At 38.4% G+C, this 144,179-nt stretch overlaps 2 pseudogenes; one reads left to right on the top strand and one right to left on the bottom strand.

Moving 5' to 3' along the window:
- Positions 1-47,825: 47,825 nt before the first annotated feature.
- On the top strand, positions 47,826-49,252 carry LOC119523979 (annotated as a pseudogene).
- Positions 49,253-80,893: 31,641 nt separating this feature from the next.
- On the bottom strand, positions 80,894-134,520 carry LOC119523978 (annotated as a pseudogene).
- Between the last annotated feature and the right edge of the window lie 9,659 nt (positions 134,521-144,179).

The following is a 144,179-nucleotide window of genomic DNA, read 5'->3' as shown; positions in this document are numbered from 1 at the left end:
ATTGTGCAGATCACAGACTAGGCTTATCAATTCATTAAAGTCACTTACTGAAGATTCCTACTTGGCAATCAAAAGCTTGTTCTCTGCTGAATTTCCTGGGGTTCTATTGATATATCTGTGATGAAACGTTTGTATTTACACACTGGGCAGGAAACATAGTAAGCTGCAAAATAGACCAAGTTACCTATGCCCCCTCCACAAGAATCCTATTCAGAATCAGGGTCCAGGTCTTGGCTCATCGGACCTGCCTGGCAGATATTACCAGGTGTGTGTGTTTCTCACCTTCATCTCAAAGCTCTCCTTCTGAGCTTCACAACTTTTTCTTCAGCAAGACTCAACCCAGAAAAGAATGTGTAGCAAAGATCATGCTCAACAAATATCCATTTCTTCCCCGGCTTTGGCCACCCTCCCTTGCAGTTAAGTTTAGGCAGTGTGACTAATTCTGACCAAGGTATAGTCAATGGAAGTAATGTATGTCATTTCTGGGTTGAGGCAGTTAAGAGTTTGTATGCTCCTCCATCTATCTCTTCCCCTGCTAGGGAGAACATGGCAGCTGCACTTTCCAGATAACATAGCTACAAGAGGGAGGAGGGCTGTCCAACCTGCATTAGACTTTGTGAGAACAAGAAATGTCTCTCTGAGTTAACTCACTGAGACTTCAGGCTTTCTATGTTACTGCAGTGTAACCTAGCCTATCCTGACTAATACACAGTGGCAGACAAGAGGGCATGGTATACCATTTCTGTCCAAGAAAGAGCAAAAGCAGATGAGTGTCACCAACTGTTCTCCCCCGGCCCAGCTTGTTCCCAGGACTGGGTGTGTTCCCAGTGAGTCCTTTGTATAAAGACAGATGCAGACTGTACTCCCTGAGTCCTGGGATTCAGCTATCAACCCATTATAATCCACTGAGGTTTCAAGTAAGAAAACAAGAGCTGTAGCTGCTGAAATGCTGGGAAACTCTGGGAGGCAAGGTGTTGTCTCCAGAAAGCCCCCACTGAAATGCTTACCAGTTCCCTGGAAGGGGTCACACATTTATCCATTGCCAACAAGAAGGCACATTGTTAGGGACTGATTTCTCAGGGAAAGGCTGGAGAGACAGGTCAGGGTCTCAGAGCCAACCTGGGGCACAGAGTAGGAAACAGACAGCACAGTCTGGCCCAGAGTGATCCCTTCCCTGCCCCATGAGGAGGTTTGAATTTCACCAGAACTAAGAGGACCATATCACTACTGAAGTCACCCTATGACTTCTCATTGGTATGACCCTCTTGGGACAGGCTGTGCACATGACCATCTCTTTATCCCATCCATGGGAAAGGATTTAAGTGAGATTTGGGGACTTGCTTTTTTTTAAATGTGTGACAAGACTTAACTTCAAACATCTTTTTCTATCTGACCTTCCAAATTCTTCTTTCAAAGCCAAATTCAAGCCTAATCTTCCCCAGGAAACCTCCTCTGACTCCTCCTTCCCTTTCTAGTGGTGCTGATCTCCTAATTACAACTAACATTTATGGTGTACCACTATGTACCAAGCCCTCTGCTATCTCATTCTTCTTGTGTGTTACCATGTCTGATCCTCCCAAAACTGGGGGGAGTGGGGTGGTGGTGGTGGTGGTATCATATCTTCTTTACACGTGGGAGAACTGAGGCTCTGAGAGAGGAAGTGACTTATCCAAAGTCGCCTAGCTAGTACAGGGCAGAGCTGGAACCCAGGGAAATCTGATTCTAAGGTCCCTGCTTTAACCACTGCACTCTACTGCCTTCCACAGCTCAGCCCTCCATTATAACCTGCTCTGAATTGCTCCCTAATTCCTGCAAGCTCATTGAGGGAAGGCATGGTTTCTTCTGCTTACTAATTCACCCTTCTTCTCTGAACAGCACTTTACAGCTTATATAGGGCTTCTGCATATTTAATCTCATCTATTCTTTGCTACCTTCCTGAGATGTTTGTGTCCTCCCCAGTTTACAGATGAAGAAACTGAAGCTTAGAGAGCTCTGGGAATTGCATGATGCATGTTCTAATAAGTGGCAATGAATTGCTCTTGCTACCACCCCAAATAAGGTGGCTATTACTTGAGAATGGGCCCCAGTTAAACACTTCTTCCTCTCCTGGCACCTTGGTGTTCCAAGCACCATTTCCACCCAATTTAAAATAGCCAAAGTCAATAGGGGCACTCATTTTATCTCCAATCCTTGGAGCAGAAGCATGAAAATTTATGCAAAGGACATTCAACAGGATGTGAATGGGACTTCTATAGCCCTAGAAATGGGAACTAGGGCTCAAAGCTGAGGACAACACCAAAAAGTGAACTGCCAAGGACCTTTCAAAAAAGGGGACCCAATGTTTCCCTTTGGGCTTATTAAGAAGCAACAGGAAAACCTTGACTACTCCCAACCCCTCCTTCCACCTGGTCTATATAAGCAGACCATGGAGGGGGCCAACATTTGGGTTAGAATGCTTTGGCCTAGTGCCATGGCTTCTCCCTTCCATAGCCCCCCAGTCAGGTGAAGGGTGAAGGTGGCAGTGGGGCTGGGCGGAGAGTGGCATCTCAGTCCTGGTTGGACATCTGCTTGGGTGGTAGACTTGTGGCTCTGGCCTGAGGTTACAAGCGAAAATTGAAGGGACAGTGGAGAGGGTGGGTGGGCAAAGAGCAGAGGCAGCAGTGGTATGGCAGGCCAGTGTGAGTTTTCCTCAGGTCAAGTAGACACCTTGGAAGATAGCTAGTTTTCAGATATCTTACCTTATTCCACCCAAGAGGACTGGCTACTAGGTCATGAGACCCCAGGAGCAAAGGCCTCTGGGGGCAAGCATGTGTGTGCTTGTTGGGTGTGGGGTAGTACTGGAAGAAGTCAAGGCTGAATAGGTACTCCTACATCAGGGAACTTGGAAGTGGGGAGGTTTTTCATACCCTTCCAAATTAGAGGTACTGACTAAAGAGAAATTAAATTATGGTATGCTTACACACCATTGAGTGAGACTCTTCAATGAATCAGTTACATCATGTGAAATGCAGTTCCCAATTATTACCTAAGAAGCATCTGACCTTCCTTCCAAGAGCTCCAGCAGCTCCTTGCCTCCTGATGGCTTCCTTGTGGCCCCTCTATGGTTAGGCTGGCCTAGTAGTTGGAGGAAAGGAGAACAGGTTTTCAGTTTTAAATTTTGTACCCATGACAGGATAAGGGTGAGGCAAGTGAGGTGTGTAGGGCACAAAATTGAAGGAAGCGCTTGCTGTCAGAGTCTGCCCTCAGATGACCCTCTATAAATGAGTGCCTTCCTCAATTTTACACCCTCGGCACTTCACTTGCCTCACCCTCCTCTTGGCCCTGTTTGTAGCTGCCTCAGGGCCTGGGCCAAGACCCAGTGGTTCCCCTGGGATTCATTGAAACTTTCAGACCCACAGGGAACTTCTAGGCTTGGATCTATGGCTAACACAGCAGCCATACTTGACTTAGATCAGCAGCTCCAAAACAGGAAGAGCCAAGATAATACCTGCAGAAAAGGTGCCTGGAAATAGGGCCAAAAAAAGAACGAAAGGAAAGAAAAAAGCTAAGCAAAATTTTGTGAGTATGAGAGAGGTAAGGGCACTTGGAAGGAAGATGGGAGACCTGTGTTCAAGTCCCAGCTCTACCACTGTGTGATCTTGGCCAAGTGGCCACCTCTCTGTGCCTGTTTCCTCATCTGAAAGATAATAATACTGTCTACCTCAGAGGGCTGCAGTGAGATGAAATGATATCATGTCCGCAAAGCACTGGACTCTCAGTCCCCTTAGGCCATTCACTCGCTGTGTCACTTTGAGCGAGCCACCAAAGCTGTCTGTGATGTATCTGTAACAAATGAAAGAACATTTTTAACTATCTGAAAGCAGCTTGTTCAATCGAAATGGAAAGAATTTTTTATCTACCTGAAAGCAGAGAACTATTCAGAATGGTTTCTTTAGTCCCTTCCTATTTTGTGTTTCCACAAATTGAAAACAAAACAAAACAACACATGACAGCAACACACCTCTCCTTGGAACTGGGGAGGGGAGCCAGGGAGTCAGATTTCTCTATTATCCCCACCCGTCGCCCACCCCTTGCCTGCCCCACAAACCAAAGAAAACTGAAGTTATTCTGCCCTCTGGTGTTCCCTACTTTCATTGCAGTCACTTCACTTCCAGGGGCCCATCCAGGTTTCAGGAGATTTAGAATCACTTCTTTTCATTCATTCACTCATTCATTATTCACCCATTTATTTGTACTTCACACATTTATTGAGTGCCCCACTCTGGATCAGACACTGTGCTATATACACTGTGGGTACAAGGATGAATAACACTGGGACCTTTACTTGAAGGAGGCAGCAGTCTAGTGGGAGACACACGCACACGTAAACAGATCCTTTGAAACAGCTAAATAAGTGCTATGTTCAAGGTCATTATATGGTGCAGAGGTGGTACAAAGATGGTCCCAAAGGGTGTGCTTTCCTTGGGAAAAGCAGGGGACAGTCGGAAAGGACTTGGCAAGAAGAGGTGATGGGTGAGTTTGATGGCTGAGTTTGAGTTGGCTGGGGCAAAGGTCTTCAAGACTAATAGATAGATGTGAGTAAAAGCATGGGGGCATACTGAAGAGATAACAGGACATTTGGTATCATGGGGGTATAATGTGGGTTTGGGGGAATGGTAGGAGATGAAGTTAAGAGTTGGTCAGGGCCTGGAGGGCCTTGTCTGCCATGCTAAAGACCTTGACCTGATCCCTTGGAGATCAGGAATCATTGACACTCTGTATGTTCATTCTAGCTGCTTTGTAGAGAGTAGATTGTAGAGGTGTGAGATTGGGAAGGTTTTGGAAGCATCACCAGTTTTAGAAACAAAACAAAACAAAAAATAAAAGAAAGCAAAAACTAGGATGCCCAATTAAATTTGAATTTCAGATAAAGAATGACTTTTAGTATAAGTATGCCCCAAATGTTGCAAAGGATATACTTATACTAAAAAATTCTTTGTTTATCTGGCAACCTTATCTTAGAGTCATCAAGTAGAGATGACAGTGGATTGTACTAGGCTGAAGGTCATAGAGTTGAATAGAAGTAGAAAAATTCAATGGCTACTAAGGAGATAGAAATGAAAGAACTTGTGGGAAGGGGAAAGAGGTATAATGTCCAGTCTCTAGTTTAGGCTGTTTGCTCTGTGTTTTTCTTCTAAATGTACCCCACCCCACCTCACCCATGTACTCACCAAGGTCAAGATACCTGAATACAGGAGCCAAGACATCCTCCAGACCACTGTCCTCCCCTGCTGTGCCCGTCTCCTGCCCTAGCTCCTCTCTTTCTGTACCTGCTTGACCCTTCATCTCTGTCCTCACCCCTTGTTTGGTGAGGGTGATCAACCAGGGTCTGGTGCCTGGAATGAAGCTAGGGCCCCTTTAGGCCTCTGTTTTTGCTTATCTGCACCACTCTTCACAACAGCCAGCATGAGATGCCCAGCCCAAGCCCCCACTACTGATTGGGACAGATCTTTTCTGTCAGTGAGGGAAATTCCAAAGATTACCAGTACCTCACAAGTTTTCCTAGTGGCTCTCATACCTCCAGAAGGCTGGGACTGAAATGGTGGCCAGGCTTTTCTGAGCTTCTTATGACACAACAGTGCTTCTAAGTGGGCACATACCACACTGCAGGCAGAGGTGAGATGGGAGATTGGAAGAGCTTTCTATTCCTGATCGCTCTGCAGACAGGGCACGAGGGTCCTGCCTCTGCTGCTAGTCAGCCCTCTGCTTGGCACTTGAAAATCTGAACACTGCATTTGTTTGGTGGACCTGCTGGTAAAAAGGTAGCCTAAGATAACATCCAAAAAACAAACAAACAAACAAACAAACAAACTAGGCCCAGAGGTCTCAGTTCTTGGTAGGGATCAGGAAGATGCTCCAGGTTGAATTGGACAGAGTCTCTGAAATCCCCAGCCTTCCATATTTGATAGACACCAGCCAACTATAAAGGTAGTTGTGTTTGCGGACCCAATCACACATGCTTGTGGACATCTCCACCCAGAAAACTTGGGGGTGGGGTGGAGTCAGTAACCTCACAATTGGTTTCCCCACAGTGGATGTTTCCATGCCAGATAGTGGGGTAGGCCACCATAGAGGGTGGTTGATCAACTTTCCAGCATGCTGCCCCTCTCTCTGCGGTCACAGCTGGTCATCAGAAAGAACCTGCTAAATGTCCCACCCTATATTCCCTCCACACTAGAGCCTGTGGGTATATGGCAGGAGTCAAGTTTCCATGTCCTGAGGAGAGGGAACTGAGAGACACACAACAGACCTGTGCTGGTTTGAATCTATTATGTACTGCAGGAAAGCCATGTTCTTTTAATCCAATCTTGTGGGGGCAGACCTATTGTGGGTGGGACCTTTTGATTAGGTTGTTTCCATGATGATGTTACTCCACCCATTCAAGGTCGGTCTCAATCATCTTCACTGGTGACCTCTATGAGAAGATAAAAGGCAGGGACATTTTGAAGAGGGCTCAGAGACCCTTAGAGAGAAAACACCCAGAGGCATTTTGGAGATAGCCGTTGAAACCAGAACCTGGAGACAGAAGCTAAGACAGAAGCCCAGAGACATTTTGGAAAAAGCAACAGAAACCAAAACTTAAACCCCGGGAGAGGCCCAGCAGACTCTGGCCATGTGCCTTCCCATGTGATAGAGGAACCCCAGGTGCCATTGGCCTTTCTTCAGAGATGGCACCTATCTCTTAATGCCTTAATTTGGACATTTTCATGTCCTTAGAACTAAAAATTTGCAACCTAATAAATCCTCATTGAAAAAACCAATCCATTTCTGGTATTTAGCATTTTGGAAGCTTTAGCAAGCAGGAACAAAGCCTCAGATAACTTTGTGGACTGGAGCTCAGGGTTGATCTGGAGGGATTGAAGCAGACCTCCAAAGGAGCCCCCAGCTCAGGAGACTCAACTCCCTCCCTTGCCCTCTGACCTGAGGCACTTGCTGTGGGGGTTGGGAGCATCTCAGCCAGCGGTCCAGAGGCTGGGGCTATCAGTGACACACTGCCAATGTCTCCCTTCAGGCTCCAAAACCATCTGGAACCCCATCTGGCTAGAGATGGTGATCCATATTTTAGGAATGGTATGCCCTCTGATTTCTGTCAGGTTTTGACAATTAATCTTTGCCATGTTCCTTTGGGGCCCTGCTTCTTGTTTTCCTGGGCCCAGGACTTGGGATAAACATACAATTTATCATGTGCTTCATTTCCAAAATGGGAAAAATAATGACAATCATCTCATAAGGTGGTCAGACAGGCTAAGTGAGTTAGTATATGTAAAGTGCTTTGTTGTTGGCTTTATTATTACTAAAACTACTTCTAAAGGCCTAAGACTAAGCCTCTGCAAGGATCTAGGGGTTGAAGCAGACCTCCAAAGGAGCCCCCAGCTCAGGGCCTGGGCCCGAGGCTCCTCAAGCTCTCTCCCTCCCTCTTCCTTCAGGGTCTCCAGTTGTCTACTTGAAAAATGAAACAGGTATCACTCCCCATCTTTTCCAGGATTACCTCAGCTCCTGGACCAGCTTCATAAGCTGTGAGTCTTCTAGAATCTGGACTTCTAGAGGTGATGTATATGGGGGTGTGAGGGACACCATGGTCATAGTCATTGGGTTGTACAGTGCTCCAGCTACATACCAATAACTAATTAAGAGTAGTTTGCTTGACCAGCAGTTGGTCAAGTTTTCCAACTTTGGCTGAGGGTTGTCATCCGCCTGTGACATCAAGATATACTCCTGAGGCTTTACCTTATGTGAACATTGGCTTCATCCATCCTAGACTGCTTTAACTCCACTTCTTGGCCAGCCCTGAGAGATATCTATTGGAGAGGACCAAGCTGGAGTTCCTGGGTCACCCTCTGTGGTGATTCAGAGCTTTATGTACCCCAGAAAAACATATTCTTAAACTTAATCCATTCCTATGGGTGTGAACCCATTGTAAGTAGGACCTTTTGATGAGTTTACTTTAGTTAAGGTGTGGCCCACTTCAGTTGGGATGGTTCTTAATCTTATTACTGGGGTCCTTTATAAGCAGATTGAAATTCAGACATATAGAGCAAAAGCCACAGAGGGAGCAGCCAGAAGCTGAACATCAACGGAACCCAGAAGAGAAAGGAGAGACCAGGAGATGCAACCATGTGCCTTGCAATGTGACAAGCTATGGATCAAGGATTACCAGCAAGCAGCCCCCCAAAGCCACAGTCTTTGGCAAGAAAGCATCACCTTGATGACGCCTTGATTTGGACTCTCTCTTAATCTCAAAACCGTGAGCTTTTAAAATTCCCATTGTATGGTATTTACTTGGGCAGCCAAGGAAACTAAAACACCTTCTGTCAAGTCAGGGGTTTTACCTGCGGCAGACAAGCTCCATCAAACCCATCTACTGGTTCCTTGGCACCCCTGGGTACCACAAAGCATCAGTCAACTTTCCTGTCTCCAATCAGACCATCTTGCCACTGACTTCCTCAAGCCAAAGAGTTTTTCTGTCCATGATGATTGGAATTTCTTTTGGTTTGGGTGTGAAGTAAGGATCCAACTATATTTTCATCCAGATGGCTATCCAGTTGTCCCAACACCATTTATTGAATAGTAAACACTAGAATCACGCTCAGCATGGTGAAATGCTCACAAGGTGAGAAGCACATGGGAACTAAAACAGATTGAGGGAATAGCAGATTCATCATTCCCATTTATCTCACGCTCACTCTAAGCTTGTGCTTATTGAGTGATAAGGGAGTAAAAATCACTGCACTATTTAAATCATTTTTCTTTTTCTGAGCACTTACATATGAATTCCTGCAAATTAAATGCTATGTGATATGTACTTACTGTCAAGGCCAAATTCCAGGTGTGTTAAGGGGCCTCAGCCTCCAGTGGTGGTGGTGGGGCTCAGACCACCACAGTATAGATCAGGAGATGGAAAAATTTTTCAGGAAAGAGCCACATAGTTAATATTTTAGACTTTGCCATTCATATAGTCTCTTTAGCTATCACTCAACTCTGCTGTTGCAGCACAAAAGCAGCCATAAGCAACATATAAAGGAATGAGCATGACTGTGTTCCAATAAAAATTTATTCACAAAAACAGATGATGGGCTGAGTTTGGCCTGTGAACCACAGTTTGCTGACTCCTAGGAACAAATGAGACATAATTCTACAGGTCTTGACCAGAGGTGAATTACACATCAGTCACACATAGAAGAGTGCCATATCAAATACAGGGTCATTGAGAATCCCCATGGACATCTTAAATGGGCCTTGTCACTGAGTTAGTGTATGGGAGGGGCATCTGACTTAGGTTATTCAACAATATGCCCTTATCCAGCATCACAGAGCAGGCCATCCTGGCATTCTGGGTCCCCCAGGCCGTCCCTAGATTAAGTCTAAATCTCAACTGGGGCCATTGCTCATAGGAGGTGTCTTCCCCTTGTCTATGCCAAACCATTTCTGTTAGCTCATTGGCTGATCCTAAGCACATCACCAGACAAACATGGGACACCCTTTCCCCTGCTTGTCTAAGGAAAGAAGGGACATGGGGTTTGCCAGGATGGGATGGTGAAAATACAGGAGGAGTTGGAAATTTATGGAGTGGGAAGTGAGGGACAATGAGTTCAGTTTGGGATATGTTGAGTTTAAGATGGACATCCAAGCAGAGATATCCAGTGGGTAATATAATGCAAGCATTTAGTTTATCTGGATTCCACTCTACTCACCCTGCCAAAGAAAGAGAGAGAAAATGACAATGGAAACTATTCTAGCAATTCCACCTGCCTTCCCGCCAAGTGAACATGTGTTCTGGAATGAAAGTCAGATGGAAGAAGTGGATCTGTTGTTCCTCAATGGGTCTCAGTTCTCACATGCCTTTCATGGTATGACCATCTTGCTGGGCTGAATCCTTACGTTTGGTTCTTGTATTTAAAGATGGATGTGTGTGTTTGTGTGTGTGTACATGCCTGTGTGAGAGAGAGAGAAAGAGAGAGAGAGAGAGAGAGAGAGAGAGAGAGAGAGAGAGAGAGAGAGAGAGAGAGAGAGAGAGAGAGAGAGAGAGAGAGAGAGAGAGGCCCAGAAAGACCCAGAATGCCACTTAGGTGCATTATTTTACTTTTTGGGTTATTTAAGAACTTTTGTGGGTATATTTCATTTTTGCCTTAGAATGTAAACCTGAATAAGATGTGATGCCACCATAAATGTTTCTGAAGTAGAAGGTAGAGGGAAAGGGCACTTCTTCAGACATAGGTTTGGGGTTCACTAGTACATAGGTGGCAACTGCAGACAGAGGAGTGCATGGGGTTTATGAAGAGAGAATGTACAGTAAGAAGAGAAGGGGGCCCAAGGCCAAGCCCAGAATGAGTCTTCAACTAGAAGTAGAGCCAAGGAGGAAGATCAGACAGTGATGGAGACTGAGACAGAGTAGTCAGTGGAGTAGGAGGAAAACCAGGAGAGTGTGGGGTCCTGGCAGCCCAGTAGAGAGAATGTTTCCAGAAGAAGGTGTGGAATGTTGCTGAGAGATCGGTTTAGGGTAAGGACTAGAAAATGACCTTTGGCTTTGGCAACATGGAGCTGCTGGCCTTGGTAAGAGCAGTAGCTTAGTTTGCTAGGGGCTGCCATAACAAATTACCATGAACTGGGTGACTGAAAACAGAAATTTATTATCTCACAGTTCCAGAGTCTTGAAGTCCAAAGGCAAGGCCAAGCTTCTCTGAAATCCGTAGGGAAGAATCAGTTCTATGCCTTTCTCATGCTGGTTTGCAGGCAATTCTTGGCATTCCTTGTGTGCTGGTTTGAAGCTGTTATGTACCCCAGAAAACACCACGTTCTTTTAATCCATCCCTGTAGGGGAAGACCTATTGTGGGTAGGACCTTTTGGTTAGATTATTTCAATTGAGATGTGACCCAACCCATTCAAGGTGGGTCTTAATCCCCTTGCTGGAGTCCTCTATGAGAGGATAAAAAGCAGAGACATTTTGGAGTGAGCTCAGAGAAGCTAAGATATGTAATCGAGAGTTTGCCTCTTGGAGAAGCTAAGAGAGAAGCTAAGACAGAAGCCCAGAGACATTTTGGAGAAAGCCAGTGGAACCAGAAGCTAAACCTGGGAGAGAAGTTTCAAGAGAGCCACCCAACTGCCTTCCCATGTGGAGAGGAACTCCGGATGCCATTGGCCTTTCCTCAGAGGAGGTATCTACCTCTTGATGCCTTAACTGGGACATTTTCATGGCCTTAGAACTGTAAATTTGTGAACCAATAACCCCCCATTGTAAAAGCCAATCCATTTCTGGTATATTGCATTTCAGCACCTTCAGCAAATGAGAACAAATGGCGCCCTCTGACACTGCTCTGGCAAGGATAGGAGGGCAGCATCAATCCATTCCAGTCAGGTGGGGGTAGAATTCCAAGTTATACACTTGGTATCTGTTGACTAAAGGACTGGATTTGGACCTACCTGCTAAAACGTGTCAATATTTTTCTCTAATATCAGAAGTATGGCAGCAAAGGCTAACTTACTTCCCTTCTACCAACAGCCATAATGCAAAATTTTACAAACCATCATAGGAGATAAATAAATTCTATGAAACTTAGTAAATAGGCACTGTTTCTCAACAGCCAAATAGCATTTCAATGGATGAGGAACATCCTCACATCACCCCCTGTGATGGTTTGAAGCTGTTATGTACCCCAGAAAAGTTCATGTTCTTTTAATCCATTCCTGTTGGTGTAGACCTAGTGTGAGTGGAGCCTTTCTATTAGGTTATTTCAATGGAGATGTGACTCACTCCATTCAGGGTAGGTCTTAATCTGCTTATGGGAGTCCTTGCTAAGAGCATAAAACACATACAGAAGTGAAGAGATGAAGTTAAGAGAAGCTCATAGAGAAAAGCTCCAGAGAAGCTAGGAGAAGACCCACAGAAGCTCGGAGAGGAAGCCACTGCAACCAGAAGCTGAAAACAATGAAACATGGGAGTGAAGGACCAGCAGATGCCAGCCATGTGCCTTCCTAGGTGATAGAGGTGTCTCAGATGCCAGCAGCCTGTCTTCAGAGTCCAGGTATCATCCTGTTAATTCCTTAATTGGGACACTTTCATGGCCTTAGAACTGTAAATTTGTGAACTAATAAACCCCCACTGTAAAAACAGATCCATTTCTGGTATATTGCATTCCAGCAGCTTTAGCAAACTGGAACACCCTGGTGTGCAGCTGCAGCACTTCAATCTCCATCTCCATCATCACATGGAGTTCTCCTCTTGTATCTGTCTGTCTCTGTGTCCAAATTTAGCCTCTTTTTATAAGGACAACAGTCATATTGGATTAGGGCCCACCCTAAATTAGTTTGGCCTTATCTTTCTGAAAAACTTTTAATGTACTATTTTTATTTATTTAATTTTTATTAGAGAAGATGTAGATTTACAGAAGAATGATGCATATAACACTCTATTATTAACATCTTGCATTAGTGTGGTACATTTGTTATAATTAATGAAAGAACATTTTTACAATTTTACTATTAACTATAGTCTATCATTTACTTTAGGGTTCACTGTGTTTTACAGTCCTATGGATTTAAAAAAATTTTTTATTCTAGTAGTTTATATACAGCTTCAAATCTCCCCCCTTTTAACCACATTCAAATATACAGCTTGCTGCTGTTAATTCCATTCACAATGTTGTGCTACCATCACCACCATTCATTACCAAAACTTTTCCTTCAACCCAATAGAAACTCTGTACAATTTAAGCATTAACTCCTATTCACTACCCACATGCCAGACCCTGCTAACCTATATTCTGGTTAATGACCGTATGAATTTGCTTATTCTTATTATTTCATACCAGTGAGATCATACAATATTTGTCCTTTTGTGTCTGATTATTTCATTCAATATGATGTCTTCAAGTTTCATTCATGTTGTTGCATGTATCAGAAATGCTTTCTTTTTTATGGCAGAATAATATTGTATTACATGTACATGCCACATTTTATTTATCCATCTATTGGTTAATGGACACTTGGATTGCTTCCATCTTTTGGCAATTGTGAATAACGTTGCTATGAACACTGATGTGCAAATACCTGTTCGTATCCTTGCTTTCAATTCTTTTGTGTATATACCTAGAAGTGAGATTACTGAGTCATATGGTAAGTCTATACTCAACTTTCTGAGGAACTTCCACAATGTCTTCCACAGTGGATGCACTATTTTACATTCCCACCAACAGTGAATGAGTTTTCCTGTTTCTCCACATCCTCTGCAATGCTTGTATTTTTCTATTTTTAAAATAATAGCCATTCTAGTGGGTGTGAAATGGTGTATCATTGTGGTTTTGATTTGTGTTTCCCTAATTGCTAATGTTGTTGAGCATCTTTTCATGGGCTTTCTGGCCATTTGTATATCTTCTTTGGAGAAATGTCTATTCAAGTATTTTACCCATTTTTAAATTGTGTTGTTTGTCTTTTGTTGTTGAGTTATAGGACATATTCTGGATAGTAAACCTTTATTGAATATGCAGTTTCTGAATATATCTCCCTTTGCCTTTTTGCTTTCTTGATAAGGTTCTTTGATGCAAGTAAGTTTTTAATTTTTATGATGTCCCATTTATCTATTTTTTCTTTTGTTGCTTGTGCTTTGAGTATAAAGTCTAAGAAACCATTGCCTAACACAAGTTCCTGAAAATGTTTCCGTATGTTTTTTCTTCTAGGAGGTTTATAGTTCTGGTTCTTATATTTAGGTCTTTGATCCCTTTTGAGTTGGTTTTTGTATATGGTGTCAGGTAGCCATGCACCTTCGTTCTTTTGCATATGGTACCCAGTTTTCCCAGCTCCATTTTATTTTTTGAGAGACTATTATCTCCAGATTGAGTGGTCTTTGCCCCCTTGTCAAAAATCAGTTGGCCATATATGTGTCTTCCATTAAGTTGGGCAAGTTTTCTGCCATTATATATTTCTCTTTCTCTTTTAATTTGTTCAGTAATGCTTTCTAGTTTTCATTGTAGAGGTCTTGCATATCTTAAATTTGCTACTGAGCATTTTACATTTTTCTATATTGTTGTAAATTGCTTTTTCAAATCTCATTTTCCGTTTGTTTTCTGCTTATATACAAAAACATTGAAAGTTTCTAAACTTTATATCTTGTAACCTTGTTAAATTCACTTTTAAGTCCTTTGTATTAGCTTATATCCTACAACCTTGTTAAGGTTACTAGTCTTCCCTTATTAGTTCTGGTAATTGACATGTAAGTTCATTTGGATGTGCTATATAAACAATCATGCCGTCTACAAATAAAGATAGTTTCATTTGTTCTCTTCTGGTTTGTATTTCTCTCTTTCTTCTCCTCTGGGACTCCCATAATGACAACTTGATGGTTGGTGTCCCACAGGTTACTTAGGCTCTGTTCTTTTTATTCTTATTTCTTTCTGTTCCTCAGCCTGAATCATTTCAGTTTTCTTGTCTTTGAGATCACTAATTCTTTCTTCTGCTATCTTCAATCTGCTCTTGAAACCCTCTAGGGAATTTTTCATTTCAGTTATTGTGTTTGTCAACTTGTGTAGTTTTGTTTGGTTCCTAATGAGAATTTCAAATAGATTCTTATATTGTTCATTCAATGTTTTCCTAATATCATTTAGTTCTTTTTCCTCATTTTCCTTTAATCCCTTGAGCATACTGAGGATCATTTTTTAAAATACTCTGTCCAGTAAGTCCAAAGTCTAGTCCTCTTTAGTGATGGTTTCTGGATTTTTATCTTTTTCCTTTAGATAGGCTATCACTTCCTGTTTCTTTGTCTTGTAATCTTTTGTTGTACATTTTAGTATTTTAAAGTATTAACGCTGGGATTTAGTCCCTGAGATGTCTGTTTCTTAAACATGTATCCAGATAGTTATATGACAGAGATTTGCCTGAATGCTAGGAGGTAATCAAAACAACAAACCAGAGAAAAAGTCTTCTGTTCCAGTTTGCTAATGCTGCCATTACGCAAAATACTAGAAATGGATTGGCTTTTATAAAGGGGGTTTATTTGGTTACAAATTTACAGTCCTAATGCCATAAAAGTGTCCAAGCTAAGGCATCAACAAGAGGATACCTTCACTGAAGAATGGCCAATGGCATTCAGAACACCTATGTCAGCTGGGAAGGCACATGGCTGGTGTCTGCCTGTCCTTTGCTCCCTGGATGCGCTGCTTTCAGTTTCTGATTCCAGTGGCTTTCTCTTTTAGCATCTGGGAGTCATCTCTTAGCTTCTCTGGGGCAAACTCTGGGCTTCATCTCTTAGCTTAGCATCTCCAAACATCCTTCTGTCTGCATCTCCAAGCATATTTAAGTGTCAGAAAGCATCTGGGCCTGTGTTGGCTCTTAGCTTCTCTCTTAAATACTCCAGGGAACTAATCAAGACCTACCCTGAATGAGTAGGGTCCATACCTCCATGGAAATAATTCAAAGGTTAAACCCTATTCAACTGATCAATCTGTCCCCACAAGATTACATTAAAGAACATGGCTTTTCCGGGGGACATAAAATATCAAAACTGGCACAACACCTTTCACTCTCTTTGCAAATTGGCTCTGCTTTGGCTAATGGTCTCCTTCAGAGCTTAGCCCTCCTATCAAGAAGATCAGCAGGAGGTAAATATGAAGTTAAGAGTACTGTCTGTCTTATCTGAACCAGGATGGAGTCACAGAGCCTGCTTCTTTCTCTGGGCTTGTGCTTCTAGAAGCTTAAGAATTCCCCAGTTTAAGTTTACAGGAGTTTGAGTAAACAACCCCTCTACTCCCTTTGAAATAGACTTTCACCTCCTGGGTGCTCTCTTGTGTGATTTAATGCATGTAATCTTTTGCCCCAGGCTGTTTCAACTTAATTGTTTCTTATCCTCTCCCAGCTGTCTGCAAGCAGCTTCTCTGCCATCATTACAAACTCTGGGAGGGCAAACCTGAGAAAAGTTCCCTGGTTCAGTCTCTCAGACTTCCACCCGATAGATTGGAACTATTATACATGCACCCAATCTGTGCACAGGGGTCACTCTGCTCCTTCTGGGACAAGGCCAGGTTCCCACAATGAGGTTTCAAATTGGCTCCATCCTCTGTTGTTGTGGGGGTGGGGAGGGGGCCATCAGGGTGCCAGGAGATTCTTCTACGGCTTTTGAAGCTACATTTTCTTGATTCAGCATTTGCCCAGCTAATGTAGCCTTTAAACTTAACTTTTAACTTAAAGGTTACTGCCTTTAAGTTTCCTCTGCTGCCTTTGCTTGAGGGGAGTTGGAACAATGGCTGCCCTCAGAGCTAGCCTTCAGTGATCTGGAGTAGCTTACTAAAAGGAGGGGTCAGCAATCAGACCACACACTCAGAAGTTTGGAGGAGTAGGTCTTTATGTCCCACTCTGGAACCAGCAAACTGTGCCAGGAGCCTATGCTCCAGTCCCCACTGCTGCTTGCCTTGAGGCTGGGGGAAGGAAGATGATAATCACTGCAGGGATGGTGAAACTCACCAGCATTTATCACAATGTTTCCCCCAGGGATGTTGATAGTGTTCCACTAGACTCCAGAGTTTCAAAATAGTTGGTCCAGATAATCCCTGCCTATTCCATAGTTATTTTGGTGGAGGGCCTGTTTCCTGGATCTTCTTACTCTGCCATCTTCCCACAATTCTCTCTGGCCTCATCTTAACAAATCACATCTTCAAAGACCTTATTTCAAAAGAGGGTCACATTCACAGGACTGGCGGTTAGGACATCAATAAATATATTTTGGAAGACACATTTCAACCCATAACAAGCAGTGTCAGAGGGACTGTGTAGAGAAAAGCAGACCACAGTGACTTGAGGAGTGAATGGGAGGTGAGAAAGTGGGAAAAGCCAGTGTAGACAACTCTTTCAAGAAGTGTGGCTGTGGAAGGGAGGGAGGGGTGACAGATTGGTAGAGCAGAAAGGCTCTATCCCTCAGCCATCACTCCCGGGTATCAGTTCAAACAGTCCTTTGGGTGAGTAAAGGAATTCCATCCATTTTCTGGCACCATTTAATTGGCACCATTTAATTGGCCCCAAAAAGCCTAATTCCTTTTTTTAAAAAACATTTTTATTGTGAAATATAACATATATACAGAAAAGTGATAACTTTCAAAATATGGTTTAACAAGTAGTTGTAGAGCAAATTTCAAAGTATAGTATGGGTTACAGTTCCACAATTTCAGTTATTTCCTTCTAGCTTCTCTAATACATTAGAGACTAAAAAGAATTATCTATATAATGATTCACTATTTTAATCCTTTGTTAAATCCTATCTTTTCTGTTGCTACCCCTCCCTCTCATATGATCACTGTCTCAGTATTCAGGGATATCTGGGCAGTGATCACTCTAACTTTCTCATATTGTAAAGGGGTGTTGACATTGTGGGGAAGGAGGATGCATCTGGTTGGAGTTCTTGAAGAGGCTGCTGCCTCTTGGTTTTGGGACTTATCTGGCATAGGAACATTCTGGAGGATTTAGGTTTTTGAAAACTAAACTTAGTGTGTGAAACTTTTATAGAGTCTCAGGTACTGACCTGGGTATTCTTTAGGATTTTCAGGAATACTGTTAGTTTGGGATTGGCTTACTGTCGTCATTTGCAGTATCTAGCAGAAGCAAGAGTAACCTCCAAGATAGCCTCTTGACTCTATTTGAAACCTCTTAGCCACTGTAACCTTATTTTGTGGGCTTTCTTTCCCCCCTTTTGGTCAAGAAGTCATTCTTGGGGGCAAGATGGTGGCATAGAGAGGTGTGGAATTTAGTTAGTCCTTTAGAGCAACTAGTAAATAGCCAGGAACAACTAGTAAATAGTCTGGAACAACTGTTGGGGGACACCTGTGACTGAACATACATTGTACATCAGCCTGGAGTGTGTAGAATGGCTGAGGTCACAGCACAGAACTGTAAACAAATCTCACCAAACTGTGGAGCTGGTGCCCCACCCCCACCAGCATGGCAGACTGAGATGAAACATTCCCTGTGGAAAAAAGAAGCAGGTTACTTGGAACAAGAGAAAGTAACTCAACCAAGCTCCAATTTTTGTCTTAATTAACAAATTTGGACTACTGAATATAAGCTACAAGCACAGATAAACCTGGAGCAAGCAGGAAAGTACCCTGAGTTGCTCCTAGCAGAGAGGAGGTGGGGCTGATGGGAAAAAAGATAATAAATAAATAAAAATAGAGACTTTTGGAAATGGATGAGCTCAGAATACTGGGAATGGCTGTGTCCTGAGAAGAGAGGCACAGAGAATCAGGTACTACCAGTCAACTGGCAAAACTGGGGGGCTGGGGACTGGCTCTGAAATGGGGCTTTCACTCTTTTTCCTTTGTTTTTCTCTCATCCTAGGTAGCTCATTAGAGAAAGCCTTGGGTATTTTCAGTTGTCAGTGCTGACCCAGCCAAGGGCGGAGTTATCAGAGTCAGAGAAACAAAGGAAGAATTCAAGTGTACAAGAAAAAGCCCTAAAGGGTGTATCTTCCCTAAGAAAAGTGGGGCAGGGCCCAGCTCAAGTAGCTGCCCTCCTTCAGAGAATTTAGAACCCAGAGCCTGGGGAAAGAAACCAGAAACAACTTAAACTTGGCTTCTGACACCATTAGCTCCTGTCCAGGAGAGTCCACTGAGAATTAAAAGGATCACACCCCTTTACACCAGTGGGGAGCTACAGGATGACAAGCACCACCTGCTGGGCAGGATAGGAAAAGTACAGAGCCTAGAAGCCTCACAGGAAAGTCTCACAATCTGCTGGTATCACCCTCAGGGAAACCTGATACCAAATATAACCTCCTTCTGACACCTGGGCCAGTCTGGTCTGGGAAAATCTGATTGGGGTAATCAAGGAAACAAGTTGCCTAGACAGCAAACAATTTCAAATCACATTAGGAAAAATTAAGATATGGCCCAGCAAAAGGAACAAACTTACACTTCAACTGAGAGACAGGAATTGAAACAAATAATTATTAATCTAACAAATCTCCTAAATCAATACAAACATCAAATCAATGAGTTGAGGAAACATATGGCAAAAGAGATGAAGGATATAAAGAAGACATTGGGTGAACATAAGGAAGAACTTGAAAGTTTAAAAAAAACAATTGGCAGAACTTATGGGAATCAAAGGCACAATAGGAGAGATGAAAAACACAATGGAGACATACAACAGCAGATTTGAAGTAGCAAAAGAAAACATTCAGGAACTAGAGGACAGGACATCTGAAATCTCACACACAAAAGAACAGATAGGGAAAAGATTGGAAAAATATGAGCAGGGTCTCAGGGAATTGAATGACAACATGAAGTGCATGAATATACATGTCATGGGTGTCCCAGAAGAAGAGAAGGGAAAAGGGGCAGAAACAATAATGGAGGAAATAATCACTGAAAACTTCCCATCTCTTATGAAAGACATAAAATTACAGATCCAAGAAGTGCAGTGTATACCAAACAGAATATCTCAGAAGAGACCTATGCCAAGACACTTAATAATCAGATTATGAAATGTCAAAGACAAAGATAGAATTCTGAAAACAGCAAGAGAAAAGGGATCCATCACATTCAAGGGAAGCTCAATAAGACTGTGTATGGATTTCTCAGTAGAAACCATGGAGGCAAGAAGGCAGTGGTATGATATATTTAAGATACCAAAAGAGAAAAACTGCCAACCAAAATTTCAATGTCTGGCAAAACTGTCCTTCAAAAATGAGGGAGAGTTAAAAATATTCACAAACAGACACTGAGAGAGTTTGTCGACAAGATACCTGCTCTACAGGAAATACTAAAGGGAGCACTACAGACAGATAGGAAAAGACAGGAGAGAGAGGTTTGGAGCACAATATTGGGTGCTGGTAGCACAATAATGTAAATACACTGAACAAAGAGTATGGTTGAAAGAGGAAGGTTAGGGGCACATAGGACACCAGAAGGAAAGATAGAAGATAAAGACTGAGACTGTATAACTTAGTGAAACCTAGAGTGGTCAATGATTGTGATTAAATGTACAAATATGTTTTTACACAAGGGAGAGCAAATGAATGTCAACTTTGCAAGTTGTTAAAAATGAGGTGGTATTGGGGAAAAAACAATGCAAACTAGAGTCTATAGTTAACAGTAACATTGTAATATGCTTCCATTAATTATAACAAAGGCAATATACCAAAGCTGAATGTCTATAACAGGGGGGTATAAGGGAGGGGTATGGGATTCTTGGTGTTGGTGTTGTCTGACTTTTTTATTGTATTTTATTTTAATTTTATTTTTTCTTTTGTTGCTTTTTAGTTGTCATTTTTCTTTCTTTTTCTTTTTCTTTTTACTTTTTTTCACCTCTCCCTCTTTCTTTGTGGAAAAAATGGAAATGCCTTATATAGATAGTGGTGGTGAATGCATAACCATGTGATTATATAGGAAACCACTGATTCTTTACTTAGGATGGAATGTATGGTGTGTGAATAATACCATCTAAAAAATAAACAGAGGGAGATAAGTACTCGAGACAATATGGAGAGAGGGATGTACCTAATCACCACTGGTAGGGAGGTAGATTGGGGCAGTCATCTGGAGGGGAGTGTGGTGGTTCCACAGGAAGCTAAGCATGGGGTTGCCATATGGTCTTGCAACTGTTATTGGGTATATACTTGGAAAAACTGAAAAGAGGGAAACAAATGGACATTTGCACATAGGGTTTATAGTGCCAGTATCCACAATTTGCAGTGGAGGTAGGTGGCCTAAGGGTACACTGACTTATGAAGGGAATTGCAAACTGGTGTATACATATGATGGAATATTGAGCTGCTACAAGAAGGAGTGAAGTGAGATGAATGGACATTGAGAACAGTATGTTGAGTGAAATAAACCAGAAAAAGAAAGAAAAACATTATAATGCCTCACTAATATGGACTAACTATAATGTGCAAACTCTGAGAATTGAGTCTGAGAGCATAGGTTATCAGGGGAAGGCTTATTGTAAAGGTTCCTAGATTGTAAGCTTTTACAGCAGTTCCATCTATTCCTGAGTTGTAATGGCTTTTTCTGGATTCTGAGATGCTGAGCTCTTTGTGTATAACCTGGTGAGTCCCTGTAACTTTGGGTATCTGTGTGACACCCAAGACTCAGAGCCAGAATCTGGCAGCTATGAATGTCAGCATTACCCCATACAGCAAATGTTAAGGAGTCTGAAAAAAGAGATCAGACTTTAATTGGAAATATGAACAAAATGGACTTGGTTAGGACTAAGGTAAATCTGACTAAAGTGTAATGGACAATATTGATGGTGTTTCAAAAGTTCAGCTTCTTTATGAGACCAAAGGAAGAGATATTTGTTAGGTGCAAAATCTATATTTTTTGTAGCACACTATATAATTTAACTTGTATGGTCAGTTTATTCAAACAATGTAATTACATGGAACTTTGAATAGGGAGTGAGATCTGGTTGGTTTGTACAGATTAGTGTGAAGCCCCAATACAACCCAGAGTAATTTGGGCAGAGAATAAAAATATATTTGCAAAGCCCCCTTGAGGGACTGGGGGAAAATATGGAAATATTAAATTTTCCCACCTGGGGAGTTAATGATATTCTCACAAGTATTGGGGCTACCAATTTGGAAGGCTGAGCCCTCTATCTTGGGGCTTGCCCTTATGGAACTTGTTACTGCAAAGGAGAGGCTAAGCTTACTTCTAATTGTACCTAAGAGTCACCCTCAGAGAACCTCTTTTGTTGCTCAGATGTGGCTTTTCTCTCCAAACCAACTCTGCAGGTAAACTCATTGCCCTCCCCCACCCCCGGCATGGGACATGACTCCCAGGGTCATAAATCTCCCTAGCAACATGGGACATGACTTGCAAGGATGAGCTTGGTCCTGGCATCATGGAAGTAAGAAAGCCTTTTTGGACCAAAAGGGAGAAGAGAAATGAAATAAAATAAAGATTCAGTGGCTGAGAGATCTCAGAGTGGAGAGGTCATTCTGGAGGTTATTCTTACGCATTATATAGATACCCCTCTTTAGTTTTCAGTGTATTGGAATTTCTAGAAGAAATACCTGAAACTATTGAACTGCAACCCAGTAGCCTTAATTCTTGAAGATGATTATGTAACTATTTAGCTTACACTGTGTGATTGCGTGATTCTGAAAATTTTGTGGCTCCCACTCTCTTTACACAGTATATGGACAGAAGAATAGAAAAAAGGTGGACAAAAAGTAAATGAATAATAGGGAGGGATGAGGGGTATGGGATGTTTTGGTTGTTCTTTTTTACTTGAACTTTTATTCTTATTCTTATTTTGTGTGTGGTAATGAAAATGTTCAAAAATTGTGGTGATGAATGCACAACTATATAATGGTACTCTAAACAATTGATTGTACACTGTGGATGATTGTATGATGTTCCAGTTTGCTAACACTGCCATTAAGCAAAATACCAGAAATGGGTCGGATTTTATAAAGGGGGTTTATTTGGTTACAAAGTCACAGTATTAAGGCCATAAAGTGTCCAATGTAAGGGGGTACCTTCACTGAAGGATGGCCAATGGTGTCTGGAAAACCTCTATTAGCTGGGAATGCACATGGCTGGTGTCTGCTCCAGAGTTCTGGTTTCAAAATGGCTTTCTCCCAGGATGTTCCTCTCTAGGCTTCAGCTTCTCTCCAAAATGCCACTCTCAGTTGCTCTTGGGGCATTTGTCCTCTCTTAGCTTCTCTGGAGCAAAAGTCTGCTTTCAAAGGCTGTCTCCAAAATGTCTCTGTAAGCTTCAGCTCCTCTCTTAGCTTATGTGCATTCTTCAAAGCATCTCCCTTGGCTGTAGCAAGCTCTCTCCTTCTGTCTGAGCTAATATAGTGCACTAGTAAACTAATCAAGGCCCATGCTGAATGCACGGGGCCACACCTCCATGGAAATTATCTAGAGTTATCACCTACAGTTGGGTGGATTGCACCTCCATGGAAACACTCAAAGAATTACAATCTAATCAACACTAATATGTCTGTCTACACAAGATTGCATCAAAGATAATGGCATTTTGGGGGGGGGATGTAATACATTCAAAGTGGCACATATCGTATGTGACTATACCTCAATAAAATTGAATTTGAAAAAAAGAAGGCATTCTCAATCCCAGGATGCCAGGGCCATGTTCATTCCTGGGAGTCATGTCCCACATCACCAGGGAGATGTCCCATGAAGAGGGAGGGTAATAAATTTATTTGCAGAGTTGGGCTTAGAAAGAGAAAGGCCTACCTGAGCAACAAAAGAGGTTCTCTGGAAGTGACTCTTAAGCATAATTATAAGTAGGGTTAGCCTCCCCTTTATGGCAGTAAGTTTTATAAGAGCAAGCCTCAAGATTAAGGGCTTTACTTATTAATATGGGGTCCCTGATTTCACATAGCATATATTCTGTCCAAAATAAACAATGTCTCACATTATCCTCACTTAATTGTACAATCATCAACACTCTCAATTTTAAACAATTATCATAATCCGGAGCACCCCATAATTCTTACCTCCCCAAGTATTTAACCCTAGTATTGGTGTGGTACTAGTAAGGTATTCCTATTAAATACAGTCCATAGTATGCAATAGGTAGTTTTTCCCATATAGTATTCTGTTTTTTGAGTCTTTGTACAAGTTTCAAACCTTAGAAGTAGATCATGCAAAAACTTATTTATATTGATAGTGCCAGTCTGTGAGATACATGACTAAATGATCTCTTTCAATCCTATTTGCCTTCAACACAGCTCTGATACTTTTAATCCCACTAACAAACTAGCATCACCCATGTGCAGTCCCATACATTTAAGTTCAACCTCACTAACAATTTTGTACCTGTTAGGTAATCATTCCCCCTTCTCTAGCTTTTTTCTATCTCTAGGTCCCTGTGCCAGTTTGAATGTGTTATGTCCCCCAGAAAAAGCCATATCCTTTGATGCAGTCTTGTGGGGCAGACATTTTAGTGCTGATTGGATTGGAATCCTTTGGGTGTTTCCATGGAAATGTGCCCCACCCAACTGTAGGTGATAACTATGATGAGATAATTTTCATGGAGGCATGGCCCCACCCATTCAGGGCAGGCCTTGATCAGTGGAGCCATATAAATGAGCTGACAAGCAGAAGGAACTCAGTGCAGCTGTGAGTGACATTTTGAAGAGGAGCTACAGCCAGGAGGGACACTTTGAAGAAAGCACAGGAGCTGCAGGTGAGAGACAGTGTGAGGACGGCCATTGAAAGCAGACTCTTGCTCCAGAGAAGCTGAGAGAGGACAAATATCCCAAGTGCAACTAAGAGTGACATTTTTGAGGAACTGCAGCCTAGAGAGGAACATTCTGGGAGAAAGCCATTTTGAAACCAGAACCCTGGAGCAGACCCCAACCACATGCCTTCCCAGCTAACAGGTTTTCTGGATGCCATTGGCCATCCTCCAGTGAAGGTACCCAATTGCTGATGTGTTACCTTGGACACTTTATGGCCTTAAGACTGTAACTGTGTAACCAAATAAACCCCCTTTTATAAAAGCCAATCCATCTCTGGTGTTTTGCATTCTGGCAGCATTAGCAAACTAGAACAATCCCCTACATTCTACATTTTAAGACATTAATTTTACATTATCCAGGGGGCCATATTAGTGATATCATATAATATCTCTCCTTTTGTGTCTGACTTTTTCACTCAGCGTTATGTACTCATGTTGTCACATGTTTCATGACCTCATTCCTTCTTACTGCTGCATGGTATTCCATTGTATGTATATACCACATTTTGTTTATCCACTCCTCTTTTGAAGGACACTTGGATTGTTTCCATCTTCTGGCAATCATGTATAATTTTTTTATGAACATCAGTGTGCAAATGTCTGTTTGTGTCATTGCTTTCAGTTATTCTGGGCATATACCAAGTAATGGAATTGCTGGGTTGTAGGGGAACTCAATATTTAGTTTTCTGAGGAACCACTAAACTGTCTTCCATAGTGGCTGTACCATTATACATTCCCACTAGCAGTGGATAAAAGTTCCAATTACTCCACATCTTTTCCAGCATTTGTAGTTTCCTGTTTGTTTAATGGCAGTCATTCGTATATGTATGAGATGATATCTCATTATGGTTTTGATTTACATTTTCCTAATAGCTAATGAAGATGAACATTATTTGATGTGCTTTTTAGCCATTTGTAGTTCCTCTTTGGAAAAACATCTTTTTGTATCTTTTGCACATTTTATTATTGGGCTATTTGTACTTTTATTGTTGAGTTGTAGAATTTCTTTGTATATGCTGGATATCAGTCCCTTATCAGATATATGGCTTCCAATTATTTTCTCCCATTGAGTTGGTTCACCTTTTTGACAAAGTCCTTTGAGGCACAGAAGCATTTGATTTTGAAGAGTTCCCATTTATCTATTTTTTCTTTCACTGCTTGTGCTTTGGGTATAAGATCTAAGAAGTTACCTCCTATTACTAGGCCTTGAAGATGTTCCCTATAACATCTTCTAGTAGTTTTATGGTACTGGCTCTTATATTTAGGTCTTTGATCCACTTTCAGTTAATTTTTGAATAGGGTATGAGGTAGGGATCCTCTTTCATTCTTTTGTACATTGATATCCAGTTTACCCAGCCCATTTGTTGAAGAGACTTTTCTGTCCCAGTTCAGTGGATTTGGGGGCCATGTCAAAAATCAATTGACCTTAGATCTGGGGGTCTATTCCTGAACTCTCAATTCAATTCCATTGATCAATATGTCTATATTTGTGCCAGTGCCATGCTGTTTTGACCATTGTGGCTTTTTACTAGGCTTAAAGTCAGGAAGTGTAAGTCCTCCCACTTTGCTCTTCTTTTTATGAAGTTTTTGGCAACCCAAGGCCTGTTTCCCTTACAAATAAATTTGATAACTAGGTTTCCCAATTCTGCAAAGTAAGTTGTTGGAATTTTGATTGGAATTGTGTTGAATATGTAGATCAATTTGCATAGAATTGACATCTTAATGACATTTAGCCTTCCTAGCCATTAACACAGAATATCTTTCCACTGATTTAAGTCCTCTTTGATTTCTTTTAGTAAAATTTTGTAATTTTCTATGTAGAGGTCTTTTACATCCTTGGTTCAGTTTATTCCTAGATACCTGATTCTTTTAATTGCTATTGTAAATGGAATTTTTTCCTTAATTGCCTTTTTGGTTAGGTCATTACTAGTGTATAGAAACATTACTGATTTCTCTGCATTAATCTTGTATCTCACCACTTTAATGAATTTGTTTAATAGCTGAAGTAGCTTTGTAGTAGATTTCTTGGGATTTTCCAAATATGGGATCATGTCATTGCAAATGATGAGAGTTTTGCTTCTTCCTTTCCAATTTGAATGCATTTTATTTTTTTCTTGCCGAATTGCTCTCGTTAGAACTTCAAGCATAATGCTGAATAACAGTGGTGACAGTTGGCATCCTTGTCTCAACTGTCTTTCAGTCTCACATTGAGTACAATGCTGGCTGTTGATTTTCATATATGACCTTTATCATATCAAGGAAGTTCCCTTTAATTCTTACCTTTTGAAGTGTGTGCCAGTTTGCATGTATTATGTCCCCCAAAACTCCATGTTCTTTGATGCAATCTTGTGTGGGCAGATGTATTAGTGTTGATTAGATTGGAATTCCTTGATTGAGTCTTTTCATGGAGATGTGACTCAATCAACTGTGAGTGAAACATTTGATTGGATAATTTCCATGGAGGTGTTACCCTGCCCATTCAGAGTGGGTGTTAATAGGATCAGTGGGGTTGTATAAAGGAGTTCATAGAAAGGACCTCAGAGCAACTGAGAGTGACATTTTGAAGAGGAGCTGCAGCTGAGACAGACATTTTGAAGACAGCCATTGGAAGCTGATGCAAACATTTTGGAGAATGCCATTTTGAAACAAAACCTGGGACAAGCAGACACTAGCTATGTTCCTTCCCAGCTAACAGAGGTTTTCTGGACCCCATTGGCCTTTCTCCAGTGAAGGTACCCAATTGTTGATGCCTTACCTTGGATACTTAATGGCCTTAAGACTGTAACTTTGTAACCAAATAAACACCCTTTATAAAAGCCAATCCATTTCTAGTATTTTTGCAAAATGGCAGCATTAGCCAACCAGAACAAAGTGTTTTTATCAAAAAAGGATGCTGAATTTTGTCAAATGCTTTTTCAGCATCTATTGAGATGATCATTTGATTTTTCCCTTTTGATTTGTTAATGTGTTGTATTACATTGAATGATCTTCTTATGTTGAAAATTGTAAGAATTTTCCTTGCATGCCTGGAATGAACACTACTTGGTTGTGGTATATAATTTTTTAGTGTGTCTTTGGATTTGATTTGCAAATACTTTGTTAAGAATTTTGGCATCTCTATTCATTAGGGAGTTGGTGTGTAGTTTTCTTTTCTTGTAGTATCTTCACCTGGTTTTAGTGTTATAGTGATGTTAGCTTCATGAAATGGGTTAGTCTCTTTTCTTCAATTTTTTGAAAGCATTTGGGCAGGATTGGTGTTTGTTCTTTTTGCATATGGCCCTGGGCTTTTCTTTGTAGGAAGATTTTTGATGACAGATTGGATCTTTTTATTTTGATTTGTTTGTTGAGGTATTCTGTTTCTCCTTGGGTCAGTCTAGGTTGTACATGTATTTCAGGAAATTGTCCATTTCCTCTAAGTTGTCTAGTTTGTTGATGTCCAGTTGTTCATATAGTATCCTCTTTTGATTTTTAAAATTTCTCCAGGATCCATAATCATGACCCCTGTTCCAGTTTGCTAATGCTGCCAGAATGCAAAATACCAGAAATGGATTGGATTTCATAAAGGGGGTTTATTTGGTTGCAAAGCTATAGTCTTAAGGCTATAAAGTGTCCAAGGTAAAGCATCAACAATAGGGTAACTTCAATGAAGGATGGCCGATGGTGTCCGGAAAACCTCTGTTAGCTGGGAAAGCACATGGCTGGCATCTGCTGATCCCAGGTTGTGTTCCAGCTCCTCTCTCAGCTCCTATGTGTTTTTCATTCTTTCTCCCAGAACATTTCTTTCTAAATGCCTGAGGGTTCTGTCTTAGCCTATCCCAGGGCAAACTCTGGGCTATCAATAGTCTGCTTTCAATGGCTGTCTCCCAAATGTCTCTCTTAGATGCAGCACCAAGCTCCTTCTGTCTGAGCTCTTATAGAGCTCCAGCAAACTAATCAAGACCCACACCTCCATGGAAATAATCTAATCATAGTTATCACCTACAGTTGGGTGGGTCACATCTCCATGGGAAAAACTTAATCCAAATATCCCACAAGATTGGGTTAAAGATCATGGCTTTTTGTGGGGGACATAACATATCCAAACCAGCACAACACCTCCATTTTTTATTTTGTTTATTTGGATCTTCTCTTTTTTATTTTGTCAGTCTAGCTAAGGGTCTGTCAATCTTGTTGAAATTCTCAAAGAACTTTTGGTTTTATTTATTCTCTCTATTCTTTTTGCTCTCCAGATCATTTATTTCCGCTTTAATCTTTGTTATTTCTTTTCTTCTACTTGCTTTAGCGTTAGTTTGATGTTTATTCTCTAGCTTCTTCAGTTGTTCAGCTAGGTCTTTGATTTTAGCTCTTTTTCTTTTTATCGTATGAATTTAGAGCCTTAGATTTTCCTCTCAGCACCACTTTTGCTGTATCCCATGTGTTTTGATACACTGTTGTATTCTCATTTTCATTTGTCTCCAGATATTTACTGGTTTCTCTTGCAATTTCTTCTTTGACCCACTCATTGTTTAAAAGTGTGTTGTTTAATCTCCATATGCACTGGTTTGAATTTGTAATGCACTCCATAAAAGACTACATTCTTTTAATCCACTCTTGTAGGGGGAGACCTGTTGTTGGTGGGATCTTTTGAATAGATTATCTCCATGGAGATGTGACCATGCCTATTCAAGGTAGGTCTTAATTAGTTTACTGGAATCCTTAAGAGAGCTCAGGGAGAGAGAGAGAGAGCTCAGAACCAACACAGACCCAGATGCTTGGAGTTGTAGACAGAAAGACGTTTGGAGATGCTAAGCTAAGAGATGAAGCCCAGAGTTTGCTCTTCAGAAGCTAAGTGAGAACCCAGAGTTTCTTAGAGATAAAATGCCCTGAGACATTTTTGGAGATAGCTGTTGAAACCGGAACTGAGAGAAAAGTTAAGAGATGAAATCTAAAGTTTGTCCTGGAGAAGCTAAGAGAGGACCCCCCAGACGCTTAGAGAGAAATGACCTGAGCTAGAACACACAGGAACTGAGACAGAGAAGCTAAGACAGAAGCCCAGAGACATTTTGGAGAAAACAACAGAAACCAGAAGCTAAACCCAGGAGAGGCCCAGCAGACTCTGGTCATGTGCCTTCCCATGTGGCAGAGGAACCCCAGATGCCATTGCCTTTTCTTCAGTGAAGGCATCTTCTTGTTGATGGCTTAGTTTGGACATTTTCATGACCTTAGAACTGTAAATTTGTGAGCTAATAAACCCCCATTGTAAAAGCCAATCCATTTCTGGTACATTGCATTTAGGCCTCCTTAGCAAACTGGAACATCATATATTTGTAAAAGATCTGGTTCTTTGGTGGTTATTGATTTCAGCTTCATTCCATTATTGTCAGAGAAAGTGCTTTGGATAATTTCAATCTTTTAAAATTTATTGAGACCTGTTTTGTGTCCCAGCATATGATCTATCCTGGAGAACATTCCACGAGCATAGAGAAGAATGTATGTCCTTGTGTTTTGGTATGCAATGATCTATCTATCTATCTATCTATCTATCTATCTATCTATCTATCTATATGTATCTGTTAGATCTAATTTATTTATCACATTGTTTAGGTTTTCTATTTCCTTACTGATCCTCTGTCTGACTGTTCTATCTATAGAAAAGAACGGCATGTTGAACTCTCCCACTATTATTGTAGATACGTCTATTGCTCCCTTCTGTTTTGCCAATTTTGCCTCCTATACTTTGGAGCTGCTTTATTGGGTGCATAAACATTTATGATTGTTATTTATTCTTGGTGAATTGTCCCTTTTATTAATACGTAGTGTCCTTCTTTGTCTCTTATGACATCTTTGTAGTTAAAGTCTATTTTGTCTGATATTAGTATAGCTACCCCTGCTTTCTTTTGGTTACAGCTTTTGTGGAATATTTTTTTCCATCCTTCCAATTTCAATCTATTTGTATCCTCCAGTCTAAGATGTATCTCTTGTAAACTGCATGTTCCAGTTTGCTAATGCTGCAGAATGCAAAACACCAGAGAAGGATTGGCTTTTATAAAAAGGGGGTTTATTTGGCTACACAGTTACAGTCTTAAGGCCATAAAGTGTCCAAGGTAACACATCAGTAATCGGGTACCTTCACTGGAGGATGGCCAATGGCATCCAGAAAACCTCTGTTAGCTGGGAAGGCACCTGGCTGGCATCTGCTCCAAAGTTCTGGTTTCAAAATGACTTTCTCCCAGGACGTTCCTCTCTAGCAAGCTTGCTCCTCTTCAAAACATCAGTCACAGCTGCACTGAGTTCCTTCTCTTTGAGTCAGTTCATTTATATGGCTCCACTGATCAAGTGCCACCCTGAATGGGTGGGGCCATGCCTCCATGGGAATATCTCATCAGAGTCATCACCCACAGCTGGGTGGGGCACATTCCAAGCAAATCTAAACATAAAACGTCTGCCCACAAGACTACCTCAAAGATAATGGTGTTTGGGGGACACAATACATTCAAACTGGCACATTCCACCCCCTGGACCCCAAAATGACATTATCTTTCCAAATACAAAATACATTCATTCTATCACAATATCACAAAAACTTAAATCATTTCAGTAACAAAAGTTAAGTACAAGATCCTATCAAAATCAATTACAGGCGTGGTGGGTCCTAAGGCATAATTTTCCTTTAGCTTTGGATCTGTGGACTTAGAACAAGTTATATGCTTCCAATATACAAAGGAGGGACATTCATAAGATAAACATTCCTATTGCCATGAGGAGAAAGAGTAAGGAAAACAGGGTTAACAGGACCAAAACAGTTCCTAAAACCCACAGGACAAACTCCACTAGATTTCAAAGTCTGAGAGTCATTTACAGAACAATGTTGCATCCTTGGGGCTTCAGAGAGTGGGAGTCTAACCCTTCCTAAGGGCCTTTTCAGCAGCCCTTTCCTCTCCAAATGCTTGGGTGAGCTCTCCAACATATCCACACACTGGGGAGACCACCTTCTCGGCCCCACCTTCCTCAAACATCGGGGCAGCTCCTGGATTCCCTTCCATCTCCAGGGCACATGCTCAACCCCTTCAGAACAGCGTGGTGGCAGCCAGGCTCTCCCCAATTCCCTGGAAATGTGCTCCACCCTCTTTGGGGCTTGGGGTGGCAAGACATTTCCTGAGCATTGAGGCGGAAGGCCCACCCTCGACCTCCAGGGCAAACTCACCCTTTCCATGCATGTGGGCTGCTCCACTCTCCCAGCCCGAGACCTCCTGACTCCAGACCTCAACCTCCATGGCTCTGTCTTTGAAGAAATTTTTCCTTCAGTTTGTTCCTTGTCTGTCTTCACCAGTCCAGACTGGCAATGGCTCTGTCTGTAAAGACCTTGCAAAAATTCTGTTGGCTTCAAATGAAGCATGCAGGGGTCAAAGCCATCAGGCAATAGGACTTTCCACAAATCCTTTCTGGATAACTCCATCTCCAATCTTGGCTTGTAATGAAATGGCGGCTGGGTTCCATGTTTGGTTACATCCTCACGTTGGGCTGTAGCTTCTGGGATTCCACCCCCTGGAAGCTCGTAATTTTCCAAGCCATCAGTTTCTGGTTTCTTTGAACCCAAGAGTTCAGCTCTAAGTTTATCTCTCTCCGCTTGCATTTTACTATAAGCTACAAAGGGAAGCCAGGGTACATCCTCCACACATAGTCTGGAGATCTCCTCAGCTAAGTATTTCAGGTTGTCACTTTCAAATTCTTCCTTCCATCTGACACCAGGACTCAATTTTGCCAAATTCTCTGCCACTTTAAAACAAGGATCACCTTTCTTCCAGTTTGCAACAACACATTCATCATTTCTGCTCAAGTCCTCATCAGAAGTATCTTTAGAGTCCATATTTTCATAAACAGTCTCTTTAAAGCAATTTTGGCCTTTTCTATCAAGCTCTTCACACTTCTTCCAGAATCTTCCCCTTATCCATTTAAAAAGCCATTCCAACATGTTTGGTATTTGCAAACTCAGCAGAAAAAGCATCCCACTCCTGGTACCAAAATCTGTTCTAGTTTGCTAATGCTGTGGAATGCAAAACACCAGAGATGAATTGGCTTTTATAAAAAGGGGATTTATTTGGCTACACAGTTACAGTCTTAAGGCCATAAAGTGTCCAAGGTAACACATCAGTAATCGGGTACCTTCACTGGAGGATGGCCAGTGGCGTCCAGAGAACCTCTGTTAGCTGGGAAGGCACGTGGCTGGCATCTGCTCCAAAGTTCTGGTTTCAAAATGGTTTTCTCCCAGGACGTTCCTCTCTAGCAAGCTTGCTCCTCTTCAAAACATCACTCACAGCTGCACTGAGTTCCTTCTCTTTGAGTCAGCTCATTTATATGGCTCCACTGATCAAGTGCCACCCTGAATGGGTGGGGCCATGCCTCCATGGGAATATCTCATCAGAGTCATCACCTGCAGCTGGGTGGGGCACATTCCAAGCAAATCTAATCAGCACCAAAACGTCTGCCCCACAAAACTGCCTCAAAGATAATGGTGTTTGGGGGACACAACACATTCAAACTGGCACACTGCATATTGATAGATCATACTTTTTAATCCATTCTGCCAGTCTGTATCTTTTAATTGAGGTGTTTAATCCATTCACATTCAATGTTATTAATGTAAAAGCAGTACTTGATCCAATCATCTTATCCTTTGGTCTTTATTGATCAGATATACCACCTTTTATCCTTTAAATTACCTTTTTTGCCAGTTTGTATATATTATATACCTCCAAAAGCCATGTTTTAACCCAGTCTTGTGGGATATTTGGATTAGGTTGTTTCCATGGAGATGTGACTCACCTAACTAGGTAATACTTTTGATTAGATTGTTTCCATGGAGGTGTGGCCCTGCCCATTCAGCATGGGTCTTGATTAGTTTACTGGAGTGCATTAAAAGAAGAAGACCCAGATGCTACTGACACTTTTGAGATGCTAACCCAGAGTTTGCTCTGGAGAAGCTAAGAGAGTACAAAACACCCTAAGAGCAGCTGAGAGAGGAGCTGAAACACAACCTGGGAGCAGCAGATGGCAACCATTTGCTTTCCCAGCTGACAGAGGTTTTATGGATGCCGTTGGCCATTCTTCAGTGAAGGTAACCTCTTGTTGATGCCTTAGTTTGGACACTTTTATGGCCTCAGAACTTGTAAATTTGTAACCAAATAAACCCCCTTTATAATAGCCAATCTATTTCTGGTATTTTGCATAATGGCAGCATTAGCAAACTAGAGCACCTTTACTAATACTCTTTAGTTCTGTGTTCTTCTCCTGACCTTTCTCTCCTTTTTCTATTTTTTAAATCGTCATTTTATTGAGATATATTCACATACCATGCAGTCATACAAAACAAATTGTACATTCAATTGTTCACCGTACCATTACATAGTTGTACATTCATCACCTAAACCAATCCCTGACACCTTCATTAGCACACACACAAAGATAACAAGAATAATAATTAAAGTGAAAAAGAACAATTAAAGTAAAAAAGAACACTGGGTGCCTTTGTCTGTTTGTTTGTTTCCTTCCCCTATTTTTCTACTCATCCATCCATAAACTAGACAAAGGAGAGTGTGGTCCATATGGCTTTCCCAATCACATTGTCACCCATAATACACTACATTTTTGTATGATTGCCTACAATATTCATGGGTTCTGGGTTGTAGTGTGATAGTTTCAGGTATTTACTGCTAGCTATTCCAATTCATTAGTACCTAAAAAGGGTTGTCTATATTGTGCATAAGAGTGCCCACCAGAGTGACCTCTCGGCTCCTTTTGGAATCTCTCTGCCACTGAAGCTTATTTCATTTCCTTTCACATCCCCCTTTTGGTCAAGAAGATGTTCTCCGTCCCACGATGCCAGGTCTACATTCCTCCCCGGGAGTCATATTCCACGTTGCCAGGGAGATTCACTCCCCTGGGTGTCTGATCCCACGTAGGGGGGAGGGCAGTGATTTCACCTTTCAAGTTGGCTTAGCTAGAGAGACAGGGCCACATCTGAGCAACAGAGAGGCATTTGGGACGAGGCTCTTAGGCACAATCTCTCCCTTCTTTTTATCTCAGCCAGTTGATCTCCCTCTAGTATTTCTTGCAAGGCAGGTCCTTTCTTAACAAATTCTCTCAGCATTTGTCTGTGAAAATTTTAAACTCTCCCTCACTTTTGCAGGAAAGCTTTGCTGGAAAAAGAATTTTGGCTAGCAATTTTCCTGTTTGAGAATCATAAATATGTCATCCCACTGCCTTCTCACCTCCATTATGCCCACTGAGTAGTCAGTACTTAGTCTTATGTGGTTTCTCTTGTATGTGGTTGTGAAAGTTTGAATGTATTGTGTCCCCCCAAATGCCATTATCTTTGATGTAGTCTTGTGGGGCAGACATTTTGGTGCTGATTAGATTTGCTTGGAATGTGCCCCACCCAGCTGTGGGTGATGACTCTGATAAGATATTCCCATGGAGGCATGGCTCCACCCATTCAGGGTGGCACTTGATCAGTGGAGCCATATAAATGAGCTGACTCAAAGAGAAGGAACTCAGTGCAGCTGTGAGTGATGTTTTAAAGAGGAGCAAGCTTGCTAGAGAGGAACGTCCTGGGAGAAAGCCATTTTGAAACCAGAACTTTGGAGCAGATGCCAGCCACGTGCCTTCCCAGCTGACAGAGGTTTTCTGGACGCCATTGGCCATCATCCAGTGAAGATACCCAATTACTGATGTGTTACCTTGGACACTTTATGGCCTTAAGACTGTAACTGTGTAGCCAAATAAACCCCCTTTTTATAAAAGCCAATCCTTCTCTGGTGTTTTGCATTCCACAGCATTAGCAAACTAGAACAGATTTAAGTACCAGAGAAGAGGGGTGCTTTTGCTGCTGAGTCTGCAAATACCAAACATGTTGGAACGGCTTTTCAAATGGATAAGGGGAAGATTCTGGAAGAAGTGTGAGGAGCTTGATAGAAAAGGCCAAAACTGCTTTAAAGAGACTGTTTATGAAAATACAGACTCTAAAGATACTTCTGATGAGGACTTGAGCAGAAATGAATGTGTTGTTGCAAACTGGAAGAAAGGTGATCCTTGTTTTAAAGTGGCAGAGAATTTGGCAAAATTGAGTCCTGGTGTCAGATGGAAGGAAGAATTTGAAAGTGACAACCTGGAGTACTTAGCTAAGGAGATCTCTAGAGTACATGTGGAGGATGTACCCTGGCTTTTTCTTGCAGCTTATAGTAAAATGCGAGCAGAGAGAGATAAACTTAGAACTGAACTCTTGGGTTCAAAGAAACCAGAAACTGATGGCTTGGAAAATTACGAGCTTCCAGGGGGTGGAATCCCAGAAGCTACAGCCCAACGTGAGGATGTAACCAAACATGGAACCCAGCCGCCATTTCATTACAAGCCAAGATTGGAGATGGAGTTATCCAGAAAGGATTTGTGGAAAGTCCTATTGCCTGATGGCTTTGACCCCTGCATGCTTCATTTGAAGCCAACAGAATTTTTGCAAGATCTTTACAGACAAAACCATTGCCAGTCTGGACTGGAGAAGACAGACAAGAAACAAACTGAAGGAAAAATTTCTCCAGAGACATAGCCATGGAGGTTGAGGTCTGGAGTCAGGAGGTCTCGGGCTGGGAGAGTGGAGCAGCCCACATGCATGGAAAGGGTGAGTTTGCCCTGGAGGTCGAGGGCTGGCCTTCTGCCTCAATGCTCAGGAAATGTCTTGCCACCCCAAGCTCCAAAGAGGGTGGAGCACATTTCCAGGGAATTGGGGAGAGCCTGGCTGCCACCACACTGTTCTGAAGGGGTTGAGCATGTGCCCCAGAGACAGAAGGGAATCCAGGAGCTGCCCCGATGTTTGTGGATGGTGGGGCCAAGAAGGTGGTCTCCCCAATGTGTGGATATGTTGGAGAGCTCACCTAAGCATTTGGAGAGGAAAGGGCTGCTGAAAAGGCCCTTAGGAAGAGTTAGACTCCCGCTCTGTCAAGCCTGAAGGATGCAACATCATTTGGTGAATGACTCTCAGACTTTGAAATCTAATGGAGTTTGTCCTATGGGTTTTAGGAACTGTTTTGGTCCTGTTAACCCTGTTTTCCTTACTCTTTCTCCTTATGGCAATGGGAATGTTTATCCTATGAATGTTCCTCCTTTGTATATTGGAAGCACGTAACTTGTTCTAAGTTCACAAATTCACAGTTAAAGAAAATTTATGCCTTAGGACTGACCACGCCTATAATTGATTTTGATGGGATCTTGTATTTAACTATTGTTACTGAAATGATTTACGTTTCTGTGATGTTGTGGGATGAGTGTATTTTGTATCTGGAAAGATAATGTCATTTTGGCGTCCAGGGGGTGGAATGTGCCAGTTTGAATGTATTGTGTCCCCCAAATGCCATTATCTTTGATGTAGTCTCGTGGGGCAGACGTTTTGGTGCTGATTAGATTTGCTTGGAATGTGCCCCACCCAGCTGTGGGTGACGACTCTGATGAGATATTCCCATGGAGGCATGGCCCCACCCATTCAGGGTGGCACTTGATCAGTGGAGCCATATAAATGAGCTGACTGAAAGAGAAGGAACTCAGTGCAGCTGTGAGTGACGTTTTGAAGAGGAGAAAGCTTGCTAGAGAGGAACATCCTGGGAGAAAACCATTTTGAAACCAGAACTTTGGAGCAGATGCCAGTGATATGCCTTCCCAGCTAACAGGTTTTCTGGATGCCATTGGCCATCCTCCAGTTAAGGTACCCGATTACTGATGTGTTACCTTGGACACTTTATGGCCTTAAGACTGTAACTGTGTAGCCAAATAAACCCCCTTTTTATAAAAGCCAATCCGTCTCTGGTGTTTTGCATTCCGCAGCATTAGCAAACTAGAACAGGGGTGAATCGCTTCTCTCTTGCTGCTTTCAGGACTTTCTCCTTCTATTCAGGATCTGACAATCTGATTAGTATGCTTCTCAGAGTGTGTCTATTTGGATCTATTCTATTTGGATTTCATTGGGCTTCTTTTATTTGCATATTTATGCCTTTTGTAAGAATAGGGAATTTTTTCCCTACTCTGTCCTCAAATACTCTTCCTAGCCCTTTACTCTTCTCCTTCTGGAACACCAGTGGTTCTTATATTCGTGGGCTTCATATTGTCCATCATTTCTCTGAGGTCCATTTCAAAATTTTCCATCTTTTTCATCATTTTTTTGTATGTTTGTATTCAATTGCTTTATCCTCTAACACACTTATTCTTTCTTCTGTCTCTTCAAATCTGCTGGTGTGCATCAAATTCTTCTTTATGTTATTCTAGTGTTTTCTTGATGTCCTTTATGTATTTTCCCAACCTATTGAAGTGGTTTTGGAGATTTGTGTGCAGTTCTTTGGCTGGTTGTTCCAAGTTCTGGGTCTCCTCTGGCTTTTTAATTTGGCCATTTGGTTTAACCATATCTTTCTGGATCTCTGTATGCTTTGCGATTTTTCTGTTAATTTCATGACATTTAGAAGATGCAAGTCTATTTGGATATCTGTATAAAATCTGGCCAGACTGCTATTTGACATGGTGCACTTTCCCTCTCTTCCCAGCAGATAGTGCTCTTGGGTTACCTGTTTCCCTCAAGGCCACTTTTTCCTGAATGCAGCTGTGGGGCGTGTGGGGTCCAAACCAGGTGAAAATTCAATCATTGCATCAGTCCTCTGTGTGCACTGGAGACTGCCAGCCCCAGGGGTAGGAGGTTGGTGCTGTGCAGTTCAGTGGAGAATCCACTTAAGGGCACAATGTGTCTGATGATTCCCAGACCCTTGAGTGTATCAACCTTGTGCTGTGGGCTGTGAGTTTTACCTTCCCCAGCCCTCAGCCAGCTCAGAGGTGTGCTTTTGATTATCCCACAAGATCTCTGCCCACCATGTATCTGTGGGCTTCTGGAGTGACAGAGGATTTCCTGGTGCTTCTGTGTGGCTCCCTCCCTTATGCCTGCCTCTCTGCCTGTGCACATCATGGGCTTCTGTGGAGCAAGAGTAAATTCAGTGGCACACAGACTATATCTCTCACCTGCTAATTGTTGGATCAGTTCTGCTCACCTCTGTGTTCCCTGTCCTCCCAAGGGCAGGGACCCCTACTCTTCTTCAGAGCCAGACCCCTATGGTGGCCTGTCTCAGAACTGAGGGGTAGGTACTTTGCACTGCACCAAGATTTCTGTGTGTGGCCAACACAAGCTCCTTCATGGGAGCTCCTGGCTGCAGGGCTGAGAAGGGTTATCTCTCCCACTGGTTGCTAATATGGGAGTTCAGGAGTGAGAGCTCCTCCCTTTCCCTCTCAGGCCTGCATGTAGCTGCCAGCCCCAGTGTTGGTCATGATTGAATAAACCCACCCAGTCCTTTCAGTCATACTTTCCCTCTTTTTCCTCTAGGTCCACACTATATATTGTAGAGGTCCTTCTTTGGCTGCTCATACCCTGGAACTACTATCTCAGTCCTTTTCTGCCTTTTCTCTAGTTATTCCATGGGGGGAGAAGTTTGCTTCTGCCATCTTCCTGGAAGTCTTCCCTAGATATTTTTTAATACACTTTTCTGTTCTGAAATCTTACAGTCTAGAGTTTAGTCTCAAATTAATCATGTTCTTTATCTTAATGTGCATTCCTGTGGGTGGAAACCCATTGTAAATAGGAGCTATTGCAGATGTTTTAGTTTAGATGTGGTCCAACTGCAGGAGGCTGGGTCCTCTTTCCCTTTTGGCTCCCTTTTTTTCCCATTTCCTTCTATCATCTGACCGGGAACTCTTCAGTTCCTACCCAGTTCACATCTGTGCTTCCCCCTCCTCCTCCAATGCCTGAATCACCTCCAACCCTCCTTCCCAGCTGACCCCTTTCCAGAGAAGACCTAACTTATTTGGCTTTCAGTGTTCAGAGCTCTGCTGAGGCTTTCTAAATAATTTGAAACATTGAGGGACAGTAATGAAGGCCAGAGAGGAGAATGTTTTTGAATTCTGCCTCATTTTCAGCAAAATATAGGGCTGAATCTTTCATGGCCTTTGGTCAACCAGTCCTAAAAAATGTTTTTGTTGACTTTTAATGTCATAAGTTATAGACTATAAGAATTGTCTACCAAGTTCCCAAAATTAGAAATAAATAATCAAGTAACAAGAAAATTACCTGTAACTTTAAATACCAGTTTTACAACAGCATGCTGGATTGAATTGCGTACCTCAGTGCTTCAGTTTGCTAAAGGTGCTAGAATGCAATATACCAGAAATGGGTTGACTTTTACAATGGGGATTTATTAGCTTGCAAATTTACAGTTCTAAGGCCATGAAAATGTCTAAATTAAGGCATCAGCAGAATGATACCTTCTCTGAACAAAGGCTTCCGGCATCTGGGACATCTCTGTCACATGGAAAGGCACATGGCCAGTACCTGTTAGTCATTCTCTCTAGGTTCTGTTGCTTTCAGCTTCTTGCTTCAGTGGCCTCCTCTCTCAGCTCCTCCAGAGGCTTTTCTCTCTCAGCTTTCTCTGGGTGTTTCTCTCTGAGCTCTGTCTGGGCTTTATCTGTGTTCTTTATCCTCTCATAAAGGACTCCAGTGAAGGATTAAGACCCACCTTGAATTTGGTGGTTCACATCTCCATGGAAGCAACCTAATCAAAAGTCCCACTCACAATAGGTCTGTATCCACAGGAATGGATTAAAGGAACATGGCCTTTTCTGGGGTGCATAACAGCTTCAAAACAGCACACCCAGTTTAGGCATGTTGTTGGTTTTGGTCTGCAGTTTTGGTGAGTGTGGCCCCATTGTACATAAGATCCCTTCAAGATGTTTCTTCAGTTAAGGTGTGGTCCAACTGAAACAAGTTGGACTTTAATTCAGATTACCAGAAGCCTTTATAAGCAGGGAAAGAGAGAGAGAGAGAGAGAGAGAGAGAGAGAGAGAGAGAGAGAGAGAGAGAGAGAGAGAGAGAGAGAGAGAGAGAGAGAGAGAGAGAGAGAGAGGGAGAGAGAGGGAGTCGAGAGCCATGGGGAGCAACCAGAAGCTGGAAGTCAGTGAGACCCAGAAGGGAAAGGAAAAGATATCACCATATGCATCACCATATGATGGAAAAGTCAAGGGCCAAGGATCACTGACAGATATATCACAGTTTTCAGGGAGAAAGTATCACCTTTTGATGCCTCAATTTTGGACTTCTAGCCTCAAAACCATGAGCCAATAAATTCCCATTGTTTAAGCCAAGGCAACCCATTATATGGAAATTTTTTAGTAGCTGGGAAACTAAAACAAATGGGAAACAACAATTCTCCTCTGCCATGTACTGGCCACAGTTACACTCAGTAAATGCACCTTGCTCTTTGGAGCAAGGGCCACTGTTAGAGAAAGAGCAGTGTCCCATCAATGCCAAATGGCCCTTGCAAGTGTGCTTTGTGCATATACATGCCATAGAACTCTATGTTCTGAAGATCTTTGAGGTGCACAGTCAAGATGGGACATCACTGGAGGGGGAGACTGAGGCCTGCCCATCTCCTGTCATGCTGCTCTGACACATTGGAAACTAGAGGAGAGTGTCAGGGAGAAAGAAGGCCCACAGTGGAGGGAGTGGGCTGGGTATAGACCTCACTACAAGGATGGACCTGACTTTGGGCTGCCAAAACCTCTCTAGCCTCTTACAGGTCTAAGCAGAACACTGTGTTCATTCACTCTGACAAACATTTTCTTTTTTCAATAAAATAATGTTTTCTTTAAACTTTTTTTGGTTATAAAATGCAATGCATGTTCATTGTAAAACATTTAGGAAATCAGAAGAATATAAAAATAAATTTAAAAATTAATAAATAAAAATCACATAGATTGACACCAAAGGATGGCTTGGGGGGCTTTACCATAATCTCTATCAGCCCCCTTTCAAATTTTCTACAAGTACACATGGAGTTTAAGCAAACATTGCTTGCTATGCAAAGACAGCTTGCAGCTTTGAGATAAATTTCCTCTGGTATCTTTCAGTGGCTCCTAAATCTTCCTATACAGACAATCTGGAGCCACCTCTGCCAATAATCCCAGTCACCTAGCATGACTTCTATTAACAATTTGGTGCAACAACTTCCACTGTTTTTATGCATGTGTATTATTTTTATATCTAATTTTTAAATTTTAGGGACATTCATTACATACCAACTAATAGCCCACTTTTTCTGCATACCCTTACATCTTAATATTTTTCCATGTCACCATTCTTCAAAAATGTTATTTATAAGGGCTGCATACTATTCTATCTATAAAAATCTACAGCCCATCTTGGTGTTATTAAGGCTATGTAGCTTGTTTCCAGTTTTTCGCTCTAATGAAAAATGCTGGGGATGAACACACGGGAACTTACACCTTTGTGCTCTTCTATGATCATTTCCTAGGAGTGGAATTACTAGTCTGAATGTTTCCAGACTCTTGACACAAATTGCCAAACTGCCTCTAGAAAAGTGACACTAATTTGCCTTTCCACAAGCAGCAAGCATACCTGTTTTCCCTCACCTTGGCTGATGTTGGAATAATCAACCACAATGACAGTTAGGGTGCCAGGCATTATGCTAGGCACTTGGGCTTCAATGGTATGGAAAAACAAAAGATGTGGTCCCTGCCTTCATGGAATTCCTGACTTGGTGGGGCAGATTGACATTGATCAAATAATAAAAGCTGCAATGAATATGATGAAGGACAGTAAAGGGTTTGAGGAGAGCACATAGGAAGGACATGATCTGCTCTGGGGTGGGGCTGGTCAGGGAAGCATTCTCATGGAAAGTGATAATTCCACTGAGACTGGAGGCCTTGGCTTATGGCAGCATTATTCATAGTAGCCCAAAGGTGGAATCAACTCCACTGTCCATCAGTAGATGAATGGATAAACAAAATGTGGTCTAGACATACAATGAATTGAATATTATCCATAAAAAGGAATGAAATTCTGACACATACCGCTAAATGGATGAATTTTGAAGGCATTGTTTTGAGTGAAATAAGTCAGATAGTGTATGATTCCACTTACATGAAATAACTAGAATAACAAATTCATAGAGACAGAAAGTAGATTAGAGGTTTCCAGGGCCTGGGGGGAGAAGGAAAAGGGAGTATTGCTTAATAGTACAGAGTTTCTGTCTGGAATGAAGAAAAAATTTTGGTAATGGATGGTGGTGATGATGGCACAATGTTGTGAATGTAGTTAATATCACTGAATTGTACACTTAAAATGAAAAAATGGGCTATTTTGTGCTATATATATATATTATCACAATAAAAATTTTTTAGAAAAGCAAATTCAATGAGATTTATTTTGTTGACTACAAAACAATAGAAAATAATAGTACTGTATGGCTGCTAAAAACTATTATCTTTTTGGAATCTATGAATATAATTCACTTAGTCCACACACACAGAGTAAAGCAAACTCTTTGGAAGTTAATAGAACTCAGTATGAACCAGTTAATGTATTTCATTTCAGGAACACAGACTACATGCAGAATTATGTCTTTAAGTGCTTTGAGGGACAATATTTATTAACTAAACACTGTTGAGCATTTATTCTGGGCAAAGCATTGTGGAGCAAACCAAAATATGCAAACTGTGGTTCACACTTTCATGAAGCTTTTAGTCCCAAAGGGGCAAAACAAAGATTTACAACACTGGTGTGTGGTGTGTTAAAACAGTGATAAAGGAGGAAGGCTGTAGGAGTTCAGAGGAGACAGGAGTCATGCAAAAAGCCTTCCTGGAAGAGGTGATATTTTGGTTTGCTAGGATTTGGGCAGGTGGAGAGGTAGGGGTTAGAAGGTTGCAGGTAATGAACAGACTGAGCTAAAGCAGAGTGTGCATGAGTTTAGGGAAGGAGAGGACATGAGAAGGTAAAGAGTAGGAGATTTGGCTGGAGAGCTGAGAGTAATGGGCTAAAGAGAGCTTTGAATGCCAGGATGAAGAATTGGAATGTCTATGGTAAGGGGGTGGGGCACTGAGGTGTATTGAGTAAGGAAGTAACATTGAAACAGTGCATGGGTAAGAGAAGTCTGGTAGTGATTTGTAAGACAGACTGAAAGGGAGTGAAACTGAAGCAGAGAAAGTAGTTAGAAAGGGATTAGTACCCCAGGCCATAGGTAATGAGGGTTTGAATTCAGTGGTGGGGCACTACATTATGGGCAGTAGGCAATGGAAATTAAGGGCTAGATGGAGGAGAAACTGTAAATGAACTGAACTTGGGAATCCCATTATACCATTTCTCCCTTTTACTTACTTCCTTACTTACTTACTTACTTCCTTCCTTCCTTCCTTCCTTCCTTCCTTCCTTCCTCCCTCCTTCTCCCCTCCCCTCTTTTCCTTCCCTCCCTCCATCCTTCCTTTCCTTCCCTCACTCCAGCCTTCCTTTTAAAAAACATTATATATGTCTTCTTTTACAAAAACCAGTATTACTCATTTTGGTTTCTTTCAGAAACTTGTACAGTGCCTTGAATTTAGCAGGTACTCAATAAATATTTGTTGAGCTGTGTTTCAGTTTGCTAAAGCTGCTAGAATGCCATCCATATACCAGGAATGGGTTGGCTTTTTTTCAGATTTTATTGAGATCTATTCATTTATCATATATTCCATCCAAATTACACAATCAGTATCTCACAGTATCATCATTTATTTGTACAATCATCATCACATTCACTTTTAGACCATTTTCATTACTCCAAAAAGAAAATATTCAGACATAAAAAAGAAAATCCAAACACCTTATATCCCTTATCTCCCCCTATTATTGACCTCTAGTATTGGTGTGGTACACCAGTTACTGTTGATGAAAGAATTTTAATGTATTACTGTTAACTATAATCTGTAGCTTGTAATAGGTATTTTCTGTCACATACCACTCTTTTATTAATTCCTTGTACCAGTGTCTTCATTTGTACCAGCTCATGCAAGTACTAATTTAAATTTGTAGTGTTAATCAGTGACATACATGACTGTAAACAACCCCTTTCAACCAAAATCACTGACAATACAGCACTGTTCCTTATATTCCCACTAATGAGCTACCCTTACCCCGTATCTATTTCCAAACATTTTAAGTTCTTCATCCATGTTGTTGCAGGCTTTAGGACATCGTTTCTTTTTACTGCTACATAATATTCCATTGTATGTAATTACCACATTTTGTTTATCCACTCATCTGTTGATGGGCATTTGGATTGTTTCTATCTTTTGGCAATTGTGAACAATGCCACTATGAATATCAGTGTGCAAATGTCTGTTCATGTACTTGCTTTCAGATCTTTTGGGTATATACCAAGTAGCAGAATTGCTGGGTCATATGGCAACTCAATATCTAATTTTCTGAAGAACCACCAAACTGTCTTCCAAAGCAGCCATTGCATTTTACACTCCACCAGCAGTGAATAAGTGTTCCTATTTCTCCATATCCTCTCCAACACTTGTAGTTTCCTGTTTGTATAATAGTGGCCATTCTTATAGGTGTGAGATGAAATTTCCTTGTGGTTTTGATTTGCCTTTCCCTAACAGCTAATGAAGATGAACATCTTTTCATGTGTACTTTAGTCATTTGTATTTCCTCTTTAGAGAAATTTTTACTCATATTTTTTGCCCATTTTATAATTGGGTTATTTTTCCTTTTATTTTTGAGTTGTAGGATTTCTTTATATATACTGGATATCAAACCCTTATGAGATATATGGTTCCCAAATATTACCTCCCATTGAGTTGTCTGCCTTTTCACCCTCTTGCCAAAGTCCTTCAAAGCACAGATGTGTTCAATCTTGAGAAGTTCCCGTTTATCTGTTTCTTCTTTGTTGCTTGCACTTTGGGTGTAAGGTCTAAGAAGCTACCTACTATCACTCTGTCTTGAAGATGTTTCCCTATATTTTCTTCTAGGAGTTTTATGGTACTGTCTCTTACATTTAAGTCTTTGATCCACTTTGGGTTAATTTTTGTATAGAGTGTGAAGAAGAGGTCCTCTTTCATTCCTTTTGGACATGTATATCCAGTTCTCCCAGCCCCATTTATTGAAGAGACTATTCTGTCCCAGTTCAGTGGATTTAGGGGCCTTGTCAAAAATCAACTGATGGTAGATCTGGGGGTCTATTTTTGAACTCTCAATTCAATTCCATTGATCAATATGTCTATCTTTGTGCCAATACCATGCTGTTTTGACCACTGTGGCTTTATAATAAGTTTTAAAATCAGTGAGTCTAAGACCTCCCACCTCATTCTTTTTCAGGATATTTTTGGCTGTTTCTGACCACTTTCTCTTCTGAATAAATTTGAAAACTACCTTTTCCAAATTCTGCAAAGAAGGTTGTTGGAATTTTGATTGGTACTGCATTGAATCTGTAGAACAATTTGGGTAGAATTTTCATCTTAATGATATTAGCCTTCCTTTCCATGAACACAGAATGACTTTCCAGCTAGTGAGGTCTTTGATTTCTTTAAGCAATGTTTTGCAGTTTTCTGAATACAGGTCCTTTACATCGTTGGTTAAGTTTATTCTTAGATACTTGATTCTTTTAGTTGCTATCGTGAATGGAATTTTTCTTAATTGCCTCCGTGATTAGCTCATTCTAGTGTATAGAAACACTACTGATTTTTGTGCATTGATCTCTTATCCCAATACATTGCTGAATTTGTGTATTAGCTAAATAACTTTATTGTGGATTTCTCAGGATTTTCCAAATATAGAATCATTTCATCTGAAAATGATGAGAGTTTTACTTCTTCCTTTCCAATTTGGATGTGTTTTATTTCTTTTTCTTGCTTAATTGCTCTTCCTAGAACCTCAAGCACAATGTTGAACAATAGTGGTGACAGCAGGCATCCTTGTCTCATTCCTGATCTTAGAGGGAAGTCTAAGAAGCTAGTCTCTCACCATCGAGTACTATGCTGGCTGTGGGTTTTTCATATATGCTTTTTATCACATTGAGGAAGCTTCCTTCAATCCCTACCTTTTGAAGTGTTTTTATCAAGATAGGATGCTGAATCTTGTTGAATGCCTTTTCAGTGTCAATTGAGATTATTTTGTGATTTTTCCCTATAAGTTCATTAGTGTGGCGTATTACATTTATTGATTTTCTTATGTTGAATGAACCTTCATGCCTGGAATAACCCCTACTTGGTCATGGCATATAATTCTTTTGCTGTGCCATTGGGTTCAATTTGCAAGTATTTTGCTGAGCATTTTTGCATCTCTATTCATTAGGGAGATTGGCCTGCAGTTTTCCTTTCTTGTAATAATCTTTATTAGGTTTTGGCACTAGAGTGATACTAGCTTCATAGAATGAGTTAGATAGTGTTCCCTTTTCTTCAATTTTTTTGGAAGAGTTGGAGCAGAAATGGTGTTAATTCTTCTTGGAATGTTTGATAAAATGCCCCTGTGAAACCATGTGGCCCTGGGCTTTTCTTCATAGCAAGGTTTTTGGTGACTGATTGAATCTTTTTACTTGTGACTGGTTTCTTGAGGTCTTCTATTTCTTCTTGAGTCAATAGAGGGTGTTTTAGTGTTTCTAAGAAATTTTCTATTTCATCTAAGTTGTCTAATTTGTTGGCATACAGTAGTGCATAGTATCCTCTTATGACCTTTTTTATTTCTGCAGGATCCATGATAATGATCCTCCCTCTCAATTCTGATTTTATTTATTTGCCTCTTCTCTTTTTTTCACTTTGCCAGTCTAGCTAAGGGTTTGTCAATCTTGTTGATCTTCTCAAAGAAAGAACTTTTGGTTTTACTGATCCTCTCTACTGATTTTCTGTTCTCTGATACATTTATTTCCACTTTAATATTTGTTTTCTCTTTTCCTCTACTTGCTTTAGGGTTAGTTTGCTGCTCTTTCTCTAGTTTCTTCAGTTGGTCAGTTAGGCCTTTGGTTTTAGCTCTTCCTTTTTAATGTAGGTGTTTATAGCTATAAATTTCCCTCTCAGCACTCCCTTTGCTGCATTCCATAAATTGTGACATGTTGTATTCTCATTTTTATTCATCTCCAGATACTTACTAATTTCTCTTGCAATTTTTTCTTTGACCCACTGATTAAGTGTGTTGTTTAACCTCCATATGTTTGTGAAAGTTCCAGTTCTTCAGTAGTTATTGATGTCCAACTTCATTCCACTGTAATTGGAGAACAAGCTTTGAATAATTTCAGTTTTTAAAATTCTTAAGACCTGTTTGGTGCCCCAGCATCCTGGAGAGTGTTCCATGAGCACTTGAGAAGAATGTATATCCTGCTGTTTTGGGATGTAATGATCTATATATGTCTGTTAGATCTAATTCATTTATCATATGAATTAATTTCAATATTTCCTTGTTGATACTCTGTCTAGTTCTATCTATTGAAGAGAGTGGTGTATTGAAGTTTCCCACTATTAATGTAGAAATGTCTATTGCTTCCTTCAGTTTTGCCAGTATTTGCCTCATGTACTTTGGGGAACCTTGAGTAGGTGCATAGACATTTATGGTAGTTATTTCTTCTTGGTGGATTATCCCTTTTATTAATACATAGTGTCCTTCCTTGTCTCTTATAACATCTTTCAATTTGAAGTCTATTTTATCACTTTTTCACAATGGGTTTGCCACCAGAACACAGGTGTCATGAAAACCATTGCTGATTCTTAAGACAAAATGGGAAAAGAAAAGACTCATATCAACATTGTCACTATTGGACATGTAGATTTGGGCAAATCCACCACTACTGGCCACCTGATCTACGAATCTGGTGGAATTGACAAAAGAACCATTGAAAAATTTGAGAAGGAGGCAGCTGAGATGGGAAAAGGGTCCTTTAAGTATGCCTGGGTCTTGGATAAACTGAAAGTGAATGTGAGCATGGTATCACCATTGATATCTCCCTGTGGAAATTTGAGACCAGTAAGTACTATGTGACCATCATTGATGCCCCAGGACACAGAGACTTATTAAAATCATGATTATAGGCACATCTCAGGCTGACTGTGCTGTCCTGATTGTTGCTGCTGGTGTTTGTGGATTTGAAGCTGGTATCTCCAAGAATGGACAGCCCCATGAGCATGCCCTTCTGGCTTATACACTGGGTGTGAAACAACTGATTGTTGGTGTTAAAATGGATTCCACTGAGCCATCCTACAGCCAGAAGAGATATGAGGAAATCATTAAGGAAGTCAGCACTTCCATTAAGAAAATTGGCTACAACCCTGACACAGTAGCATTTGTGCCAATTTCTGGTTGGAATGGTGACAACATGCTGGAGTGAAGTGCTAACATGCCTTGGTTTGAGGGATGGAAAATCACCTATAAGGATGGCAATGCCGGTGGAACCACGCTGCTTGAAGCTCTGGATTGCATCCTGCCACCCACTCATCCAACTGACAAACCCTTGCATCTGCCTCTTCAGGATGTTTACAAAATTGGTGGTATTGGTACTGTCCCTGTGGGCCGAGTGGAGACTGGTGTTCTCAAACTAGGCATGGTGGTCATCTTTGCTCCAGTCAATGTTACAACTGAAGTAAAGTCTGTTGAGATGCACCACGAAGCTTTAAGTGAAGCTCTTCCTGGGGACAACGTGAGCTTCAATGTCAAGAATGTGTCTGTAAAAGATGTTCGTCATGGCAGTGTGGCTGCTGACAGCAAAAGTGATCCACCAATGGAAGCAGCTGGCTTCACTGCTCAGGTGATTATCCTGAACCATCCAGGCCAAATTAGTGCTGGCTATGCATGTGTATTGGATTGTCACACAGCTCACATTGCTTGCAAGTTTGCTGAGCTGAAGGAGAAGATTGATCATCATTCTGGTAAGAAGCTGGAAGCTGGCCCCAAATTTCTGAAATCTGGTGATGCTGCCATCATTGATATGGTTCCTGGCAAGCTCATGTGTGTTGAGAGCTTCTCTGATTACCCTCCTCTGGGTCATTTTGCTGACAGTTGCTGTAGGTGTCATCAAGGCAGTGGACAAGAAGGCTGCTGGAGATAGCAAGGTCACCAAGCCTGCCCAGAAAGCTCAGAAGGCTAAAAGAATATTACCTATAACACCTGCCACCCCAGTCTTAATCAGTGGTGGAAGAAAGGTCTCATAACTGTTTGTCTGAATTGGCCATTTAAGTTTAATAGTAAAAGACTGTTAATGATAACAATTCATTGTAAAACTTTCAGAAGGAAAGGAATGTTTTGTTGACCATTGGTTTTTATATAGCAGTTTTCAGTTACTAGTTTTTAAAATCAGTACTTTTTAAATGGAAACAATGACCAGAAATCTGTCACAGAATTTTGAGACCCATTAAAACAAAGTTTAATGAGAAAAAAAATAAAGTCTATTTTATTGGATTTAGTATAGCTATTCCTGCTTCTTGGAGGGAGGTTTACTTGGATGGAATATCTTTTTCCATCCATTCATTTTCAACCTATTTGTATCTTTGGGTCTAAAGTGATTCTCCTTTTATTGGGGAGTTTAATCCATTAACATTCAATGCTATTACTGTAAAAGCTGTTCTTGCTTCATCCATTTTATCCTTTGGCTTTTGTCAGATCTAGTGATATTCTTTTTATCCTTTTAGCTACCCTTACTGATAATCATCATTTCTATACTCTCCTGCAAGTATCTCTCACCTGTCTTTTTTTTTCAGCCAACAAAACTGCCTTTAATATTTCTTGCAGGGCAGGTCACTTGTTAACAAATTGTCTCAGCATTTATTTGTGAAAATTTTAAACTCTCCTTCACTTTTTTAATACAATTTTATTGATATGTATTTACATACCATATAATCCATCCAAAGCATACATACAATCAATGGCTTACAGTGTCATCATATAATGGTGTATTCATCAACACAATCAATTTCAGAACTTTTTCATTACTCCTAAAAATAAAAAATAAAAATAAAAATAAAAATAGGAAAGGACACACCAAACATCCCACATCCCAATCTCCTGCTTTATTTATATTTTTTGTCTTTATTTTAATACTCATCTCCCCATATGCTGGATAAAGGGAGTGTCAATGACAAGGTTTCACAATCACATGGTAAAAGCTATATAGTTGTAAAATCATCATCAAGAATAAGGGCTACTACATTCCAATTCCACAGTTTCAGGTGCTTCCTTCTAGCTATTATGATACACTAGACACTAAAGAGGAATATCTATATAATGCATAAGAATAACTTCCATGATGACCTCTTGATCTATTTGAAATCTCTTAGCCACTGAAACTTTTTTTGTTACATTTCTTTTCCTCCTTTTTGTCTAGAAGATGTTCTCAATCCCATGATGCTGGGTCCAGGCTCATCCCTGGGAGTCATGTCCCATCTTGCCAGGGAGACTTACACCCTTGGGAGTCATGTCCCACATTGGGGGGAGGGTAATGAGTTAATTTTCAGAGTTGGCTTAGAGATAGAGGCCACATCTGAGCAACAAAAGAGGTTTTCTGGTGTTGACTTAGGCATAGTTATAAGTAGGCTTAGATTTGCCTTTGGAGAGATAAGCTTCATAAGGGCAGGCCTCTAAATTGAGGGTTTGGCTTATTAAATTAGGAGCCCCTATTGCTTAAGAGAATTGCAGAAAGTCCCTAGGTGGCAAAGTTTAATAGTTCCACATTTTTCCCTGGTCCCTCAAGGGGACTTTGCAAATACTTTTTTATTTTCTGCCTTAAATATTCTGGGATGTATTGGGGTATTACATTAGCTTGTACAGAATAAGAAGAACTCATTCTCTATTCTAGGTTCCATGTAATTACAATGTTTAAATAAACTTACCAGACAGGTTAAATTAGATAGTGTCCTACAGAAAATATAAATTGATACCAAATAAACCACTTTTCCTTTGGTCTGACAAAGAAGTTGAAGTTTTAAAATACAGTCAGTATCACCCTTTACCCAGTGTTCTAATTTACCTTAGTCCTAACCCATTCCATTTCATTCATATCTCTAATTGCAGTCTGATCCCTTTTTAAACTTCTTTAAGACTTGCTGTATGGAGTAATGTTGACTTCAGAGCTGCAGAACTCTAACTCTGAGTCTCAGGTGTCACAGAGATACCAACATTATCAGGGTACTACCAGGTTATACACAAAGAGCACAGCATCTCAGAATTTAGAAATAACAGTTAAAACTCTGGAATAGACATGACTGTTGTAAGAGCTTACAATCTAGGAACCTTTACAATAAGCCTTACTGAACATTCTGTACTCCTTAATCATTGATTGCCCAATCTCTGCCTCTGTTCTATCCCTGGGAAACCTATGCTCTAGAATTCAATTTTCAGCATTTGCTCATTATAGTTAGTTTATAATACCGAGGCTTTACAATATTTGTCCCTTTGTTTTTGGCTTATTTCACTCAACATACTGTCTTCAAGGTTCATTCACCTAATGGCATGCCTCAAGACTTCAGTCCTTCTTGCAGCCACTCTATATTCTGTTGTGTGTATAAACCTCAGTTTGCCCCTCCATTCATCCACCAATGTACCCTTAGGCTATCTGTTGCAAATCGTGAATAGTTCCACCATAAACACCAGTGTGCAAATGTCTATTTGTGTCCCTGCTTTCAGTTCTTCCAAGTATATACCAAATACTGGGGTTGCAGGATCATACTTAGCCTCCTGTGGAACCACCACACTGTCCTCCAGATGAGCTGTACCATTCTACTTCCCCACCAACAGCAAATAGGTATATCTTTTTCTCCACATCTTCTCCAGCACTTGTATATTTCTGTTTATTTTTTAAACAGTTTTATCCACACACCATATGATCCATCCCAGGTGAACCTTCAATGGCTCCCAGTATAATCACATAGTTATGCATTCATCACCAAAGTCTATATGTGAACATTTCCATTTCTTCCACAAGAAGAAGAAAAAAATAAAAAAAGTACAGAATAATAAAAATAAAAAGGGGAGACAACCACATCAACAACAAGAATCACATATCTCTCCATTATATCCCCCTCTGATTGACATTTAGCTTTGGTATATTGCCTTTGTTGCAATTAATGAAAGAATATTATACTGTTACTGTTAACTACAGACTCTCATTTTATTGATTGTATTTTTCTGTATACCATCCCATTTTCAACTCCTTGAAATGGTGACATTCATTTGTTCCCCCTCATATAAAAGCTTTCTTACATTTGTACATTTAATCACCATCATTGTCCACTCTAGGTTTCATCAAGCTAAACAGTCCCAGCCTTTATTTTGTATCTACCTTTTTGATATCATACATGCACCTAGCCTGCCTCTTTCAACTATACTCACACTCAGCCTTGTTCATTACATTTACATTATTGTGCCACCATCAAATAATATTGTGCTATCTCTTTCTGGATAGTTACAATCAATCCTGTTGAACATTCTCTATTCCTTCAGTATCAAATGCCCAATTTCCACACTCTTTCTATCTCCTGTCAACCTTGTTCTTAAATTTAGCTCTCAGCATTTGCTCACTATAGTTAGTTCATACTAGTGAGACCATACAGTATTTGTCCTTTTGTTTCTGGCTAATTTTGCTCAACATAATGTTCTCAAGGTTCATGCATGTTATTATATGAGTCATATCTTTATCTTTTCTTACAGTGGCATAGTATTCCATCATATGTATTGTTCTACTTTGCTAATGTTGCCAGAATGCAAAACCCCAGAAATGGATTGGCTTTTATACAGGGGGTTATTTGGTTACAAAGTTACAGTCTTAAGGCCATAAAGTGTCCAAGGTAAGTCATAAACAATTGGGTATCTTCACTGGAGGATGGCCAATGGTATCCAGAAAACCTCTGTTAGCTGGGAAGGCATGTGACTGGTGTTGGCTCCAAAGTTCTGGTTTCAAAATGTCTTTCTTCCAGGAAGTTCCTCTCTAGGCTGCAGTTCCTCAAAAATGTCACTCTCAGTAGCTCTTGGGGTATTTGTCCTCTCTTAGCTCCTCTGGAGCAATAGTCTACTTTCAACAGCCATCTTCAAACTGTCTCTCATCTGCAGCTACTCTCTCAGCTTCTGTGCATTCTTCAAAGTGTCCCTTTTGGCTGTAGCTCCTCTTCAAAATGTCACTCTCAGATTCACTGAGCTCCTCCTGTTTGTCAGCTCATTTATATGGCTCCAGTGATTTTAGATCCACCCTGAATTTGTGGAGTAACACCTCTGTGGAAATTATCCAGAGTCATCACCCACAGTTGGGTGGGGCTCATCTCCATGGAAACACTCAAAGAATTACAATCTAATCAACACTGATACATCTGCCCACACAAGATTGCATCAAAGATAATGGCATTTTGGGGGACATAATACATTCAAACCAGCACATATATGTACCACAATTTGTTTATCCACTCATCCATTGATGGACATTTGGGCTGTTTCCATCTCTTGGCAATCATGAATAGTGCTGCCATAAATATCAGCGTACAAATGTCCTTTTGTGTCCCTGCCTTCAGTTCTTCTGAGTATATACCTAGTAATGGGAATCCTGGATCATATGGCAATTCTATTCTTAGCTTTCCGAGGAACCGCTAAACTGCCTTCCAGAGTGGTTGCAACATTCTACATCCAACCAACAGTGAATGAGTGAGTGTACCTCTTTCTCCACATCCTTTTGAGCACTTGTAATTTTCTGTTTTTTGATAATGGCCATTCTAGTAGGTGTGAGATGATATCTCATTGTGGTTTTGATTTGCATTTCCCTAACAGCTAGTGAAGTTCAACATATTTTCACATGCTTTTGAGCCATTTGTATTTCCTCTTTGGAAAAATGTCCATGGCTTCTGCCCATTTTTTTTATTAAATTCAGTTTTATTGAAATACATTCACACACCATACAATCATCCATGATATACAATCCACTGTCCACAGTATGATAACATAGTTATGTGTTCATCACCACAATCTATCTCTGAACATTTTCTGTACATCAGAAAGATCCAGAACAAGAATAAAACATAAAAGTGAAAAAAGAACACCCAAATCATCCCCCATCCCACCCCATTTGTCCTTTAGTTTTTATCCCCATTCCTCCACTCATCCATACACTAGATAAAGGGGGTGTGATCCACAAGGTCTTCACAATCACAGTGTCACCCCTTGTAATCTACATTATTATTATTATTATTATTATTTTAATTCCTTCCACTGCCTGGCAATCATGGCTGTCAACTCTTACCATACAGTAATGTTTTTGTCCACTTCCCCCAGCAACTTGGTAATCAGGAAGACTATGAAAATACTTAATTTTAAACCCATTCCTGCATTTTACCCTTTTTACTCTTTAGTGATATTGATTGTAAGAAAAAAAATCTCATTTTGAATTTTGAAATCCTAACAGCAAGGCTAGGATTATCTTACTTTTCATGATATCTCTAAATAAAAATTTTAAATGTAACTGAATTGAAGCCTCTAGCCCTTAATTAAACCAAAGAGCTTATGCAAATACTTTCTTCACTATAATGATGTTATGATGAATATTTTTCTAAAGAGAATAAATGTTTCCTAATGACCACATTTTATTTCCATAAGTAAATGTGGCCATTGAAGTCTATCTTAGTTATCACATTTTTCTCTAAATAAGGAAATATAGAGAATATCTCATAATGCCATACTTCTAAAAAATTGACACAATCTAATTTGTTTTTTATTATTGAGAAAACTTTTTTACTGTTATTTTTATAAATACCTTTTGATTTTTAACTTTCTGATTCTATAGATTGACTTAAAAAAGGAATGTTTTATTTGTAATAAAATTTCAACCTCTTCTTGAAAAAAATTTTGAAGTAGTCTCCAATTTTGAAGAAAAATGTGCAGAGCTTAAAATTTGTTGCCCCTTTCTACTTTTTAATTCTTGATAATATGTGTTTATATGTGTGCATATGTGTGTGAATGCACACACTGTGACACATACATATCTATAAAACACCTTTCTAAGGCAATACATGCTTCCTGTTTAGGATATATAATTGCATTAAATGTACAATCTTTAAGAACATAGTTTTAATTTTTAGACAGTTTATCTTAAAGTGAAGTGGCATCAAGGCAAGGACTTGAATGTCTGATATGTAATCTTGATTCAAATACTTGCTCAGTTCTATCTATCAATGTTTTTTCTTAAAAGGGTAATCCTACTATACAACTTTTAATCATTTACTGAGAATTTTTATTATAGACTGAGAACAAGGAGAATATGCTTCCTTCACCAGTAGAATCATATGTTCAAGTATTAAAAACATTTTCCTGTAGTGGGTTATTGATTAAGGATATTGTATGTCTTCCAAATTCTCTTATTGCTTTTTTTTTATTTTATTTATTTATTTATTTATTTATTTTTTAAATCATCATTTTATTGAGATATATTCACATACCACGCAGTCATACAAAACAAATCGTACTTTCGATTGTTTACAGTACCATTACATAGTTGTACATTCATCACCTAAATCAATCCCTGACACCTTCATTAGCACACACACAGAAATAACAAAAATAATAATTAGAGTGAAAAAGAGCAATTGAAGTAAAAAGGAACACTGGGTACCTTTGTCTGTTTGTTTCCTTCCCCTATTTTTCTACTCATCCATCCATAAACTAGACAAAGTGGAGTGTGGTCCTTATGGCTTTCCCAATCCCATTGACACCCCTCATAAGCTACATTTTTATACAACTGTCTTCGAGATTCATGGGTCCTGGGTTGCAGTTTGATAGTTTCAGGTATCCACCACCAGCTACCCCAATTCTTTAGAACCTAAAAAGGGTTGTCTAAAGTGTGCGTAAGAGTGCCCACCAGAGTGACCTCTCGGCTCCTTTTGGATTCTCTCTGCCACTGAAGCTTATTTCATTTCCTTTCACATCCCCCTTTTGGACAAGAAGATGTTCTCCATCCCACGATGCTGGGTACATTCCTCCCCGGGAGTCATATTCTATGTTGCCAGGGAGATTCACTCCTCTGGGTGTCTGATCCCACGTAGGGGGGAGGGCAGTGATTTCACCTTTCAAGTTGGCTTAGCCAGAGAGAGAGGGCCACATCTGAGCAACAAAGAGGCATTTGGGAGGAGGCTCTTAGGCACAACCATAAGGAGGCCTAGCCTCTCCTTTGCAGCAACCATCTTCCCAAGGGTAAAACCTATGGTAGAGGGCTCAACCCATCAAACCACCAGTCCCCTATGTCTGTGGTCATGTTAGCAACCATGGAGGTGGGGTAGGTGAATACCCCTGCACTTTCCACAGGCTCCTCAAGGGGGCACTACATCTTTTTTTTTTTCCTTGTTTTTCTTTCTTTTTTTTTTTTAACTTTCCCTTCTTTTTTAAATCAACTGTATGAAAAAAAACGTTAAAAAGAAAACAAACATACAATAAAAGAACATTTCAAAGAGACCATAAGAAGGGAGTAAGAAAAAGACAACTAACCTAAGATAACTGCTTAACTTCCAACATGTTCCTACTTTACCCCAAGAAAGTTACATAATATAGCAACATTTCTGTGAACTTGTTCCTACTATATCCATCAGAAATTAACAGACCATAGTCATTTCTGGGCATCCCCAGAACGTTAAATAGCTTATCTGTTCTTCTTGGATTATTGTTCCCCCTTCCTTAATTGCTCTCTACTGCTAGTTCCCCTACATTCTACATTATAAGCCATTTGTTTTACATTTTTCAAAGTTCACATCAGTGGTAGCATATAATATTTCTCTTTTTGTGCGTGGCTTATTTCGCTCAGCATTATGTCTTCAAGGTTCATCCATGTTGTCATATGTTTCACGAGATCGTTCCTTCTTACTGCCGCGTAGTATTCCATCGTGTGTATATACCACATTTTATTTATCCACTCATCTGTTGAAGGACATTTGGGTTGTTTCCATCTCTTGGCAATTGTGAATAATGCTGCTATGAACATTGGCGTGCAGATATCTGTTCGTGTCACTGCTTTCCGATCTTCCGGGTATATACCGAGAAGTGCAATCGCTGGATCGAATGGTAGCTCTATACCTAGTTTTCTAAGGAACTGCCAGACTGACTTCCAGAGTGGCTGAACCATTATACAGTCCCACCAACAATGAATAAGAGTTCCAATTTCTCCACATCCCCTCCAGCATTTGTAGTTTCCTGTTTGTTTAATGGCAACCATTCTAACCGGTGTTAGATGGTATCTCATTGTGGTTTTAATTTGCATCTCTCTAATAGCTAGTGAAGCTGAACATTTTTTCATGTGTGTCTTGGCCATTTGTATTTCCTCTTCAGAGAACTGTCTTTTCATATCTTTTGCCCATTTTATAATTGGGCTGTCTGTACTATTGTCATTGAGTTGTAGGATTTCTTTGTATATGCAAGATATCAGTCTTTTGTCAGATACATGGTTTCCAAAAATTTTTTCCCATTGAGTTGGCTGCCTCTTTACCTTTTTGAGAAATTCCTTTGAGGTGCAGAAACTTCTAAGCTTGAGGAGTTCCCATTTATCTATTTTCTCTTTTGTTGCTTGTGCTTTGGGTGTAAAGTCTAGGAAGTGGCCGCCTAATACAAGGTCTTGAAGATGTTTTCCTACATTATCTTCTAGGAGTTTTATAGTACTTTCTTTTATATTGAGATCTTTGGTCCATTTTGAGTTAATTTTTGTGTAGGGGGTGAGGTAGGGGTCCTCTTTCATTCTTTTGGATATGGATATCCAACTCTCCCAGCCCCATTTGTTGAAAAGACCATTATGGCTCAGTTCAGTGACTTTACGGGCCTTATCAAAGATCAGTCGGCCATAGATCTGAGGGTCTATCTCTGAATTCTCAATTCGATTCCATTGATCTATATGTCTATCTTTGTGCCAGTACCATGCTGTTTTGACAACTGTGGCTTTATAATAAGCTTCAAAGTCAGGGACTGTAAGTCCTCCCATTTCGTTTTTCTTTTTTAGAGTGTCTTTAGCAATTCGAGGCATCTTCCCTTTCGAAATAAATTTGGTAACTAGCTTTTCCAAGTCTGCAACGTAGGTTGTTGAAATTTTGATTGGGATTGCATTGAATCTGTAGATGAGTTTGGGTAGAATTGACATCTTAATGACATTTAGCCTTCCTATCCATGAACATGGAATATTTTTCCATCTTTTAAGGTCCCCTTCTATTTCTTTTAGTAGAGTTATGTAGTTTTCTTTGTATAGGTCTTTTACATCTTTGGTTAAGTTGATTCCTAGGTAGTTGATTTTTTTAGTTGCTATCGAAAATGGTATGTTTTTCTTGAGTGTCTCTTCAGTTTGTTCATTTCTAGCATATAGAAACATTACTGACTTATGTGCATTAATCTTGTATCCCGCTACTTTGCTAAATTTGTTTATTAGCTCTAGTAGGTGTATCGTTGATTTCTCAGGGTTTTCTACATATCAGATCATATCGTCTGCAAACAATGACAGTTTTACTTCTTCTTTTCCAATTTGGATGCCTTTTATTTCTTTGTCTTGCCGGATTGCCCTGGCTAGCACTTCCAGCACAATGTTGAATAACAGTGGTGACAGCGGGCATCCTTGTCTTGTTCCTGATCTTAGAGGGAAGGCTTTCAGTCTCTCACCATTGAGTACTATGCTGGCTGTGGGTTTTTCATATATGCTCTTTATCATGTTGAGGAAGTTTCCTTCAATTCCTATCTTTTGAAGTGTTTTTATAAAAAACGGATGTTGGATTTTGTCGAATGCTTTTTCAGCATCTATTGAGATGATCAATTGATTTTTCCCTTTTGACTTGTTAATGTGTTGTAATACATTGATTGATTTTCTTATGTTGAACCATCCTTGCATGCCTGGAATGAACCCCACTTGGTCATGGTGTATGACTTTTTAATGTGTCTTTGGATTCGATTTGCAAGTATTTTGTTGAGGATTTTTGCATCTATATTCATTAGGGAGATTGGCCGGTAGTTTTCCTTTTTTGTAGCATCTTTGCCTGCTTTTGGTATTAGATTGATGTTAGCTTCATAAAATGAGTTAGGTAGTGTTCCAGTTTCTTCAATGTTTTGAAAGAGTTTGAGTAAGATTGGTGTCAGTTCTTTCTGGAAAGTTTGGTAGAATTCCCCTGTGAAGCCATCTGGCCCTGGGCATTTATTTGTGGGAAGATTTTGATGACTGATTGGATCTCTTTGCTTGTGATGGGTTGGTTGAGGTCTTCTATTTCTTCTCTGGTCAGTCTAGGTTGTTCATATGTTTCCAGGAAATTGTCCGTTTCTTCTACATTGTCCAGTTTGTTGCCATACAGTTGTTCATAATATCCTCTTATAATTTTTTTAATTTCTTCAGGATCTGCAGTTATGTCACCTTTTTCATTCATTATTTTGTTTATATGGGTCTTCTCTCTTTTTGATTTTGTCAGTCTAGCTAGGGGCTTGTCAATCTTGTTGATCTTCTCAAAGAACCAACTTTTGGTGATATTTATCCTCTCTATTGTTTTTTTGTTCTCTATGTCATTTATTTCTGCTTTAATCCTTGTTATTTCTTTTCTTCTACTTGGTTTAAGATTGGTTTGCTGTTCATTTTCTAGCTTCTTCAGTTTATCCATTAGTTCTTTGATTTTGGCTCTTTCTTCCCTTTTAATATATGCGTTTAGTGCTATAAATTTCCCCCTTAGCACTGCTTTTGCTGCATCCCATAGGTTTTGGTATGTTGTGTTCTCATTTTCATTCGTCTCTATATATTTAGCAATTTCTCTTGCTATTTCTTCTTTAACCCACTGATTGTTTAGGAGTGTGTTGTTTAACCTCCAGGTATTTGTGAATTTTCTAAGTCTCTGATGGTTATTGACTTCTAATTGTAATCCATTGTGGTCAGAGAATGTGCTTTGAATAATTTCAATCTTTTTAAATTTATTGAGGCTTGTTTTATGTCCCAGGCTATGATCTATTCTGGAGAAAGTTCCGTGAGCACTAGAAAAGTATGTGTATCCTGGTGATTTGGGATGTAATGTCCTGTATATGTCTGTTAAATCTAATTCATTTATCGGATTGTTTAGGTTTTCAATTTCCTTATTGGTCTTGTGTCTGGTTGATCTATCTATAGGAGAGAGTGATGTGTTGAAGTCTCCCACAATTATTGTGGAAACATCAATTGCTTCCTTTAGTTTTGCCAGTGTTTCTCTCATGTATTTTGTGGCACCTTGGTTGGGTGCATAGACATTTACGATTGTTATTTCTTCTTGCTGAATTGCCCCTTTTATTAGTACGTAGTGGCCTTCTTTGTCTCTCAAAACATCCCTGCATTTGAAGTCTATTTTATCTGAGATTAATATTGCTACACCTGCTTTCTTTTGGCTGTAGCTTGCATGAAATATTTTTTTCCATCCTTTCACTTTCAGTTTCTTTGTGTCCCTGTGTCTAAGATGAGTCTCTTGTATGCAACATATTGATGGTTCATTTTTTTTTGATCCATTCTGCGAATCTATATCTTTTAATTGGGGAGTTTAATCCATTTACATTCAACGTTATAACCGTGAAGGCATTTCTTGAATCGGCCATCTTATCCTTTGGTTTATGTTTGTCATATTTTTCCCTCTCTCTATTAATATGCTTTATTGTACCCATAACGAATCTCTTTCGTACTGAACCTTTCTCCAAGTTTCTCTGTCTTGTCTTTGTTTCTCTGTAGGGCTCCCTTTAGTATCTCCAGTAGGGCAGGTCTCTTGTTAGCAAATTCTCTCAGCATTTGTTTGTCTGTGAAAAATTTAAGCTCTCCCTCAAATTTGAAGGAGAGCTTTGCTGGATAAAGTATTCTTGGCTGGAAATTTTTCTCACTCAGAATTTTAAATATATCGTGCCACTGCCTTCTTGCCTCCATGGTGGCTGCTGAGTAGTCACTACTTAGTTTTATGCTGTTTCCTTTGTATGTGGTGAATTGCTTTTCTCTTGCTGCTTTCAGAACTTGCTCCTTCTCTTCTGTGTTTGACAGTGTGATCAGTATATGTCTCGGAGTGGGTTTATTTGGATTTATTCTATTTGGAGTTCGCTGAGCATTTATGATTTGTGTATTTATGTTGTTTTGAAGATTTTGGGAAGTTTTCCCCAACAATTTCTTTGAATAGTCTTCCTAGACCTTTACCCTTTTCTTCCCCTTCTGGGACACCAATGAGTCTTATATTTGGACGTTTCATATTATCTATCATATCCCTGAGGTCCATTTTGATTTTTTCAATTTTTTTCCCCATTCTTTCTTTTATGCTTTCATTTTCCATTCTGTCATCTTCCAGGTCACTGATTCGTTGTTCAACTTCCTCTAGTCTTGTACTATGAGTGTCCAGAATCTTTTTAATTTGGTCAACAGTTTCTTTAATTTCCATAAGATCATCCATTTTTTTATTTAGTCTTGCAATGTCTTCTTTATGCTCTTCTAGAGTCTTCTTGATTTCCTTCATATCCCGTACTATGGTCTCATTGTTCATCTTTAGTTCTTTGAGTAGCTGCTCTAGGTGCTGTGTCTCTTCTGGATTTTGATTTGGGTGCTTGGGCTTGGGTTATCCATATCATCTGGGTTTTTCATATGCTTTATAATTTTCTGTTGTTTTTGGCCTCTTGCCATTTGCTGAACTTGATAGGGTTCTTTTAGGGTTTGTAGACCTATTGAAGTCCTTATCTCTAATTTATCAGATCTACAGCTTCGTGGAGTACACTTTCTCTAACTAACCAGCAGGTGGCGTGCACGAGCCACCTGTTCTCCACAAGCCAGTTCTCCCCTGCTTAGCCTTTTTGGTGAGTGGGGGAGTGAGTCTTGTGGGGCCCAATTGGTGTACCAAGCTTGCGTGTGTAGTTGGTGTTGCCTGCCCTGTATGTGGGGTGTGTTTCTGGGCAGTCGGGGAGGGGGGGTGGCCCTAACAATCACATCTCCCTGATGATCCTAGAGTTTTAAAGCTGCTGCAATAGTCTAATCCTTCAGTTCAGTCCTGCCACAGTTTGTCTCTGCCACTGACCCACAAGTCTTTGGTATTGGCGTATGGCTCCTGAGACTTGCAAGTGGGCCCCTCTTCCAGGCCGTGCACCCCAGGTCCTCTGTTGAGGGATGACTGTGCTATGTCACAGGTGAGTGCCGTCCCCCAAGGGCAGTTCTGGGCTGCTGGGCTCTGTAGGGAGGCTCCCAGTCTGCTCAAACGATGGCTGAATGGGGCTTTGTTAATTCACACTGCTCCACCTTCCCAGCTCTGGGACAATCAGCTGAGGTTGCAGGGACGGCTAATGTCCACGTCTAGTTTTGTGGTGTGTGCCTGTTATTTGAAGCACTTCAGTCACACTGGGTTGTCTGGGGCAGCTCTGGGCTATGGGGCTGGTGATGGGCAGGAGTGTTTCCTGTCCACCAGGATGGTGGCTGTGAGCGGACACCCCCCTTTTCTTGGGAATTTGTGGTGTTTAGTGAATTTTCTCAGCCACTGGATTATTGCCTTTTGTCTCAGAGCTCTCTTAGTTCTGCTCTTGACTTGACGTGCCCAAATTGCAATTCTTTGAAGCTTTCTGTATTGGGCTTCTTAGAGTAATTGTTTTAGAAAAAGAAAAAAGGATTAAAAAAAAAAAGGCCCTCCTCAGAGATCTAATGGGTTATTGAAATGCTAATAGACAAAGCTACCAGGGCCATTAAGGAAAGGTCCACAGGGCAGAGAGATCAGCTTTTCTTTGGGATTTGCATATGCGCCTTAGGGCCTGAGCTCCGCCGTTCCCCTTTCTGTGTTCACCAGAACTCCAAAAATCCTCTGCTTTTATTTTGGAGTTTTTTGTGTTGTTTTTTTTTTTTTTCTATGCCTGTCTCCTCTCTGCTGGGCTGGCTGGTCTCAGATTCTCTGGTGTCTGGTCTCAGACTATCTATGGTTGGAGTTTGGATCAGTAGAATGAGTTTCTGATAAGGGCTGCCACTGCAGTTCTCCCTTCTCCTTCTCGGAGCTGACAGCCCCTCCTTCCACGGGACTGAGCCTGGCAGGGAGGGGCGCGGGTCCCCTGGCCGCAAAAACTTACAGATTTCGCTGATCTCAGCAGTTCGACATTTTCATGAGTGTTGTATGAAGTATGCGCAAAGTCAGATTGTTCTGTGGTGTCCAGTCCACGCAGTTCCTGGCTTTCTACCTACTTTCCTGGAGAAGTAACTAAAACATACAGCTCACCAGTCTGCCATCTTGCCCCGCCTCCTAGTCCTAGAGTTTTCTGCATGTTTTGGCAGATCTTGGAAAGGCAATAATGGAATTCCTCATCACAGTCTTCTTGCCTTTGCCACAGGTCTTGTAGCTCCTATCATGTTGGTTGCAGCACTTTGTCAGAGAAGGGATGCCAATGTTAAGGTGAACACCAAACAACAGAGAGCCACGTCCATTCAGTGGGGAGGTGTGCCAGCTTGAATGTATTATGTTCCCCCAAACGCCATTATCTTTGATGGAATCTTGTGTGGGCAGATGTATCAGTGTTGATTAGATTGTAATTCTTTGAGTGTTTCCATGGAGATGTGCCCCACCCAACTGTGGGTGATGACTCTGATTGGATAATTTCCATGGAGGTATTGACCTGTCCATTCAGGGTGGGCCTGAATTAAATTACTGGAGCACTATATAAGATCAGACAGAAGGAGCAGCCTAGAGGGGAACATCCTGGGAAAAAGCCATTTTGAACCCAGATCTCTGGAGCAGACGCCAGCGATGTGCCTTCTCAGCTAACAGAGGTTTTCCGGACACCATTGGCCATCCTCCAGTGAAGGTACCTGATTGCTGATATGTTACCCTGGACACTTTATGGCCTTAAGACTGTAACTTTGTAACCAAATAACCCCCCTTTTATAAAAGCCAATCCATTTCTGGTGTTTTGCATTCTGGCAGCATTAGCAAACTACAACAGGAGGGTTTATAACCATAACATGTGAAAGGCTTAGATCCGCCACTGCACTTGTACTGGCAGAGCCTTTCCTCACCTCCAAGATGTCCAAGGCAGTGTTCAGGAACATGTCTAGCTTGTGAAAGCCATTCCAGATGGTGTTAAGGGTGGCCCTCAAGTCCATGGTCTGGGCCTCCCTCTGACATCTGAAAGCTGCCACCAAGAGGAGGAGCAGGAGGGCAAGAGCAGGCTGTGGAAGCACAGCTGTCGGTGCAGCATGGGCTTCACTGGGTCCCAATGGGCCCCGGAACTATGGCAGTGGATGAGCCTCCACAGAGCCCCTGGGGCACCCTAGGCTGCAGTGTGAGCCCCAGGCAAGAGGCAGCCACCCACGTCATCACATTGTCTTCTTAATATCCTTTACCTCTACTGTCAATTTAGTGGGCTGAGCCCTTGAGCTGAGGGCTTTCCCTTGTGAGGCTAGTTGCTGCAAGGGAGAGGCTAAGCCTACTTATAATAGTGCCTAGGAATCATCCCCCGCCCCAGAGAGTCTCTGTGTTGCTGAGATGTGGCCCCTTCTCTCTCTAAGCCCACTCAGCAGGTGAACTCACTATCCTCCCCCACTACGTGGGACATGACATCCAGGGGTGTGAATTCCCCTGGAAAGGCGGGAAGTGACTCCTGGGGATGAGCCTGGTCCCAGTATCATGGGATTGAGAACATCTTCTTGACCAAAAGAGGTAAGTGGAATGAAACAAAATAAAGTTTCAGTGTTTGAGAGATTTCAAATGGAGTTGAGAGGTCACTCTGGTGGGTATTCTTACGCACAATATAGATACAACTTATCAGTTTTTAGTGTGGAATAGCTAGAGGGAAATGTCTGAAGCTGTTGAACTGCAACTCAGTAACCTTGATTCTTTTTTTTTTTAATTGAATTCAGTTTTATTGAAATACATTCACACACCATGCAATCATCCATGATATACAATCCACTGTCCAAAGTATGATAACATAGTTATGCGTTCATCACCACAATCCATCTCTGAACATCTTCCTTACATCAGAAAGAACCAGAACAAGAATAAAAAATAAAAGTGAAAAAAGAACACCCATATCATCCCCCCATCCCACCCCATTTGTCCTTTAGTTTTTATCCCCATTCCTCCACTCATCCATACACTACATAAAGGGGGTGTGCTCCACAAGGTCTTCACAATCACACTGTCACCCCTTGTAATCTACATTATTATATAATTGTCTTCAGGAGTCCAGACTGCTGGGTTGGAGTTTGGTAGTTTCAGGTATTTACTTCTAGCTCTTCCAATACATTAAAACCTAAGAGGTGTTATCTATATAGTGCATAAGAATGTCCACCAGAGTGACCTCTCGACTCCATTTGGAATCTCTCAGCCACTGAAACTACTTCGTCTCATTTTGCATCCCCCTTTTTGGTCAAGAAGATACTCTCAGTCCAACAATGCCAGGTCCACATTCATCCCTGGAAGTCACCTTCTGCATTGCCGGGGAGATTTACACCCCTGGGAGTCGGGTCCCACGTAGGGGGGAGGGCAGCAAGTTCACCTGTCAAGATGAAGTTAGAGAGAGAGAGGGCCACATCTGAGCAACAAAGAGGTACTCAGGGGGAGACTCTTAGGCACAATTACATGCAAGTTTAGACTCTCCTTTGCAGTAACGAGCTTCATAAGGGCAAGTCCCATGATTGAGGGCTCAGCACATCAAACCGCCAGAGTGACCTTGATTCTTAAAGAGTATTGTATAGCTATGCAGCTTGCACTGTGTGACTGTGTGACTCTGAAAACCTTGTGGCTCACACTCCCTTTATCCACTCTGTAGACAGATGAGCAGAAAATGGGGACAAAAGTTAGATGAAGAATATGGTGGGATGGAGGGCTTGGAAAGATTCATGTGATCTTTTTTGCTTTTATTTTTATTTATTTATTTATTTTTGTAATGATTTAGGCTTTATTTATATATTTATTTTTGAGATGCAGAAGTCCAAGTGTTCCTTATAAATGTTGGATTATAAAAAAGGGATTCTGTATTGGCAATTAAACAAGAAGGAAAACAATGGGGAAATGATGACCTAAAATTAGCTAAATATTATTAACAAGCTTACACTTGTAGTCAAATATATTATACAACACATTTCATTAAAGTAAGCAGATTTTAACCTTGTTTAGGAAAGGAGTTCTTTGGTTACATTTAAACTCCTATCAAAGAGCTAAATAACAAAGATTCTTAAGTTTCAAACTTTCTATTTTCCAGGCAATTATGGAAATGATTGGCTATAGTATTTGCTTCTGGAAAACTTCATGAATATGGAGATTTCACCTAACTCTTTCTATGTTTTTTTTTTTTGTTGTTGTTCTAGGACTTTTTTTTTGCATTTTTTTTTCATTTTTATTGAGATTGTTCAGATACCATACAATTATCCAAAGATCCAAAGTGTGCAATCACTTGCCCCTGGGTACCCTCATACAGCTGTGCATCCATCATCACAATTAATTTTTGTTCAATTTTTAGAAACTTTTCATTACTCAAGACAAGAAATAAAGTGAAAGATGAAAAAAGAAAAAAAGAAAAGGAAACTCTAAACCTCCCCTATCCCTAACCAACCCCCCTCAATTGTTGACTCCTAGTATTGATATAGTACGTTTGTCACTGTTTATGAAAAAATGTTGAAATACTACTAACTGTAGTATATAGTTTGTAATAGGTATATAGTTCTTCCCTATATGCCCCTCTATTATTAACTTCTAATTGTATTGTCATACATTTGTTCTGGTTCATGAAGTGATTTCTAGTATTTGTACAGTTGATCATGGACATTGTCCACCCTAGGATTCAGTTTTATACATTTCCATCTTTTGACCTCCAACTTTCCTTCTGGTGACATATATGACTCTGAGCTTCCCCTTTCCACCTCATTCACACACCATTTGGCACTGTTAGTTATTCTCACATCTTGCTACCAACACCCCTGTTCATTTCCAAACATTTAAGTTCATCCTAATTAAACATTCTGCTCATACTAAGCAAGAGCATCTACATTTCTTCCACAAGGCAGGAGGGAGAGTCAAAGGAGGTAGAGAGGCAAAAGAAAGAGGAAATAAAAAAAAGACAGCTAGGAAGCAGCAAAAGGAAAAATAACCTTAAATCAAAGAAGGATAAAGAATCAGACAATACCACCAATGTCAAGTGTCTAACATGCCTCCCCTATCCCCCCCCCATCTGCATTCACCTTGGTATATCACCTTTGTTACATTAAAGGAAGCATAATACAATGATTCTATTAGTTACAGTCTCTAGTTTATGCCGATTGCATCCCTCCCCCAATGCCTCCCCATTTTTAACACCTTGCAAGGTTGACATTTGCTTGTTCTCCCTCGTAAAAGAACATATTTGTACATTTTATCACATTCGTTGAATACTCTAGATTTCACCAAGTTACACAGTTCCAGTCATTATCTTTCCTCCTTTCTTGTGGTGTCTCACATGCTCCCCATCTTTCTCTCTCAACCGTATTCATAGTTACCTTTGTTCAGTGTACTTACATTGTTGTGCTACCATCTCCCAAAATTGTGTTCCAAACCACGCACTCCTGTCTTCTATCACCCTGTAGTGCTCCCTTTAGTATTTCCTGTAGGGCAGGTGTCTTGTTCACAAAGTCTCTCATTGTCTGTTTGTCAGAAAATATTTTGAGCTCTCCCTCATATTTGAAGGACAGCTTTGCTGGATACAGGATTCTTGGTTGGTGGTTTTTCTCTTTCAGTATCTTAAATATATCACACCACTTCCTCCTTGCCTCCATGGTTTCTGCTGAGAGATCCGCACATAGTCTTACTAAGCTTCCTTTGTATGTAATGGATTGCTTTTCTCTTGCTGCTTTCAGGATTCTCTCTTTGTCTTTGACATTTGATAATCTGATTATTAAGTGTCTTGGCGTAGGCCTATTCATATCTCTTCTGTTTGGAGTACACTGTGCTTCTTGGATCTGTAATTTTATGTCTTTCATAAGAGATGCCAAATTTTCATTAATTATTTCCTCTATTATTGCTTCTGCCCCCTTTCCCTTCTCTTCTCCTTCTGGGACACCAATGATACGTACATTATTGTACTTTGTTTCATCCTTGAGTTCCCGGAGACGTTGCTCATATTTTTTCATTCTTTTCTCCATCTGCTCCTTTGCGTGTAGGCTTTCAAGTGTTTTGTTCTCCAGTTCCTTAGTGTTTTCTTCTGCCTCTTGAGATCTGCTGTTGTATGTTTCCATTGTGTCTTTCATGTCTTGTGTTGTGCCTTTCATTTCCATAGTTTCTACTAGTAGGTTTTTTGAACTTTTGATTTCTGCTGTATACATGTCCAGTGCTTCCTTCACAGGCTCTATCTCTTTTGCGATATCTTCTCTAAACTTTTTGAATTGATTTAGCATTAGTTGTTTAAATTCCTGTATCTCAGTTGAAGTGTACGTTTGTTCCTTTGACTGGGCCATAACTCTGTTGTTCTTACCATAGGTTGTAATTTTCTGTTGTCTAGGCATGGTTTCCTTGGTTATCCAAATCAGGTTTTCCCAGACCAGAACAGGCTCAGGTCCCAGAGGGAAGAAATATTCAGTATCTGGTTTCCCTGCAGGTGTGTCTTAGAAAATTGCTCCACCCTTTGATGCCTTGGGTCACTGTGCTTTTCTGCCCAGCAGGTGACGCCTGTTAGCCTATAATTCTTGACTGGTGTGAGGAGGTATGGCCAGTGTTCCCCCAGGCTCTGGGGTCTGGTTCTGAATGGAAAGGGCCCCACCCCTTTCCTCCTAGAGAAGACAGACCCCTCAGGTGGAGGTCATTAGCATTTCAATGGTCTCGCTCTCTGCTTGTGGTGTCTCCACCCTTCCCAGAGTCACAGCCCTGGAAACAGAAAATGACTGGGGCTTTCTCCACTGAGCCAAAAAAGAAACAGATAGTCCCCTTCAGACCCAGTCCAAGGCAACCCTCCGGCTCTCCCAGGTCAGTCGTCACCCAAAGCCTCTGTTTGTTTTTTGGGGCTGCCTACCATAGTGAGCAGTTCACAGTCGCTACTTAAAACCCCATTTGGAGCTCAGCTGAGCTGTATTCACTTGCTGGGAGAGAGCTTCTCTGTGGCACCACGAGGCTTTGCAGCTCGGGCTATTGGGGAGGGAGTCCCACGACTTGGTTCCGCAGGTTTTACTTACAGATTTTATGCTGTGTTCTTGGACATTCCTCCCAATTCAGCTTGGTGTATGATGAATGGATGGTCTTGTTTGTCCCCCCGCAGTTATTCTCGATTATTTACTAGTTGTTTCTGGATTTTTGTAGTTGTTCCAGGGGGACTACTTAGCTTCCACTCCTCTCTATGCTGCCATCTTGCCCGAGTCCTATTTTTATTTTTGACTAAGGAAAAGTTTCAAAAATTGATTCTGATGACAAATGCATAAATGTATGATGGTACTGTGAACAATTGTACACTTTGGATGACTGTAGGGTATGTGACTATATCTCAGTAAAACTGTATTTTTTAAAAAAGTAAACGAACAATGGAGTAGGAGGGGAATGGGATGTTTTGGGTGTTCTTTCTTATTTTAATTTTTATTTTAGTTTTTGGAGTAATGGAAATGTTTGAAGATTGATTGTGGTGATGAATGCACAACTATATGATGATACTGTAAACAACTGATTGCACACTTTGAGTGATTGTATGTTTTGTGATTATATCTCAATAAAATTGCATTAAAAATATCCTTTACCTCTTTAGCCACATTTTCCTTCATCTCCTTGAATTGATTTGGGAGATTTGTCTGAACATGTTTGATATATTGTTCTAAATTCTGAGTATCCTCTGAAGTTTTAGTTTGTTCTCGTGACTAGTCCATACTTTCTCATGGCTTGCAGTGTTTTTGCTGATGTCTAGGCATTTGATTATCTTGATTAGTTTACTCTGAAGGTCAGTTTTTCTCTCATGTCTAAGGTTTCACTGTTGGCTGGCTTTGTGTTAAGGCTCTTCTTTGATTCTTAGTCTGCCTTAGTCTAAACCTTTAGAGTAGTCCATGTTTGATCAGATTTTTTCAGCTCTTCTTTATCTGATTTTTGCACTGGATATGTGGCACAATTTTTAAGATTGCATTTTTTGTGCAATTGTTTCCCCTCCAGGAGAAAGCTTCCTTTCATCTGTTCCTTCTCTGGGAATCTTGATCTTTTCTGTTTGATTTTGTATTGCCTCTATAACTTTTACACTCCTTTCCTTGTCTCTAGCTGCTTTTGCCTAGAGCACAAATTCTAGGAGGAGGGTCACCCAGGAGAGGACTTTCCCAAGTGAATCTTTCCCAGTCAAAACAGGATCAGGGACCCAAAAAGAGGGTGCAGACTGGCTCCAAAGTGCCCTGGGGAGAGGATCAGGAAGGGCACCAAAGGCCTCTTTGATGGTTCCCCAAATCTGTGCTTTCTTGGCCTGCCCAGTAAATTCGGCTCTTCAGGTAACCATCCCCTGGAGCCCTGAGGAAGTGTTGCATCTTTAAATCTCCACCACCTCCACCCTTCTCCAGGGTAGGGTTGAAACAATGGATGCCATCAATTTTGTCCAGAGTGGGTTGAAACACTGGTTCAGAGCTGGGACACAGAAATCCAAATTCGTTAATGAAAAGCAGTGATCAGTGATCCATCATGCCCACCCTGTTCCTCAGGAAAAGGATTTTTATGTCCATTTCTGTCCTCAGTGAAGTAGCCAGGGACTGGACCCCAAGGTGGCCCACCATGAGAGTGGGGGATGGGCACTGGCAGCTGCTCAACATGGAGAATCTCACTGTTCTTTACTGTAGTTTATCAACCTCTTCCTCCTGCTCTTCCCCGGATGCTGTATAGGGTTCTTCTGGCTTTGGAGCCCCAGAAGAGTTGTTTCAGACAGTTTCTGCCTGTTTAATAGTTGTTTAGATGGAGGGACTGAGTCCTGGGGCTCCCTACATTAAGCGCTTTCAATACATCATCTCACTGCCTTCTTGCCTCCGTGGTTTCTGATGAAAAATCAGCACTTAGTCTTATTGAGGCTCCTTTTCTTGTGACCTGTTGCTTCTTTGTTGTGGCCTTTAGAATTATCTCTTCAACTTTGGCATTCACCTGTATGCTGCAGTGTGTGTCTGTTTCTGTTTTCCTGTTTGGCATTCATTGAGCATCTTGGATATGAATATTTATGGGTTTCACTAAATTTGGGAAGTTTTTAGCCATTATTTCTTTTAATATTCTCCCTGCCCCTTTCTCTCTCTTTTCCTTCTGGGACTCTCACAATGCATATGTTGGTACACTTGGTGGTGTCTCACTGGTTCCCCAGGCTTTGTTCATTTTTCTTCATTCTTTCCTCTTTCTGCTCCTCAGACTGAGTGATTTCAAGTGTCTTACCTCCAAGTTCTCTGATTCTTTCTGCTTCCAGCTCTAATCTGCTGTTGAACCCCTCTGGGGAATTGTGTGTGTGTGTGTGCATGTGTGTGTGTGTGTACAAAGGATGTTTATTGCAAAATTGTAGTGGCAAAAAATTAGAAGCAATGTGAAAATTTAACAATAGGAAAAGTTCAAAGGTGTTATATCAAAACCATGGCCCATCGTTCAGCTATCTGAAAGAATGAGGCAGATCCTACTCTGTTTAGAAAGGCAATGTAGTACAGTGGCTAAGGACATAGGGTCTGGAAACAAACTGCCAGGGTTCAGATTGGGATTCCACCAATTACAGGGCATATTACGTGACCTCTCTGACCCTCAGTCTCCTCTTTGGTAAAGTAAGCATTATAATAGTGCTTGCCCTCTAGGCTTATTAAGAGGAGTGACTGAGTTGATGCATGTGAGATGCTTATAGCAGTGCTTGGTACATGCTAACTGCTCAAAAAAAGTTAGTCTTTGACCTAGAAAGATTGTCCATGAGAAAAGCAAGTTGCAGAGAAATGTACTAGGGTGATCCCATTTTTTTAATTTTCCCTCATAATTTTTTTTTGTCTGCAGATTTTATTGATATATATTCACATACCATATATTCCATCCAAAGTATACAATCAATGTCTCACAGTATCATAACCTAATCGTGTGATCATCATCACACTCAATTTTAGAGCATTTTTGTTGCCCCCAAAAGAAAACTATCATATAGACACACAGAAAAGGAAACCCCAAACACCCCATATCCCTTATCCTCCCCCCATTATTAACCCCTAGTATTGATGTAGTACACCTTTTACTATTGATGAAAGAATATTAAGGTATTATTGTTAACTATAGTCTGTACCTTGCAAAAGATAAATTTCCCCCATATATCACTCTATTATTAACTCTTTGTACAAGTGTTGTACATTTGTACTAGTTCATGCAGAAACTTATTTATATTTGTAGTGTTATTTGGTGACATACATGACTCTAAACAACTCTTTCAATAAAATCCACCTACAATACAGCACTGTTAATTATAATCCCAATAAAGAGCTACCCTACCTCTATCCATTTCCAAACATTTAAGTTCAATCTCATTGAAAATTCTGTACATATTAGGTAATTGCTTCCTCTTCTCTAGCTTCTATCTCTAGGTACCATATATTCTATGTTTTAAGACTGTGAGTTTACATATTCTAGTTAGTTCATGTTAGTGGAATTATACAGTATTTGTCCTTTTGTGTCTGACTTATTCCACTTAGCATCATATCCATAGCCATGTAGCAGGAATAGTATAAGGCCATTTTAATGCACACTGCATACACAGATCATTTCTAGTAAAGTGTACAAACTTTGGGAAGTTTCCTTTTGGGAAGTTGTTTGAATGTTGGTGGTGGTGTTTTTTAATAACTCTTGGGCTCTGTTTGAATGGTGTCATGTTTTGCTGGGTATGTTACACTTTCTTTCATTTCTTGTTTGTTTCCAGTGTCCCTTTCTCTATTCAGGAAAAGTCAATGAGTGGCTTAGAGAGGATTTGGATCCGCCCCCCACCTCCTTCAGCCCTCCCCCAAGATATGATATATTCTAAGTTTAAAACAATTAGGGTTAGGTAGTACAGACATCAGGAGAAGTCCCTTAGCCCCTGTCACCACCTCCTTGCAGCCAAAGTGCTTCCTCCTACATCAAATTCTGAGGCTGCCACTAACTAAACTAGGGCTGTAGAGGCTTGAAGCTATGTTTTATGCATTAATTTCCCAAGTCTTGGCAGTTTGTAGGAACTTAATGGTTACAGGATGTGAAGATGTGTAGATGGCTGGATGAATGTAAAGAAAACTGATATAACTTGGTGGCTGAGTTCAACGAAGTTCTTGAGCCTGTGTCATTTGCAAGGTTGAGTATACCTGAGGAATAGATTTTGACGGAAATCTATAATGAAAAGTTGAGTGTCTAATTCACATTACCAGCCAATGTCTTTCCCAAAGCTAAGAGACATCTCGTTAAGTGAGTCAAAATTACACAAAGGCCCTATTTCCCGTAACTTTAATGTAGAAAATGCCACTGTTCTGGTTTGCTAATGCTACTGTTTTGCAAAATGCCAGAAATGGATTGGCTTTTATAAAGGGGGTTTATTTGGTGACAAAGTTAACAGTCTTAACGCCATAAAGTGTCCAAGGTAAGGCATCAACGACAGGGTACCTTCACTGGAGGATGGCCAATGGCATCTGAAAACCTCTGTTAGCTGGGAAGGCATGTGGCTGGCGTCTGCTTGCTCCCAGGTTGTGGTTCAAAATGGCGTTCTCCAAAATGTCAGTGTCAGTTTCCAACGACCATCTTCAAAATGTGTCTCTCAGCTGCAGCTACTCTCCAAAATGTCACTCTCAGTTGCTCTGAGGTCCTTCTGTTTGTTAATTCCTTTATACAACTCCAGTGATCCAATTAACACTCACCCTGAGTGGGTGGGGTAACAACTCCATGGAAATTATCCAAACATTTCACTCACAGTTGATTGAGTCACATGTCCATGGAAACACTCAAAGAATTCCAATCTAATCAACACTAATATGTCTGCCCCCACAAGACTGCATCAAGGAACATGTCATTTTGGGGGGGACATAATACATCCAAACCAGCAGAGCCACAAACTGAGTTTTTTTTTTTTTTTTAACAAGAGATCAATCATTTTAAGACAGTGTTGAACTTAGGTTGAAATATAACCAGCTAAATAACTTGCCATATTTTCTCTCTAGTACCAATATATTGAAATAATCATAACCAAATTTTTATTTAGGGTATTTCATCACAAGCATTAATTCCTTTAGTAGCCAAGGTTTGATGATGACTACTTACTGTTCATGAAGGCCTGGTGTAGAATCCCTAATGGAATATTGTGACTATTACACTAATTGTAGGCTGGAAAAATGGGAGCAATTTAAGAAAAAAATGTAGAAAGTGAAGAAGAATCTTCAAATATTTTCTAGGGAATTTTAAATTTCTTTTTACTGTAGTCTTCTGATCTGGTTCCTCTCATTTCTCTATTGATATTTCCTTTATGTTCATCTATTGTTTTCCTGATTTCCTTTAGTTCTTTTTGCATGTTTTCCTTTAGCTCTTTGAGTGTATTTAGGACCACTTTTAAGTCTTTGGTATCCCAGATCTGGTCCTCCTTATTGATGGTTTCTCCTTTGCCTGGACCATTGCTTCTCGTTTTGTTGTATGGTTTGTAACCTTTTGTTGAAATCTGGATATTTTAATATTTTAAGGTGTTATTGCTGGAATTTAGACTCTGAGGCATGTGTTCCTTAAGCTTGTATCCAGCTAGAGTTATGACAGAACTTTCCTTGAATGCCAGGAGCTAACAAAAAACTGAAAACAAACAAGGCAAAAAAAAAGAAAACATCTTTCCTCATCTTTGCACATTGACCTGTGCAAGCACTCTCTTTCAGAACTTATCCATACAATGAGTTTCGAGAATAGTTCCATGTCAAAGCATAGGGGACTCCTTGATTCTTTCTGTGCATAGTCTTGGGTGTGCACATGTGGCTCTACGAAATCCCCCATTCATGTGGATACAAGTGTCCTTTCTTCCCTAGGAAACAGTTCCCTCATGGCCCTGTGCACTGCACTTTATGTCTTACCACTAGCAATCCCTTGCCCCAGGCTGCCACAACTTGACTGTTCTCCCACAGCATTCTGTAGGAGAGCTGTCAGTTGCTTTCTACACACAGGGCAAGTTCTGAAATGCTAAGCCTGAGCTGAGTGTCCCAGTTCAGTCCCTTGGCTGGCAGCCAAAGAGATTGGGCCAGACATACATGCTCCCAGTATATGCATAAGTGTTACTCTGATCCCTACAGAACTGGGACCAGGGGTCCACAGTATGAGCGCAGGCCAGCTCCATGCCACACTGGTGAGGTAGGGGAGGGACCACCTAGGGCACCATGAGATCCTACTACTTTTTAAGTAACCTTTTTCTTGATTCAGCACTGGCCTTGTTCCTGCAGTCCTTCAACTGTTTTCTGGAACTTTGTAAAAGATGTTTCTGTCAGTTTTTACTGGTTGTTCAGAGCTTCTGTGGGGGGAAGGAGCCCTGAAGCATCTCATTCCATCATATTGATTGGGGCTCTCTGTACGAGTTTTGTATTATTTTCGCAACTGTCCTGTAAGTTTGAAATCATTTCAAAATTAAAATTTATTTTACAAAAGTTACTATGCATTGGGGGGAGAATCTCAGGGTCAAATAAATGACCCTAAATTTTCTCTTATAAAATCATAGGCCACAGCATGAAAAGTCCCCTAATAATTATTTAACATTAACCTAGGATTTTCTAAGTTTATTAGACAATGGAACCTTTGTTTTGCAGACCACTTATAAATTATGGACATTAGTGTTAGCCCTAGATACTTTATGGACATGGAAGAACATTACTTTTACAAGAGCAAATGCAGCAAGTTAACCATGCCTAGGAGTAATTGGGTGTTCAATTTTCTCAAGGTCAAAAGAATCCATTTCTGCTAATTGGGGACAGTGGCATGTGGCACTCTTACTTCAGTTTCTCTTAAGAACAAATTATAACTGACGCTTAGGTATAAACAAAATAGAACCATAGAATCTCAGAAGTCTAGAACAAGTTAGCACACACGTTTTAGAAATAGGACACTTGTGGCTTCAAGGACTGCCAGTCCCTTGGTGTTCCTCTCACATCACTGGTCATCCCTGTCTCCTCTGCTGATTCTCATCTCCCTAACCTCTTATTGTTAGATGCCCCAGAGCTCAGTCTGTGGATCCTGTACTTTTTCTACCACTATTGTATCCCTTGGTGAACTCACAGTCTTATGACTTTAAAAGAATTAAATCACTGACAATCTGTACTTTCCCCCTAAACTCCAAACTTATATACCTGAATATCTATGACATCTACTAGGCATCTCAAACTCAAAATATGTTCCAAATCAAAGTCCTCATCTTCCCTTCCAAGTCTACTTTTTTAGTCTTCTCCATCTCAGTTAATATTAACACCGTTTTTCCTGTTGCTTAGGTTAATACCCATGCTATCTTCCTCAAAATTTTGTATTGCTCACACCTTACATCCAAATGACAAATTGTTGCTTCAAGCTTCAAGACATCCAAAAACTGAACCACTTTTCATCTACACTGCTACCATTCTAACCTAAGTCATCTCCCACCTGTATTATGACAACCTCCTAACTGATCTCCCTGATTGTGTCCACTCCAGCTTATTCTCTAGAGCAGCTAGTGAGACTTTTGACATTCTTCTGTGCTGTTTGTTTTTTTTTACTGAGGTATACACTCCCCTACTCGAAATGCTTTAGTGGCTTCCTATCTGAGTAAAAGCCAAATTCTTATGATTGCCCATAGGCCCTATATTATATGGTCTAAATTACTACCTCTGAAGCCCCATCTACTATTACTCTCCCCTCCCATCAAGTACATGAGTCTTGTTGCTGTTCTTGAGCTAGGTATGATCCCAATTCGGGGCTTTTTTTTCTGTCTCATTATGAGGTTAGCTGTATATTTTTATTAGGTTAGGTTAAGGACGTTTCCTTCATACTATTTTTTAATTGAGATTCATGTAAAACCACCATTTTAAAACAATTCAGTGGCATTTAGTGCATTCACAATGTTGCAACCACCACCTCTTTCTAGTTCCAGAACATTTTCATTATCCCCAAAGGAAACCCCATTCCCATTAAGCAGCTGCTGTCCACCTCTTCCCAGTCCCTGGGAAGCTCAGACTGACAAACTAAAAATTGTTAGCAACAACCAAACTGCATTGTCTCTATGGATTTACTTATTCTGAATACTTACTGTAAGTGGAGTCATGTAATACATGACCTTTAGTGTCTGGCTTCTTTCACTTAGCATAATGTTGAGGTTCATCCAGGTTGTAGCCTGTATCAGCACTTCACATCTATTTATGACTGACTATTCCATTGTATGTATATACTACAATTTGGTGACAAATTCATCCATCGATGGACATTTGGGTTGTTTCCACCTTTTGGCTGTTGTGAACAATGCTGTTATGGATGTGCATGTGTATGTATTTGAGTACCTGTTTTCAATTCTTTGGGGTACATACCTAGAAGTAAGATTGCCGAATCATAGGGTAGTTCTATGTTTAACTTTTTGAGGAACCATCAAACTGTTTTCCACAGTGGCTGCACCATTTTATGTTCCCACCAGCAATACATGAGGGTTCAAATTTCCCACTTCAGGGCTTTTGCATTTGTTCCCTCCCTGGAATGCCACTCTGACAGATATCCAAGTGGCTCACTTCCTCATCCTCAGATCTATATTCAAATGTCATCTTCTCAATGAGGCCTACCCTGACCACACTTTAAATGGCAAACCCCCAATCCCATACTCACTATCCTTCTTCCCTGATTTATCTTCCGCCATAGTATTGATCACCACCAGACATACTGTATAATGTTCTTATTTGTTTTCTATTGTCTGTCTCCCACCACTAAAATGTAAGCTTGCCGAAGGCAGAGATTTCAGCATTTTCCTAGCACCTAAAACAGTGTCAGGTACATAGCAGATGCTCAATAAGTATTTGCTGAATAAATAAATGGGGCCCAAAGTGGGGTCTTGCAAAGATGCGACAAAAAAGGAGCAAGAATCTAAGTTCTGTAGTTTAGTGGTTATTTTTCTAATAATGTTCACAGACTGAGACTGAACCAATCACACCTTTTATTCAGCTGTAACCAAAAACACACATGCATGAGATAGGTACTTCTGAATTAGGTGAATGAACTATTTAGAATAGCTTGAAGGTAAAGGGGGATCAGACTGACAAACTAAAAATCATTAGCAACAAAATCCAACCAACTCTACAATAAGCAAGTTTAGTATAGACAGTCTGAAATATTTTATTTAAACTAAATTTAAAAATTATGTTATAGGAGACAGAACTTTAAGAGTAAAATACTTTAAGAAAATGAACTTGATGCATACTGTAATAGAATCCTATGAAGAACCCAAAGATTACCCCTACCTAAAATATTGCTAGAGCAAGAAAATACCTGTAAACTGAAAAGAATGAATTTTTAAAATGACAAGGAGTTATTTACGGGCAAAAGACTGAAACTTAAAACAAAAACAAAAACAAAAACAAAAAAACCTGCAGAAAGAGGGTGGATGACAAAATATCCTAGAGACAGATAAAATGAACTTGTCTCTATCTTTCAAGGGGTGATTATGTGCTATCAGTATTTGGCCACTGGAATTTAAAAGAGAATAGATTATCACCAATTTCACTTCTAAGAAACAAAACCCTTTTGGAGATTTTGTAAATCAGTTTAGAAAATGAAAACTAATGGATTCAACTCTTTTGAATATGAACTGCAAAAAGCACACTACAAAACAAAGTGGTCACTGAAACTGGCTTTCTATCTACTTCTAAGTACAATTCAAGAGGTTCTGATTTTAGAGTAAAAAAGCACTAATGATTGAGTCATAACAACTTCAGAGCCTGCCTGTCTTCGTGGCTATTAAGATCAAAAAGGAAATTTTGCTACTCTTTAAAAGTCAAGAAATTGTAAAACATAAATGGTGAGCTTTTAATTGCATTAGAGGAAAAAGTGCAAAATGCACCAAGCAGATGAAGCTCTTAGTCTGATCAGGCCTCTGTGCAACAAGCAATGCAATGCTCCTACTTTTATGATAAAATGTACAGCTTTTATATGAAGTTATTTATTAGAAAATAATTCCCAAGTCACTTAAACAATACAAATTTTATTAAAAAAATAAGTAATAACATCAAAACCGGTCAGCAAATCTATATACAATGTAACCAAAATAAACAAACACCAAATTAAAAAAAATATACATCTATACATATGGGCAAGAAACAAGTGCATTTTTGGTCCCAATATTTTTGAATATATTATCTTTATCCAAATAATGGCTAAGAAGATATTATGTATCAGATCTACAGAGACATAACTTTAAAACTTGTTTTAAGGTCTGCAGAGGTTTTTTTTTTTTGCTAATTCTTTATAACTTTGAACTTACAATCATTAAGATAATGTTAATGATGATAGTCCCAAGACAGACGGAGGATGTAAAAATGTCTCACGGTCTGAATGATTGCCAAATTAAGAAGCTACCAATAGGAAGCTACATGAAATCTGTAGAGGATTGTTAAGGACCCAGAGTTTTTAACAGAAAAAAACAAAACAAAAGTTTTTAAAGAAAAATGTATAAAATAGCCATAACAAACTGGACATCAATAAATCTGGAGAAGAATAACATAAAACCAAACTACCAAAATTAAATTAAATAAAAACAAAATCTGAATACTAGTATTGCTGAAAATTCCTAGGGTTAATACTGGATAAAAGTTTAAATGACAGTACAAATAACTATGGCTTTGGAACTGAATTTTTAGAAACTTGTTTCAACAACATGGATGTAACCTTGGTTCCCTACACAACCAGAGCTTTTATATTCCGTGGACTGCATGCATGCTAGAGGAAAGTTAAAGGGCAGCAGCCAAAGTGATTAAACTGCAACTCAGATGTTAAAGTATTGATCTGATGGGCTTTCTTGGTCAGAATTGACCATTAAACTTGAGATAAAAAACCAAAGCCACCAGTGGGAAGTTGTGCTCAATTTGGTGGGCCTTGAGGTCATCTCTGGCCAAATCAGCATCAGCATTATGGGAGGCCAGTCATGTAGGGAGGGACTCTCCCCAAGATCTGATTTCTTGAGGCCACACCTTAGAGGAGGTCTCACAGTCAAATTATTCACATTCCTTGGAAAGAGAGAACAGGCATCACTTGTGTCCATCGAAGGGGGACACTTTCCAGGAGTACCCTGGACACTTTCTGAAATTTCTGTGTTGCTTCTGCACCTGAAAAATATGAAAAATAGAACAATGACAGACAGGGAATGAGGAAAACAACAGCTATCTGACCTAAAATGTAAGACAAGAAATTCACTAAGAAAGCAGATAAAACAGACAAAAAAAGATGAACAGCCATATTGTTTGGAATGTAATATTCTGAAGGCAAGTATAGCAGAAAAAAACACAAATTATTTTAAGCAAAGAAAAGACCATAGCAACAAAAGTTATTTTAGGGGAGCCAACTGGAGAAAAAAAACAAATGTTAAGATATGTTAACCTGACACAAAGATAAGGTGGAATAAGAATCTAGTGCCATCTGAAAGCTGAAAAGAGCTGAATAATGAGCACTAGTGTCATGGTCTTGGCTGTTTAATTGCCTTTGTGTAAGGAAACACTTCAGAACTCTGAACTTAGGAAACTGCTTTTGTGTAAAAAGCACTTGAGAACTTTGAACTTAGGAAATTCCAACTTGTCTTGCACCAGGTTGCATGAGCTCCATAGAGCAGGAATCTATTTCAACAAGCAGCTTTAAAAAAAAACAAAAACAAAAACAAAATACTTTAATATTTTTCATTTCTATTAATGATACATTTAAAAAAATGCAACAGTGCTAAAATCCATCAAAGTAAAATGCACTGAATGAAAATTAAACTTACTCAGAAGTGGATTCAGATGAGGTACTATCAGAAACTGAAATCAGAAGAAGAGTTTTACATTTAAACAGCATATATGATGAGTGAGACTGTAGATTTAACATTTAAAGAGCCCATATTGTGGCTGATCAAACATATTGGAGTAAATATCAAAAATCTAAAGTAGCACAATTATATATACATACCATTCTCTGTTATAACTTGGCAAGTATGAGTTTTACGTTGACTTAAGTGTTTAGCCATCTGATCTAAGCCAGAAGAATCAGTTAGGAAATCACACTTAAGGCAAACTAGAGTCATGCCCCTATGAAAAAAAAAAAAAAAAGAAAACAGTAAGCAACAAATGGTTTTAATCTTTTATGAAAATCCATACCAAAATTCAATAATTAATTTTCCATGTAATAATTCTTGATTTGCTTATGTGTCATGACCGTTATTTTCAATGTTACTATATAAATATGATATAACCGAAATGATTCTCTAGAAAATGGCATAGCAATGTTCAGATTATGCTACCATTTATTTACAGAAAGTTATTTGTGCCTTGTAAACTGTTACCTCTCATTCATACTGCTAAAAGCTAGTAGACAAGAAACCTACAAGTCCAACTTGGCTCCTCTAACAACTTGCATAACTTGGGCAAGTCACAGTCTTTCTGTGCCTTTGCCTATCTGCAAAGCAAGAACATTCATTCATTCAATATACATTTACTGAGGAAACGTTTTTATATACACTGTTCTAAGAGGTATTGCGGATAGAGTGGTAAACAAAAAAAGGTACAGCCTGTGCTCTAATGGAGCCTACAATTTAGTATCTTATTTAACTGAGAATAAAATGAGAAAAGAAATGGGAAGTCTTTAAAAATATGTGCTATTGTTATTATTAGTTTATTAACAAAGAACAAGTACACTTTTGAAGTTCATCACATACTTTAAATTTAAGTATTTTACCTGCATAGAAAGAAAAACAAGCAGCATACTTTAAACTGACTTCTCCCCTGAAGCTCTGTGTATTTACACCTTGATATCACATTGGTCCATCAAAAGTGACCTCATAAAACTGAAATCATGTGCTTTCTCCCCAAAAATCAACTCCTGACTGATCTCTCTTATGATATCATTTCCCCTGCTGCTAGGGCTCAAAGTTGTAGTTATTTCTGATTCTTTACTTTCTTAAAACATTTGTTATTTCACATTGTATAACATGAACAATTTATTGAGCATTTACTCTGTGCCAGGCTGAGGGTTTTAGACATGTCATCTCACCTAAATCTTACAAGAACTCAAAGAGGTAGGTGCTGTAATAATCACCTTTTTATAGAGGACAGAGTCAGGTTTAGTTTTCCACCAAGGCCAGGACCAGGTTTCAAACTGAGTCTTGATTCCACAAAGTTATATGAACTTCATGCTCTATCCAAACTTGACTCTACCAGCCATTCCCCATGTATGCCTATTTTTTTCCATTTCAGCACCTTTATTCATGCTATTTCTTCAACTAGAATGTCCCTAAGCCTCTGCTTATCAGTAGAAACCTTTCTCCCCTTTGAAATCAATAACATTCATTGCACTTATTACAAACCTCCTTGTATTACTGCAGTTATTTATGTTTACAGCTTATTTCCCTCCAATATACTGTACATTCCTTGAAGGTTAATACCAAGCCTTCTTCATCACTGTCATCTTTACAGGACCTGCTACATTATGCTATAAATGATAGGTGCACAATGAAACGCTAAAGAATGAACATGATTTCAACAAAATAGTAATTACCAAAAATTATCATTCTATAGAATTATAAATATGCTAAAATTGACCAATTTTCAATTTAAGTTTGAGACCTACCCAAGCTGAGAAAAAAGCAAAGCAGATGTCTAAAATCAGTTAATTAAAAAACCAAGCACACAACTGAGCTTGACAACAGTGAGGTAAAAATCAAGTTAAAGTCTCACTTTTAGGGACTTTTCATTCTTCATAAAAATTTTCAGTGAAGGCAACATCTAATATAGCTTAATCTTTTCTAATTACTTCAGTAATGTTTTGAAAATAGCACTAACATATTTTAAAGATGGAATCAAACGTTTCTCTGCCTGTGAGCTGTTTGTCCAATATTGATGATGGGGCCCATCATCCACATGTCATTTTCAACATATACATTAATTTATTCAACAAATATTTACTAAGTCAGGGCCTGGCAAATATCTGGCATAGGTAAATATCCAAACCTCACACGTTCTAGTGAGAAGACAGAGACAATAAACTAAAGAACAGAATATGCAGCATGCCAGATGATAAAGTTGGTATGAAGAAAACTAAGAGAGAAGAAATACTGAGAGTGGGGCATAGAGGGAAAGGATACTGTTTTAAATGGAGTGGTCAAGGAAAGCCTCACTCACTGGAGTGGAGACCTGAAGGAGGTGAGAGTGCTAGCCACGTAGATATCTGGGGAAGAGCAAACTAGGCAGAGGGAATAATAAATACACAGGTTCTGAGATATGGTATCAACCCTTCTTTCACCTTGTTCACTAACCCAAAGCATCAAAACAAATCTTGCCATTGTTATTTCAAATAGCAATGACAACATGAGAAAATAATTAAAGGAAGATGGAATCAAAAGGAACCAGAAGAATGTGGATTCTGAGCTAAATGTGGATTCTAAGCTAAATGTGGATTCTGAGCTAAACGTGTGGTGTAACCAAAATTATCAATACTTTTAGAAATATTCATCAATAATTCTTTCTGCACAACAAACAAGTTGTGTACTTTTCTTTGTTTCTATAAGAAAAAACACCTTAAAGAATTATGAAGGCTATATATTGATGTTGAGAATTACAGTGGTTTAACAAATTTACTTAAAACTGAAGAAGTATTAGTCACTTTACTAGGTATCTTAAACATCTTTTAAATATTCTAATATTGCTGGAAAGCCTTATTTTTTTTTTATTTTACAATGCAAAGGCGTGAAGGTTTCCTCTTAATGTCTGACACCCCAATGTAGAGTAAAAGAAGACAGGCTCTCTCAACTTTGGTCTAAGGATATACCAAACAGAACTCTGTCATTGTCCAGTAGCAATTATTCAGATTTCTAAACTAGGTACCCTAACAACAGGTTAAAAAAGCTATTACAATTTTTCAATAGAAAGAATGAAAAAAGATCAACTAGTTACCTGAGACTTCCTAAATGCTTCTTAAAAATACAAAACCGTTTACTTGGATAGTTGATATGAGAGCTGGAGAGATAAGAGACAAAAGAGATTTTATTAATTTTATTATACACTAAGTCATATTAATCTTATGACCACATTTCAATTCTTTGTTTAGGTTTCTCAGTTTTGAATAGAGCATGATCTAGATGACAAAATCATGTTGTTCATCCCTATTTAATGCAAGATTTTACCTTACATTTCATTTTACCCATGTATTTTCTAATGACAGCTATTTCCCTGAGAATATTCTTAGGAGACCAGTATCCAACCATTATAAAAAATACTCAATAGTTAAAAATGCACAGAGCATCAAATGTTTTCAAACTATTAACAGTTGAAAACAATTTAAAATATGTGCTAATCATGCATTTTGCTATAATGTGAACTGTTATGAATAATAATTATTTGTCTCTTTCTAAATCTTAATATGCTTGGCAGAGTGGGGAGAATTTGAATGATCCTGAAAGTAAACACTACCTACGCTAAACATCATTGCTTACCATCTGTAAAATCAAACATTTAAAGAGTTCTTTGCAATTACTAGGAGAGCTGTGAAAGAAAGCACATTAAAGGAAGCAAAGCTTGTGAGTTAAAACAATGCTTCCCCTAAGAACAGAACATAAAACCACCAATCAAAGTTTGCTGTCAACGGTAATAGCTTTTATACTGCCTTTAAACAGGTAAGAAAAGCTTTCCTGTATTAGAAAGTCCAGCAGGATTAGCCAGGATTTGCCTAGCGCAGTATTACTAAAAGTATGGTCCACAGATTGGCAGCATCAGCACAGTATGAGAACTTATGGGAAATGCAAAGTCTCAGGCCCAGCACAAACCTACTGAATCAGTCTCTGGAAGTGGGGCCCAGGAATCTGTTTTAACAAGCTTTTCAGGTTATTCTTATGCAACCTAAAGTTTGAGAGGCACTAGCCTTGGGTCTGCACTGACAGACCCAAACTAGCTAGCACACCAGGTCAACAGTTATCCTCAGACACAAGATAACCATAAACAGCACAGACCATGTATGCATGGGAACAGAAACATTCTGGCTGGATATAATCTCCAGAAAATATCCTCAGAATATTTATAATGGTCATTTCTCCAATCTAGAGATAAATAACATTGAAAATTTACAAATTTAAGACTATATCCCGAAAAAAATTCATTTTTTTTATTTAGAAGAGAGCATCAGGGAGTTAAAAAGCCTTGAAATTATATGCAAACTTTTATCTGTTTTTGAAAAAGCACATACATTTTTCCTCAGAGGAATGAATTTAAGATTCTACCTGATTCCCCTCAAAATGTAAAAAAATCTTTTTTTTAAAAAGTGAGATCTAAAAGGTCTTTCTTCTCTCCCACCAAATCAGCAGATTATTTTTGGTTTATTAACCCATTCAGAAAGGGGAAATATTGGTAATGTAAAATTTGTAGTGACTTGAATCCAGTTTTAATTTTGAGTTCACTATAAAAATAAATTTAAATTGCCTCTTTGATTTCTCTTTATTTAATACATAGATTCCATACTTGGTAGTTTTGTGTATACAGGAATACAAATACAAGAATATAGCAACTCAACATGTGAGTGTGAAAACCTTGTGGCTCAGATTCCCTTTATTCATTGTATGGGACAGATAAGTAGAAAAAATAGGGAAAAAAGTAAATGAATAGTAGGGAGGGGTGGGGAAGAATGGGATGATGGGATGTTTGGGGTGCTCTTTTTTTCTTTAATTTTTATTCTTTTTTTGCGGTAATGAAAATGTTCAAAAATTAATTGTGATGAGTGCACAAGTATATAATGGTAATGTGAACAATTGACTGTACACTTTGGATGACTGTATGGTATGTGAATATATCTCAATAAAATTGAATTTAGAAAAAAGACTCCTCTGTGGAAAAAAAATATATAGCAAATCACAAAAAAGGGGGAAACTACCCAGCAAAGAATAGAAAACAGGTAACAATTAGGAGTCCATTTCAAGTTAAGTTCCTACTGCTTCACTGTAAGCAGAGAAAAGAGCAAGTGCAAAGACAACAGAGTAAAAGCACCTGGTATTTTCAAGAAGATAAAAATAATTTTATATAGTGAAGCATGTGTGTGAATAAGTTGAACAAGTAATTAGGAATCAGATATCATAACTCTTATATTGTCCAGAAAACTTGAATTTCATCCTTTCAATGCTAGGAAGTTAAAGAACTTTAGACCAAAGGATCCTAAACCTCACCAGATATGCCTACTTTAGCAGCAGTAGAAAGGAAGAACTGGAAAAGGGGGGAAAAACTGTAGACAGGGAAGTCTATTAAAATGCTATTGCAATAATTTTACTGTTCTTCTCATGACTGCTATTTAGTGCCAATAAGTCTATATAAAATATATAAGAAACTCAGGCAGATCTTATAAAAAATAATTCAGTATCCTGTCCTGTCCAGTGTGTAGGAAAAAACTTTTATACCAGCTTTCTTTTTTCTTAGAAAAATTTAACTCATCCTTCAAAGCCTAAGTGAAATGTCATTTCTGTAATGTCTTCCCTTGTTTCTCACTTAAAGATTTTACCCTTCTCTCCTCTATGCTTTTATAATCATATGTTTGCCACACAAACTAGGTAAATATATTTCCCCTACTGACTGTGAAATATTAAAGGCAAGGATGCTATCCCCAATACATCTAAATAATAGCAGATTAGAAGCAATAATAGCTATCATTACTTGAATATCTCATGTGTAAGACATTCTATTTAGAACTTTAAGTGCATTTTCTCTAATAATCACAATAACTTTCCCTCCTAAAAGAAACTGGGAGTCAAGCAAGTTGCCCAAATTTGCACAGCTAAAAGATGGTGAAGCTTGCATTCAAATCTAGAACTGTTTAATTCCTCCCCACCAGCCTGTCTCCATACATACTTCTCAGCAAATAGTACCTTCCTACTAGGTACTCAAAAAAATATTGGTTGACTTGAACCTAACTGAAACTCTGCTAGAAATAGAAATACCAAATAGCTCAGCGTCAGTTAATTCAATTCTATTGTCTTGTAGTAAAAGCAAACCTATACCACTCTTTCACATTTTTTTCAGCAGCTTAAAAGCTATAAGCAAAAGATGTGCAATAATTTTAAACTGAATCCAAAATAATGCTACTTTTAAAAAAATCACGTTATATGTATAAAGAGATGTTCTCCTTCAAAAGAAGTCTTACTTTTAACAATGTTCCAACTCCTTCAAGATCTTTGAATATCCTCCCTTGAGATTATGTTTAGAGACGTTTGTAATTACAACAAATAATGACATAACCTGCAATCTGGAAATTCTTATAGTAGGTGCCATAGTGAAAATACAAAGAGCTCTTCTCTCATGGAGATAATACAAGACACCAATAAATATAAGACAGAATAGCTGACTAGTACAGAGCTCAAAGAAAGCAATGATTCCAGTGAGCAGCATGGTAATCATATACTTCCCAGAAGGTAAACTTAGAGGGAAGGAGAGGGGCAACAGAGGGAATAACAAAGAACAAGGGAAAGCCACTTTAGATACTGCATATGGGGAAAACACTGTGTTGGGAAAGATGAAACAATTTATCAATTCTGGGGGATGGGAGTCTTGATAGAAGGGTTGGGGCAAGAATGAGACCAGAGGGAAGACCCATTAAGAGGCTACAGAGTTGGTATGGGCTGGGGTGAAAGGTACTCAACCTTGAGAGAAAACGAAGCTTCTGTATGTACAGAGTTCAACCCTATGACAAGAGCCCATACTGGGTAGGAGTGAGGGTGGGTAGCTAAGGCAGCAAGGGCACAACTGGAGTAGGGGAAAAGCAAAGGTACCTACCAGGCCTTTAGAAGAATAGTAATGGAATATTTCAGTTCCAAATGAGGCTAACAATGTGTAAGAGCTCAGTGTGTATGATGACAATGCAGCGCAGGGTTGGGGCTCATAGAAAATTAAAAAAAGGGTGTGAAAGGAGTCTTGGACCAATCGGGAATGTTTTGGGATAGAAATGAGATCAGAGAGTTAGGAAGCCCATGGAAAATGGGACAGGGGAGGGCAGCATGAACCATGGGTTTAAGAAACACAAAAAATATTTTCTAATTTAATCCCCTATAAATTACAGAAAGAATTAAAGCCCCCTTGGGGCAGCCATGTGTTTGGCACAGAACAAGAGGCCAGCAATCCTCCCCGCAGTCCACTGAGGGAAGGGTCAAGAGGAGTTGAAGGAAGAAAAGGTAATGAAAAAGAAGAGTAGCCAAAAAGGAAGAAGAAAAATGGTGGTAACAGTTTAACAGAAGTTCATATGAGTTTTAAAACCGAGTGACCAACAATGTCAAATACACTGAAGAAGTCACAGAGGCGTAAGAATGAAAAACAGTGAATACTTTTAGTGATTAAGGCATGACTAATAACCTTTAAAGGCACAGTTCTGGTTGATAAGTGGGGGTGATACTCAAATTACAAAGGGTAAAGAAATGACAAATATGCTAGAAAAGAATACTGTTTAAAATGTTAATGGTAAAAGAAGACAAGAAAATAAGCTGGTAGTAAAGGCAAACCTCTCTCACTCCTCAAAAATACCTGAAAATGTTTGTAAGCAGAAAGAATGTGGTAGAGAGCAAGAGATGAAATGAAATAAAGGATAGGGATAACTCTGAAAAAGTGTGACATGTTTGTTTTCTGAGATTGTTTGGATGAAGGATACAGGAAAAAATAAACTTTGAGGTAAAAGGATTAATTTTGAGAAAAAACACAAAAGATGACCTCTGAGTAATTAATAGGCAAGGTTAATGACTGAGAGATTAGAATAAAATCTTGAGGATAGTAAAAAAGGTTAAAACAGATGTTGTAGATAAAAATAAAGAAGGATTTTTAAAAAGATAGGACAAAACCAAAGTTAAAGATCATGAATTCAGAGCTGACCAAAGCAAGCAGTTTTATAGTCTAGGAATGAGCACAGAGAAAGATTAAAAAGGATAAGAGGTTCAACACTAGCAAGGTGAGCATGACTGAAGGTGAAAAGGATTTTAGAACAAAAACAAAACAGCATTTAGAACAGATGACCTTGAGGGTGAGGTTGACTATAAAGTTGTATAGATGCTGCCGAACTGTTAACGGGTCAAGGTTCTAAAAGTCATGGGGTATGAGAACTCAAAATGAACAAACAGTGTGTATGATGATGTTAAAATGGGATGGTGGTAAGAAAGGGGGTACTGAAAGTTAGAGATGGGAACTAGATGCGAAGTTCTGGCACTAAAGAAGTCAATGCACTATGAGGTTAGATTGATGAAGAGCTAAAACAAAACAAAACAAAACAAAACCCTTTAGCTAGGTGCTGAAACAAGGTGGGATGAATCCTCAAAAAGTGGTGGCTGATTATGACCAGAAAGTAACACAGAAGTCCTGTTATGATCTGCAAGAAAATCACTTTTGTTGGTTATACTTTATTTCTGATTTAAAATAAATGAAGAACCCTGATTTATTTTTATTTTTTTTTTATTTTTATTTTTTTATGTTTTTTTTAATCATCATTTTATTGAGATATATTCACATACCACGCAGTCATACAAAACAAATTGTACTTTTGATTGTTTACAGTACCATTACATAGTTGTACATTCATCACCTAAATCAATCCCTGACACCTTCATTAGCACACACACAAAAATAACAAGAATAATAATTAGAGTGAAAAAGAGCAATTGAAGTAAAAAAGAACACTAGGTACCTTTGTCTGTTTGTTTGCTTCCCCTACTTTTCTACACATCCATCCATAAACTAGACAAAGTGGAGTTTGGTCCTTATGGCATTCCCAATCCCACTGTCACCCCTCATAAGCTACATTTTTATACAACTGTCTTCGAGATTCATGGGTTCTGGGTTGTAGTTTAATAGTTTCAGGTATCCACCACCAGCTACCCCAATTCTTTAGAACCTAAAAAAGGTTGTCTAAAGTGTGCGTAAGAGTGCCCACCAGAGTGATCTCTCGGCTCGTTTTGGAATCTCTCTGCCACTGAAGCTTATCTCATTTCCTTTCACATCCCCCTTTTGGTCAAGAAGATGTTCTCCATCCCACGATGCCGGGTCTACATTCCTCCCCAGGAGTCATATTCCACGTTGCCAGGGAGATTCACTTCCCTGGAGAACCCTGATTTAAATAAACAGATTTATATCTGCACAATTTTTGCCTATTAAAAAAATCCGTCCTGAAGTACAAAGTAAGCCTTCTTCTGAGATACAAATTAATGCGGATTCTGAAGGCTTTCCTTAGTATAGAATACATGGGAAATGCTCAAATAATGTAAGTTAAATTGATGTATAAAAAGAAATTCCAACAGCAGCATGATGACTGGAATATCCCTATAGTCTCTTATTTCACTCAATGAATGCAAAGATGGATGGCTTGAAAGACAAATGGTTGGATGAATGGATAGACAGAAGGGAAAGGGATGAATGAATAGACAGATGAGAAAAAGAGCAAGAGAGAGAGAGAGAGGGAGTGCCCCAATAGTGCTCTTAATATCACTGACAAACCTGGAGTCTCATAAAGTGACTACTTTGAAGAGGATAACACCCATATGATTACATGTATTTATTTGATAAATATATTGAAAATACTTAAAATTTTACCTTTGAAAAATAACTAGTTTTGAAAGACCTATAAAAAATTACAACAGAAAATTTTCCCTACCCAAACTATCATTATTTCATCACTCTACCTGTTCTCATAATTTCTGTCCCAGCAATTTCATGAATTACTAGGCTGGAAAATACTATTGGGTAATTTCCTAGAAGTTCCCTATTACTATAACCTTTCTGCCCCTTGATGAGACAAACTGACTTACAACAGTTGCTGAATGCTGATTCTGACTGGCAATTTACATGTTTAACTTACCTCATCAAATGATTTACAAAGGCTTTGCTACAGTTAGAGCTGTATTTGCAAAAATTACAGCGGACAAATGTTAGAAAAGTGGCTTGCAAAATCTTTTATTTTGGAACGACACTCAATGCACTTGTGAATTCCCCGACAATACCTTAAGGAGACAGAAAAAAATGGTAAAAATATATTTAAACCAAAAACAATTAGGTGCGGGTTGCTGGTGCTGAGTTCCAACTTGGCGGGCCGGGGCCAGGGAACCTGGTCAGCCCCTGGGGGAGGCGATGGGCATGGGCAGTAGTGCCCTCCACAGCCCCCCCCCCCCAGGGAACCTGGCCAGCCCCTGGGGAGGGTAGTGGGCATGGGCAGTAATATCCTCCACAGCCCCCCGGGCCTGAGAAAGTGGAGCCGGCTACAGGCCCCATCTCCCCCACCCAAAATACAACCGTTAGAGGAAGCTTGCCAGAGAAAACCGCCCCCTTTATCTTGCCCGCACACTCCCGGTTGCCAGAGCAACTCCGGCCACCGCCAGTGCGCATACACTGTTGCCAGAGCAACTCCCGCCCCTTTTCAAACGACCGCCGCGCCCTCTCAGAACCAATCCTAGCCTTTATCCCCTCAGCATTGCCATGTAAGAACCCCACACCCCTAACACCGACCCCGCCCTCTATGCGACCCTATATAACTTGTGCTCACCCCTGAATAAAGGCTTTTGTTCTATCCCCTCCAGAGGAGAGTGTTTCGCGTCCCTCTCTCGCCGCCCTCCACACCTTGCACGCCTCCGCCGGGGACTCGGCCAAGTCCCCCGCCTCACCTTCGCCTCCGGGAAGAGCTGCCGCCGGTACTCCTCAAGCAACGCTGAGCGCAGAGGGTTCCGTGGGTGCCCGCCCCTAGCTGCGACCGCAATTAGGGAAAAGCCTTTTTAATGTTTAATTAATTGAAGCCAAGATGTTTAAATTAATATTGTTAAACAGATTATATTTTGAAAATTTGCTGTGGAATAACAAGCTAGAATAAGTATAAAATGTCTAACATCAGTTAATGTTTCCTGGAATATATCAAATTAACCAATTCAAATATCACAAGATATAAGCAAAAGATATAAGATTAGTGTAATAGATAAAAATTACAGAATAAACACAGCAATTCAAATTCTGCTCAGCAGTTGTAAAAAAATACCTTTTTATTATTTTCTTGGCCTTTATACCAGACAAGTCATATCATGTAAATGTGCAAGGGGATTCTGATAAATTTATATTAAAATGAACTTTCAATATTTAAGATTAAATTAGTAATGTATATCAGAAACAAAAGATATTACCTTAAGTTCTTTAAAGCGGTACTGATTTGATCTTTTCAGTTGCGCTGTTTCTTTTGCTTGTAACAGGTTTTTGATTTGTATTTAGATCTACTTGCATTTGACTTATTTGCATTAGGTTTACTTGCAATGGATGTAGTTGCATGAAGTTTACTTGCAGTGGATGTAGTTGCATGACGTTTATTTGCATGAGGTTTATTGGCAGTGGACGTAGTTGCATGACGTTTACCAGCAGTGGATGTAGTTGCATGAGGTTTGCTTGCATGAGGTTTACCAGCAGTGGATGGAGTTGCATGAGGTTTACCAGCAGTGGATGTGGTTAAATGAGGTGTATTTGCATGAGATTTACCAGCAGTGGATGTAACTGCATGAGGTTTATTTGTCTTACATTTGCTTGCATTAGATTTTGTGGAATTTTTAGCAGTGTTATTCTTAGACTTTGGAGGTGAAACCTGAAGGGTGGAAGTGCCTGCAGTACTACTGGAAGGTGCAGTTGATGATTTTGATTGAAGAGGTCCAACTGAAGCTCGAATAGTAACCTATAAAAATGAAGGTAATACATGTTTTTAGAAAATTAATCATCACATAAGTATTAAGAATATCACTTACATTTGATTATTGACAAGAGTGCCAAAACAATTCAATGAAGGTAAAGAAGAGTCTTTTCAACAAATGATGCTGGACCAATTGGAAAACATGCAAAAGAATGAATTTGGACCCCTACTTCATACCATACACAAAAATTAATTCAAAATGGATAAAAGGCCAAATTGTAAGAGCTAAAACTGTAAGACTCTTAGAAGAAAACATAAGAGTAAGTAACCTTGGGTTAAGCAATGGTTTCTTAGACATGACACCTAAAGCATAGAAATAATAGGAAAAATAAATTGGGCTTCCTCAAAATGAAAAACATTGAGTTTCAAAGGATATCATTAAGAAAGTGAAAAAGACAACCCACAGAATGAGAAAATATTTGCAAATCAATCCCTGAAGCACACTTGAAGCACACTTGTAATTCCATTAATAAAAAGACAATTTACCCAATTAAAAAAAATGGATAAAGGATCTGAATAGGCATTTCTTCATAGATATACAAATGGCCAATAAGCACAAGAAAATATGTTCAACATCATTAGTCATCAAGAAATGCAAATCAAAACCCCAATGAGATATCAGTTGGCACTTAACAGGATGGTCATAAAAAAAGACAGATAATAACAAGTGTTGACAAAGATGTGGAGAAATTAGAACTCTCTATTCATTGCTGGTGGGAATATAAAATAGTACAGTCACTTTGGAAAACAGTTTGGCAGTTCCTCAAAAAGTTAAACATAACCATATGACCCAGCAATTCCACCCCTAGGTAAGTACCCAAAAGAAATGAAAACCTATATCCATGTACAAAACTGGTATAAGAATGTTCATAGCAGCATTATTTATAATAGCCCCAAAGTGGAAACAACCCAAATGTCCATCAGCGGATGAATGGATAAATTAAAATGTGGTATATCCATACAGTGGAATATTATTTGACCATACAAAGAATGAAGAACTGATACCTATGTTACAATATGGAGGAACCTTGAAAACATGCTAAGTGAAAGAAGCCAGCCCCTCAAAGACCACATATTGCATAATTCCATTTATATGAAATGTTCAGGATAGACAAATCCATACAGACAGAAAGTACATTAATAGCTGCCAAGGGCTGGGGGAAGAGGAAATGTGGAGTAACTGCTAATGGTCTAAAATTGATTGTAATGATGTTTGCACAATTCTTTCAATATGTTAAAAATGATTTATTTGTAGATTTTAAAGAGGTGAATTGTATAACATGTTAATTATATCTCAATAAAGCTGTTACAAAAAATCACAGCAATACAAGAAGCTAAACACCATTATTTTGAAACTATAATCAGACAAGTCTTTCATTTATTCTAAATGGGCATGCCAATCAAATAAAATTTACCTTCATATTTATTTATTGTAATATTCCCATTTGTATTGATCACATTTATATATTACACGCATATTAATGGATAATTAGGAGTTAATGCAAATTACATGGCTATCAATAGAGCACCTTCCATGGAGATTTGCATGGTGTGATATAACTAAAAAACTTACACAAGTATAGAGGTCAAAATTAAATCTCAAAGCCAGAAAAAGAATTCTGCAAAGGCCTGCATTATCCTTTGATAACTATAAAACAAACAGATCTCCAACAAATGTGACCTTTTCTCTCTAGGGGATCATTAGGCAGGATTTATGTATCCAATCCAAAGGTTTTTTCTGTTTTTTTTTTTTTTGCGGGGGGGGGGTTCCATCAATTCATCATACAGCAATAGAGAATTTAATAACATTCAGAATTTCCTTAAAGGGAATATAAAATTTATCATTTATTCAGAAAAAGAAAATGTTCAATTACATCTATTGGTTGCTAGTGGAAAACACAGTTGCCTACCAACATTCTCTTTAATTGTTTGATTAGATCCCTCCACCCCACCCCCATATTTGAAGAACACCCTATGAGGAAGTCCAATGAAATACAGGTTGTTATCAAAAAGCACTGGACTAGGAGTCAAAAGACCAGAGGTTAAATTTCAGTTCTACCTGTTCCTAGCCATGTGACCTTAAGTAACTTAACTTATCTAAGTCTCTTCATCTGTAATATGGGGATAATACATGCCTTGCATACTTCACTGAATTGCTGCATGGATTAAATAACAGAATGTATGAAAAAGCACACTGAAATCTTAATTCTGACATGTTGAAAAGCCCACTTAATAACATTATTGTTGCTACTACTATCATTATTAAGGGAATAGATGAGAGTTGACTGTACTACCTATGTCAAGGTTCTGCATGTCTAGTTCTAGCATGGAATGAACGCAGGGAAAGATACTGGACAGCTTCCTCTCCCTCTAAGTCTTCAGAACATGGCTTTACATTATTTTAATTAATTCAAACAGCAGACATACCCATTTTCAAAGGTAAGAACGCAAAGCCAAATATAATGCTTCGAATTATTTCATTTTGTATTATCCATGCCTTTGTTTCCCTCCACTGGAGAAAATATTCAAGATCTGATTTATATATAGACAGAAGTCAGAAAAAACAAGGCAAACAGGAGAAAGGAAACTGTAATCATCAGGAGGTAGTCAGACATGTGTTTGCTCACTTAGAACAGCAAGGTTTCCAGGAGCAGAACTTGCTTCTCCAAGAATAGACCCGGTAATGCCAACTTAAACAAACATTTGAGAACCTATGGGCAAGTCAAGACACTATGCCAGATGATGGGGACACGGAAATAAATTAAATGTGATTCCTGATCTCAGACACATTATATAGTCTAGCAGCAGAAAGAGACATATATGCTATATTAACTGGAATAGCCCCCAGACAGACAATATAATATTGAAACAACTCTTTGTCACAGATCACAGTTAATCTAGTTGCACTTGGTACAAAGGAATACTGCTCCAATATACTCCATGCCAATGAACTAAAAACAATGATTAGAACTTTTTCTTTCCAAATTTAAGAATGATAAAACTTAAAATGAAAGTCATAAAAAAACTGGAAGTCAATTTTTAATATTATTTTCAATAGATAAAACCAAGCAGGATATTATTTCTATTACCATATAAAATAGTAAAATACAATATATTTAAAACTCACTTTTGTTCCAGGAGGCAATCCCTCTAGTGCTTTAGGCTTTATAAATGTCTGATGCTATATCTTGCGCTCTATTCTCTCCTTGTATGTCAAAAATTGTAATCTGTATTTTGAACAACGATGTATTCCTTTTTTCTGGTAAAGGAAAAGAGAAATTTCACCACTGCAAACCCTGGAGCCTGAAACTGCTCTTAATACTATTACCTAAATAATTTAAAAACCAGTATTTTACTATTTCCCACCATAAATAATACCAAAATACTATTTTATTTTTTAAAAAAACATTCCTTGCATTAGTATTTGGATTTCAAAAGTATTTGTTACCATCTAGGCTTCCAACATGAAAATTCTATCAATTAGCTTCTAATGGCAAAAGTTCTATACCAACTGCAGCTCTTTTAATTAGAGATTTGAAGGATAAACTATTCAAACACTTGATACTGTGAAAGTGAACTATTATGAACTATACTACATTTTTGTACTTAAGACAAGTAAATTCTTTTTAATTTTCGCTATTTCTATTTGTTTCAAACGTTGGTAAAATAAGTTGAACTTTCAAAAAACCAAACGAATCTAACCAGACACTCCTAAGGGAAGGCATATTGTTAAAGAAATGGTTCTATAAAGCAATGCCTTCCCATACAGCTTTGTGCAATGACAGAAATGTTCTACAGCTGTGCGGTCCAATACAGAAGCCACTATCCACAAGTGGTTATTGAGCACCTGAAACGTGGTCAGAGAAGCTGAGGAACTGAATTTCTAATTTTAATTAATTTAAATTTAAACAGACACATGTGGCTAGTGGTTCTGTTACTGGACAGCATGGGTATAAAGGTATAAATCACAACTAATCCCAATTTACTGTTTGAGAACCCCTTGACTGAGTCCCTCCCCAAACCCAGTCCCATTATTATTTTACAGATGGGAAACAGGACCCAAGAAAAACTGAAATCACTTGCCCATAACTGGTTACTAACTGTTCCAGTGTTTTGTTTTGTTTTACCATATGTTACCAACTGCAATCTTTAGGTACATACTCTCATTAGTTTAAAATATATATTACATATTTATATGTAAATTTAAACAACATATAGATAGAAAATAATGCTTTCTCTAAAGCTGTATCTCCACAGGACCATCACTATATCCATATAAACCATCACTATATCCATATAAACATATCCATATATACTATATCCATATAAACATAAATAAAAATTCTTTACAAAGCTTAAAGCAGTATATAAATATAATGCATTTGTATTACCTACCATTCTAGTTTTGTCTTAAGACTATTTTAGAAGTGTGGTGCATTGGATCATATCATAGGCGAATGCAACATAAACAGATTCACCCATTTGTGCTCAAGAGAGAGGGTGGAGATGGAACCCAGGCATAAAACAGACAGCAAAACAACAGGACGGAGAGAAAGTTCTCCAGAATAGTTCCCAGAAATCTTTTTTTCTACCTATACCTCAGCCAGTTTCACGGCTTTAAATAGCATATTGATGTCTAATAGGCATTTCAAATCAACATGGACAAAACTGAACTCTAAATCTCTGACCCCTCTCTCCTGGGGGAAACAAACAAACACCAAAAACCAGTTTCTACCCTTATTATCCCTGTATCTCAATATATGGGGATGCCATTGTTGCAGTTACTCAGGACAAAAAAACTTGGTAACTCTTAACTCCTCTCTCACTCTCACAAGCCACACATCCAAACCATTAATAAAACCTGTAGCTCTACCTTCAAAGAACATGCATAATCTTTCTACTTCTCATTACCTCCAACCACTGCTACCATACTGGCCACCAATCCACTCACCTGGACTACTGCAACAGCCCATCTTCTCCTTGTTTTCACTCTTTCCTTGCTATGGTCTATTCTCCCCATAGATGCCAGAGTGATCTTAAAACACTGCAGATCTTTCACATGTTAAAACCCTCCAATGGCTTTCTACAACATTCTGGCCTGCATTCTATTGCTACAACCTCATCTTCTACTCTTCTTACTTGTTTACTGTGCTCCAGCCGCACTGGCCTTGCTTTTCCTTGAACATCCTACACATATATTCACCTACTTACTGTTTCCTCTGCCTGGAACACTCTTTTTCAGATACTCACATGGCTTAATCCCTTATTTCCTTTAACAGAAACCGCTCCTAATTCCCAGCACTCCTTATCCTGTATTTTCCTTCCATGGTACTTACGAGCTGGCATACATATATATTTAAACACACACATACACACATACACACAAATTATCTTTCTCCTCTATAATGCAAATTCAACAGGGCAAAAACTGTGTGTTTTGTTCACTTCTGTATCCCCAATATGTGAAACAGTCCCTGGCATACAGTAGGCACTTAACAAATAAATACTTGTTTTAGAAAAAAAAAAGTGACTAGTGAGACAGATAGCAAGAGAATTGACAGACAGCATGCACATAAGCAGTAGGCACAATTTAACCAATTCAAAATGTCTGCCATTCCATTGCTCAGAGTCCTGAGATAGGAGACAACAATCCACTATTCCCTAAGTTGGATATCTCTTATGCATGTATGTTTGCATTGTGCTAAATGTGATGATGACACATAACACTTTTAAAATAACATGGTGGTCAATCAAAGAAACAGTGATCTGTTTCAAGGGTAGAGAAAAAATTGTGTTGAACTTTTCGACAAGCATATTATATTGTTTGGGTAATCTGAGAGATTTTCAAGGCGAATTCTGACTATCCTTCATTTCTACCCCTAGACCTAATGCCAGCATGAAATATGAATCTGTGGTAGAAGCTTGGGCCCTGAAGTCAAGTTTCGGCACTGCGATTCATTAGATAATGTGACACCAGGCAAGTTACTCAGTCTCTCTAAAGCATTGTTTCTCATCCATAAGATGGAAATAATAATATACCTACTTTGTAGGGTGGTTGTGAGGATAAACAAAAAAAATGCACGTAAAGCACCAATGGCTGTCATATGGTAGGTGATTAACATAGTAACTGCTTATTGTTATTATTAAAGATTTAATGAGCATATTTAACACACCTGAAATCTTTTATCCTTTCTTAAAAGTAGTTGTAACTGGATTGTTTGTTCTAAAATTGCTTTTAAATTTCAAGTTACAACTGAAGACTTCAAAAAAAATAAACTGAGCCATAGATTCAACAATTTTTATTGTGCAATATCTCACTAAAAGGGCCACCTCAATGACAAGTTTATAATCCTGCTCAGCTATGGTTTTTGAGTTTTTTGTGACTAATTACACAAACTATGAATATCTTAAAAGATACCTGATAATTCTTATTAATAGATTGCTTCCTCTTTACTGCTGGTTGCCTACTTCACCTCCTAGCTTCTCCAAACTTACCAAAAAAATTGGGAACCCATGGTGTGTCAGTGGTCCCCAAGACCACTCCTAGTGTGATGATTTGCGAGGACTTAAGGGCTCAGAAGTTGTTATATTTTCATACAGCTTTGATTTATTAGAGTGAAAGGATACAGAGCAGGATTAATAAAGGAAAAAAAGTGTGTTGGGTGGAGTCTGGATGGTATCAGGCATAAGCTTCTACAGACTCCTCCTAAAGGAGTTGCAGAGGACATGCTTAATTAATCCCTCAGTAACTAACTGTAGCAACATGCGTGAAATGATTTTGCCAAGGAAAATCTTTTGTGTCTAAGAGCCCAGGGTTTTTATGGGAGCCAGCCACCAAATCTTCAGACCCCCAGAAGAAAAGCAGGCATTCACCATAAATCATATTGTTTGCACAAATTATCTAGACAAGCCAGTACAACATGGATCAAGGCTCCAGGGATGTAAATCACTCTTATCAGTTAATAACACAACAGGGAAAATTTCAAGAGCTCAATTCCCAGGAGTTAGCCAAAAGCCAATTACACAAGCAAACCCTTCTGAAAATGTGCAAGATTTGAGCAACTCAGAACTGCTGGGTTAACTCTTCTACACACATGGCAAATAAAGCATACAAATCAAGGCATGAAGATTGACTACAGATTATGTAAACTACTTAAAAGACACACCCCACATAGTGAGCCCACCCATTCCTTTCTAAGCATATATCATTCTCCCCACATCTACCTTCTTACTCTAGAGGTTAGTGAAGCATAGGAGAAAGAATCATGTTAAAAGCCTCATAATGAAACCGACAGAGCTACTGCTTTGTATCTCATTCTGCTTTTCAAAATCAAAGGCCAGAAGACCAGAAGATGAAACACAGAATACCAAGAACAGTATTTTTCAAACCCTGCTCCTCAAGAAGTGTTAATAGGTATTGTACAAATAAAGGGTTTGATGGCCAAATAGGTTTGGGGACTAATATATACTATACACATTGCTTGGTGATTTACAATGTCTGTTAGCATATTAAAAGCACGGAGTCCTGTTTAAAAAAATAAACAAAGAAAAACTTATAAATCTAGTCATTTACCAAATTTATTTTGCCAGGAAAATTTTTTAAGGGGAACACCTATTACTATCTGGAGGAATACTTTCGAGGAAACCCTCAAATAGAAATATTTTGCCAGATGTTCAAGGACAAGGTAGCATACCAGAATAAAAAGGAACTATGTTCATACTATCCCAGTCATAGCATAGGTGATCCTCAATGTATTTGGAAATTCTTTTATTATCTTTCCCAATTAAGAACCACACATCAATTTCATGATTATTTAATGACTAGAATGATAGCAACACTGACATCAATGCTGAGGAAACTGGCGATGACAATGCAATCAATAATAAGAAAATGTAATGAGCTGACCAGTGAAAAGGCAAAAACTTGACTGCAAGGTCAGATTTAATAAATGTATTGATTTTTGATTTTGGCAAGAGACAAGGCTGTCATCAAAGATTTTAGCCCAAAGGATGGCCTAATTATTTTGTGAAAATAACCAGTATGTATAAAATTAGTATTCAAGGGAAAGGTGCAAGCACTAATACTGGCATCCCAGAAATTATGTAGCACAACTGGCAAAAGTCATCCAGGAAAGAAGTCAAAACCTAAATACGGTTCACATATCTAGTAATAAGTGTTCTTTGTCACTGACTGCTATAAAAACACTCTCTGGGTCACTGATAACAACCACATGTCTTCTCATAATAAAATGGGGGCTGGAAAGTGGAAATAAAGTTTGAAGATAAAGAGGAAAACAGAAGATTATAAATTCCTCAAACTTATTTTTCTCAGTCCAAACTTACCCTTTTTCTTGCTTCTGATAACTACCTTCCAAATCATTCCCATTCCCATTACTCTTAAGACTGTGAAATGCCCAACCTCATCTTTCCCTTTCTGCTCCACTCTAGGGCTCCTATTTCTAAATATTCTTCAGAATGTTCACTATTTATGAGCCCCATCATCACCAGAAAGGAGGCAAGGAAAAGAAGTAGAAGTTTCACAAGTAATTCAACATAAATCATAAATTGCATCATTTGGAACTTTGCTTTACTTCCAGAATAAATCTAACCAGTGTTCTAAGTTATATAATCAGTCTTTTCACAAAGAAAACATGAACAAAGAAGAACTGGTAAATCTTACCTGATGCTTCATGTAATGATTCATGTAAGGTGTTGCCATTTTGCTAACTTTGAGGCAAAATGGACATATCAAGTTCTTAGCGTTTTCGTGGGATGCTCTAAAATGAGTTTCCACATCAGAAAATGATGATGAACTATACTGGCAAACCTAGAAATATAAAGAAGGTTTAGTTTAATTTGAACATTTATAATAGATATGCAATTAAATCAAAGTAGCAATGATGAGTCATTTGCCTAGAAGAACATTAGGTATGTACTAGAACTAATTCAGCTCTGCTGCCTATACAAGCAAGACTCCTGTTACTGCAAATAATAAAGATAATCTTTGAGACAGAAAAATTATGTCTTAAAGTTTAGGGATATATTCCAAAACATAACAAGATCCCCTTCTTCTTGTCATCCCCTATTATCTTGACTTCAATTTTCAAGCTCTTACACCTTTTGTCCTATTAAGATATTCCTGCTAAATAAAGCAGAATATTCTCTTCTTTGGATGTTAAATGCCATCTAGGTTATGCCAGCAGCAATTTATTTTTATCTTGCTTGACTATTATTGGGGGCCACTTTAAATTCTGGTAAAATATTGGTCACAAAGCATTTATTTGGGCTCTCTATAATTAACAGCATGTCCTATTTCTCTGGCATGCCTATAGTCTTCTCTATATAGTAATGTAAGTTCCAGCAGGGCTTTTCTTTGTTTATACAGGGGTCAGCAAACTGTGGTTCACAGGCCAAATCCAACCCACCACCGCCACATAAAATGCAAGAGTTGATACATACAATTCCACTAATGAATTATTTATTAGAGACACTTCAGTTCAGTAACTTAAAAAAACAATAATATTTTGATACATGAAAATTAAACAAACACCTAAGTACAAAATAAAACGTGTGTGTACCTGGCAAATACACAGCATTTCACCAGGTTTATGAGTGTCCTTCATATGCTGTAAAAGAATATGTTCTGATTCAAATGATAATTCACAGATTTTACAAATGGCTGAAAGTGGAAAAAAAGACATTACACCATTTTAAGGATAAGTAGAAATAAGTAACTCATTTTGTATATCCATAAGAACAGTGACAACAGTAATAATAGTAATACTAGTAGCGGTGATGGTGGTTCCAACAATTCTACAGTTGCTAACGCTGCAGCACTGTTCTAAGCACTTTACTTAATTCTCAAAATATCACTGAAGAAAGTACTACTATTATCCCCATTTTTTTCAGACAAGGAACCGGAGGCACAAAAAGATTAAGTAACTTGCCTGAGATCTCACTGACAAGAGGTACAGCTGGGATTTGAATTCAAGCTCTGTGATTTTAACTACTATTGTAGTTATTTTTCTTATTAAAGTTTAAATCAAAGCCATAGATGTCATATTTGGAAACCATGGAATCTGAATTTTTTAATTTAGCCCCCTAAATACAATGCATGAGTTATGTCAAGGGAGTTTGCATTAATGTTTACAAGAGGGAATTCAATATTAGTAATTAAGTTTATTTAAAAGTTTATGAAACTTAAAACTTGTCATTTTCAATTTTGCTTTTAAACTACAAAAAAGTTTATCCTTATTCTTATTTTTCTATCAGAAGGTTTGAGGTTTCCTTGTCAAAATCAAGAATATTCAGCACTTAAGTGAAATTGTAACTTACTAGAAAATTCATGGGGTGTGTGTGTACTTTCAATGTGACACTGCAATTGGAATGGTGTGGGATACTGATGGTAGCAGTGCTGGCAGGTGGTATGGTTTTCCCAGCTCTCACTGTTCTGCTTCTCAAGTTTCAAATGGTGTTTCATGTGGTTCATAAACCTACAAAAGATAACAGGTACAAAAATTCAGTTTCAAAAAAAAAATCCCACAAATATCTGGACCTAAATTTTTAAAATATAGTTGCACTATTTAAATTAAAATTTCTAAGGGATCTGCCTCAATCAAGATGGCAGAGTGAGACACTCCAAGACTGCCTGCAAACAGAAGCTCTGACCAGTAAGAAGTGGCAGAAACACCTTTCTCAAAGTTTCAGATAAAAGAATTCCAGTAACAGCGTTGAATATCAAATTAAGAAAAAGGCAACTTAGAAGCAGTAGGATCTCCTGGTGCCCCGCTGGCCCCTCCCCTATTCCTTCACTGCTGCATACAGAGCTGGCCCATGCTCCCAGTGTGAGTCCCTGGTTCCAGTTCTGGAGGGAGCAGAGTAACCCTCATGCACATACTGAGAGTATGTAAGTCTGAACAAATCTGTCTGTTGATAGCCTGAAGGACTGAGCCAGGACACTTGTCACAGGCTTGCCATCCCAGAGCTTGCCCTGTATGTAGAAGGTAGCTCACAGAACTCTCCTACAGAACACTGTGGGAGATCACTCAATTTGTAGCTGCCTAGGGCAAGGGGAGCTGGTGAGGGACATTTAGTGCAGTGCCTGGGGCCTTGAAGAAATGCTGTTTCCTAGGGAAGAGGGAATATTTGTATTCATGTAAATGGGAGAATTCCTAAGTTACGCATGCATGCCCAAGAAAGGATGGGGAGGACCCTATGATTTTGCCTACAGCTATTTTCTAAACTCATTATATAGCTAAGCTCTTAAGGAGAGCACCTGTAAAAGTCAATCTGCAAAGACTTTGAGAAGGATGTTTTCTTTTTTTCCTTATTTCTGTAAGCTCCTGGCATTCAAGAAATCTCTGTCAAAACACTAGCTGAATACAAGCTTAAGTAAAAGAGGACTAGGGGTGTAAATTCCAGTGATAACACATTAAAATATAAAAATGTCCAGGTTTCAACAAAAGATTACAAAACATATAAACAAGCAAACAAAACGGTAGCAATGGCTGAAGCAAATTAGAAGGTTAAAGTATTAAAAATCATCACAGAGGAGGACCAGACTTGGGACATACCAGATAAAGACTTTAAAAAAATGCTCTTAAACACGCTTAAAGAGCTAAAGGAAAACATGGATAAAGAACTAAGGGATATTAGGAAAACAAGAGATGAACACAAAGAGAATATCAACAGAGATGAAAAATTATGAAAATGAACCAAACAGAGCTGAATATCCAAGTAACAAGAAATGTAAAATTCCCTAGAGGGGTACAACAGTATATTGGAGTGGCAGAAGAAAGAATCAGTGAACTTGAAGATAAGATGATTGGAATCAACCAATCTGAGGAACAAAGGAAAAAAGATGACGTGAACAGAGCCTGAGGAACGTGTAGGACACCATCACATGTACCAATATACACATTGTGAGAGTACCAGAAGAAGAAAGGACAGAGAGAGAAAAAAATCTCTTAGGCCTTAAAGCCCTCTAGATAAGTGTGCACTTTAAATAATCATTTTCATTAAGCGGCTCAGTAAATATTTTTCTTTTCATCTTTGTTTTAAAACCACTGATAATAGTTAACATGAAATATCAGTAATTCACTATAATTCAATCATTATCTCTGGTTTTAAATATGTTTTTCATAAAGAAAAAACAGCAGGTTTCTTTTCCATACATGAAATATTATTCACAACTTAAAATAAAAAACTTGAAGGAAACCATACCATCAAAAGCAGCTAGTCACGAGAGAAACCTTTTAAAGGCCTTGAAGAAACACAATAGGTTCCAGTGGTTTAAAAGGCTAATTACTGGTATTTGTACTTGTGTCTTGGTTTCTAAATGGATGTAGTAGCAATTTTAATGCCTAAAATTACAAGAAACTATTGGTTATTTAATAATGACTTACTGTGAGTCCCTAAAGGAAATAACCTTGTTACTAAGTGACATCATCAAACGTAGACAGCAACCATCATGAAGGCTTTAACATTTATCTCTTTTTCATATCTGCAAAGCTCTACTTCTCTTTGGAGCTGGTTATGATACACCTTAAAATATCTTTTTTCCTCCTTTGATTCTAACTTTAGCTCTACTAAAAGTTACTATTAGCAGCTCACATTTTCAAAATGGTAGATGGATATGGAAAAAAAGCAAACTTCTTGCAAGGCTGTTCTCAAAATAAAATAACTAATTGTTTAGGACAACATTCAATGTAGGAAAAAAATATATCCTACAATATGTTGACATGGCAGAGTAGAATTCTCGAGTGATCAATTTCTACCATCCTCTAAAGCATTCAATTTGCCATCCCAGGTTTTACCTAAAAGTAAAATATTATTCAATATATCTAACTTCTTTGGTTATCCAGTGCTTACTGTTCAGATTTCATTTTCTAAATAATCAATATTTCAAAAATGATACCAAATGTGGCCAGCTGAAAATTCCCAGAGATTCTGATAAACTGGAAATATATAACCAGTCTTTTGAAACAAAAAACAAAAAGGAATTTTCATTACATTTAATATTAAATGGAATAACCTTAAGAGAAAAGCCAAAAATTTTCTAAACCATACAATTTGAGAGTAACAAGAAACTAAATCAGCAAGCCACTTTTATTTGCTAACATGATTTTGTGACGTATTTTACTATAAAAATGGTAAAAAAAAATATGGAAACAGGTGACAGAGTTCTATTCTAACATTGTTTCAATGTTATTTCTCAAAGCACAATTTCCCTTCTACTAAGCTACTGGTACCATTAGCAATTGATGACTGTTAAGGCTTGATAAAAAGAGGTAAAGTGTGAAAACTCAAATAAAAGACACGTGAAAGAGATCTAAAAACTACAAAGCACTACCATAAATGCAGCCTTCATAACTGTTAAAGGTTTATATTACAGTTTATTTCATGATATTTCTTTGTACTTCATTTTGGACCCAAGAGCTTACCAGAATATGAAATAAATATTGGGCCCAGAACCAAACGTACTCAAGAATGCTAGTTACAAATGACGGTTATCAAGAATAAACATAAAAAGATACACACAAACACACACACGTGCACAAGAACACACACACATACACACATGTATGTATATACACCTCACCCACGTGAAGTATACAGATATCTACAATTTACTTTGAAAAGTATCCAAAAAATCAGATGGTTTTATGGATGAAAAGGTACATGATAAAGTACAGTAAATGTTAATGGTAGAATTGAGGTGGTAAATACATATGTGTTCACTGTAAAAGATCATCAATTTTGCTGAATGCTTGAAAATTTTCATAATAAAATGCTGGAAAATGACACTGAATATAAAGCTATATAACCAATGGGAAAAACCAATCAATATATCTTGTTACTTTCTTCTTGTTATGACTTCTCTGAGGATGATAGCTATGTAGTATGCCATAAAACTCAAAGAATGCTAAGTATAGGTTCCTAAAATTTAAAGCATACGTGCATAAAATCTTAAAAAATTTCCATTGAGAATTAAATCTGTATTTTAAAATGTGTTAAAATTTAAAATCAGAGTCAAAGACATGTTTCCTAGAACTGGTAGTTCTCTAGAGATCAACACAAAGATCACGCTCTAAAAAGTAAATGAGATAAATACTATAAATTTAAAAATTTGAGTTTTAAATAAGACTAGTATGGGGGAAGTCAAACTGGATAAAGTGGTTCTCATGATATGAAGAAAAGTAAGATTCAAAAGCAGCTAGTAAATAAAAAATTCTCATGAAAAGACCTAGTACAATGAAAATATAGCGCAAAGAGTTAATATCCCCATAAGTTAAAATAATTTTTGTGGATCTAAAAGTCAAACTCCTAAATACAAGAAAAGACAAAAGCTTTCCAATAAGATAATAATCTGCCTTTGTTCTTAAGAGAAAGTGTTAAAATCACTTGTCTAGGATGGCAGGAAATGTTAGGTTGTATAAAGTGATAGAACAAAAATTAAAAAAAAAAAATCCATGGAACCGCACTACCTGAACAGTGAACCCTAAGTTAAACCATAGACTATAGTTAATAGCACAATTACAAAAATGTGCTTTCATCAATTGCAACAAATGTACCACACCAAATTAAGGTGTGAATAACAGGGTGGTACATGGGAATCCTGTATTTCATGCGTGATTGTTCTGTAAACCCACAACTTCTCTAATAAAAAAGATATGCTTGCAGCATTCTAATTTTCAAATAGAAATAAAATATTTACATACCTAATATTATTTTTTAAGAACTTTCAAGTAACTGAAGCATTTAAACGTTGTGTAAGTCTTCTGTTCTTCCTCGACATTTCCTTCATGTCTTCCATAATAAAAGTCACTAACCAACATGATCAACTTTCCTTTCTGTGCACCAGTATTTTGATTTTCAGTATTTGAAACTTCTGTTTTAATCATTTCCAGGAAGTTATTTATCATTTCTGGACAACAATGCTGAAAGAGAAAAATATATAAGCCTTATTGGTATCTCCTTATAAAATAAGATACCAAAAAATGATTTTGGGTTTACAACTATGCTTGGAGCTGTATCTTGAAAGATATTCACCAAACTGTTGGCTTCCATCTTTTTATATTCTAAAAAATTCAATCAATAAACACCTATTGTTTTAATAGACACACAAATAATTTCAAAAAAATTAAAAACCTTAAGATTAGGGCTTGCTATACCTTTTCTAACAACAACAACAACAACAATTTGTTACCTGACAAAAACTCATTCATTTCAGATCTGTTTTAAGATACAGTTTAAAGGAAAAGGCAGTTTTATATGTTTTTATGTATATGTTTAATTATCAAATAATATACATTTCAGTAAAACCTGGTTGGAACTGGATTTTGAGCACAGCCAACCTGCCATTTTCAAGACCTGAGGTGCTAGAAAATGTATAGGACACAAAGAGAGAAGCATCTGTTACATCCTGAAAACTTCAACATTTTTCTCTCTAGAATGATTATATGTCTGAAGGGGAAATTTATCTCATGAGTTAAATCAACACTTCACATAAACTGATTCTAATGTGGAATAAGCACTTGTAGAAGATACTTTTTCTTACATAAAACAAAACACAGTCCGGTTATCAGGGGACACATTCTGGGAGGTGGAAATAGTGATAAACCAAATGTAGTTCTGCCCAAGAATAAAGAGAATGCATTTGGAAATGTAGGACTCTCCTGTTTTTTCCTGCTTTTTTTGCAAAATGCTGAATTTCAATAAAAATTGCCAATCTTTGCAACAGTAAGCAGTAATTTTTGTAAGTTATTTCTTTGTCTTGCACCCTTTCTTATCATATAATCAACATTGCCTTTTTTCCTTTGCCTCTTTCTCCCTTCCTGCCATTTATACTGGGCATGTAAGGAGATTATACACTATCTTTACACTGACTCATCAGGACACTGTAAATCTAAAATATTTTAAGGAGTGTTACCTAAACCTCATACTTCATCAAGTACTTTGAAAATTACCTAAAAGCTAATTTCAAAGGCTTCTTGCACCAATACAAAGCTAGAAATATTTTGTAACAACTGTATCAACTGTATTCTGGACTGGGTTAAAACTATCATTTCACACGAAATAGTCCACCATTGTTAAGAATTTATGTCTATGTGTTGAAAATTTAAAGGTAAAACTAAGATATCCATTGAGTAGTATGACAGGCATATGTTACCATGGACAAAAAAATAAACAGAATTTTTAAGTCATGTATAAGATTAAGCCTAGTAAAATGCCTAATTTACAGGAAGTCTGAAGAATTGTATGATCTATTAAACAAAATATTCCAATAAATACATTATTTCATTTAATATTAGAATGCAATATGCACAGACTATAGTGTATATGAATGTAACTTTGAAAATCTGATGACTGAGAAAGATTTTTAAAGTCTTATATAAAGATAACCATTATGAATGTAATTTTTTACTTAGGCCACATAGAAATACCAATATGAGAACATTTCTTATCCAAATATCTGGAGAAACCAGTATTTACTGCATATTAATTATTAATATTTTGGGGAATTGATAAACATTTTTAATATTAAATTTTGAAAAAGTTTTACCTTCATGTGATATTTCAAAGGATCCAAAAGATGGAACTTAACATTGCACTTTGGACAAGCTCTTAGACAAGCTGGTTCAGTTTTACATTGAGTTGATGAGGTATCTGTACCTAAAATAAATTAAGGACTTTTATGATTCAAATTCATCTTTTTAAATCTTAAACAACCACTAATAATAGTTTTAAAACTCAATACCACTCTGGTGGGCACTCTTATGCAATTTAGACAACCCTTTTCAGGTTCTAATGAATTGGGGTAGCTGGTGGTAGTTACCTGAAACTATCAAACTACAACCCAGAACCCATGAATCTAGAAGACAATTGTATAAAAATGTAGCTTATGAGGGGTGACAATGGGATTGGGAAAGCCATAAGGACCACACTCCCCTTTGTCTAGTTCATGGATGGATGCGTAGAAAAATAGGGGAAGAAACAAACAAACAAACAGACAAAGGCACCGAGTGTTCTTTTTTTTTTTTTTAATTCAGTTTTATTGAAATATATTCACAAACCATACAGTCATCCATGGTATACAATCAACTGTTCACAGTATGATCATATAGTTATGCGTTCATCACCACAATCTGTTTCTGAACATTTTCCTTACATCAGAAAGAATCAGAATAAGAATAAAAAATAAAAGTGAAAAGACAATACCCAAACCATCCCCCCCATCCCACCCTATTTGTCATGTAGTTTTTACTCCCATTTTTCTACTGATTTTTTTTCAATTTTTTAACTTTGTTTATCAAAAAATTAAAAACAAACAGGCAAACAACAACCAAAAAAACCCCCACAACATTTCAAACAAAGCAATGGATTAAGGAAAACAAATAACCTAAAACAACTACTTTGCTTCCAATATGTTCCTACCATACCCCAAGAAAATTAATAAACCATGTCCAAACAGAGGAGTAAGAAAAACAAATAATCTAAAATAGCTACATTGCTTCAAACATGTTCCTATCATACCCCAAGAAAATTAACAACCCCTAAGAAAACAAAGGAATAAGAGAAAAAAAAAACCTAAAATAACTCTATTGCTTCCAACATGATCTTACTATATCTAAGGAAGTTTACAAACCATAATCATTCCTGAGCATTCCCATAACATTGAGATTACCCTCCACAGTTTATCTGTTCTTATTAGATTATCATTCCCCCTACCCTAATTGGTATCTCTAGGTCCCCTACATTCTACAGTATAAAACATTGTACATTTTTCACAGAATTCACATTAGTGGTAACATACAATATCTCTCTTTTTGTGCCTGGCTTATTTTGCTCAGCATTATGTCTTTTTTTTTTTTTAATCTTCATTTTACTGAGATATATTCATATACCACGCAGTCATACAAAACAAATCGTACTTTCGATTGTTCACAGTACCGTTACATAGTTGTACATTCATCACCCAAATCAATCCCTGACACCTTCATTAGCACACACACAAGAATAACAAGATTAATAATTAGAGTGAAAAAGAGCAATTGAAGTAAAAAAGAACACTGGGTACCTTTGTCTGTTTGTTTCCTTCCCCTATTTTTCTACTCATCCATCCATAAACTAGACAAGGTGGAGTGTGGTCCTTATGGCTTTCCCAATCCCCTTGTCACCCCTCATAAGCTACATTTTTATACAACTGTCTTCGAGATTCATGGGTTCTGGGTTGTAGTTTGATAGTTTCAGGTATCCACCACCAGCTACCCCAATTCTTTAGAACCTAAAAAGGGTTGTCTAAAGTGTGCGTAAAAGTGCCCACCAGAGTGACCTCTCGGCTCCTTTTGGATTCTCGCTGCCACTGAAGCTTATTTCATTTCCTTTCACATCCCCCTTTTGGTCAAGAAGATGTTCTCCGTCCCACGATGCCAGGTCTACATTCCTCCCCGGGAGTCATATTCCACGTTGCCAGGGAGATTCACTCCCCTGAGTGTCTGATCCCACGTAGGGGGGAGGGCAGTGATTTCACCTTTCAAGTTGGCTTAGCCAGAGAGAGAGGGCCACATCTGAGCAACAAAGAGGCATTCGGGAGGAGGCTCTTAGGCACAACAATAGGGAGGCCTAGCCTCTCCTTTGCAGCAACCATCTTCCCAAGGGTAAAACCTGTGGTAGAGGGCTCAACCCATCAAACCACCAGTCCCCTATGTCTGTGGTCATGTTAACAACCATGGAGGTGGGGTAGGCGAATAACCCTGCATTCTCCACAGGCTCCTCAAGGGGGCACTGCATCTTTTTTTTTTCCTTGTTTTTTTTTTTTTTTTTAACTTTCCCTTCTTTTTTAAATCAACTGTATGAAAAAAAAGTTAAAAAGAAAACAAACATACAATAAAAGAACATTTCAAAGAGACCATAACAAGGGAGTAAGAAAAAGACAACTAACCTAAGATAACTGCTTAACTTCCAACCTGTTCCTACTTTACCCCAAGAAAGTTACCTAATATAGCAACATTTCTGTGAACTTGCTCCTACTATATCCATCAGAAATTAACAGACCATAGTCATTCCTGGGCATCCCCAGAACGTTAAATAGTTTATCTGTTCTTCTTGGATTATTGTTCCCCCTTCCTTAATTGCTCTCTATTGCTAGTTCCCCTACATTCTACATTATAAGCCATTTGTTTTACATTTTTCAAAGTTCACATTAGTGGTAGCATATAATATTTCTCTTTTTGTGCCTGGCTTGTTTCGCTCAGCATTATGTCTTCAAGGTTCATCCATGTTGTCATATGTTTCACGAGATCGTTCCTTCTTACTGCCGCGTAGTATTCCATCGTGTGTATATACCACATTTTATTTATCCACTCATCTGTTGAAGGACATTTGGGAGGTTTCCATCTTTTGGCAATTGTGAATAATGCTGCTATGAACATTGGCGTGCAGATATCTGTTCGTGTCACTGCTTTCCGATCTTCCGGGTATATACCGAGAAGTGCAATCACTGGATTGAAGGGTAACTCTATATCTAGTTTTCTAAGGAACTGCCAGACTGACTTCCAGAGTGGCTGAACTATTATACAGTCCCACCAACAGTGAATAAGAGTTCCAATTTCTCCACATCCCCTCCAGCATTTGTAGTTTCCTGTTTGTTTAATGGCAGCCATTCTAACCGGTGTTAGATGGTATCTCATTGTGGTCTTAATTTGCATCTCTCTAATAGTTAGTGAAGCTGAACATTTTTTCATGTGTTTCTTGGCCATTTGTATTTCCTCTTCAGAGAACTGTCTTTTCATATCTTTTGCCCATTTTATAATTGGGCCGACTGTACTATTGTCATTGAGTTGTAGGATTTCTTTATATATGCAAGATATCACTCTTTTGTCAGATACATAGTTTCCAAAAATTTTTTCCTATTGAGTTGGCTGCCTCTTTACCTTTTTGAGAAATTCCTTTGAGGTACAGAAACTTCTAAGCTTGAGGAGTTCCCATTTATCTATTTTCTCTTTTGTTGCTTGTGCTTTGGGTGTAAAGTCTAGGAAGTGGCCGCCTAATACAAGGTCTTGAAGATGTTTTCCTCCATTATCTTCTAGGAGTTTTATGGTACTTTCTTTTATATTGAGATCTTTGGTCCATTTTGAGTTAATTTTTGTGTAGGGGGTGAGGTAGGGGTCCTCTTTCATTCTTTTGGATATGGATATCCAACTCTCCCAGCCCCATTTGTTGAAAAGACCATTATGGCTCAGTTCAGTGACTTTGGGGGCCTTATCAAAGATCAGTTGGCCATAGATCTGAGGGTCTATCTCCGAATTCTCAATTCGATTCCATTGATCTATATGTCTATCTTTGTGCCAGTACCATGCTGTTTTGGCAACTGTGGCTTTATAATAAGCTTCAAAGTCAGGGAGTGTAAGTCCTCCCACTTCGTTTTTCTTTTTTAGAGTGTCTTTAGCAATTCGAGGCATCTTCCCTTTCCAAATAAATTTGATAACTAGCTTTTCCAAGCCTGCAAAGTAGGTTGTTGGAAATTTGATTGGGATTGCATTGAATCTGTAGATGAGTTTGGGTAGAATTGACATCTTAATGACATTTAGTCTTCCTATCCATGAACATGGAATATTTTTCCATCTTTTAAGGTCCCCTTCTATTTCTTTTAGTAGAGTTATGTAGTTTTCTTTGTATAGGTCTTTTACATCTTTGGTTAAGTTGATTCCTAGGTACTTGATTTTTTTAGTTGCTATTGAAAATGGTATCTTTTTCTTGAGTGTCTCTTCAGTTTGTTCATTTCTAGCATACAGAAACATTACTGCCTCATGTGCATTAACCTTGTATCCCACTACTTTGCTAAATTTGTTTATTAGTTCTAGTAGCTGTATCGTCGATTTCTCAGGGTTTTCTAGATATCATCTGCAAACAATGACAGTTTTACTTCTTCTTTTCCAATTTGGATGCCTTTTATTTCTTTGTCTTGCCGGATTGCCCTGGCTAGCACTTCCAGCACAATGTTGAATAACAGTGGTGACAGCGGGCATCCTTGTCTTGTTCCTGATCTTAGACGGAAGGCTTTCAGTCTCTCACCATTGAGTACTATGCTGGCTGTGGGTTTTTCATATATGCTCTTTATCATGTTGAGGAAGTTTCCTTCAATTCCTACCTTTTGAAGTGTTTTTATCAAAAAGGGATGTTGGATTTTGTCAAATGCTTTTTCAGCATCTATTGAGATGATCAATTGATTTTTCCCTTTTGACTTGTTAATGTGTTGTAATACATTCATTGATTTTCTTATGTTGAACCATCCTTGCATGCCTGGAATAAACCCCACTTGGTCATGGTGTATGATTTTTTTAATGTGTCTTTGGATTCGATTTGCAAGTATTTTGTTGAGGATTTTTGCATCTATATTCATTAGGGAGATTGGCCGGTAGTTTTCCTTTTTTGTAACATCTTTGCCTGCTTTTGGTATTAGATTGATGTTAGCTTCATAAAATGAGTTAGGTAGTGTTCCCTTTTCTTCAATGTTTTGAAAGAGTTTGAGTAAGATTGGTGTCAGTTCTTTCTGGAAAGTTTGGTAGAATTCCCCTGTGAAGCCATCTGGCCCTGGGCATTTATTTGTGGGAAGATTTTTGATGACTGATTGGATCTCTTTGCTTGTGATGGGTTGGTTGAGGTCTTCTATTTCTTCTCTGGTCAGTCTAGGTTGTTCATATGTTTCCAGGAAATTTGTCCATTTCTTCTACATTATCCAGTTTGTTGCCATTCAGTTGTTCATAATATCCTCTTATAATTTTTTTAATTTCTTCAGGATCTGCAGTTATGTCACCTTTTTCATTCATTATTTTGTTTATATGGGTCTTCTCTCTTTTTGATTTTGTCAGTCTAGCTAGGGGCTTGTCAATCTTGTTGATCTTCTCAAAGAACCAACTTTTGGTGATATTTATCCTCTCTATTGTTTTTTTGTTCTCTATGTCATTTATTTCTGCTTTAATCCTTGTTATTTCTTTTCTTCTACTTGGTTTAGGATTGGTTTGCTGTTCATTTTCTAGCTTCTTCAGTTGATCCATTAGTTCTTTGATTTTGACTCTTTCTTCCTTTTTAATATATGCGTTTAGTGCTATAAATTTCCCCCTTAGCACTCCTTTTGCTGCATCCCATAGGTTTTGGTATGTTGTGTTCTCATTTTCATTCCTCTCTATATATTTAGCAATTTCTCTTGCTATTTCTTCTTTAACCCACTGATTGTTTAGGAGTGTGTTGTTTAACCTCCAGGTATTTGTGAATTTTCTAAGTCTCTGATGGTTATTGACTTCTAACTGTATTCCATTGTGGTCAGAGAATGTGCTTTGAATAATTTCCATCGCTTTAAATTTATTGAGGCTTGTTTTATGTCCCAGCATATGATCTATTCTGGACAAAGTTCCATGAGCACTAGAAAAGTATGTGTATCCTGGTGATTTGGGATGTAATGTCCTGTATATGTCTGTTAAATCTAATTCATTTATCAGATTGTTTAGGTTTTCAATTTCCTTATTGGTCTTCTGTCTGGTTGATCTATCTATAGGAGAGAGTGATGTGTTGAAGTCTCCCACAATTATTGTGGAAACATCAATTGCTTCCTTTAGTTTTGCCAATGTTTCTCTCATGTATTTTGTGGCACCTTGGTTGGGTGCATAGACATTTACAATTGTTATTTCTTCTTGCTGAATTGCCCCTTTTATTAGTATGTAGTGGCCTTCTTTGTCTCTCAAAACATCCCTGCATTTGAAGTCTATTTTATCTGAGATTAATATTGCTACACCTGCTTTCTTTTGGCTGTAGCTTGCATGAAATATTTTTTTCCATCCTTTCACTTTCAGTTTCTTTGTGTCTCTGTGTCTAAGATGAGTCTCTTGTATGCAACATATAGATGGTTCATTTTTTTTGATCCATTCTGCGAATCTATATCTTTTAATTGGGGAGTTTAATCCATTTACATTCAACGTTATAACCGTGAAGGCATTTCTTGAATCAGCCATCTTATCCTTTGGTTTATGTTTGCCATATTTTTCCCCTCTGTCTATTAATATCCTTTATTGTACCCGTACCGAATCTCTTTAGTATTGAACCTTTCTCCAAGTCTCTCTGTCTTGTCTTTGTTTCTCTGTCTGTAGGGCTCCCTTGAGTATCTCCAGTAGGGCAGGTCTCTTGTTAGCAAATTCTCTCAGCGTTTGTTTGTCTGTGAAAAATTTAAGCTCTCCCTCAAATTTGAAGGAGAGCTTTGCTGGATAAAGTATTCTTGGCTGGAAATTCCTCTCACTCAGAATTTTAAATATATCGTGCCACTGCCTTCTTGCCTCCATGGTGGATGCTGAGTAGTCACTACTTAGTCTTATGCTGTTTCCTTTGTATGTGGTGAATTGCTTTTCTCTTGCTGCTTTCAGAAGTTGCTCCTTCTCTTCTGTGTTTGACAGTGTGATCAGTATATGTCTCGGAGTGGGTTTATTTGGATTTATTCTATTTGGAGTTCGCTGAGCATTTATGATTTGTGTATTTATGTTGTTTAGAAGATTTGGGAAGTTTTCCCCAACAATTTCTTTGAATACTCTTCCTAGACCTTTACCCTCTTCTTCTCCTTCTGGAACACCAATGAGTCTTATGTTTGGACGTTTCATATTATCTATCATATCCCTGAGGTCCATTTTGATTTTTTCAATTTTTTTCCCCATTCTTTCTTTTATGCTTTCATTTTCCATTCTGTCATCTTCCAGGTCACTGATTCGTTGTTCAACTTCCTCTAGTCTTGTACTATGAGTGTCCAGAATCTTTTTAATTTGGTCAACAGTTTCTTTAATTTCCATAAGATCATCCATTTTTTTATTTAGTCTTGCAATGTCTTCTTTATGCTCTTCTAGGGTCTTCTTGATTTCCTTTATCTCCCGTACTATGGTCTCACTGTTCATCTTTAGTTCTTTGAGTAGCTGCTCTAGGTGCTGTGTGTCTTCTGGTCTTTTGATTTGGGTGCTTGGGCTTGGGTTATCCATATCATCTGGTTTTTTCATATGCTTTATAATTTTCTGTTGTTTTTGGCCTCGTGGCATTTGCTGAACTTGATAGGATTCTTTTAGGATTTGTAGACCAATTGAAGTCCTTATCTCTAATTTATCAGATCTACAGCTTCGTGGAGTACACTTTCTCTAACTAACCAGCAGGTGGCGTCCATGAGCCACCTGTTCTCCACAAGCCAGTTCTCCCCTGCTTAGCCTTTTTGGTGAGTGGGGGAGTGAGTCTTGTGGGGTCCAATTGGTGTACCAAGCTTGCGTGTGTAGTTGGTGTTGCCTGCCCTGTATATGGGGCGTGTTTCTGGGCAGTCAGTGAGGGGGGGTGGCTCTAACAATCAAATCTCTCTGGTGATCCTAGAGTTTTAAAGCTGCTGCAATAGTCTAATCCTTCAGTTCAGTCCCACCACAGTTTGTCTCTGCCACTGACCCACAAGTCCTTGATATTGGCGTATGGCTCCTGAGACTTGCAAGTGGGCCCCTTTTCCAGGCTGTGCACCCCCGGTCCTCTGTTGAGGGATGACTGTGCTATGTCACAGGTGAGTGCCGTCCCCCCAGGGCAGTTCTGGGCTGCTCGGCTGTGTAGGGAGGCTCCCAGTCTGCTGAAATGATGGCTGAATGGGGCTTTGTTAATTCACACTGCTCTAACTTCCCAACTCTGGGACAATCAGCTGAGGTTGCAGGGAAGGCTAATGTCCACGCCCAGTTTTGTGGTGTGTGCCTGTTATTTGAAGCACTTCCGTCACACTGGGTTATCTGGGGCAGTTCTGGGCTATGGGGCTGGCGATGGGCAGGAGTGTTTCCTGTCCACCAGGATGATGGCTGTGGGCGGACACCCCCCTTTTCTTGGGAAGTTGTGGTGTTTAGTGAATTTTCTCAGGCACTGGATTATTGTGTTTTGTCTCAGAGCTCTCCTAGTTCTGCTCTTGACTTGACCTGCGCAAATAGCAAGTCTTTGAAGCTTTCTGTATTGGGCTTCTTAGAGTAATTGTTTTAGAAAAAGAAAAAAGGATTAAAAAATACAAAAAAAAAAAAACAAAAAAAAGCAAAAAAAAAAAACAACAACAAAAAAACGGGCCCTCCTCAGAGATCTAATGGGTTATTGAAATGCTAATAGACAAAGCAACCAGGGCCATTAAGGAAAGGTCCACAGGGCAGAGAGATCAGCTTTTCTTCGGGATTTGCAAATGCGCCTCAGGGCCCTTCCGCTTTCTATGTTCACCAGAACTCCAAAAATCCTCTGCTTTTATTTTGGAGTTTTTCGTGTCGTTTTTTTTCTATGCCTGTCTGCTCTCTGCTGGGCTGGCTGCTCTCAGATTCTCTGGTGTCTGGTCTCAGTCTATCTATGGTTGGAATTTGGATCAGTAGAATGAGTTTCCGATAAGGGCTGCCACTGCAGTTCTCCCTTCTCCTTCCCGGAGCTGACAGCCCCTCCTCCCCCGGGACTGAGCCTGGCAGGGAGGGGCGCGGGTCCCCTGGCCGCAAAAACTTACAGATTTCGCTGATCTCAGCAGTTCCAAGTTTTCATGAGTGTTGTATGAAGTATGCCCAAAGTCAGATTGCTCTGTGGTGTCCAGTCCATGCAGTTCCTGGCTTTCTACCTACTTTCCGGAGGAGTAACTAAAACATACAGCTCACCAGTCTGCCATCCTGCCCCGCCTCCCCTGAGTGTTCTTTTTTACTTTAATTGCTCTTTTTCACTTTAATTATTATTCTTGTTATTTTTGTGTGTGTGCTAATGAAGGTGTCAGGGATTGCTTTAGGTGATGAATGTACAACTATGTAATGGTACTGTGAACAATCGAATGTATGATTTGTTTTGTATGACTGCGTGGTATGTGAATATATCTCAATAAAATGAAGATTAAAAAAAAACAAAAAAACAACTCAATACCAATTTCTAAACTTTATGTAAAAACAATTTCTTTTTTACATACCAAATCTCATATTTACCTTTTGTTTGAACATCCTTGAGAAATGACACTGAAGATTTAACTACAGTCTTTGGCTTTTTTGGATTAACACTGTTTGCTTCAGAAGTAGAAGGACGTTTTAATGCAGATGAACTTTGATCCATATCTGCAATGTTTTAAATAGTGGGAAAGATAATTGTAAATCCCTTAGTATAGAATATTTACAACTGCTACTAAAGTATTACACTAGTGCACTAAAATATTACACTAGCGCACTAAGCACACTAAAGTATTAACTAGAGCACTAATGAGCTCCTCTGTCAAATCTGTTCAATTCTTTTAGATAACAATAGAAACGATTTTTTTTTCCGTCTTCAAAGCACACAATTACTGATAGATATACTAGAGGCACTTGGGATGGATTTTGTAATTACATTAACATTCTTCTGGGATGCTCAGGCAACGTGAACAACCAATGAGTGCTGTTATTCTAGACTAGGCAAATAATTACATAACAGGCTGGATAGTACAAATAAACTGTTGTGTGTGTGTGTATATATATATATACACACACACATAAAGCATGAACTTGAATAAAATCACTCTGAGTTTAAAAGTTTTACATTATGACTTTTTAACCTATTTATCTCTGTAGCCTTTGGCTTGTGCTATTACTATCGAACCTCAACAGTTTTTATCCGTGCCACTAAAAATCTTATTCTCATTCATCAAGATCAAGCTTAAATCCAACCTTCTCTCCAAGAACCTTCTTCCATGGATTCTTCCATGATTACCCTAATAGGAGTCAATCATACTTCTTAACACATAGCACACATTATCATTCATAACTGTTATTCTAACAACTCTTTTGTGTCAAGTCCTTTCAAGCTTACAATGCATTTTCACTTTTCACTTATCTTATCTGGGTCAAAAAAAGCCCTGAGGTAAGTGGAGTAAGAATTAAAATTGTATTTCCAAATGGCCAATTCCAGGTTTGGGAGAATGAATACATTATGTGAGAAAGATAAAAGTCTCTAGTTTAATAATATAAGAAAATCAAGATTAGGTGACCTGATAAAGGCCACAAATATTTTTAGAATAGAGGCTTGAACCTTTATCTTCCGAATCAGTTATAACTTTATTTACCATTCAGGGCAAAGTCCCACTCTCCATAGTAAAAAACTTACAGAAGGAAAGTAGAAGTCATTGTTTTTTCCCCCTAGGAGTTTCAAGAATTCAGACACTTATTAATAAAATCCATATATACTTTGTAAAATCATACTTCAGATAACTATTTCACCTACCTGTTCTTTTGGTTCTTGGCTATTTTACTAACTGGATAAGTGACACCTAGATGGGTGAATATCAAACAAAGTATTACTAAAATGGAAAACATTTTTGGCACTCTATTGCTATAAATTATTTTGCTTTGGTTTGGTAGGTTCTGCATACTGATTTGATGGCAAATGATTAAAAAGTTCAAAAATTCTTATATTTCTCTCCCTATTTAGTGGAATATATTAACATTTAATATAGAAACAATGGTTGCTTTGATCACAGGGAATTTTTCAACTAGATAAAACTTCTACATAGCATAGGTTAATGAAGAACTTTGTTATGGTATGCAATCAAAGAACTGTAAACTCTTCTTCAACTGGAAAATTTCATTATTTCTTCAATGGGCATTGACTGACTACTTACTATGTGCAAATTACTAATTCTTTGGTACTGCCATTTTATAGTAGCACTCCCTCATCATATTTAATTACCGTATCTACTTCGTTTATTTGCCTAGAAAGACATTAACCTAATATGGAATCAACTATAACAATACACTTGTGTTCCTACTAATGGCCTTCCCAATAATACTCAGGGCATCAGGGGGCTTTCCTGACTCACAGAAATTATATTAAAATTTCTCAGCCTATGGCCAGTTCTAAGTGAGAATAAGCTCAAAGAATATATGTTAACCAAATTAATAGAAATAAATAAAATAGTCTACTATTAAATAAGACTTTATATAAAATCATCCAAGAAAGACATCCAAGAAATATTAGCTCTATTCCATTGTACAATATCTGAAAAACTTAACATGAAGTTATGGGCTTCAAAACAGAAAGTCAATTCCATATGCATATCATTAAGTTTACTTTTATAATTTCTATGAAAATGTGCTAAAACAAACCTTCCATAGTAACTGCTGGTGCCTCTTGGGACTGTGATAACGGTGTTTCCTGGGTCAAGTCAAACAGTTAAGTCTGAAGAATCATCTGATTCCATGTGTGATGAATTTTTTGTATAATCCTGTAATAAACATTTCACAGGAAGAATATTGTATTTACTCAACAGTTATAATTATTTTGTTTCATAAACGTTTATAAACGTAAGTAACTTTTATAAAGGCCAATATTATAGAGATATCCTTGATGACTCAATTACTACTAAGTTATAAAATGCAAAATTACTTCTCTCTGCCAAATTTAGCATCTACTCAAACTGAAAGCCAGCTATTACTTAGAACTGGCTTTTTCCTGAAAAGCTAATTAAAATGCTGGTCTAACTTGTTCAAGCTAAAAGAAACATATAGACCCACTGTAAATCAATTAGGTATTAACAGACTTTAGAGGGCTACTAAAATGCAGCTTTTCCATCAAAAAACAAATTATAGAACCTCAGTGTAATTCTTGGACAAAAGCAAACAGAAAAATAGGAGAACACACCAACATGAATGCTAAAACTAAAAGCATCTATACCTCTAAAAACCATACTCACAAAATGTCACAGCAAACAAAATGGGAATTAATTTGCAGTATTGTGCATCAGGGCTAGGTATGAATTTCACAATATTACGTGGTATGGGTTTTGGAATCTTCTTTAGTGAAGAAACTTATGTCAGGGGTCAGAAAGAGAAAAGAATAGATCTCTCACTCTTCCCATCATCCCACAGAAACCTGTGTAGGGCAAGGCAATTTCCCATCTTAAGAGGACAAGATGAAAGCAACTTAGTAGGGGAAACAAATAAGACTACTTGAAGAACTAGGGAGTCCAAGGGAAGTTTCAGCCCTTCTACCAGGAGAGAGGGTGGTCCCAGCTAGCAGGCAGATCTCAAGAAAAGAGTGGGCTGAAAAGCATGAGATAAACCATAATGTGATCAAGTATAAGGTAGAATAATTTAGTAATTTAGGGAAATTGTTCAAAATTTACTACATATATAACTAAACATACAGGTGATTATTTATTATAAATAATTACGAGGGGGATTCTGGGAAGATGGCAGCACAGAAAGAATTGGAAGACTTAGTCTCCCCCAGAACAATTCATAAATGAACGAAAAACCAGTAAATAACCTGGAATGGTAGTGGGGAGACAAACGTGACTATACACTCAACATCCACCAACATGAATTGGGAGGAATGCCCGAGATCACAGCATAAAATCTGTAAATAAAATTGCGGACCCATGCTGAGAGCAGAGAACCTAGAGCCGGGAGCCCCTCCCTCATGGAAGCTGCCCCGTGTACTTTCTCAGCCCAGCTCCAAGTGAGGTTTTAATAGTAACTGCTCAATACAGGCAGCGAATCCTCAACAAGCAGACAGAGGCTTTTGGTGACAACTGACCTTGGGAGAATTGGGGGAAATATTTTGTCTCTCGCTCTCTCTCTGTGGAGAAAAGCTTAGCTGCTCTCAGCCCACAAGGTGTTGCAGTAAAGACAGCCTCACACATTCTGCATTCTGAAATGAGCTGAGAGCCCCGCAGCACAGCCAAGCAGCCCAGGGCTTCCCTAGAGGGATGGCGCACACTGATGATGTAGCACAGCATCCCCCTCAGCTGAGGGAGGATTGCAGGGGGGAGGGAGGATCCGCTCGGAGAACCCAGGGGCGCTATGCCAAGTCCAGTGGTTTATGGGACACCGAGAGAGAGCTGCCCCTCCTCCCTGACCACCTGTGTGCGCGCCCCACATTCAGGGCAGGTGACTCCAGCGGCGCGCCCAGGCTGAGCTCTCCAACTGAACACACAAGAATCGTTTCCCCACACTAAGCGGGAAAAAAGGTTGACAACTGACTGGAGGGATATAGGTGGCTCACAGGCGCCATCTGCTGGTTAGTAAGAAAAAGTGTACGTCACCAAACTGTGTCTCTGAAAAATTAGATCGATATCCTTTTTTTTTGATACAACTTTAAAGAACCCTAACAAGCAAAACAAATGCCAAGAGGCCAAAAACAACAGAAAATCTTAATGCATATGATAAAATCAGATGATATGGAGAATCCAGCTCCAAACACACAAATCAAGATTTCGGAAGAAATGTTATATCTCGCAAAATTAATTAAAGAACTACAATCAAAGAACGAAAACATGGCAAAGGATTTAAAGGACATCAAGAGGACCACGGCCCAGGATATAAGTGTCATAAAAAAGACCCTAGAAGAGCATAAAGAAGACAGTGGAAGAGTAAATAAAAAAATAGAAGATCTTATGGAAATAGAAGAAACTGTTGGCCAAATTAAAAAGACTCTGGATATTCACAATACAAGACTAGAGGAAGCTGAACAACATCTCAGTGTCCTAGAAATCCACAGAACAGAAAATGAAAGAACAAAAGAAAAAATGGAGGAAAAAATTGAAAAAACTGCAATGGATCTCAGGGATACGATAGAAAAAATAAAACGTCCAAACTTAAGACCCATTGGTGTCCCAGAAGGGGAAGAGAAGGGTAAAGGTCTAGAAAGAGTATTCAAAGAAATTGTTGGGGAAAACTTCCCAAACCTTCTACACAATATAAACCCACAAAGCATAAATGCCCAGCGAAATCCAAATAGAATAAATCCAAATAAACCCACCCCAAGACATGTTCTGATCAGACTCTCAAATACTGAAAAGAAGGAGCAAGTTTTGTAAGCAGCAAGAGAAAAGCAATTCACCACATACAAAGGAAACAATATAAGACTTAAGTAGTGACTACTCAGTGGCCACTATGGAGGCGAGAAGGCAGTGGCATGACATATTTAAAATTCTGAGAAAAATTTCCAACCAAGAATACTTTATCCAGCAAAACTCTACTTCAAATTTGAGGGAGAGCTTAAATTTTTCACAAACAAATGCTGAGAGACTGCCAATAAAAGACCTGCCCTACTTCAGATTCTAAAGGAAGCTGTACCAACAGAGAGACAAAGAAAGGAGAAAGAGATATAGAGAATTTTAACAGACATATATAGTACTTTACATCCCAAATCACCAAGACACTCATTTTCCTCTAGTGATCACAGATCTTTCTCCAGAAGGGACCATAAGCTGGGACATAAAACAAGCCTCAAGAAATTAAAAAAAAATTGAATATACTCAAAGAACATTCTCCAAACACAATGGAATACAAACAGAAGTCAATAATTTTTGAATTGTAACTCCACTATTTACTTCCTACAAGATAAAAAATACACAAACTCTACGGACAAATCAATGGTTTTGAACTCAATGTAAAATATGTAATTTTAGACAACTATATAAAGGTGGGGGAGTGAAGGAGTATAGGAACATAGTTTATGTGCCCTATTGAAGTGAAGGTGGTATCAAAGAAAAAACAAGATTGATAGGGATTTAAGAGGTTAATTTTAAGCCCCACAGTAAACACAAAGGAATTATCAGAGAATATAACCATAGAGATGAAAAGTAGAGTTTGGGTTAAGAGAAATAATGGGGGAAGGGGCAATGGGGAGTTAAGAAAGGAGTGTAGGGTTGCTGTTTTGAGGTGAAGAGAAATTTCTAGTAATGGATGGTGGGAAAGAGCATAACGTCATTCTAAATGTGATTAATGGGAATGTGGAATGGGAAGATTTAGGCTGTATATATGTTTCCATAATTGAAAAAAGAAAAACAAGAGTCTAACTAGACGACAATTGAATGCTAAGGATGAACTTGGATGGGATTGGAGGGTGGAGGACAGGAGGCTTGAAGGGACACAGTTGAGACATAAGGAAAAGGAAATATAGAATGTAAGCATTGTATCATTGTTGAATCTCTTATACTTGTTAGCTGTGCTTAATGGAATTACATAAAAGAATGTTCTTGTTCATGGGAAGTACATACGTGAATTATAGTGTATGTTCAAGGATGTGTGCAGCTAACTCTCATATATTCAGAAGACAGAAATATATGATGGATGATAGGGAGGGAGGGAGGGAAATAGTGACGTGACAGCATGTTAAAGTTGGTGGATTGAGCTATCGGGAGGGGGGGTCAGGGTATGATGGAATTCTGTGTAAGGGGCTAGTATTGTTTTCGCAACTATTCATGTAACTTTGAATTTATTTCAAAATAAAAAAAATTATGAAAGTATGAGATGATCAGTAGTATGGTCAAATATAAGAAAATATAATATGGGGATCTATACACCAAAACTATCATAAATTACACTATTTATAAAAAACGGTCATCGTGAAGAGTAAGCTCTCAGAGTGACTTCTGGATCATTCTATGTGGCATAACATAACAAGCGAAAAACTTTAAGATTAAAATACAAGATTAAAAATCAAAAGGGAAAATAGACAGCCTTAAAAAAAAAACAGGCAAAGAATCTAACTGAGGCACTTCACAAATGAAATAAAAATGACCAAAACCCCCCCAAAAAAACTTCTTCCCAAATTACTTGTCAAAGAAATGCAAATAAAAACAATGAGATACAATTTTTAACTACTGAATTGGCATGGGTTTAGAAATAATAATACCTTTATAAAATAGAAATAACTAACCAGTACATTTCTTAGTGTCAAAATCATGAAGAACAAAGAAAGAATGATCTGAAGAAACTAAGAAGTAACAGCTAAATGCAAGGTGGGATCCTGGAAAAGAAAATGAACATTAATGGAAAATCTGGTGAAATGAGAACAAGATTTGCAATTTAGTTAATAGCACTGTGCCAATGTTAATTTCCTGATTTTATTAGGTAAGATTTTTGATATGTAAGACATTAAGGAGAAACTGGGCAAGGGTGATATGGGAATTCTCTGTATTATATTTGCAATTCTGCTGCAAATCTAGAATTGGTTTGAAACCAAAAGTTAAAAAGTAATAATATTAACTATTGGCAAAGTAGTAGTTAAATTCTGGAAAAATTTTTCTACAAAAAAATATTGGCAATATCCATCAAGGGCTTTAAAAAGTTCATATTCCTTGATCCAATTATTTTCCTTCCAAGAATTTATGCTAAAGAAATGAAAATATTTAATGAGGAATTACCTATAATAGGTATGTCCAATAATGGAGGACTGGATAAATAAATTAAATGACAGACTATCATGCAACATCCTATTTTTTAGAAATACCCAATGACAAAGATGTTCAATGAAAAAAGAATATGTATCTGTGTATAAAATACGGTACTAATTGATTTACTCTACACACCATACTAATCATCTGCAGAAAACAAGATCAAAATACTGTATGGATTCTTCTCTGCCTTTTTCCTACACATCTTCCCCCAAAATACCCATTATTTTTATAGTGGGAATAACAGGGTTTTGCTTGGTGTTTTGTGTTTACAAATTGAGAGAGAATTCAGTTTTAAGAATTTTGCTATGCTACTAAGTATTCCAATACATGGATATGTTAAGAAATTATAGAGACAGACACTGAAGTGACAAACTATTCCTAGAATTTGAGGTGTAACAGGCAGATTTCTACCTTTGAGTTTCAATGTATATTACATTAAATCAATAATAGCTATACGACTTAAATGTAACCAAGTACAATCTAATTTCAAGGTAAATATTTTCTCCAAATATTTAATTTAAAAATGGAAAATATTCACCTGCAATTTCCAGAATAGTTCTTTAACAGAAGCTCCTCCAAATAGTTCAAATACTTTCCTAGGTAACAACTGTGTTCAATTAAGTGCTCCAATTTCAGAAACTAGACATGTTATTCAATAAATAACCTGTTAAAATAATTCTCTAGTTGGGAATTTTTTATGACTCATAAAATAGTTCAGAAAGATATCAGACTGTGATTCAGAAGACCTGTCCATTTATTTAACTATGTAACCTTGGGGCAGTCACTTCTGAGTTTCAAGTTCTCAACTTTCAACCTTTCCAACTGAAATAATGGCCACCCAATTACTGTATATTTAAAATGTACTTGATCCTTTCATGGTACATGTACTGTGTCAATTAGCTGTGACGACAGTGCTAATAAAGACCTAATATTATCTCCCATTTTTTTAATAGGTTAACTAAGGTTAAGTGTGGTTAAGTAAGGCTCCCAATACAACTCAGTTTGTTACTAATGACAGAGATGGGATTAGAAATCAGGTCTGCCTGATTATATACCCTGTGCTCTTAAGCTATATTACACTTACTTTAAATGGATAATAATAACTGTCTCCCTGCCTACTTGAAAGAGTTGTTGAGGTAAAGGGATTTTACACAAAAAAGTTTTCAAAACGTAAAATAAAATGAAAAAAAATTACTATAATTTACTAGCAACAATGTGTTCTAAAATTCAGAGAAAATAACCTGAAATAGGATTCTCAATTCATTCAAGAATATGTATTTGCCATTCTTGACTCTGGCTGCACATTCAGTGTCACCCGGAGAGTTTTTAAAATGTATCATGCTCAGGCCCCACTCCAGACCAACTGAAAAAATGTATTTTTTAAAAGCTCCCTAGGATCAGGATCCACTGATTGATGAGTTTTGAGTTTAAAAAACTATGCCCACAGAAACAAAAAATATTCTGAGTTTGAATGAGCTGTACTTTTAAACTTTTCTAACACCAAAGATACCAACCACCCTTTGTTATTCTTTCTCCATGGGTCCAATGTAGAAAAGATTTTCATTTCTCAAACTGTTTTTAAATAATGAAGCTTTTTTCCCAATTTTTCCTCTAAATGCCAAACAGTTTATGATAGCATAAGAAAACATGAGAAAGCATGAGAAATTTAATTTGATTCCAGCTAAAATAAAATAATCTTTGCATTTTAGGTTCCTGCCATTTTACAAGTCCATTGACTAAGTTTTTGGAAACATCAGAAATAGCCTGTGGACACTTAGTAGGTTTGAGAGTCAGTGGTCTGGGTAAAGGCCTTCACTTTAGAAAAGAAGAAAATGAGGCCTAGAAAGTTATGACAATGCTCTAGTTAGGAACAGGAACAAAGGCAGAATCAGTACATGCATCTCATTTTCAGACAAGGTTTCTTTAACTGCTAGTCCAGGGCTTATATTGTTATTGAATATTGTTTCAGAATGCAGATACAAGTTTTTCCAAACTCTAATTTTTGCTTGAGAACTCAAATTTTATCACTAGTAAGAAATACCATCAATTTCTCTCCTTGAAGTGACTCTGTACATTTTTGAAGAAATGTCTGCCAAATATCCAAGACTAAATAACTGTGTGTGTGTGTGTAAGGGGTGGGAGGTGGGGGGACTGACTTTGACTGATTCTAATTTGATCCCCATGGTCCACACCTCATATTTACCCTCTTGTGTGACTCCTTCCCCTTGTGTGAGGGCAGGACTTGCAACTGCTTGTAACTAACAGAATATGGCAAAGATGATGGGATGTACATGATTGTGTGTAGATGATTATGTTACATAGCCTGTCTAGTTGAGGATGCTCTCTTCCTTGCTGGCTTTGAGGAAGCACCAGCCACATTAGGAAAGCCCACATGGCAATGAACTAAGGGCAGCCCCAAGATGATACCAGCCAGAAACTGAGGCCCTTGGTCCAACACACAAAGAACTAAATGTTGCCAACAATCACGTGAGTTTGGAAGCAGATCCCTCAAATGACACGATACTACACAACCTTGGCTGATACCCTGATTGCAGCCTTGTGAGACCCTGAAGCAGAGGACCCAGCTAAACCACGCCCTGACTCCTGACCCAAAGAAACTGTGAGATAATTAGTGTGCACTGCCTTAAGCTGCTAAATTTGTAATATTCTTATGCAGCAATAAGTAATTAACACACCCAAGAATTTTAAAAATATTTATATACTCATATCTATCCATCCATCCATACATGTATAAATATAAATATAGACTTTTAAAAAAATGGAAGTATTGCCTTAGAGCCACGGTTCTCCAAGTGCGGTTCGCAAACTCTTGGGGGGTTTCCAGGACTCTTTCAGGGGCCTGTGAGGTCAAAATTACTGTCACAGTAACTCTAAGACATTTGCCTTTTGTGCTGATGATGCAAAAGCAACAATGTGTAAAATTACTGGAGCTTAGTATGAATCAAAGCAGTGGCCCCAAATAGTACTAGTAGCATTCACAGTAAAAAAAAAAAAAAAAAAAAAAAAAAATTTCAGTTTCACTTAAGAATATCCTTGAAGTAGTAAATTACTATTAATTTTATTAACTCTCAACCCTTAAATACACATCTTTTTAAATGTGTGATGAAATGGATAGTATGCATGAAGCATTTCAGTATCTGAAATATGATGGTTTTCTTGAGGAAAAGCACTTGCGTGATTGATTTGGGAGCTGAACACATCACTTTTTGTAATGGAATGCCATTTTTACTCATGTTTAGATAGCATGGTTTTCAATACCGTGCCTATTTAATCTAAGCATATTACCTGATTTATTAACAGCTTGAGTACTTAGTTCCAGATGGTGATATTTTCTGATGCTCATTATGCTTCTACTAGAATGGTGGCTAGCTATGATAGTCCAGAATTCTAACTGGGTATTATACTATCCAGTGTATCCCTGAGTTAACACTGTAGTTTCAGAAACACTTACAGATTTAGACAGGCTCTGAACAATAATGGTACTATGTGAAGATTTAGAGTCATGATGAAATCTAGGTGAGGGAGCCACCGGATTTGATGTTGAGTTCATGGGTTGTTGACTTGTAGGCTTGGATGTATCAGAAGCACCTGTATTTTTAAATTATACAATATACTGAATGTATTTTTATATAATCAATTGCATCAAAATATCTCATTTTAAAATTAAATATAGAACAACAATATTGTACCTTAACTGAGTGTCTCATTCTTTATTCCCTTTGAAGATGAGCTGGCGTTACCTCTGTTTAAGATATCTATAAAAATTATACTCATTTTAAAATTCAATTTTGGAATGAAATATGTATTAAGATAATAGAAAAAAATTTCCAAAAATATATCCACACACAACCTATAACTGAAACATATTTCTTTCCCTTGATGGTGAAAGGGTTGTATATAGACTTGGGTTCCTGTGACTTGAAATCAAACCCTTTCACAACACCTATGTCTCATTCACACCTTTAAAAACTTGGAAGTTTCATTATGGGCAAACTGATTAGATAATCTGTACCATCCCTCTTAAGTTCTCAAAGGCAAACTATCAGAGATTGCAAACTAAACTGATTCTCCTTAAGGGGTTTCAAATCTACCACTAAACCAGAAGTCAATCTGAGCCTGATAAGACCCTCTGGATCAGTGTCAAATTCCTCACTATCACAACCATGTGAACTCCATAACTTCTAGGTTATTGAGAAATCAAACCAAAATTTTGAAGACTAGAGATATGGCTAAAATTGCTGGTCAGAGAAAGGAAAAAGCATACCCACCCCCTGCCTCCCTCCAAAAAAACTTCAAAAAATTTCCTTGTTCTCCTCCTAGTAGAAAAGAACTAGATCATAATTCTATAAAGTAAAGGGTCACAAGAGTGGGGTCGTTCTCTGGTAACAGAAAAGCAGAGTTCTATGACTAAGCACTACAGAAATCTTCTAGGAGAAAAATCTGCTCAAATAACTTGATAATGTTTTCATTCAGAAATTCCAGTATTTATTTGTCATTAAAGAGCTACTCCTCAAGTACTTTTTGGTGACTGTAGTCTACCAAACACAAGTTTTTACTCCACTTCTGGTGGCAAATGCTTACTTGAAATGGCTGGTTTTGAACTTGATATCTCTCCAACAAAGATCAGCTCATTATCATCTTCAATTTCTTCTGCTTTCTTCTGCCATGGTTCCAGCTCTTCTTCTTCACATTCCATAGAGTTCTGCCATTTTAAAATTACCTGATTTTCAAAGGGTGAGAAGCAAACCTTACTTTCAAAAAGAAAAATAAATAATAATGCTAATAGCAGTCACTGAAATAATATTTGTAGTTAGTACATGGTAGCAACAATAAAAACTCAGAGGTCACTCTCTAAAATCAGAACTAATAAAATTTAGCTAGCTAGCTAACTAGTAGATGAGTGTAGTTATTTAAAATGGCCAATAAATTTTAGGAACATTCAAATTCAATCAAAGTGTGTTTCAGTTACATGACCGGAATATGACTGTATCTATAAAAAAGATCTTATCTAATCATTATCTGAAAAACAACAACAACAAAAAAACTACAATAACAAAAGGATAAACTAAGAAAAAGAAGCAACAGATGAAAGATATACCAGAAAAATGAAACTAGATTAGGGATACCAGGCACAAAGTAAAGCAGGGATGAGGTACTGGACTGAAAATAGGGGAAAATGACGTTTATTTCCTCCCAGAGAAAAGGAGATGTTTCTTACCTGAAGAAATGAATCAAAACAACATACTGTGAATACCACCAGCCTACAAGTTCTGACCAAGCACAAAGAGCTTAGGAAGCATTTTAGTGTCTCACTCTTAAAATATGGAGGGACAACCAATCAGCACCAGAAATTAGGAAAATCTCCAACATGAAAGAACAAAGCAATAAAGCAAACTAAAGCATCCTTAAGAAAACAGACATCATACAGGGGGCAGGAAAAAACATTAGAGAAAAATAAATTAGCATCTTTAGAGAGACAACAAGAATGTTATAGTAAAGACAAGATTGTCAGAAAATCAATTTCAAAGGTACAACATTCACCTAATAAAAGTCCCAAGAAAGAACAGAGAAAAAGGAGAGGAAAGGTTATCAAAGGAATAATACAAGAAAATTCCCCAGTTCTAGATGACACATTGAAAAGGCCTACCAGCACAATGATCCAGAAAAACCTGGACCTATCAGAAATTTCAGAATGCTGGAGACAAAGAGAATATCCTAAACTCTGCTACAGAGAAAAAGAGAAGGGAGGGGGATAGGTAAGGAAGGGAGGAGGGAGGGAGAGAGGGGGAGAGAAAAGAAAGCAGAATAATACTTTCAAAATTCTTAGCAAAAATAATTTTCAACCTAGAATTCTACACCCAGCCAAGCTTTTCATCAAGCATCAGGATAAAATAAAAACCATCAGCACCCCGCAAGATTTACCTGCCATTCACCCTTTCTCAGGAAGCTACTACAGAATTCACCAAAATATAAGCCTTAATCAAGAAGGAAGAATACGCAGGAAGCAGAAAACATGGCATTCAACACAATACAAAGACAAAGGAGAGTTCCAGGACAATAGCTGTTCAGTAGGTCTAGAGAACAACCAGCCAGAGCACAGCAGAAGTACACTACTCCCAGGAGGAATGTCTCCAGGAGACCAAAAGGAAAAAATTAAAAATTAAATTGTCAGATTACCTGACGAGTTGACAAGTTTTACTAAGCAGAAATTGAATTAAGAGGCTACAGGATGGTGTGAGAAGATTTGGCTATAGATTTTAATAAATCTTAGCAAATTTTTAAAAAAGAAAGTTATTATTTGCAGGAAATCTTAAAAAAACAGAAAAATGGAAATGTATCCATAGCATATTAATATCACAGTACCATCTTCATTAGTAACAATACTGTGGTTATCATGAGAAATTCAAATATGATTTAACCAAAAATTGAGATATGACTATATTGGGAGATGCATGGAGGGAGGGTAAGTGTAAGAAAGCTAAAATCCTCATTTTCCTTGATAGAAATCATTAGATAATGGGTAAAAAATGATGTTTCAAGAGATAATGTAGGTATATGTGTGTATAAATATATAGAAACATAGGAATAATTAAACACACGTGCACATGCACACATTTTGGCACCCTTCAAGAAAGTATGGTTATGCAAATTAAAGCCTTTTCAGATTGTTTGACACTTTAAACTGTGAGTATTGTTTTGGTTAAAAAGAATAGGTATTGAGGGAGGACTTAAACTAAAGCAATCGCAAAGGGAAACATACAAGCAGTATTAGATTATACGAAGTGAGATGGTGGCAGTGGGGTGGGTGGGCAACTAAAAAACCAAACCAAAACAATTTAATTATGTTCCGGCTTAGACAATGATATCCTTAATTTATCATTTAAATGCAGCAATTTCGAAAGGTAATTTTACTATATTAAAATAATGTCACATCTATTTTTTTGTCTCAAAATTAAGAATGCTCTGTCATGGTCTTAAAAGGTAGCAATTGAAAACAATGTTTTGGGGATGGCATCCAAAGGAAATACCAAAAAAATCTGGTACCATGCTTTTTAAAATTAATTCCTTGTCTATAAAGGTATGTCACAAATCATTTCTTTCTTGGCATAACGCTGTTTAATGTTTAGTAGTCTAACTACCAAAAAGAAAAAAAAAGAAAGCAACCTTTCCCTTTCCATATGTAACTAATATCACGAACTGATCAACCCCTTTCATTTTTAACTATATTTAAAAAATTATATAGAAAGCTCTAGGTCAAATAATTTAAAAATCCTAATTATAACTGTCAATTCATAGTTTAACATTTGCATATTCTGAGTACTTTAAACCACCATCTTCACCACGTCCCTCAAAGCCATCATCTGTACTGCTTCTTCCACCTAGCATATCCTTTCTCCTCGCCTTATAATGTCCATATGATTCCAGTACATGCAGTACAGTACAGAGCATGGATTTGACATCAAATTGAATAGTTGAAATTTTACCGCACCATTTCTAATCATGTGACTGGAGAAATTACTGGAACCTGTTTTCCTCACCTATAATATGAGTACAATATCTACCTAATAGAAGTGTTCACATAGATTCAGGAAAATGCCTTAATGAAGTATCTAATTTCAAGCAGACGCATAACAAAATATTAGTTCTCTGCCCACTCCCAACTCTTGGTTCATATAACATCCTCCAAAACCCAACAGGAAAAAAAAACCCACTAGGAATAATTAAGATAAACACCATTAGAGGTATTTATCTTTCACCTCTTATGGCACTGAAGTTATGCCATGCAATTCCAGATTTAATATATATGATTTCAAACTGTTCAATATTTCTTCATGTGTCTTAATGGTGTAAGTCCAATTCCAAAATAAGCCTCTTGAGAGTGAAGAACATATTTTCTTCTTCCTTTGTGTTTCCTCCTCCATAGAGTAGGCACTTAATGTATGATAATCTATGAGCTAGGAAACTAAGCAAAGTCAGGCAATGCCTAATTTTTAAAAATGGGGAGACCCATGTATACTGCTTAACAAAAATATCATTTATATCCATGTTGGTATACACAGGTCTTCCTTGTGTTTTTTAACTGAATACTGCCACAGTAAATACATTCAAAGATATACTGTTGAGTAAAAAATTTTAAAAGGCACATAATATCATATATAGTATGATCTTACTTTGAAATAATTTTTGTCTACACATAAAAAAGTATGATTATGCATATCAAATTGATAATGAGAATGAGGAGTAAACACTTCATTTCTACTTTACTGACATTTTTATTATTTGTTTTTTTTTTTACTATAAAATGTGTTACTAAAATGATTTCAAGTATTTTTGTTTTTAGGAAAATGTGTCCAACTCGGTACCTCTCACCTTTTCTCCTGAAGCAAAGCTGTCAGTACAAAAGCCACACATACTAATATCAACTGAGGCAGCCACAGTTACTCTTTGGTTGAAGGTTGTTGTTGTCCATCAAGTTGCAGAGATGACTTTCTTTAAATTGTCACCTAAGTACCAACACATGGTATCAGTCAGTTTTATGAGTCACTTTAAGTAGAACCAAATATTGAAACATGAAACTTGGAATTTAGAAATCCTTGGGTCTAATTTTTGATCTCCAGCAAACTCACCACGGGACCACAAGGTAGCAAGTTAGGTCTCAGTTTTCCCCCTATAAAATAAACATACTATTAGGGTGTATTTCATTAAATTAAATGAACACACATTTAATTTAATCTCCTACAAAAAGCTCGCTTTTTGATTACGATAGGTTTGATATACACATATAACTCACTTTCCATAATTAAATTGTAAGAAAACACCTAAGTTAAAATAAATTTTTAGTTTATATTTTTCTGGTTTCTTATAAAATCTTACTGAAAAGGACCAGAAAATTAGTCGGATATATTTCACCATACATTAAGTCATTCAAAAAATAACTACTGATTGCCTTCTATGCACAAGGTAATGTGCTAACTTCTAGGGAAAAAACAAAGATGAATAAGACATGGTCCTTGCCTTCAGAAGTTTATAACAGAGTTAAGTCTACAGTTCTTCGGACTTTATTAAGAAAAACATTTAAATTGCTTTATTTAAAACAGGAATTATTTAAAATAGGAATTTGTATTACAGATTTTTCATGTACACACAAAAGCCATATATTTTACAAAATAAATATACTTTTAAAAAACTGTTTCAGCTATAAAACAAAAAATGTCAAAAATCAGACATCAGAAATTTAAATTAGGACACACAGAGCTAATTCACATTTGTCTTTATCCTCACACTGGCAAAAGCAAGTTCTTCTGCTTTTTCCAATTCCAAATCATTTGGACTCAATTAGTCCAAAGGAAAAAAAAATTATTAAACTCCATAAGTTACTGGTATTTTGGATTACTATTACAAGAGGCTCTAGAGAATTCTGGGTTTCAGCAAATTTCTCTAGTTCTGTGGTATAACTATACAAGTCTCTTAAACTCAGTTATTTGAATAGTTATGGCCTGTTCCTAAACTAGAATTAGTGTAATATGTATGTCAAGTAGATAAATACATGAGAATTCTTGTCCAGCATTGAGGATCTACTGCTACCAAAAGTACAGAATATTTTTTTGAGCCACAGTTGCACAGCCTGAGACTCATTATATAACACTTCTACTAAACGATCATATAGTTATTGGCACAAGCATCCTAAATGTAATACTAAATTTAGAAACAGCTTATATAAACAAGTCATATACACTGCCTATGACTGGCTTTTGAGGCTCGCAGCAGCCACCAAGGAGCCTCGATTAGTACATGTATACACAATGGAAAAATTAGAAATCCTCAGAAACCATCAGAACTATAACTTCTGTCTAAAGCTGTGTTTATCCAATAAAGGAGCCACTAGAAACATGAAGCTACCTAAATTTAAACTGACGAAAATTAAAAATTCAGCTCCTCATTCACTCTAGCCACATTTCAAGTGCTCAAAAGCCGTAAGTGGCTAGTGGCTATTTTATTGGATAGTAAAGCTACAGACTATTTCTGTTGGACAATACTGGTCTAATGAATCACTACCATATTTAGCTAGAGTTTAGACAATAAATAAACAAAACTTAATCTATTTCTTTAGAGTCTCAGCCTTTGGAACCCTCCAAAATTATCACCACAAAAAGCCCTCAAGTCACCACTTCAGAGTTTTGGTGGCAAGGCAAGGAATTCCATGGGGGATTAAAGCAGCTGTCAGAGAAGTGGACTACCTAGCAGAGATAGGCAGTGGGGATCTTAGAGCTCTGACAATGGCAACTCCAGAGGTCTCTAGGTTTGGCAACTCAGAGTTGGCTCCAAAATAGGCAGAAGAGGAAAGAACTCTCCACTTGAGCTATTGATTCAGGTAGAGATACTATGCCCATGTATAATATACTGTTCCTAAGAGGAAAAAATGAATTCCAAGTAATTGACTTATGAAAGACCCTCGGAACACAACCTATTCATTTTTTGAAGACTGCATGCATAAACAGTATGATTACTATTTTGTAAATTTTGTTTTCAGCTTTACATATCTAAAATTCAGCTATCTTTTAAAAGATTTCATTCTATTAAAAACCCTTTTTAAAAATGAGTAGATTAACATAGAATGTTACTTGCAAGAAGTCTGGAAAACATGGTGTACACAAGCAGAGTTTTGCGAAGGAGCTTCTTAGTTTTTGTAATGCACCATTTCCTCAAAGTTTGTGTTTTTGTTAATAAAACATTTTATAATGTAAAAAAGAGAATAGATTAAAATGTTAAAAACTTTAAATTTTATTACGTGTATTTTACCACAATAAAGACATATATATATATATATATTTTTAAATGGACATCACACTTCATACTGACCAGGATGGCTGAAATTAAAAAGAGTTAAATTTTGGCAAGGATGTGGAGAAATTGGAACCCTCATACAATGATGGAGGGAACTTGTAAAGTGGTGCAGTCACTTTGGACAAATCTGTCAGTTCCTAATAAGTTAAATATAGGTACCATATGACCGAAAAATTCCACACCTAGATACACATCAAGAAAATTGAAAGCATATGCCCCCACAAAAAACGGTCCACAAGTGTGCACAGCACTATTATAGACAATAGCCAAAAAGTGGAAAACCAAATACCCATTAAGTGATAAACAGATAAACAAAATACAATATACCCATACAATGGACATTCAGCCATAAACAGTAGTAGGAAGTAATACATGCTAAAATATGAACCTTGAGAACTTTATCAAGTGAAAGAAGCCAGACAAAAAGATCCCATACTGTATGATTTCCTTTACATGAAATGTCCAGAAAAGGCAAATATCAAATATATAGTCACAAACTATAGCAGTGGTTGCCTAGGGCTAGAGGTGTGGAGGGTAATGGAGAGTGAGTACTAATGAGTATGGGGTTTCTTTTTGGGATGATGAAAATGTTCTAAAATTGAGTATAGTGATGGTTGTACAACTATGAATATACTAAAAACCATTGAATACTACACTTTAAATGGGTGAATTGTATGTGAAGTATATATCAATAAAGCTGTTAAAAAATAAAATATTTTTATTTTATTTTATTTTTTTGGTAGGATATAAAACTAGGAGTTATGAAGTCACTAAGTGGAGAAAGACTGCCTAAGAAGCCAACAAAGAGAAAAACAAGCCACAAGATTTCTGGGGTAGGGAAAGAAGGTGGATAGGGGTAATGAGACATTCAAGTCCCAATACCATTTAAGCACCCAAAGTAGCCACGCTTGAAGCAAATCATACACCAAAGCTTTTCAGTTAAGAGAGCACAGTACAAACCAGAAAACAATAAAGCCCAAATTTTAAGTTCACAGATATTTTGAAAAACTAACAAACTGCTGCAAACAAAGAGAAATCCCTTGGATGAAGGTCTCCCGTGATTGCAAAAGCTGATTCACTTTGACGTTTTTCCTCTCAGATTTCCTTAAAAGCCATTAAAACTTAAGATAAGTTGAGAGGAACTCCCTCCATCTCTAGAGTAGACTAAAACCTCAGAATGAGATAATTTTTTCCATCTCATTAAGTAAAACCTGCAAAGCTCACTGTCAGAAAATTGTCTATCCAACTCTACTTTACTACAATAACGGGATGAAGCACAATTTCTAGGATTTCTAGGACAGAGTAGGTATGTCCCTTTGGTAAGAACGAGGGTATGAGCATGGAATTACCGGTCACCTAGGTGGGGGAAACCTGGGCAAAGGAGGGGCCCCCTAGGGGCCCGGATGCCTCAAAGTTCGGAACCCCTCAGGTCTGAGACTTGGGGGTGGGCGGGTTGCAGTCAAATATCACATCAAAAGTACAAAAAAAAGAGAAAAAACAAACACAAAAAAGCCAAAACCACGCTGGGGATAGAAAGGCGCAAAGGCCCGGGGAGGTGAGATGCGGTGAGGAGAGGTGGGCAGTGGCCCCCGCGGCCCTGGCCCCCCGATGGTCGCCGAAAGGCTACAGCGCTTTGATCCCTCCCCCGCTTGGACTGGCTCAAGATGGAGGCCCACTCTTCGCCGCACCGCGAATCCGTTCTCCTCCCCCGCCCCCTGGGCGCTCCCGACCACCCGCGCCGGCATCAAAATCCTCAGCTCGCCGCCCTCCGAGCAGGGAGGCGGTGGCTGCCTTTCAGGATCGAGGCGACTGCCTTCAGATCGAGGCAGCTGCCCGCACATCGAAGCAGCTGCTCTCAGATCGAGGCGGCTGCTTTCAGATCGCCGCGGCAGCCGCCACGCCGAAAAGCCGCTGCCCGTTTCCGCGCCGCGCAGGCGGGGGCCGCTTACCGTCAGCAGAGCAGATCGGCCTGACTGGGAACCAGAGGAGGAGGAGAAAGAGGAGGAGGAAAGGGAGGGGCGCGAAAACATAACGCGGCGATTACAAAAGCTACTATGCTCACGGCGGCTCCCAGCGCGTAATGAGCGCTTCGCGCGTGGACAGAGTATATAAGCCCAAGCGCTGCCTCATGGGTAGACATCTGTCCACCTCCACACATCCTAGCTCCTTTGCTAACCGACGCCGGGGGCGGGGCCAGGGGCGCGGGCTCAGACATGTGCTCGTCCCTCACAGACCCTCGAAGGCAGCAGTGTTGTAGCCGTTCGCCGTGTGCGGTGAGCGGTGGGCTGCGGACAGCGCGTGAAGGACCAGCACTGCTGGTGGTCTCAGCAAGCGCGGGTTCCGACCCCAGGTAGCAGTTCCGAAATCAGAGGCTGCTCTCGATATCTGACGACATGGAAAAGTGAATTCTGGTTCCTCCCTATGTGTAACAGCTAGAGGCACTTTTTTTTTTTAATACTTACAGCAACAACAACAAAAACCTGTACCGAAACATGAAGAGACAACCCAAATACATAAAAGGAATAATGTCAGGTTACTTAAATCATTAGTTAATTTAACCGAATTTGTTTGCTTGCATCCCTTTGTTATTCCTAACTGCCATATGGATGCCTATAATAATTTTTTAAATGTCAAGAAAAATACTTTTTAAAATACTTATTGCATAAACATTTTCTAAACATTGCGCTCTGGGCTATAAAGTTTCCTCTCCCAATTTTCCTCACAAAGTTTATGTCACTATTGGTCCAGTTCTCAAAAGTTACCCAGACTTGAAATCTTGCCTCGCTCCATGACACGTAAATCCAGTCAGCCACTGAATCTTACTAAGCCTTCATTTTCGAACTAAGTTCCTCTTTCTCATCTAGACTGCCCCTGGCCTTTTTTTTTTTTTTTTAAGTGCTTATCATTGCAGTAACCTCCGTATTGATTGCCATTCCCAGATTAATTTTCCCCCAAAAGCCACTCGGATAACCCCTAAAGAAAGGTAATGTGTGTGTGTGTGTGAGTGGAGTAGTCGACTCAATTTCCCCTTTGCTTCAGATTCTGAAAATGAGCTTTACTGGAAAAGAAGGAGAATAATAAAATAACAAACACAGAAAATTAAAAGTTCCAAAATCTTGGAGCATTCAAAGATTGTCCCTACTTCTGGACAAGCTGATAAAAAAGCCCACGCTACCCCTCTTTTGGCGCCAGCGGGAAATTTAAAACTCGCAAATCGCCAGCCTGCGTGCGCCTTTTCCTTTGGCATGGGCAGGAAATTTAAAATTCCGCAACTGTTGCAGCCCACTCGCCACCTCCTTTAGGTATGCGGGTAAGTTAAAACACTAGTCTCCAGGCCCTGCTGAGGAACTTTTCCCCAGTTCCACCTTAGACACTCTGAAGCCCAACTCACTCGCTCTGCTTCACTCAAGCCAATCCAGATCTGTTTGTGCCATCCTGCTCTCCATAGGAGTCCCTTGTGTAACAAAATTTCACTCAAATTCTTTCTCTGTGTGGACTTCCCCTAGCCTCCACATCCGACCTTTAATTAGGAGGAAGGGGAGTTCATTTTGCCTCAGATGGATTACCAGAAAACATGTATAAGCCAAAATTCCAATTTATTCTTTCTTCATGAAAATTATAACTGCCAAGAAGACAGGAAAATTCTGGTCAGCAAGTTTTCTCTCAAAGGAAAACCTACAGAAAAAGTCAAAATATAGCAAAAGGATGCCTTGTGAGAATGGAATCAGCATATGGGAAATTGTTTGGTTGATTTTTACTACTCTGTCCTTAAAATCCCTTTCCTAGCTTCTAGAAGACCACTCTTGGTTCTCTTGACTTACTGGCCATGTCTTCTCATATTTTTTTTCAGGACAGGGATTAAAAGAGGGTTTATTCATGTATAGTCTTTTTTTTCAATTTTTCAATTGGGATAAATTCACATAACACAAAATTTACCATTTTTATGGATGGATTGTATGGCGTGTGACTATATCTCAATAAAACTGCATTTTAAAAATTACCATTTTAAAGTGGTTTTTGGTATACTCACAATATTCTGCAAACATCATCACTGAACAATTGAAGATTTCCATCACTGCAAAAAGAAACCCTATACCTGTTAGTGGTCACTTCCAATTACCCCTCTTCCCATCCCCTGGCAACTGTTAATGTATTTTGTGTCTATGTGGATTTGCCTATTCTGAACAATTCATATAAATGGAATCATATAATATATGGCCTTTTATGTCTTCCTTCTTTCACCCAGCATAAAGTTTTTGAGGTTCATCCAGATGAAAGCATGAATTAGTACTTCATTCCTTTTTATGACTGCATAATATTCTACTGTGTGAATGTATCACATTTGTTTATCCATTCATAAGTTGATGGACATTTGGGTTGTTTTCACTTTTGACTATTATGAATAATGCTGCTATGAACATTGGTGTACAAGTTTTTGTGTGAACATATGTTTTTAATTCTCTTGGTATATACCTAGGAGTGGAATTGCTGGGAAACTGTTTGCCAGGGCATCTGTGTTATTTTTTAAAAGCAATTTTATTGAGGTATATTCACACACTATAGAAACTGTCAAAAGAATAAAATCTATGGCTCACAGTATCATCCCATAGTTGTACATATATTCCTATGATCAATTTTAGAACATTTTCCAGAAAAGAAATAAAAATAAAAAAGAAAACCCAAATCCTCCCATACTCCTATACTCCCTATTACTGACCCGTAGTATTGGTGTGGTACAGTTACTGTTGATGAAATAATATTAAAATATTACTGTTAATTATAGTCCATAGTTTGCAATAGATATATTTTCCCCAATATACCCTTCTATTATTAACTCTTCATAATAGTGTTGTACATTAGTTCTAGTTCATGAAAGAACATTTTAATATTTGTACAGTTAATCACAGACACTGTCCACCACAAAATTCACTATCATATATTTCCATGTTTTAACTTCCAACTTTCCTTCTAGTGACATACATGACTCTAAAGTTCCCTTTTCCAAAATGTGCTACTGTACTTTCCCATCAGCAGTGCAGTGAAGTCCTTTCAAACTCAAATAATGACTCACCTTCCTCTTTACTGTGAAGAGCCAAGTGAACAGTTAAGGTTCTGTTTCTATATAGGAGAGGCTTAATGGACAGCATCTAGTTGGAAATAGATCTTCAAGCTTGCCCTCTACATAAGAATGAGAAACTGAGTTATCCATACCAATGGGAGTTAGGGACCTAAAAGACAAGCTGATGGAGATATGTAAAAATTAAACATCACTCCACGCTAAGTTATCCCTTTGGCACCAATATTGTGAGAGAAGCCCTTGTATCACTGAACAGAAAAGCAGGATAAGAAAACTAGGTTTTTACTTCTCCTGAGTAATGAAATTTACTTTGAAGAGAACTCTTACAGACTTATATTCAAAGAACAACAAAAAAATAATTCCAAAACCAAGTAGAAAACTCTGTGGGTGTTACATATTTGAGGGGAGGAGACTCTTGGTCCCAATTCCCTCCACTGGCTAAAAAGGCAATTTCAAAGCAAAATGAAGACCTCATGAAAGAAGTTTGTCTGCTACTCTTCTACCTGAATCTTTTTTCCATGTCTCTTTCCTACCTGTAATAAACGAGTGCACAGGAAACTCCTGCCTCCCCTTGCCTGCCCATGGCATGTGCCAGAGCTTACCTTCTCTAGATAGTGCCTCCTTTTATGACCTTTTACTCTTATAACTTGCCCTAATTCTCCTCTCAAACCTTACCTACTCCTAGGCATAACACTCAGGACTTGCTTTTTATACGTGGCTATGGTGACTAGCTAATCTGGGCTAACAGAATAGTTCTGCTCTTAAACAGTAACATACACAGGAAAGTATGGTGATTCTTATTCCTTAAAGAATATCAGTTTGAAAGAAGCATTTTATTAATTCATCTGATGGAAATCTGCAACATAACCATCAAGCACTGCTGTCCTTTCTTAGTCCTTTGTTCATGTATTTGCTAGATGTGGCCTAGGTGATCCAGGTGTTTGGTACCAGGCACATTCTCACAATGGTGGCATGTACTTTTTTGGATTTTTGGTTATTCATTGTATTAATGGTGTTGATAGAGTAAGTTTAAACTAGGAATGGGAACAAAGACATAGGAATGGAAATTCTAAAGTTGAATTCCACAAATAATATATGAATAATCATAGAAATGAAGATAATACATCCTGCACTATAGTGGTTTGAGAGAAGTAATTAAGATTTATGCATCATTTTAAAAATGTTGTGCCTGTTTCCAACTTATTGCCTTTCAGTTCCAAATTTGCTTTTCAGTGAAGGGTTCTCTGTACTAATAGACTTGCTTTTTTTTTACATTATTTTATTGTGAAATATAACACATACACAGAAAAGTGATAACTTTCAAAGTACAATTTAACAAGTAGTTAGCAAATTTCAAAGAATATTTTTGGTTACAGTTCCACCATTTCAGTTATTTCCTTATTGTGAAGTATAACATATATGACAGTGTAGATTTGACTTTTTAAACATATCTCTCTTACTGTGAGCACAATGTTAAGCTTTGTCATCAGAAAGTACCAGAGGGACATTGCAGAAGGAAGGGAACTCCTCTTCCTGTGCTGTGTTTTGATTTTTTTTCTTTTCCTTTCTTTTTTTCCCTTTTTTTCTTTTTTAATACAATGCCTCACAGTATCATCACATTGTATTTTGCTTTTTCTTGCAGCTGCTTCATAGTCCATCAGCAGTGCATGTGTATAGGGAGGACATCTGGTGCTGTTCTGCTCCAGTTGTGCACCTACAGTATGCGGTCCTTCAGTGACCTCACAGTCCCAACCCAGGCCCAGTGACCACCTCACCATGGTCCTCCCAATGTGAACAGCACACACATTCTGAAACTCATGCTCACAGCAGGGCCTCGAATTCCTGTGAACACCTGCCCACAAGTCTTAGCTCACCTGCACCAAAGTGAATCCAGTTACCTGTTAGGAAGTTCTTTCAGTATACTAGGGAAGATATAACGGTGGCTTAAAGGAGGATTATTGAAGTGGAGATAATGAGAAATAGTTGAATTCCAGATATAATTTGGAGTTAGAGTTTATAAAATCTACTGATGGTTTGGGTGTAGGATGTGAATTTAAAAAGTGGATTTTCTTTTTTTTTTCAACAACTACTCTGACCTTCCAGAGTCTCCACCCAAAAATTTCAGGAAGAGAATAACAACCCAATACGATTAAAGCTTAGTCCAATTTGATAATTTAAAGAGTCCCTTAAGCTAATGTTCAGCTCCG

This window comes from Choloepus didactylus, chromosome Y, assembly GCF_015220235.1.
Source record: "Choloepus didactylus isolate mChoDid1 chromosome Y, mChoDid1.pri, whole genome shotgun sequence".
NCBI classification, from domain to species: Eukaryota; Metazoa; Chordata; class Mammalia; order Pilosa; family Megalonychidae; genus Choloepus; species Choloepus didactylus.
Note: the sequence above shows the minus strand (reverse complement) of the source record. Positions and strands in the feature narration are given on the sequence as shown.